Source organism: Euprymna scolopes, chromosome 6 (genome assembly GCF_053919585.1).
Source record: "Euprymna scolopes isolate OS-2025 chromosome 6, ASM5391958v1, whole genome shotgun sequence".
Taxonomy (NCBI): domain Eukaryota; kingdom Metazoa; phylum Mollusca; class Cephalopoda; order Sepiida; family Sepiolidae; genus Euprymna; species Euprymna scolopes.
This window is the reverse complement of record NC_136487.1, coordinates 64,213,661-64,357,839: the sequence shown is the minus strand read 5'-3', so window position 1 is coordinate 64,357,839 and position 144,179 is coordinate 64,213,661. Positions and strand designations below refer to the sequence as shown.

General features: G+C 34.1%; 1 protein-coding gene and 1 pseudogene across 1 annotated transcript; both read right to left on the bottom strand.

Annotated features, from left to right (window-relative positions):
* Positions 1–30,186: 30,186 nt before the first annotated feature.
* LOC145277664 (putative bifunctional dTTP/UTP pyrophosphatase/methyltransferase protein) lies at positions 30,187–112,705 on the bottom strand. Its single transcript, XM_080129325.1, has 2 exons — positions 108,958–112,705; positions 30,187–33,474 (listed from the first exon to the last, which is right to left on the bottom strand). Exons 1-2 carry the CDS (start codon positions 109,323–109,325, stop codon positions 33,144–33,146), a joined length of 699 nt encoding a protein of 232 aa, XP_079985451.1. The 5' UTR covers positions 109,326–112,705; the 3' UTR covers positions 30,187–33,143.
* Positions 112,706–128,216: 15,511 nt separating this feature from the next.
* Positions 128,217–128,335, bottom strand: LOC145278616 (5S ribosomal RNA; annotated as a pseudogene).
* Positions 128,336–144,179: the final 15,844 nt, after the last annotated feature.

The window sequence follows — 144,179 nt, the reverse complement described above, 5'->3', positions numbered from 1 at the left end:
AAAGAGAACGACTAGATGTTAAAAATCATAGGCGATTACATAACAAGCGGCCTGAATTAAGTTGAAGTTAGTTTTGCTTTAACGAGCAGAGGCTAAGAGCACTCAACGATTACTGTGTGGGCGTCTTCCGCCTACCAACCTACCATCCTCTGCCTGATCGGACTCCACTATCAAAACCCACAATAAAGCTGTTGGTATATTTTTATAAATAAAGGTGTTGTCATTCTTCCGCGTACGTCCATACTACTACAGATGTTACTATTTATTTACTCGATTTATTTAAGCAAGTATATAATATTTATAGAATATTCGATAGCGTAAACTACTGTGTGAAGAAAATTTACTAAATGCATTATGTCAAGTCAGTAATATTAATTTTTTTACTAATAGTTGGAAAAATGAATTACGACGCAACCGTTTTAGAATTTGAATAGAAGCATTTAACCAATTGGAACGAGAATCAAATTTAAATGAACTTAAAAATTTTAAACATAAAATAGCTTAACAAATTCTCATATATGAAAAAATGAAAAGTTTTGAAAATTATTTAAATCTAGTAATTTCCTAAATAGAGATTACAACAGCGTTATCTTCACACTTCTTATGCATAAAATAATCTCCATATTTCCTTGCCAATAGAATTTCAATAAGAAATTAACCGAAGACTTGTAAAACAAAGCTTTAACTCTTTTCACTAACAACACTTTACTAAAGTATGTTTCCCGAAACTATACACATATTTCATCCTCGTTTAAAAATTATTACATTTATTCCTAACAAAATACCCCTCTAAAATACGTATTCTCACAAAGATGATAGCAAACATATTCATCATATATCCATTCAGTCCTCCCACATGTCTTACGTCACCGCCAGATTTTTAACAGATATCATTATTTTTACAGCACCGTTTCTTTTCTCAAACTTATTAACCGTGATAAACAGACAAATCAAAATCTTCACATTTACTTATACAAGTAAAACAAACATTATTATGTATACGCTTACAGCATTAAAAGCAGGCAATTTATAATTAATCTTATTCAGACTATTACTAAACCATTAATCTATAAAACATACCCATCATACATCGAAATATTATTGCAATTATAATAATCCGTACTGTTATTCTTTTCACGTTTTTCTCGGATCTATGGAAGTGCATAATTGCTATAAACAGCAAATCTTCATATTTCTTTAAAATATTATATCTCCGTTATTACTTATACATTTATTGTATTATTGCATTATGATTCATACTTGTTATATTTCAATAAAATATTACAAAACTGTTCATCCATGACACGTTAAAAGGAATATATCGATTTATTAGTTAACGTCATCCATACACCCATAGTCGGTTTTCTTTTCAACCGGGAATTTTTTTTTTTTTAAATTGACGACACCATTTCCATTTCACTTGATAAACATAACAATTTTAATAGTTCCTACATAGAGTTTTACTTATATTATTACTGATTTTGACCTTTTTTTTTAAACACGTGGTGATCAAATGTTTAATCCCATGTCAATTTACTATTCTTTTCATTAACGACAAGATAAAACTTACTTTGTTATTTTTCAATAACGGCACAGAAATAAAATTTATCATATTATTATTTTCTTTGATCGTGCCCTTTACTATGTGACAACTTTTGTCTTCGTCTGAAAAAAAAAAAAATGTTTCCCCCTGGTTTCCTTCTTCAGCTTTCTCAGAAAAAAAAACTGCTTATCAAATTCCAGTTTTCGTTCTGAGACTATAATGAAACTTTTAGCTCATCTCTCCGAGAAATAGAAAGAAATCGTTCTAGGCTGAGAATAATAAATAGCAAAAAAAAAAAAAAAAAAAAAGAATACGTGCTCTTTTAAAAACATTTTCTTCTTTTTTTTTTACCTCACACAAGGCATATTGCCAGTTAGGATGTATAGGGCTACGAAATTCTAACGGTAAAAAAACATCTGGTCAATATCTTTTATATCTTGTATTATACATTGAAGCTATGCCGATTTAACGCGCTATTATCGCCACGTTAACTATTCTCTACATAATATTGCCACTGTAATGGGTTACTATGGGATGTAAAGGGCTGCTATTTGAGATCGCGCCCAATGGGAACTGTAGAGAGTTAAGCAGTAAGATATCTATTCGCATTACGTTTCAACTTCTGCAGGTTAGTACAGTTTGGGAAGCAGTAACCAGGGAGGATATTCCAAGTTCTAGCAGTTCGTGGAAAGAAACCCCTATTAGAGTATAAGGCCTTTCAGCATCTAGGGACCTCAAGAGCGAAGGATTAGGATTTCGCTGTTTATCGAATTAGTCAGGAGTATGTACATTAAGTTAGCAGAAATGCGATGAGTTCAGCAGAGTATATTCCGTTAAAGTCATTGTAAAACAGGCACAAGGATGCAACATTGCGATGATGGTACGGAGGGTGGAGCTTGGCCGATAATTTGGGACCTATTAGATTTGAGACTCTGTTTTTTTGATCATGTCTAAGAGGCAGAGGTTAGTTGTAGATGCACTAGCCCAGATGTGACAATGACACTCCATATATAGGTTAATTGTGGTTTTGTAAAGATATAGAATACTCTCGGATGTGAGTTATTCTCTAGCACCTATTTTGTGGCAGCCTTGACAATGTCCTCATTTTTTTTTTCAAATTCATGATGTCTGTGAAGGTTAAGCTGAGGAGTTTAAAAGATGGATTCTTAGATAAGGAGTTATTCGTCATTGAAATCGTTGGTTATTAAGATTTTTTAGTAGTTATTAAAGAAAAGAAATCTAACCTTTGTTGCATTAAATGTTAGGGTCCATTCCACTACAGACTGAAAGTCGTTTTCTAGGGTTTCTGCCATTGCCTTGAATATGTGTATATTCGTTTCCCCCTCATTTTTGTTATAGAGCGTAGAGTCATCAGCAAATATATCCATCTCGGACACAATTTTATCACAGACGTCTTTTATGAATTTTACAAAATTCTAATGGTAAAACATCTAGTCAATATCTTTTATATCTGTTATTGTACATTGAAGCTAGATCGATTTAACCGCTATTATCACCGTGTTAACTATTCTCTACATAATCTCCTTTCCCGGTGTGTGCTAATTTAAAAAGCTATTATCACCATCTCAATGATTTTGTACTTAATCTCTTTTCCCGTGCAACGCCAAGACATGACCAGTTTTATAAGCTAGTTTTATTATAATTTGATTCTCTTACTAATCTAATGAACAAATGATTCCGTAATAATTAAATTTAACTTTGAAAATCTAATTTTTATGAATATTTATAATTTGGTAAAGAATTTTGAAAAATATGTAAACCGCATAGTTTAAAAGAAATAAAAACACAATACGAAAATGAAAGTAAAACCTCTCCCGGGCAACGCCAGCTAAGTACAACACGCTATATTTATATTGGTCTAAAATGATGTGTTTTGAATGACAGAATAAATTATAGCATGAAGTGAAATAAAGCTACAATAGTATTCATGAGCATTTGTGACTGGCAAATTAATTAAATATTCGATTAGATGAGTACCTATTTACTATGCCTCCCCACGGGACAGAGTTAGACACCAGGGTCGTTTTTTAACGTGGAGAAAAGGTACAAAAATAAAAAATTGTCTCAGTCGTGAAGGACTGATCCTACACCGAAAGAGAACAAGAAATGGAAGAGCAGCATCTGAAGAACAGATGGTATTTATTTGCTCCCCCACCGAGCAAATTAGGCACAAGGCCAATTTTTAATGTGAGGAGTGAAGGGAGGGGGAAGGGAAAAAGGGGACCAGCTCCCGAGAGGTGGGAAATGGGAGCTGGTTAAAGGTCAGGTATGTGGGGTTGCCCCCACATCTGGTCTTTGCTTGCAGTATCTGCCGGAACAAATACTACACTTTGGTCTTGGCCAAAAGGTCAATGGAATTAGATGAGTAACTACATTTGTTAGCGATTGAGGCAACAGGAAATGTTATAGACAAAGGTCAAACAGATCAGCAGGACTAGTGATGTAGCATTGTGAGGATAGAAGTCTAGGATACAAGTATGCGGGTGATTTTACAAATAACCAGACGGGCACCTGGCGTTGCTCAGTCGTAAAATATGCTTAAATATAATATTTTGATTTACGCAAATTTCGTATTTATTATTATAGAGTCAATTCTCTATCAATTATTGTACTGTACCCGATATATAGAAGTGATTTCAAAAGTAATGAAAAATATGACCTGGGTGCCATCAGCTAGTATCGAAACCAAAATATATAGCTCTTCAGCCTTAGCGTTTGAGCTATCGTCAGATATATAATGAATAGTTAAAATGAACCGTATTGAACGTATGAATGTATATTTGCGCAAACTGTTCCTCACGCAAACAGACAGAAAGACAAGGTAACTTTTATATATATTAAACAACAGTCCGCAAAAATGCTATCGTTTGACCTGTCTCGTGCCGCCCTGCGGTCTTTTGCGTCGGAGAAGGTGCACTTTGAACAAATCGAGACAATCACACACACACACACACACACACACACACACACACACACACACCCGCATAATGAGTTTTATAAATTAGATTAGTTGATTTTTTTCGTTTTATTTTTACGTGTTGAATACTAATTAATTCTATGAGGGTTTTGTTAATCCGGTTCTTCATGCTGTCAAGATTCCCGGGCCGTCATCCCTGCCCTTCTAGCCTTTCCTGATATCCCTGCTTCCAGAGACGTCGTTCCCGTCCTTCTGGCTTCTAAAGGCGTCATTCCTGTCCTTTCAGTTTTCCTACATCCAAGGAACTGCATTCCTGTCCTGCCAGCTTCTAGAAGCGCAATTCCTGTCCTTCAAGCCTTCCTGCTTCCAGAAACGTCAGCAAACAAATATGCAAATAAATATAACCTCTATTGTACACTACTCGTCGGCATTTGTCTTTTCTTCTTTGTCTTTGCCGTTACTTTTGCTATTGTCTGTTACTTTATTAGTTGTAAGATTGACCATCCAGGTGACCGGATCCAACAGCAAGAGGATTGAAAATATTTACACACCACCCACTTAGAACAACAGCCGGCACGAAAAACAGCAAATCCTCAAATCGCATAAGCAATATTTCTGACAAAGTGGGAAGAACTGCTGTTTTCAACTGTCAATCTATCCATCTAATTAACCTTTAGCCTTAAGTTATTTTCTTTCATAATTGCTAACGCGTGTGTAAAAAAAGAAACAAAATAAAATAAAAGTATATTATTTGTGAAATCAGTTGCTACGGTTACCAGGCGGCGTAAAAAGTTGGTGGCGAAAGGACTCGTCCATACTAAATTCTAAATACAACTCTATGCTATTCAGTTTCTATCATATATATATTTATTTTAGATGATTTTCTGACAACATTTCGGCCGGTGTAACCTCCGAATTTCTTCAGGCGCGTTTTGTCGAACTCGAGAATCTTTGTGTCAAACTCGGGAATCTGTACGGAATTTCGGACTAAGCCTTTATTTATTTCACATAGGTAGATTGTTCTCGTTTTGTTAGCCATTCTTAGTACTGTCTTTACCTAGAATTGAACCTTAAATTAAAATTATAAAACTGTCACTTACAACTGATTAACTTAGCACTTTATCCGTTGCGCCATATATATATATATATGTGTGTGTGGATTTCTTTGCTGACGGAACAAGAACAATCTGCCCGCGTGGATTAAATGAACAGTTCGTTTTGAAACTCTATATAGATTACCGAGTTCGACAAGATACACCCGAAGAAGGTCAGATGTTAAATCAACGGCAAATTTGCAAGAACAACATCGCAGAAAAACACAGTATTTCAAATAATCTAAATCATACAAATTATTCATACTTATCTAAAACCTCCAGAAAGATAATACTCATTTCATGTAGGAATTATACAACGGGTGTTCCAAAAGTAATGCCTCCTTTTTTTTTTTATTCCACCTAATCAGAGGGGATTGAAAATTGCAGTTTTATGACGGCTAAACTTATGCGTTCATGAAATGAAAGCTTCATCTTTCTGTTGTAGATATTGATGGTTTGAAACTCAAAGAAAGCAACCTCTGTCATGGACGTGCGTCAGAAGAAGAGATCCGTCATTGAATTCCTAGCAAAAGTGCATGGAGAATGGCGGTGAATATGTAGAAAAATAAATTCTAGAGTATAAAAGGTCGCTCGTTCTATTGGTACCACTCCCGTGTTCAAAGCTCTTCAACTTTTTGAGTTAAAAAAAAAATAGGCAACTTTACTTTTAGAGTTACCTTGGTATTTCAGTAATAAATTACAAGGATTCAAACAAAGGTGTTAGTTTTCACAAATCCTGTGGCATATTTCGTATAAATGTGAAGGTGCAATAACAGTTTAACATCTGGTTTAAATTTTAAAAAAAGAAAAGAAAAATGATCTTATTGTATAGCATTCGCCACAAACATGGGATTCTACTTTTTTAGGCGATTACGTAAAACGAAACAATTATTTTAGGATTTCAGGTAAGAGGTCAGTTTCTCATATAATTTAACGTAAAATAATTTCCAATTTCTAGGATTTTCTAGCGTTTTAGAGCAGTTAACCAAATCTTTACTTAATCTATTTTTCCCCTACGAAAGATACATCCTGTGCGAATCCTTCTGTTTTAACAACCTTGCCAGTCGAACTTAGGGTTCGTGTTAAAAAATTGTCTTAAAATTTAGAATGTCCCTGAAATGGGAAGGGCCATTTTACGTTAAATGTATCTATGAAAAAACTAATAGTCCACTCTAAAAAATATTTTTATTATTATCACTTCTTGTTTGTTTGTTTGTTTGTTTGTTTGTTTGTTTGTTTGTGGGGTTTTTTTCAGCAAGTTTTTCATGGTATTCACAGGTAATCGCCTAAAAAAGGTAGAATCATATATATATTGGAGGGGGTGAGTAGAGGGTGTTTATCTGCAAATTTATCAATAACGTATTTCCCTTTCAAGCGCATCAAAATTAAAATGTTTTTTTTTTCATAACTTTTAGAATTAAAAGAAAATACGAGGATTGTTCTAAATGTAAAACCTCCTATTCTTTTTAACTTAAAAAGTTTAAGAGCTACGAAGACGGGAGTTGTACCAATAAATCAGCGATCTTTTGTGATCTACAATTTATTTTTCGACAGTCACCACTCTTCTCAATGCAATTTTGCAAGCGATGAACAATAGCTGTGCAAGTGCATGTGTCCAGCCGCCCCTCGTACTATTTTAACTTTTTTTTACGCATTTAAAACAAAAAAAAATAAATAAATAAACAATGAGGGATAATATTTAACAAAATATCAATTAATTATTGTGACAGTTATTATTGTAAATGTGTTTGGAAAAAGAAAACCAACCTTTTCATTTAAGAAAATAGCTGAATTATAAAGGGAATCATCTCTCTTAAAAAAAAAAAAATGAAAGGTGCAAAAAGAAAGTTTAATCAGTCACGTTTAAGGCGAGAGAACCCATGGGTAAAAAAGAAGAGTTACCTACCCTGCAAGGGTACAATTACCATAACGTTAATTATTTGTAACCTCGCAAAGTATAATCGGTTCGATGATATAATAGTGGCGCAGACTAAAATTTATGATTTTATTAGTTTGCCAATAAATTATAATTCTAGCCAGACATTACTTTCAAATTAAATAGCTCAAGAAGTTAACAGATTATATTATGTTGTTATTGTTGCAGTCGTCGTCGTCATCATCATCTGTTATTACATTAAAACTGAGTCAATCAATCAATGTTTGCTTACCTAAAGCTTCTTTTGTTTTTCTATACAGTTTAATGGCGCAAACTACATGCTAAAATAATTTTTTATTTCTGGGATTGAGTTATGTTTCAACCCCCTGCCCCCACCAGATAATTTTAATTCTTCTAATAAACCGTAATAATTACTACGGAGAACATACATAACTTATTTAAAAGGAAAAGAGAAGTTGGTCGAAAACAATTTATTTTGGCTTATTTACATAATTACGACATATTTGCGCTACAAAATAAAGCGCTTCCTAGGAAGAAGAACAAAAATCGAAAATCAATGAAATTCAATTAAAACAAATGATATCAACATAATTGTTGTGTCGAAATTAGTGAAATATTCAAAATTTACGAAAAATAATAAAATAGAAAATTAATTATTAATATAAAATAGTTTTCGAAAGAAATCGCAAGTTTTATTTAAATAATAACCAGCATTAACAGGGGGGGGGGATAACTGTAGTCTGTTTTACATTTCCACCCAAAATAATGGCGTCTCTGAGAATCAATCGTAAAAGTACATGTTTTCTGTAATAACGCAGTAATATGTTACTAACTGCGACATGATAATTAAGTTGATGACATTGCTTCTTGTTTAAATTGACAAAAAATTAAATAGATAATGTCAGTTTTTAATATAAATTTATTTTTGAGGCATTCGATTTTCCTTCTTATTCCGAAGAAGCGTCCAAAATAATATTTAATATAAGTTATAAGTCTTTAAGTTACAGTAATTATCTGCTCTGAGTCAGCTTTGTTCCGGTTATGGACCTTACTTCTTCTGACTAAACAGAACTACTTTGCTCATAATCGATATTTACGGTAACTTAAAACGCTTATAGTCTCTATTAAATATTAACTTTGTTACGCAAATAAGTCATGCAATAAAAATCATTTTATTTTTATTTTTTTGAAAATGTAAAATTTTAAATTTTATTAAAAATATTAGAAACATTTTTATATTATTCTGCGTTTCAGATGATAAAATTCAGACTTTAATCTCTCTAAAAAAAAAAATAAGCTGCCCAAGAACGATGGGTTTTAATAGATTTTAATTCGTTAAAAAACAACAACATTGTTTTTCTTTCATTTTTTTTTATTTTTTTTATTTTTTGCCGTGCCTAATTTTTAACATTATGTTTGGGAGTCGACATTTTCATCCGTTGTTAATTATTTGAAATGAATGTTTCATTTTTAAAGCACAATTGAAGAACCATTATACATGACTTTTGTACGTTTAATTTTAATTCAAGTTATTATGTAAAATAATTTCATAAAAGCAACGGTTGGTTCTTTAATAAAACAGGGGCACGTCGCAAATCAATGTTTCTGTTTAGTGCACAATTGAACCATGATACACGACTTTTGCATTTTAACCTCAAAAAGAAGCCATTATTTACAGATAATTTTTTAAAACAACAATAAATTCTCTACAGTATAATGCAGGCTAGAATGTATTGTAGACAAAGTTATTGCGGGAAGCATGTGATGCGCCGATGCGGTCTTCTGGTACACTGCGATTTGATTAAAAATGGGCGATTTCACCGATTTTGATGACCATAAATGTATTGGACGGTGTAACATTTGTTGATTCTAATTCAATCCCAGACAACTGCTGATTGAAAATAAAAACTAAATTTTCTAATGTACAATAGATAGCTATTCTGTTATTACATTTTAAAATTCGATATAAGATAAGAATCTCGGATTTCGTGCCAGTTTTTATCACTATATATTTCAACTTTCCCAATGTTTAAATTTTACCGTTTTTTTTTCGGTGCCAAACGCTTTTCTCCTTCGTATATACGAACGAATGCTCCACACTTCTAATAGTTTTATTGCCATCAGAATCAGTTAATTCGCCCATTTTTCAATCAAATCGATTTATTGCTTGATCTAGCCGGTGAAAAATGGCCGATGTATATGTGTGTATATACAGCATAATCATGTTGATACACCGCTTCTCACCAGATCACTGAAGTTAAGCAACGTTCAGGCTGGCTAGTATCAGATGGGTGACCATTTGAGAATTCTAGGCGCTACATGTGCTCTCCGCATTTGTTTCCAGTCGTCCTGAACCTCCACTTTACACTGGTATTAAACAACGCTGACTCAGTAGCCGTGTGGTTGGAGATTGCACAACTGTTGCCACAAAATTTCCAGGTGCAGGCACCTTTATAATGAGTATGCATAGTCTGTGGAGATTGAAGGAAGCTACCATGTATTTGTGTGTATATGTGTGTGTATGTGTGCATATATATATATATATATATATGCGGTGTACGGGAAAGAAGTTCACAATATATTGCAGTCTAAGAACCTACTGCTGATTATTTTTGTATATTATGGCTTAAATTAGTTTAAAATGCAAAAGCCAAGCATCAAGCTTCAATTGTGCTCTAAATAGAAACATTAATTTCGAACGTGCCCCTATCACCAAAAAAAAAAAAAAAATTACTGTTAATTTTATATGCCTAGTTTTACGGCTTGTGCGGTGATAATAGCTTGAATTTAAGTTCAAAATGAAAAAGTCAAGTACCATGGTTGAATTGTGCTTTAAACAGAAACATTCATTTCAAACGCGCCCCCCTTGTCATTTTATATGTCGAGCCTTTTCGGTTTGTGTGGTAATAAAACCTCTTCAAATGCACTTCTGATGCACTGTAAGGTTTTAGCTTTGGTCAAAATCGTCTGTTCCTCCTTTCATCGGATTATTTTGATTATCAATACTTATCGAAGACACTCCGATACAAACCCTATCTAAGAACACTGCCAGACACAAAGTATCTTCCTATGAAATTTTATAAAACTCGGTCCAGCCGTTTTTGAGTATATAGGGAACTAACTCACACACATACAAGGTTCATTTTATATAATAGTAGAGGTATTATTGAGAAATAACGTTATATTTTTACAAAATGATATTGTATTCATTTTCATTTTCTATTTACGACTTCAAGGTAAGTAGAAAGAAAAACATGTTTACGCATTCAAAATAAATATAAAAAAAATTAACTCTAGCTTCATTACATGTTGACATTTTGCTCAATTCTAATATATTTGGTTCAGATTTCGTAAAATGAAATGGTGAGGGGGGTGGAATGTAACAAAATATATTTGTTCTTATATATTTTATGAAAACTGAATTTTTAAATATAAATTAATCCAAAGGAGAATAAGTATCTATAAATCCTCGTCAGTAAGTCGTCAATATTTTTTTAACATAATATATCCTCTTTGGGTAAAAAGCTAGGTGTGTAACAACTGTTGGTTCTTGTCCAGAATTTCTCAATAATAAAAATCAAAAATAAAGGAAAATCTCTGTGATGTACGTCCCATGACGAAACGAAAATATCATATCCAAAAAATAACGTAAATTGATCAAATCGTTTTATTAAAAAAAATAAAAAATAAAAAAAAATAATCTAATTTTGCGATTAACAGAAAGCGGCTGTCTTGTCCGCCATTTTGAAAACAATCTAAAAAAAAACAAAAAACAAAAAACAAAAAACAAATGGAGATAAGTCCATAATTAAAAGATTTATGTTGTATGCCTACGAATTCTCATTAATCGCTAAAAATTATTTTCTTTGTAAAAAAAAAATTAATTAATGTATAAGTAGTTCAGCAGAAATGCATTTTAAGCAAAATATTTTCATAGAACAATGGGGCAATCACTTCGCGTAGAAACATTAGCGTACACGTAAAGAAAATAGTCCATCAGAATACGGTGTATATTTTGGTTGTAAATGTTTAAAAAAAAAACAAAAAAACAATTTAACCATAAAACAGGCAGCCTCACGGGAAATTCCACGATGCGTAGGTCGTCCACAACAGAACCAACGTTAGGTGTATCAGAATACGCCATTAAAAATTCCGTATATGAATTTGAATAATTCAACTTACTATCTTTCGAAGCTTATAACTACTTGAAAAATGTAATTCAACCCCTATTTTATTTTTCAATTAAAGGAGCAAAGACCAAATTAAAAAAAAAAGAAGTTTAATAGCAAATTATGCAATATTTATTTTTTTTAATCGGTTTTCTTAAAAAAGATTTAAAGAACATCAACGAAATTTTACTTACTTCGATTATAAAATATATATATATAAATTCAAAAACATCACTTACCTATAAAAACTACTATTCAATGGGTACTTCCATTGTTCATTGTTAAGAATTTATTCATATTTATACTTATAATGCATGTCCTTTTTAAATAAAATACTTTTTTAAACAAGGATTAAAAAAAACGCGAACTCAGATTTTTTTAACTGTTCAAATAAAGGGAGACAAACGTCTGATTTTACTCGCCTTTATCTTCCGGTGGCTTCAAAGGGACATAATTAATATCTCTTTCTATTGCGTGCTGTAAACCAAAATTAGTGTTTTGGTTCCTCCGTAGTTAAAAAAATGAACACATTCACTTATAAGTTTTTGCCTTTATAAAAAACCCCGCTCTACCGATATTTTTTTCTCTTAAAGAAATACATGATTTAATATATTTTAATTTTTCTTTATCGAGTGAATTTTTTTTTAATATCTAAAAAAAGAAAACATTGAATGAAATAGAAAAAAGTGTCGTCAACGTCCAATATGTACTTTACAATCTAAGCATAACATATGCTTCCACATAAAAAAATCAACGTGGTTTAAAAAAAAGTTTTACACTTTGAACTTTACAGGTAAATTTAAAAAAAAACACTTCTTTTTTATTTTAAATTAGAATCTTTTATTTAGTGATATTTTGTCTTCAATTTGTGATATATAAAACTTTGGTGAGTAAATTAATTATTAAAATTTTAATAGACATTTCAAAATGAGGGGTGAATTAAAAAAAAAACGTTTGTCTAAAGTATTATATTTGGTTCATTGGAAAGAGCATTAAATTTCACATTGACTCTGAAAATATCGTAAAAATTGAACCAATAGAAAAATTTTGATAGATTTTTTAAGCTTAAAAATTCAAAAATATTAAACTCGTAAAATTCAATTAATTTCATTACGTATAAAAAAAAAATGGCTGCATGAAGGCACGCCGGCACTTTGTAAACACTGTTTTTTAAAAAATAAAAAATAATATTTCTATTATTTTTTTTAAACAACTTTAATGGTTTATTTTAGAAGTATATTCCATAAAGAAAATAAAGAACCCACTTTTAAAAGGGAAATTACGATTTTTTTAATATATTTTATTCGCAGTTTTGTGTTAAGGGTGTCAAAAAGTCAGATACACCTAAACCAACGTCCAGTTAGAAGAGTTAGTGAATCTTCGAATCGACTTCTACAGAAGTGAGACTGCATGAAACAGTGAAATTCATGAAGATCATCGGTCGGCGGTCATTTTCATATCCCATGAACTGGTGACTCTTTTTTCTGAATTTGGTGTTTGTCCAGACTCCCCCCCTACCCCCACCCCACCCCGCATGAGAAAACAAAAATAAATAAAAATCATTATGATGTACGTGACGATGACAGAACGAAAGTATCGTACGGTTCACGACGCAACCTTGAAAACAGTCTTGAAGGAATAAAGGAGATAACCTCGAATAATTCAAACTTACCAGATCTTGAAAAGCTGCTTTTTAACATAGGGAGTAGAGGCATAAGAAAAACTCAAAATCGCTTAAAAATGATTTTCTTTGCTAAAAATAAAACTATTTGATCAATTTACGTGATTTTTTGGTGTACGATATTTTCTTTCCGTCATGGATACATATATCATATACAGTTTTTTTTCTTTATTTTTGGTTTTTCATAAAGGCTCAACAAGCACTCAGAATTTCTCAGCAATCCTACTTCACTCTCTAACACAATAATTTACGATGGAAACAAATCATTTTTTCTGAAGATGTTTTGTTTTGTACGAAAAGCCGGCTTGAATGAGATAAAAAGTTATAAGACGTAACATGTTTCAGCCATTTTTTTTTATTGTAATTAAAAAACGATGGAAGAAATCGTTCATCCAAATTAGATTTTGTTATCAACATCTTCAGCCTCATTTGTCTCGGAGATTGTTTAGGATATAATTTTCTGCTTCCGTTGTTAAGTAAATGGTTCGCTGAAATTATGCCAAATGCATAATTTAATTAATGTGTTTGTTCGTCTTTTGAGGCATGCTCTGAAAAGCTTGAGTTTTTAACAAAAAAAAAAAAAAAAATGTGTCTGCGTAGCGACCTCATCCGAATCTTTAGCATGACATATTCCTTACACTGCACCAGGCTATGCTTGAGTAGGTGTAGTTTGTACCAGTCAGAGATACGTCCTCGACAGTCAGTTCGACATTGGCCTTGTTGTTGTCGGGCTGAGATATGGTTCTGTTCAATCCTAGACGATTCATCTTCCCAAGCTTTCCCTTCTCTCTGAGAAGTGGTTAATTTATTGCTAATCACCTGACACAGTATTACCGTGGAATTGAATGAGACTATACAGAATGTTATGTAAAGTAAGCTTATCCTAGTGCACTGGCTTTTCAAAACCACACCTAACTTTGTATTATTTGGGCTACTATTCTCGTCTGGATTGTTATTCTCACAATGTTTCGGCCGATATAACTTCTCGCCTTCTTCAATTGTATCTTGTCGAACCCAGGAAGCTTTCTGTCGAACTCTGGAATCGACGCGGACTTTCAAAACGAACCGTTTATTCAATCTACGGATATAGCATGCACTCATTTCGTCATTAATGACCGAGTAGAAGTTGTCGCCGATTCGACGCTCCATTTGTTTACGTTAGAACATTGCATATTCGAACACTTTCTTTATTTTCCCCCCAAAGTGTAGGAATTAAGCCACGCTTCTAAAATACATGGGAAAGATTTGACTCCAGCTGTTACTTTTTTTTTTTTTTTTTTTTTTTTTTTATTAATGTCATTTTTATTCTGATGGTTACAGAAACACACGCGTTTCATTTTTCTACACACCTTTCTCACAGATAGTCAAATACCAGCATTTAAATATTAACCAAAAACTATGTAAATACAATCCATCAACATTCCAGATATTTTTGGCCGCAATAAATTTGGTCATTAATTAATTACAGTTATTTGTTTGTTACTCAGCATCTCCACGGTAGTGCGCCCGTTGCATAATTAATACAGCGTTCCTCTGCACTCCCTGCTTTGAGTCAATCTCATTCTTGCAGCCCTATTGTTTGGTTCCAGTTCTCTCCAGTTCCTCGTGCTCCTGTTTCAATTCCTTCTAATAGCACTTGATCGGACTTCTTTCTGTACTAGTAGTTCCTGCTCCAGCTCCTGCCTGTAGCCTCCGGCTCCTTACGTCAGTGCCGCTGATGCCCGTCTCTCTGTTTCACTGCCCATCAACGTCTGGTCTTCCTGTTTCAGTACCGATCAACGTCTGTTTCTCTGTTCTGGTGACCATCAAGGCCCGGCTCCAGATCCAATGCCTGTTGACATCCAACGCATTCCTACAACCACTTTCTGACAACTTCTGTTCCTGTAAATCAAGCTTTTCGCCACGACCACACAAACCAGACCTACGCGAGACATCTCATCACAACTCAGAGATGGCCACGTAAATCTCCATGTGACGTTATACCATGCTGTCCAGGATTACCTAAGCTTTCTCACTTCCAGTTCACCCCCTGCAACCTTTGTTCCTATCGCTTCAGTCCTTGGCCACGTTCATGCTATCAAGGATTCAGCGTCCACATTCCCAGTCTTTCCTGTTATCCAGTTTCCCCCACATTCCTGTCACTCCAGGTACATTTTATGTTCTTTCATCCTCCTGCTTCCAAAATTGTCATCGATTGACTTCCTCCAGTTCTTCCATATTTTCTTCTTGTAATCATGGCAAAATAAATACGTTTCTTTTACAACTGTTTACCTGCGTTTGTTGTATTTATTTGCTTCCCCACTGAGCAAATTAGGCACAAGGCCGTTTTTTAATGTGGAGAGAGAGGGGGAGGGGAAAGGGGACCAGCTCCCGAAAGGTGGGAAATGGGAGCTGGATAGTGATTTGCACACTGGTATGTAGGGTTACCCCTACATGGACCAGAAGATTGCCGCAAGGGCAATGGTCTTTGATTGCAGCATCTGCCAGAACAGATACTACACTTTGACCTTGGCCAAAAGCCCTCCCCCCGCTCGCTGGAAGGGGGTGTGTTGTTTACCTGCGTTTGTTTTCTCTTTTTTGTCATTTGCCGTATATTGCCTGGTTCTGGTTTCTTTGTTGTACGGCTGATCAACACCCAACGAATGGTCTACTGCAACAAAATTTTAAGTAATTCGCGATTGTATTCTTGGTATCGCTCGCACTGAGGGCTGAAACTTCAACTCCTACAAGAGTGCTAATTTGAACTAAATTTATATTTAGTACTTTATCCGTTACATCACGATGCTAACGTAATTGTAAACAATTCCGTGTTGTATATCATTCAACTTGTTCATTGAAATATTCCCAACCTTTCTCGCTGAACCTTCTGATATGAACAACAATGAACAGTGACATTTATTAACAACTTTTACTGAAATATAATTTATATAATTGAGCGGAGAAATTTTGATTACGATTTTCAGACCTGTGTAACGCACGCTCTTAAACTATCGAACTACGACTTCTTCGATATCTCAGCTAATGAATTCCTCTTGTTTTATATGGATCCTAAAATAATCACGAACATTCTATGTTTTTCCTATTGCTGAATTCTTCCAATCTTAAACATACATATATATATATATATATATCTTTTGTGAATGTATGCCTTCTGAACTCATAGGTTTGCTTATGTATATCGTATTACGTCTCTCGTTTTCTCACGTTTAAAAATAAACATAAAACCCTTTTTCCCTGAAAATATTTTTCTGAAATCGGTTCATCCCCAAATACTTTGCCTAAATCAAACCACAAAAACTAGTGACCCCACCCCCTAAACAAGGTACCCCACAAAATGACCTTGAGTATTTAAGGACTTGGGGGTAGCTGATTTAATAAGGGTTTTTTTTTTTTTTTTTTTTTTTAATAAAATACTTCCGTTATACTCAAGCGGTTAGCTCCCGAAATGACTAGTCAATAACATTTGGGAGCCATGTCTGATTTCTCAAGCGGTGACAGGGCAAATTAATCCATCGTATAGTTATTGGATTTTTTTTTTTTTTTTTAATTTTACAAATATCAATTTTTTTCTAATTGTTGCAGATTTCTTTTTTTTTGCTATCGTTTGTATTTTGCAAATATTGATTAAGAAATGAAATCAAATAGTGTTTACAAAAAAAAAAAGTGTAAATGTCACGATAAAATTTATTCAGTAAGTGTCTACCACCATTGTTTTATTTCTTATTTTAAAGTGATTATCGAGACTTCAATGTAAAGAGATATAGCGTCTATTTTTTCTTGTTGTCCGGTCCCGTTCAACACTATTTATGTTTCGGACCGAATAGACATTTTACATTAAATAAAAACACTAAAACCTTATTCAGTTAGGTAGAAAAGTAACTTTTGCATTTGATAACATTAATTTGTTATATATTTGATTTTTGACAACTTTTTCGTGCATCTGTGGATTATAAAACAAACCCAGATATTATATATTAACAAAAACACGTTCAATAAATGTCACTATGGCGCGAAAAATGTTTCTATCAGTATTTTGCTTAGTTTTCAATTTTTGAGCAATTATCGAGACTTTCCTGTGGGTTTGAATTCGACCACCATTTCGTTTTTCGTTCAAAAACATGCTTTACACAATTTTTGGCTGACGTGCACGAGTGAGCCCTCCCACCCCCACCCTAGTGAAATACGCATCGGCTCCTCTGTTGTACGCAGAGCATTTCAGGGAGCGGTCATTAATCTGAAAAGAAAGGAAAGAATTTTGGACTGTGTGACCTTTTTTTTTTCTTGGCTTAAACTTTGCGCTTTTCGGATTATTTTGTTATTATGTTTGTTTTTTTTTTGTGGGGGAGGGATATTTTGTTTTGGCCGAAGATTATAGTTATTTTTATAACAAAAAATAATTTTGAATAAAAATAGTTATTAAAACAAAAAAAGTCGTGTTCTCGTCGAGTAGGGTTTTTTTTTGTCTGTTTTTGTTTTTTTATTCAAGAAAATAAAAGGTACTCTACTTATTGATCCGTGCTGAAATAATAACGTTATTATTTAAAAAGCCATTCTTAACATGGGGACGGGAGAGTGTTGTGTACCTATTCTGTCGTTTCACCTAACAATTTTATAAAAACAGATATCGGCCAATTTTCCTGTTAAAAATTACCTATAACTATAATCTCCGACCCCCAAAAAATATCCAGCCAGAAAAAAAAAAAAAAAACATAATAAAATAATCTGAAAAGCTCCAAGTTCAACCCAAAATAATAATTAAAAACAAAAAAAAAAAACAAAAAAAAAAAGCCACATACTCCAAAATTCTTTCCTTTCCGGACTAATGAACGCTCCCTAGAACGTGCTGCGTACAACATCGGAGCCGATGCGTATTTCGCTATGGGGGCCTTAGTTGTGTTTGTGTACGTCCGCCCTATTTTTATTTCAATTTAAGATAAGTGAAAACATTTAAAACTTATCCAGGTAGGAAGAAGAATTGTTTGCATTTGGGAACATTTATTTATTTATTTATTTTGTCTATTCTGGGGGGGGGGGGAATCACCAAAATTTCCAATGCAATTTTCATTAAAAAAAAAAAAAAAAAAAAAAAAAAAATCTTCGTACTTATCACATCTTTCCCTGAAATGTGTGACACACTTTGTTATGTCATTCCCTTCCCAATTGACACTGTCAAATAATTGACCTTGACTCAGATGTCAACTAAACCTAGCTTATTTTGTCAACAACAAAAAGTTATACTTTTTTTTCTAATGGATGAACGACAGGATATCAATATTTATTTTATTTTTTTATGAATTCATTATTTGAGATTAATATATTTTTCGACTTGAATTATCGTTAAGGTTTAATCTCTGTATTAATGAACATAGATTTGATTGCGCGTGCGTGTGTTTCTTGACTAGATAAACATTTGATAATTATATATTCATTCATTTTAAACCGAATATAATATTTATTGAAGGCAAAAATTAAAAAGAAAACTAAAACCAATTTTAAAAAAATCCTATTTAAAAACAACACAAATAATGACTATATTTCGAACTAAGACTCCCGCCCCACCACCCATGCAATGCTGGGTAAATATAGTTTTATTATTATTATTAAAGGTGTCATCCTTCTCCATCTCTTTATTCTTCTTTCGTCTTCTGCCTTTCGGGAGTGAATGAAAATTTAATATAACTTCTGTCCTCAATCAGAGGAAGAGAAATCCTTGACCGGAAAATTTTTTATTTTTGTCCTAGCCAGAGTGTCCCCTTTGGGAGAGCTGCATACCCCCCTCCCCGCCCCTGCACACAAACACACATTACAAAAAAAAAAAAAAAAAAAAGACTTTGTGTCTAGTCTGCCTTGCTCATCGTTCGGAGCAAGTAAATAAGGAGTACGGTCAAACATCATCAACAACAACATTTTGGAGACATTTTAAATCATGCTTTCAAAACAAGATAAACAAACCGAAAACACAAACAAATTCACAAACTTATTTAATACTTAATGAAATAATATTTAAACTTAAACTAACAAAAAATAAAAATAGTGGCATTTTTTATGCCTGAAAAAGTTGAGATAACAATTTACAAATATGTTCGAAACTTATTCAAAATCACTTTTGAACTGTGTTAAACAGAAACGAATTTTTAATAAAACTTTGGGGGGAAAATACATACAATAAAATGAAATCAAACATCTTTATCACTTCAAATAACCGGCCGGCCCGATATTTTATTATCACGTCGGTAAAGGATTAAAGAATAATTTTTATTTATTTATTTTTTTTTTTTTAGACTAGGAAAATATTAACAAACACGTGACAAACATTAGTTAAACATAAATTGGTTGAGTTGAGAAAACCAAACACACTTACCTTTGAACTGAGTATTTACTACGACGCGCTGTCTTTTTACAACGACGATAAAATAAGATAAACAAAGTCACGAGAAGTTTTCTCAATCCATCCAATAACGATAAAGGGGAAGGGGTTACATTTGTGAATTATCGGAAACGTTGGAAGTGCAAGATCACAGGGGGGGGGGGTCTTTTTTCTTCTTTTGTTTTAAAGAAATAAGGGTGGGAGTCGTGATGAACAACTGCAGGCTTAAGGGTTCCTATTTTCTTATTTCCATTTTCCTTTATTACGCGCGTGCGCACACACAGATACACACATCATATATATATAAAGAGGGAGGGACACAAGGAGAAATATGAACATACTACAAAAAGATACAGTGACAGATTGAGATTTTATATATATATATATTATATATATATATCCACACACACACACACACACACACTAGACTACCCGTGACCCGTTGGATCAGTATCTGTTATAACTAGCTAATGGAATAGTGAGTATACAGAATTAATGTATAAAAGTGCAAGTGACTATACAGAATTAATGTATAAACGCGTAAAAATTGGGTGCACGCACGCGCAAAAACAAACATGGCGACTAGTGAAAACAATACGGAATACATTCGATAATAAAGGTCTTAACATCATTGGCTTTAGATTAAATGAAAAAAAAAAACTATATATAAGAGTGGCATTCGTTGAAAAAAACGTGAAAAAAGACGAAAAGAAAAATACAATGTGTGTGTGTGTGTGTGTGTGTGTGTGTGTAACAGCCTTTAAAAATATCGGGAGATAATTAAGTAATATTTAATCGAGAAGCCTTTTGAAAGTAAATCTTGAAAATTTTTTAGAAAATTAAAAAAAAACAAAAAACAAAAAAAAAACACGTTTTGATGTGTTTTTACGTATTTGAAAAAATGCTAATGATTACATGTCTCGTTACCACTACCTGGCCAAGGAGAGGATGCTCATTTTACATTTAATTTATGTAGGAAAGTGATCCCCCACTCTAAAAATGTTAAAGTTTTATTATTTTATTACGAATTCCTATATATCCACACACACACTAGACTACCCGTGACCCGTTGGATCAGTATCTGTTATAACTAGCTATGGAATAGTGAGTATACAGAATTAATGTATAAACGCGTAAAAATTGGGTGCACGCACGCGCAAAAACAAACATGGCGACTAGTGAAAACAATACGGAATACATTCGATAATAAAGGTCTTAAAAGCATTGCCTTTAGATTAAATGAAAAAAAAAACGATATATAAGAGTGGAATTCGTTGAAAAAAAACGTGAAAAAAGACGAAAAGAAAAATACAATGAGAGTGTGTGTGTGTGTGTGTGTGTAACAGCCTTTAAAAATATCGGGAAATAATCAAGTAATATTTAATCGTGAAGCCTTTTGAAAATAAATCTTGAAAACTTTTTTTAGAAAATTAAAAAAAAAAAAAACCCACACATTTTGATGTGTTTTTACGTATTTTAAAAAAATGCTAATGATTACAGGTCTCGTTACCACTACATGGCCAAGAAGTGGGTGCTCATTTTACATTTAATTTATGTAGGAAAGTGATCCCCCATTCTAAAATGTTAAAGTTTTATTACAAATTCCTATATTAACTTTAAAGGCCGCTGAAATGTACTAGCCAAAAAAATAGATTTTGATTTCTTTTCTATGCTGAGTTAGGTCGTAAAACATACTAAATCTTTTAAAATATATGTAAATCGATCAAATAGTTGGGGGGGGGGGTAAATTTTATTTACATGAGAAAAACATTTTTTTAAACGATTCCAACTTGCAATGAAAATACAATCGAAATAATCCTTTTAAAAATTTGGAACGCTAAAACCGTATATGACATAATCAATAGCATTCGTGATCGATATTTGTTAAAAATCTGTTATGTTTAAAATTAAAAATAAATTATATATTGTATAAAAATTATTAAAATTATTAAAAAAAAACCCTATTAATATTGTTTAAAAATTTTAAAAAGAAATGAATTTCTATTGTTTGAAATTATAACAAGTTATATTTACATTGTTTAAAATAAAAAAGTTCTGTATATATTGTTGAAATAAATAAAAAGGTGCTTATTATTTAAAAAAAAAAAAGAAAGTTGTTTATATATCGTTTATTTTTTAAAAAGAATTTGTTGTTTTTTTTAAACTTAACTTCTGAAATATCGATATTATTGTTTACAAATCGTTTGCATGGTGACATAACGGTGATTCAGAGAAATTGGTTTCTTTTATGTGATATAGAGATCGAAAGTATTTTGCCACTCAATTTCCAATCTTGTCCGACTTTCTATTTGTAACGCAACCCAATTTAAAAAAAAAATTAAGTTAGATATTTTGTGTTGACAGACAGTTGATGTTTTTAAATTGTCAATTACAGAATATATAAGAGATATAAAATCGTAAACATTTTTTTTTTGTTTGAAAACAATTCCAATTTGCAATGAAAAATACAAATAAAAGTAAAATGCCGATGTAAAAAAGCAAAAGTGATTTACAGCTTTGTTTTTATTTGCATAATTTAAACGTGAAAAAAAATGCCTCTTATATTCCGCTGAGTAAGATAATCTAATTGTATTTATGTGAAATAGCTTAGTTATTTTCAATGATTTTATAGAAAGAATCTAAGAGATATTAATATGTAAACTTTACGAAAATGGTGGGTTAAACCATATTATTTGTCATCTACAATTATTCATTCGTTCATTACCAGAAACATCGTTTGTTAAATTTTTTTTTGACTATTACGTTTGAACAGTGTTCGTTACGGTTCAAACCCCTCGAGCCCCCACGCCGCCTAGAACCGTTAAAAAGGAACAAACAAACAAAAATAAAGAAATCTGACTCCGCTTTTTTTTTCCTGTTTTAGCAAAATACATTTGTTACCATTACTTTCCAAACAACGCCTACTTCTTGTTTTTTCTAACTGTTCATTTCATCTGCCATAAGATTAACAAAACCCTGCCGTCTCAACACCAGCTTAAGTGTCTCCACCACCATAAATATTTTTTGTATATATATTATATATATATATATGTGTGTGTGTGTAGCATGTATAACAAGTTAGTTGAAAAAAAATGCCAATAAAGGGCTCAACCACCAAGAGTTAATAATCAGTGCCTATTTAGAATTGCACTTCAGTAAAAAAAAAATCTTTATCATGTACGTACTCGTCACAGAACGAAAATGTCATATTCCAAAAATCACAAATTGATCAAATAGGTTTATTCATATAGAAAATAATTTTCTTACGATTTTTAGCAATTTTAAGGGTAAATGTATCGATTATAAAGCTAATTTTGATATAGATAATTCTAATTGAGTTGTCTCCCTTCATAAAATATTTCTTTGAAATATATGCAAAAAGTAGTATCTCGTTTGGTAATAAAATTTGATTTTCTTCGTTAAAAAACCCTACTTGATCAATTTATGTGCTTTTTGGAATATGGTATTTTCGTTCCGTGAGTGGTACGTACATCAAAGATTAGTCTGTGTTTTCTGCGTTTTTTTAATTTTTTTTTTTTATTAAGTATAATTCTAAATAAGCATTAAATAAACCATATCATAAAAAAATAAAATGTTTAATATTATTTTGTTAAACAATCATTTTTACAAATATGCGGTAGAAATTCAGAAGATTATCTGAAATTTGATAGACAAATCTGGGTGAAAAATAACAAAGCTTTTAACAACAGCAGGAGCAGCTGCATGAAGATGGTGTCGGCGAAGGTGTGTCAATTGTGCCTGGATCCGAGAAGGATGAAAATGACGGTGCCTTTTTCTTTATAATGGGTCGGGTTTTTTCATGTCACCCTGTTTTACTTCCCCTGTCTCCTTTCTTATTTTATTGTGTTGTCGAATTTGTAATCGGAACCATTCATTTTAATTAATCATTTTTTTCTTTAAAATATTAGAGTAACCGAGTTCCTAAAAGAAAAAAAAAATCCTAAAACCTAGACATTGAATGATATTATACATTGGCGCTTATACACTATCAGGACGAAATCTGGGAAATCGTAAAACTGAATTTCACATGAAAACAATGGTATCTACGTATTCCTCGTATTTTTAAGATGATTATATCCAAAAATTACAAAAATCGATAAGGTAGAAAATTATTAAAGAACATAGAAAATAGAATTTAAAGAAAACAATCGTACTTGCTTATGTAAGACACGGGAGAGTCCAAAAGTGAGGTAATTTTCCGTTTTGATTTATTTTATAAAACAAGATGGCTGCAACTTTTCACCTGCTAAAACGATTAAAGTTTTTTATTTTTTAAATAATTCAGTAATATTCAAATAATTTCCAAATTATGCAGTCGGAATTAACATTGTAATTTTTTAGCAATGCAGACATTTTTTTTTTTGTTATAAACTCAAGCTTTTCAAAGTATGCCTCAAAAGACGAACAAACACATTAATTAAATTATGCATTTGGCATAAATTTCAGCGGACCATTTACTTAACAACGGAAGCAGAAAATTATATCCTAAACAACTTTAAAAAAAATGTTTTTTTTATGGAAATCACTCCAGACAAAGCGTGAAACCACTTCACTTGATGTAAAGAGCTAACAAGAACAAAAAATGATTATCAGAAAGACAGCAGATGCCTATTGGCCTTAGTCTTGAAAAGATTAAGGCTGCAGGTAGGAGAAAAACAGTCAAGAAGCGAGCTCCATAATAATGCAGTTCTTGGAAAGAAGCTACTGAAATGAGAAGCTGTATTACAAGGAGGTATTAAAATGGCGAAATAGTGGAGACTAGTAGACCAATGAGTCAAACGAGCTGGAAAAAAAAAAAAGAAAAAAAAAAAAAGGGGAATGCACCAGACAGTTCTGAACAACACTTGCCATGATATTTATAGAAAAGACTGAGACTATCAAATTGCAGATATGCTTCTGCACGTTATGAAGAGCCCTCAAATGGGACAAAGATTCACCAGTCCAAATATGACAACAGTACTCCATACATGGTTTGATATTAGATTTGTAGAGATCGCGACTAGCCTCAGATGTAAGAAAGTGTTTAGAGCAATAGAGAAAACCAGTTTTACGTTTTTTATGTGAGATTCGAACTAATGATGACAGAAAATATTGACATTGAAGATAAACATTTTATCCAGATGGACACCAATCAAACGAAAATATTTACCATTTTTAACTTAGTTAAATAAGTTCGGTGTAGCAGTTTTTAACCTTTTCAAATATATCTAAAATAGTTTAATGAATAAGCATCTGTTATCGTTGCGAGAATCACCTTGTAATGTTGTCTGCGGACCAACACACGTTGTGTGCAGTTTCAGTCGCAAAGGAGACCAAAACAAAGCATAGGAAATAATTCCAACTCGCTTTTTGTTTTATACAATTACATTTCTTTTCTTATTACCACTGTGACGTCCCTCACGTGATCTAGAATGTTCTTAACGTCTGTCATGAGATCTCGAGCGTTATCTTGTCTCTCACAAGATCTTTGTCTTTCTCATTTTCTATGGTCACCCCCCCCCACAAGGGACGTCACTTCTCATTCATTTACATACATTCATCCACACTATGTTACAATCTTTTTGTTCTTGTTAGCTCTTTAGATCAAGTGGCTTCACACCTTGTCTGGAGCGATTTCTATATTGAAAAAGAAACTACAAACAACTCTTATTACAATATGAGAGTTGTTTTGCACCGATAACAACTTGTAACCTCCATCAGAAATTTCTTTGTTGCACAGCAGCAATTATTCTGCAACACAACCACTGGTTTATACAATGCACCAGTCATGCAGTGGATGCTTTATCTATTGAAATAACCCTAAAATGTGTAAGATATATGCAGGAGAGCTTTTTTTTTTTTTACTATGTAGTCACTCACTCAAGGATAAGGGTAAATGAGTGTCAGGTAAAACTATACCGTGATCGGTGACGGTGGAAATTGTGTAGAAATTAATTATTTAAGATGACGGCTCAAGAACTTGTCCATGCTGGACTTGAAAATGGCCATGTTATATCCAGCTGGGAAACACTTTCGCATTGTGTTCCAATGACGAGCAGTTGTGGTAAAAAAAAAAAAACCCCAAAAAACAAAAAAAAAAAAAAAAACTGGAATTTTCATTTAGTTTTAGGCATTTTCATGAAATTAAATTTCGTTGGAAATTAAATACGTTACATGAAAAGAAATGATGAGGATGATACGATGGATGTGTAATAAATGCCTAGAAAAGACACGCTCAGATCTGATAACATCAGAAGACGGTTAAATCTGGACAGTATAGGAAGATGTGTGTATAACAGGAGACTTTGTTGATTGACACATTTAAAGAATGGGTGAAAGTTCTTGATTTAGTAAATGTAGAACAGTTGAGGTAACAAGGTTAGTTGACAAAGAAAGGCCAAGAAAAAAGTTCTAAAAGGCATCAAACACACGGCAACATGTAAAAGAGATGTGAAACTGAATACAATGATAATATGCAGTGAAACGGTTGAGATCAATTTGTCGATTTTCTTCTCAGATGAAAGACTCAGACGTTGAATTTCCTATTATCATTTTGACCCATGCGTATGACCAACATTCCACACAGTTATCGGACATTTAAACCTCATTTAGGCTCAATTTACAACCTCCGAAGACGTGCTAGGTGTTACCACCACCATGACAAAAAAAAAAAAAAAAAAAAAAACTATTTCCTGAAGAAGAATATTTTATTATTCGAAAAATTGGAAAAAAGAAATCAATTTAATTTTAATAAATAGATTTGTTTAAAAAATCAATTTTGCAATTTTTTGGTCTTTTCAACCGTTACATTTTAAATTATATATATATATAATGTAGGTATTTAATAATTATTATAGTAAATAATTATGTCAGCCCCTTTAAGAAACGAGTTTCTTATCGTTGAATACTTTCAGTTGAATTAAAGTCGGTCAATTTAGCTGTTATGTGCAGATCATCATATGATTAGATCACTCTGACAGGCGTTAAAAAGCATTTAAAAAATACATTTTTAAAATCAACAGCATTTTTCATGGTTAACGGTAACCAAATTGATTAGGTCCTTGCTAATGAAGCCAGAAATAGCTTCTGTCGCTGGGTTCAAATCTATCAACTGGTGTTAATCATGACACCCTGCACTGATGATTCCTGAAAGAATGAAACACTAGTGTCTGGAGGTATTTAGTAATTATTATAGTGAATAATATATATTATCGAAACACAGAAATTAGGAACCCGTGACTTCTGGAAAATATACGACAGTGTAGTAAATAATGGGCAATCAACAATTCCCCCACTATCCAACAATCATGAGGTTGTTTGCTCAACAACCGAGAATGCTAACATGCTTGTCAGTCTGCTGGCCTCCAACTCCACACTGGACCCTGCTAACCATCCTTTCCCGGACTTTCCTTTGCGGACAGACACCACACTAGATGATCTGAAAATCACCCCTTCCCAGGTGCATGCTATCATAAAAAATCTTGATACTGCAAAAGAATGTGGACCTGATCTCATTCCGGCTGTGCTATTAAAAAAGGGCTCCGCCGAAGTAGCTCCAATCCTCTCCAAATTTTACAACAAATGCCTTAATAAATCTTGCTTTCCTGCCTGCTGGAAAACTGCTTCTGTGGTACCAGTTTTCAAGAATTCTGGCGAAAGAACTGACCCAATTAATTACTGCCCCATTAGCCTCCTCCCACTTTTTGCCAAAATATTTGAGTCCATAATTAACCAAGTTCTAGTCCATCACCTTGCAGATGCTAAACTTCTAACTGACCAACAATAAGGATTTAGGCAAGCCTGTTCCACAGCAGACATCCTAACTAATCTCTGAGCATATATACCATTCACTTGACAAAGCAAGGGAGGGTAGAGCGGTAGCTCAAGACATATCTAAGGCTTTTGACAGGGTATGGCATGAAGGTCTTCTCAGGAAAATCAGATCATATGGTATCACTGGAAGAATACATAACATAATTAAATCCTTCTTAGATAAGAGAAAAATCAAGGTTGTCCTCGACGGTCGTACGTCTAAACAATGTGATATAAATGCAGGAGTGCCACAGGGGTCTATCCTTGGATGTCTATTATTCCTAATATTCATAAATGACCTCCCTCACAAAATTGTCTGTGAGATGGGTATATATGCTGATGACACCACGCTCTATAACAGACACGACAGGAAAAAAAATGAACACATATCTAAAGAAATGGCAGAAACACTAGAGGATTACCTTCAATCTGTAGTGGAATGAGGACAAAAATGGATGGTCACATTCAATGCTGCCAAGACTAAACTTGTTTCCTTCAATAACTACAAAAAACCTTCTCTACCACCAATAGCAATGGCCAAAGACTCCTTATCTGAAAGCACATCTTTCAAACTCCTCAGCCTAACGTTCACAGGAAACATGAGTTGGAACAATTACATTGAGAGTATTGCCAGGACAGCTGCGTAAAAGGTAAGTTCTCTCTACCATGCTAGAAAGCTACTAACGCCTAAAAGTATCCTGTACCTCTGTAAGGCCACCATTCGCCCATGTATGGCGTATTGTCATATTTGGGCTGGTGCATCTGCTACTAGTCTCTCGCTCCTAGACAAGGTTCAAAAGAGAGTCACCAACCTAATAGGTCCTGAACTATCATCCAAGCTTCAGCCTGCCACACCGACGAAATGTAGCATGCCTTTGCCTTTTCTACAAGTACTTTAACGGTGAATGTTCCGACGGACTGCAAGCACTTGTGCCCCTATGACATAAATAACCCACAACAAACCCAACAAGCAGTAAAATCCCACCCCTTCACAATAGAGATCCCTAGATGTAAGAAAGCCTTCTACTTCAGTAGTTTCTTCCCCAGAAACGCTAGACTTTGGAATTCCCTTCCAGATTCCTGCTTCCCCAACTGTACTGACATGCAGAAGTTCAAGTGTAATGTGAACCGACATCTTGCTGCCCAACTCCCCACCTAGTACCTCTGTAGCCTGTGTCTCTAACAGTAGCCCTCTACATCAAAGTGGCAATGTGCCTTATTTGGAGTGAAAATGTAATAAAAACAAAAAATTAAAAATATATATATATATATATATATATATATATATATATATATATATATATATATATATATATACACACACACACACGCACACACAAATCATGCAGTAGATAAGTTTACTGGATAATGAGCACATGTGAACTTCAATTTAATATAAATATAAATATTTATATTAATCCCTACAAAATAATAAGCTTCCTGGCATGGAAGGATCAAGGCTGGCCGTTTCCTGTTTTTTTTTTTACTTGTATCTGACATCCCATATTATTCGAGGCCTGTCGACCATGGATCTAATTTTATTTCAACTTTTTCAAAATAATCTATCTTAACCACATTGGATTGGAATATTACCAAACTTCATCATTGTGAATTGAGATAGATTGAAATTTCGAATATCGTTTCTTGATCTCACCAAAAGACTTCATTATACTCTAGAATTTCCTATTTTGCTTTGTTTTTCATTTTTATAAACAGTCTAGAAATTTTTTTTTTTTTGTTTGCATTTTATGACCACGGTCATATGTTTCATACAATGCAAAAAGCAGCAAATTTTAAGCTTTTCATTATGTATAAATTTGCTAACATATTTCTTTCCTCTGAAAAAAAGAATTTTGCATTCGTTGAAACTCTGCTGAATAAGGATTTATTAATCATCTTCGAGATATTCTGTCGAAAAATAAATTTTACATGCAAATTTTCGTTTACAATTTTCATTTATGCTTAAAGCTGAAATAGAATGTCAGTCACCTAAGCTAACATGCAAAGATCATGATGTTATAGTCATTAGATCACTACATTACGACATTTAAAAAATAAAGGTTAAAATTTCAACAATATTTCTCGCAGTTGAGATTGGCCGTAAGGTTTGTTCCTTGCTAAAGGAGTTAGAGATGACTGTGGCCGGGTTCGAATCTCCTAACCGGTAGTAATCGTGTCACCCTGCACTGATGATCCCCGAAAGGATGAAACACCAGTGTCTGTAGGTATTAAATAATTATTATTGTAATAATTATATACACACACATATATATATATATAAGAACAAGTAGTTAATAAAACATGTTAAAAGACACTTTGAAAGTGTTAAAAACATATTTAATTTTAAAAAGGAAACACTAAATAAGTGGATAGTTCTTAATCCGTGGAGTTTCGAAGAAACACTTTCCTTCTCATCAGAGGGTAGGATTTAGCAAAATGTGGGATCGGATTTTGCTTGCAAAAGTATTTAATGAAACTACAAGTAAGTCATAAATCTTACTTGATAACAAAAAATGAAGCAGAGGGAATAAGGTGAATAAAAAAGTGATTTCATGTGAATGGATATTCTGGTGAAGGGTAAAGTGTCCAATGACGGTAAACTCCAAAAATGCAGAATCCAAGAAAGAATTTAGCATAACAAAAAAGTACAAATATTAACATACAAATATAAAAAACAAAGATAAGTTGAATGTTGTATTTTTTTTCTTTCATTTTAATGAGGTAAAAAAATTTTTTTTCATAATCATTTTTTCATGATTTTCAAGAGGAAAAGTCAATCAAAAGAAGTCCATCCCTTAAAATTAAGGACACTAAATTTTAAAAAAATGTTTAATTGTCCCCAGCCCTAAAAAAAAAAAAAGTACAAATAAAATATAGAAAATATTTCATCTCAATGATTTTTGGGAAACAAAACAACAATGTCAATATCCAAGTCCTAACAAGATAGGTGTGCATGCATGTGTGTGTGTGTATATATATATATATATATATATATATATATATATATATATATATATATATATATATATATATAACTACTTAATTTACTCGCATAAAATTAATATACGAAAGTATAGATTTATGCGTAAACTTTAAGTATTTACTTCAAAAGTGCTCAATACGTAGGTAGAGCTAGTTAGTAATTTATAAAATATATATGGTGATTAAGCTACACTGAATATTCCACATTTTATCCACTCTAGGACTCCTCAGGCTTATGCGCATAAGCCTGAGGAGTCCTAGAGTGGATGAAACGCGGAATATTCAGTGTAGCTTAATCGCCATATATATTTTATAAATTACTATATATATATATATATATATATATAGATAGATAGAGAGAGAGACAGAGATAGATATAGATAGATAGATTTGTATTCAAGTCTCTCTCTCTCCCATTATATATATATATATATATATATATATATATATATATATATATATAAAATCAGTTTCTCAAAAACGGTGATTCAGATATGAAGTTTTAAACCGCGACAAATTAACACAACAGACTTCGTACATATGACTCAATATATTTTCAAACACAGCAATAAATAGTAAATTTGGCTTATTTTTACATTTTCCTGAAGTTTTATGGATTATCTATTCTTAAGAATTGTTTTAAAATTTCTGAATGGTGTGTATACATTGGCTTCCTCTCCACAAAGACAAGACTTGACACAAGGTCTTCCTTGCATCTTTCGTTGCCAAGGGTCAGTCTCAGCACAACAATCGACTACAAATACAGGTTTCTCAGTTGATCTGAGACAGTGTTAACAATCTAAAATAAATATTTTTATATATATATATATATATATATATATATATATATATATATATATATATGTGTGTGTGTGTGTGTGTGTGTGTGTAGCATGTATAACAAGTTAGTTGAAAAAAAAAAAAAAAAAAATGCCAATAAAGGGCTCAACCACCAAGAGTTAATATAAATTATTTTATTAAAAAAAATATACAGTGTTTGATCAACACTAATATATAGTTTTTAAATAAAATAATATATATTATATGTGTGTGTGGTGTGTGAGCATTTCAGTGTATCGTTAAATATATAAATATTTCTGTATGTGTATCTTGTGGAAAGGCTCAGAATCTTTTGCTTAATAAAACTCAACACCCACTCCAATGTAAATAATAGCATATTAATAATTATTGAAAATGATTTTTTTTTTTTTTTTTAATTTTTCAACAATGGCGGAAATCTTATGAGACCAAGAAAAATTAGAACATGTTTTTATTTTTATGTTTTAAATAACCAATCATTCAATCAATAAATCCAAAAACACATTAAAGTTTAATATCAGACTTTCTATTTGAGTCACAGTAAAGCAACACCTACGACAGGCCTGGCAGCTATGCAACTAAGGTCAACAAATGGAGATGAGCATGATTAAGATATCACTTTTCTTTGAATAATTACATTTACTAAAATATGTAATCTTTAGTCAAAAGGTGTTATTAATAAGTCAATAATTCTTATAGTTAATATAATAATAATAACAACTAATGAAACCTTTGGAAATTCCACAGTTGTATTATCTATCTGCTGCTGTGCTTTTGGAGACATATTTCAATTCTGTTAATGTCTTGCGCGAATTCAGACGAGATTGTACAAATTTGTTCGAACTGATACATACTAAGTATTTGGCTAATGCAATTTAAGAACATGTATATTATGGAGGAGCGTTTGTCTGTTAAGTATTTGTACGAGTTTGTAGAACATTTTCATTCTATGAATGTTAAGTGTGAATGCAGACTCCACAATATTATTGTACCATCTTTGAACAGAACAGATCTTACACTTGCAAAAATTTATTCAAGTAAAAATAATGTTACATTTATCAAAACAAATTAAGCGATTAAAAATGTGAGGAGGGGGAGTCTACGGTCATCCTTGTCACTGCACCTAATATTTGTCTAATATTTTCTTAGCTAGAATACTCAATCACCATAATACCACATTCACTTCAGAGGTTGTTCTACTTTAGATTCCCAAATTGTTTGCTTTTGTTTTTTTTAATCCTCACCCAAAAGCCAATAAAAGTGTATTTTAGAATTCCACATTTGCTACAATAGTGGCATCAGATAAAACTTTTAAATGCCATTTTTTTTTTTTTTTTTTTACATTACATCTTTAACAATTGCATGTCCCATCTTTTATAAAAGGGTGATAGCGTTTCATTCTAAAGACATCCAGCATAAACGTAGAACAGATACTACACTTTCATCCTAGCTCAAAGACAAATAAAGTGATTTTTAGTCAGAGATCAGATGACATTTTAAAATTTACATTGCAACTTCAGTGATTGTGTAATCCTATCTTTCAAAAAGGAGGCGAAGAGTGATAACGTACACAAAAACATAAAATTGCCATAGCATATTATTATTAACATATTATTATTAACATATTATTATTAACATATCATTATATTGGTATAGTTAATAATTGATTGCTGAATATTATTACCATATCCATTCTTACAAACGGATTTACTAATTGATATAAAGTCCAAATTTAGATTCCCATATATTAACCTTCCATCATAATTTTTATTTCACAGTTGCCAGGCCTGTTAGAGATATCACCTTGAATAGATACCATTCAAATACGCTTCGTAAAAATTCTAATCCTGCTTTGTCATGCATATGTGCAGAAGCTGCCGTGAAAATGCATGCAGAGGAAGCCCGACCACGTTGTAGTAGTCACCATTTATAGACTCAACGAAAGTAGCCGCCAAATCTTGGATGCTGTAGGACCCTGCCCTGCCCATTGGCTCACCAGTTTTAACATAGGAGTCGATAATTTCGGGAGCCAGATCAGTCATGAAAACCTCCGTGGTCTCATACCCAAGTGACACACAAAGAGTTGGTTTGTCTTCTGATTCCTTCAGCAGGTGTCCAACCTTCCACGTACCAGGGGTAATCAAGGTAAAACCAGTTATTGCAATGTGAGGCCTGGAAAATAAAAAGAAATAGAAAGTATCATTTTAATAAAATTAGATATCTCAAACCAAAACTTTATTTTCAATATATTTAACCCTTTATGACCTGGTTGAACTAATTCATTCAGTTGTAAATAAATGAATATAATGGCATAAATAAAGCCGGAATTTATTCAAACACGCCTTGTACATATTAGTTCAGTATCTGGGTGCCAGATACCTTCAGATTGCAACTGTCCATTGCTTACATTCAGTATGCTGCCATCTAAAATTAACAAATATTTTTTTTTAATCATCTACATAATTCAGGTCATAAAGAGTTAAAAAAAAAAAAATTTAATCTGATCACAGAGATCTTTGCAAAAGATAAATATTAATAAGTTTATTTTAACACGATTGATAGCAGAATTAGCCACTAAATTATGTAAATTCAAACTTTGTTGGAAACGAGAAAATTTGCATCTTATGTGCTACTGATCCAGAAGTCAAATTTTGCTGTTTTGAAAACTAGGCTGCGAATAAGTGTAAAATCCTTACAAATGCGTGGGGAACAATTGTAGTGATTGCAAAAATAATTTACATCAGAAACGCCCACGTGTTTGTATGTTACTTAACAATAGAAAAACTGACGCACAACTGATTTTATGCTAAACAGTCATGCAAAAGTAAAGTGAATTCTTGCCATTTGTATGCAAATTAGATGATCCTAAGCTGCATAAAAGCAAACCTTTTGATGAATGGGTGAGTTTGCTTGAAGACAACGAACCGTGCATACATACCGTATGGAGGTGTGAACAATTATTTACTGGAATGAACATGGAAGGCTTAAGGAGATAAAAAAAAAATATACAGTTGTTCACTGCTCAAGAAGATTACTAATGTCATAAAAATTAAACATGAGGAAAGCAATTATTAGATCAAGCCAGTTTATAAATGGAGTAAAATCCCATTATCTTAAAAAAAAAGAAAAAAAAAAGACTTAAGCATTATATGATTAATAACATAATATAAAGGGCAAAAATCTGTATGTATGTATGTATGTATGTATGTATGTCTATATGTCTACCTAAAACTTTCAACAGAGGAGACTGATTTTCATGAAATCGGTATTGTTTTAAAGCTCGACCATTCAACCAACAAATATCGAAAAAAAATGGCTAAAAACGTTAATTTCTTCACCTTTAACTGGACACTTTTCTACAGGGAGGGGTAGCAAAAAAATCGTTCATGCCAATTTAGTCAAACATGCATGCGCAAAAAAAAAAAACGTCCTTTTTCGAATTAGATCATAGACCAGTCATTATAGTGGCAGTGTCGTCATCTTAAGATTGCATGTTTGAGCCTAGATATCAGATTTTCTTTTTTCGATTTTTAAAGTTTTAATATTGAAATAGAGGTAACCTATTTATGACACTTTTATGTTCGTTTTTTTTCATTTTTCCATCATGTTCGCGGGGGGGGGGGTCCCGATTTTTTTAAAAGAACTTTTAACATTTAAACAGGGTTATTCATGCTATTTCTTTTTCGTTCGCTTATTTTGCATCACGTTCGCTGTTTTGTTTTTTTCCAATTTTTAAAAAGTTATATCTAAACAGGATTATCATGTTCACTTATTCTTTATTTTCCATTTTGTTTTGATTTACCTCCCCACACCTCACCCAGGCAACGCCAAGTACCCCCGCTAGAAACATAATAGAGATCAAGCTAGATTTTTTTTATACAGGAAACTAGCTGACTATCTCGGCATTGCCTGGGATAGTAGATTAACTCAAGAAATTCCATACCCAATCTTGAATTATTTGTCATTTTGGTTTGATGTTACCCATTATTGGTAATACTATGGTTAGTAAGTAGACGAAACCAGTATCCATGTAGAAACATTTTTGTCATCTTTACATGTGAACTGCGAACATTCCATAGGTTACTATAAATCTATATATCTAGAAAAGTGAAAGTGCGTGTGTGTGTGAGTCTGTCTGTGTAGATTTTCCTACACAATAACTGTCAATTTTAAGTCTACAGACTCTAAATTTGATATACAGGGTACTGAGATTTGGAAAAATCTTTGTAATCCGTTTTCGGCCAGAAATTTGGCTGTTAAGGGGTCAAAGTTCAACGATTTGAACTCTACCAAACTCTTCTGCCAATTTTGGGTTTAAACACTTGAAATTTTAGATGTAGGTTCCTTGGACGTGGATCTAACTTAATAACTTGATTTGAGCCCTAAACAATAAATGTTAAGGGGTCAAAGTTAAAAAAATTTACCATTTTTTTTTTTTGCTCAACATACACCTCCAAACACCCGGGCAACGCCGGGCTGAAATGCTAGTATGTGTATAAATGTATACATAAATAGATAAGTAGACAGATTTAGAACATGTAAAAACAGATAAATGTACAATTTCAGAATGGAAAAGAATTTCATTCACTAAAGATTGAGAATTTGGATGATTTTTGTAAAAGACAACTTAAAACCTTACATTAAGACATCATATAGGCGAGTAGCTCTTTTACTTTAAGATAGGAGTGATTTTTATGCATAAACACACACAATATCATGTGCAGCAAGTTGAAAAATAACAAAATAAAAATGGTGTTTCACTCAAAATACTAACCTAAGTAATCGAAAAACAACCAAACAAAAAAATACCAAATGACACACTAAAAAGAATTGCACATTTATAAAGAGAAAAAATTATATCTTGTTTATATTTAAATTTTCTCAACATAATTCTTAAAAAAAAAAAAAAAAAAAAAAAAAAAAAAAAAAGTTGAAATTGTAGGGAATTTCACTATATTTTCAGGCACAAAAGACACTTGCTGGTTTATGATACCTGATAAAATCCTGTGTCTGAAATAAAAATATCAGTTCCTTTTACAATAACTATTCAACAACATATAATCACAGGCATATTGTTTCGTAGGCACCATTTACCATACAAAAGTATGAAGTTAAAAAAATAACTAGTGTTTTCATTTGTACTCTCTCTTGCACCAGAACCTAGAGTGGGAATTACTCCTTACAAGTACCCTTAATACACATTTGTACTACTAAATGTTCTATTCAGAAAAGTTGACCATTATCAGCTAACGCTTACCGTGGCGTCACTCACATCATCTTGCGCACTCTCCCCTCCCTCACACATACTCTCAGTTGCAACAATATGAAAGATGGAATCGTTTTGGCAAAGGCACTTTCAGAAAAGGCCAACATGACAACAAACGTCATCTGATAAAAGCACTTTGACCATTCTGAGGCATTCAGTTCTATATTGGATCTGATTCTTGGTAATTTATATTCAAAAATAGCAAATGGAATAAGTAGACAACAACATGGCAGCCATGAATGGGAAGCTGAGATGCAGGGAAAAATGCGTTAACCTTTATTGATGAGGTTTCATCTACATGATGCATAGAGAAAAAAGAGAAAAAAAAAAAAAGAAAAAAAGAGAAAAAAAAGCAAACATATTTTACGCAGAAATAAGCAAAAACAAAATAAACAAGTGTAAAAAGCAAGAAATAGAAATGATTATCTATTCGCATTGTCTTTCGTATGGGAAATCTTCAGGTGGAGTTGTTTGTGCATAACATCATGTTGAGATACCGGTTCTCATTAGATCACCAAAGTTAAACAATGCTGAGCCTGGTCAGTACTTAAATGGGTGTCCATTTAGTTATTTTATCACATAGGTACTCTTTATGAGTTAGTTAATAAGTTTTTAAGCTTTAAGTTCTTAACATCTCCAAATACAAGAGCTCAGGAAAAAATGCCACCTGATACGCTAATTGCTCATCATTAAAAGTGCAAATTGAATGGACACAGCTGAAGAATATCTGTTTTCTTGTTAAGAAAATAACTTCTTGATGGATGCCGGGATAAGTACTCAGACTACAGGGTGGAACGATAAATTTGTTGCCCTAAAGAAAACACCACATCTTTATTTTAAAAGTTTTATTGAAAAAAATAAATTCAGGTAACTTGATTATGTAATAGCTGACATCTATTCAATGTAGCCACCTTCAGCCTCAATCACCGCCTGAATACAGGTCCAGAACGAGGAGTATGCCTTTTCCACGAGTGCCAGCAGAAGCCTGAAGAATACTCAGCAGATGGTGGAGATTAGGCTAGCTTTGGTGTTGTAGGAAGTCATGTTGATGATGACCTCGGTATATGACCAAACCAGATAGTATAGATAAAGAGAAGGGCCAGTGAGAGAAGGGTACCAAGCACTCCTTATGAAGCCAAGCCCAAGTCTCTTTGGACGTGGGCTGGCATGCAGAGTCCTGCTGCCATACCCAGAGTCAACCAGTGACCACCTGATTGCACAAGGGGATCACAAGGGGACCACAACACTCTTCGGCACATCCAGGTACACTTTGGTGTTGCTTTTCAAGATGTGAGGTGGCATGATGTGGCGCTTACTTGAAACTACACCAAAGACTATAAACCTCATTGAGCTGTGCCCTCAAGCATTGAACTGTCCGGATTTGCATTTTGAGAGTGCTGGCAATGGTCCTGTTGTCATAACTTGGATTGGTAGAGAGCATGAGTTGTACAGCAGCACATCTCCGCTCTTGCTCATTGAATATTGTGTCACTTTCACACATGATAGAAGGCTCCTGTCGCTCTTGGGATTTGTACACACAACTGACCAACTAGTAGATGGTCTGCAACAACAAAAAAAAGAAAACCGGTTTTCATCAGACAGAAATGGAATCATGTCTTTTGTAGAGCGACAATTTAATCGTTCCACTGTCTAGTTGATATTTCCAATGTCAGCAAAGTGTAATGTAGACAACGGCAAGACAACATCTTTTGTATTGATTATTTCTAGATTTTCTCAGCTAAAGGAAATGACCAATTTACAGAAAGTGTTTACGACATAGACGAAATGAAATCTGCTGTCGGTGTCAAATGTTACAAAAGAAATAACATTAAATAACATTTTCCTTCTGTGTTGAATACAGAATTAATCCAATCAAAGTAAAAAAGGAAATCAGTAATTCACATGAAATGGACAAGGATCTATTTTTATCATTGTGTTACTTATTGAACTGTAGTTGATTCCGATACCTGTGTCTAGTTGGTTGCAGCCCATGTGTCTTTTCTCATAACGCAAAAATTAACAAACCTATACAGAAAGCAAATACTTTTTTTTTTTTAAGGTATTAGTAGTGCGATGCTAGACTCGAAAGTAGAACTGTGATACTCTGGACATCCCCTCACCCTCAAAGTGTTAGGAAGTAAAAAAGAGGAAAACCTATATAAAAAAAAATAATTAAAAAAAAGTGGAAATGGTTGATCAAAATAAAGTATAGGAAGTGAGTTTAGTGGACAGACAATGGGGGGGGGAAAGGGAGTGGTTCCCTAAGAGACAAAGGCTATCTGAAAAAAGGATGCTTAATCAAGTTGTGATGATGACTGGGACAAAAGATTGGACATAGAGGTCAATATTTTTTAAAGTTATTTTAAGGACAGTTTTCAATATATTTACAGTTAGTTTAAGGACATTTTAGGAGTGGAAGTGAGTTTTGTGACAGTTTGCAGTTTAAGGACAGTCTTGCGTATTCAACAATTGACAATTTACAGCTAGTTGTGACTTGGACAAGATGAGGAGATAAACTGATCAACTGAGGAATATGGCCTCGACAGAAAACTAAAATGTAAACATTAGCTTTTAGAGGTTCGATAGTGTCACCCACCCCCTCTAAAGTGCAACTGATATCTGTTGAATGTGTCAGAGTTGTGTTTTCTCTAGCAAGTTCGGTCTCGTTGTACTCATTCTTGGCGGTTGCCAATATGTGAGCGACAGTGACACGGTACAAAATAAGAGAAGATGAGAGAAGAGAAGACCACAAAACAATGTTGAGGTTGGCAAGTGTTGGCAAGGGGAGGGGTGCATAGTTTCACATAACTATGTCCATGACCCTGCACCAACCATTTACCCCAAACATATGCGTTATGGTTTTTCTTCTTCATCTTATACTGATTGTGTTGATTTTCAAATGTCGAAGATCATTTAGGTTGCAAAACAGTTTACAATTTACCTGTATAAGCAACAACACAGATATAAACATATACAAGCCTTGTTGAATATGGGTGTATGCATGTGATGCTATCATGGCTAACCCTATCTGTTGGTCATTGGTTATGTCAGTAACAATACCCACCGATCATGAAACTCTTTAGATAAGCACAAATTCCAAGGTAGTTCTGATAAAATAGTCATATTTTAAATAGCAAAGCACTTTAGCCCTAAAAATACCACCATTTTGTCTGAAAATGAATATCCTTTCCCATAAAGGATATTCATGATATATTTGAAGCCAATTAATGATAAAAGTGTTAACGCCATGAAACCGCAATTTTTCTGTAACTTCAATCGCCCTCCCTCCATCCGTTCTTGTAAAAATTCATTACAACTTCTGAGGAATTTCGTCATGGAATTCGGAAATCTATCAGGTGAGAAATTATTTTCAATCTTTTTTTAGGGTACGGAATAAATAGGCCTATTCACTTTTTTGTTGTTAAAAAAAAAAAAAAAAAAAAAAAAAAGACTAACATGACGAGTATTGAACACTTTACAATAAACAAATCTTTTTACTCTTTTTATGTATTAAAATTACAATTGTATGTTGTTTTCTCTTTTCATTGTCTCAATCTTTAATTACCCTATCCCCCAAAATATTGTTTTCATTTCAGCAAAAGTCAAAAAATTTACTGTTATAGCTGATGATCACATCAGCAGCAGCTATTTATAAAAACTAGCGATGAATACTCCGTTTACAAGCTTTAAAAGAAACAAAAAGAAAATAATTTTTCTTTTTTATGCTTAAAATTTCAGTGAATGCGGTTTGTAGTTCTTTTAGAAAATAATGGATCTTTCAAAACGTACTGGTGTTCAAATATAATTAATCTTCAAACTTTAAGTCTAGTCAGAAATTACATTTTACCAGTCAATTAAAAAAAAAATAATAAAATTCTACTTTTTAGGCCATTGCGTGTGAACAACCTAAAAATGTTTACATTAAAAAAAAAAAACACACAAAAAAATGATTTTGAATTTAGAGTAAAGGGATCAGTTTCGCATAAGCATTTAATGTAAAATGATCTTTCATTTCCTGGCCAATCTTGCCATTTAGCCCTTCAAATTCTTTTGATATACCCTACCACTAACCCTATGTCCGAGTGACAAACGCCCCCCCTCCACAAACAAAACAAAACAAAAAACACTTTAATTCTATCTCTAACCTAGGAACAATTCACAAGCTCCATAACCTCTTAAAAATCTTTCCTTAACCTTTTTCGTTATCACTAAATCTGAGTGGCATGCCAACCCCTAACAAAAGTCCACAATCGTGAAAAAAAAAAAAGCAAAAAGAGTATCTTCGGTTGGGTTGGCAATGTTGTTTGTTGTCAAGTAGGATAATTGATCTGAAACATTCTCTTCTGGTCTTCACTAGCCAATTGGCGCAAATGCATTGGTCGGCAACTGAAAACCTATCATCAAATTCAGCAAAATTTCCGGTCTGCAAGTTGGTGATCTTCATAAATGAAATGAGGACTGACTTGCCATTGCAAGGACGCTATAATGATGCGCAGGCAAAGGAGAAAGCCGACTCCACTTGTTTGAAGTGAACGTTAATCAAGTACAAGAAAAAAGAAGCATTTTACAAGGAACTAACAGCAGAATAGTAGTCCATCTGTGTGGTTGGTTGGTTGGTTTTGTTTTACGGCATATCAACCCTTTTCGGGTTATTTAATGCCGAATCCAAAGATTTTGAAGAAAAATTTTTTTTAATAGAATATATTTGTTGTTTTCACGTCGGTTTCTAGTTGGGACCCTAACAGGTACTACCACTCCGGGTCAGAGTGGACCTAGGAGCAATGGTAATTAAAGGGTGGCTCCACACTCCCCAAAGCCCACAAGCTGGGGCCTCACCACTGGATATAGTTTAAGGTCATATCCAGGACCCCCATTGAGGGACTTTTACTCTCTGCAGGGGGGCAGTCAGCATATTCTAATGCCCCACTGACAGGGCCTCCATCTGTGTGAGAATTGGTTTTTGATCAATTTATTAACAACTAGCAGGGGCTCCCGGCATTGTCCAGTTGTAAAATACACATAAACATAATATTTTACTTTACACAGATTTTGTATTGATTATTAGAGTCAATTATTTCCTATTATATTTTACCCAATATATAGTCATGATTTCAAAAGTTTAAAACAAAAAAACAAAAAAAAATTATTTGAGTGCCATCAGGTAGAATCGAAACCAAAAACAGTTTTATGATTGAAACTATGTCTACAAGTTAAGCAAAAATTGAAGTTTACTTGTACTCAATATTGTCACTAGACTGTGGAAAGGAGTGTGAATTTTATTAAATGCAGCTGGATTCTATGACAACAATGTGATAGACAAGACGCAAGCGAGGGCGGTCAGAAGGCCCACAGAGTTTTATAATTATATAAGTATCATTACTAATGTTGGGACGATTGATCAAAATCAGAAATTGGAAAAATAACTTTTTAGGGTATCGAAATCGGAAAAATTTTGCCTATTTTCCAAAAATGATTCTTTAAATTGTTGTGTCTTTTTATTTTCATTGTTGTCACTAATGATAAATATTTATTGAATTCATACTACTAGTAAAACAAATTTATAGCTCCCACCATAAATGTATCATTTACGTTTGCAAAAATATATGCGCCTATTACGTGTTTGTACAATAATCCGAAAAAAAAAAAATAAATAAATAAATGAATAAATAAATGATTCTTTAAATTGTTTTTTTTTTCATTGTTGTCACTAATGATAAATATTTATTGAATTCATACTACTAGTAAAACAAATTTATAGCTCCCACCATAAATGTATCATTTACGTTTGCAAAAATATATGCGCCTATTATGTGTTTTTACAATAATCTGACAAAAAAAAAAAAAATTAAAAAAAACAACTTTATAGCTAAATATTTAGAAGTTTTAAAAGAATCAGAATCAGCAATTGTATTGGAATCGGGGGAAATATAATCGTCCCATCACTAATCATTACTTACTATGAACACAGTTGTATTTTACAAAAGAGATTAGAAAATTTTTTAATATCTTTAATTTTACATTTTTAAATACATTTAACATATTTTACGTTTTAAACATGGCAATCCAAAATTGTTTTTATAACAAAATATATTAAGTCCTTGAAATATGTTTAAAAACAAAATAAAAGAGGAGTAACAGCGGACATAAATTTAAAACTTCAGTGACATCAAACGCTGGGCAAGTTCATGTTTATAAAATAGGGAGCCACAGGTGGTAATAGTCATACTAATGTAAAAACAAGGTTATTATAATGTAGATACAATATAAATGCAGGGACGTTCAAAAAGTAATGCCTATTTTTTTTATTTTTTTTTTATTTTGCCCTGATGGATCAGAGGGGATTTCAAATTGCACTGTTATGATGACTGAACTTATGCTTTCATGACCTGAAAGTTTCACGTATTTGTTGCAAATATTGACGGTATGAGACTAAGAAATCAACCCCTGTTAGAAACAAAGATGCGTCATTAAATTCCTCAATAAAAAAAAAAAAAAAAAAAAAAAAGGACCAATCAACATTCACCGGCGCTTGCTGAACGTTTACAAAGTCAATGCAGTTGATGTCAGAATAGTAAGGAGATAGGTTCGTTGATTTCAGAGTGGCGACAGATGTGAGTGACTTTTATGATCGAGGCAGCAAAAGAAGCTGGGAAAACTGCATTGAGAATGATGGTGACTATATAGAAAAATAAATTCTGGAGCAGAAAAGGTAGCTTGTTTTAATAATACTATTTCCGTCTTCATAACTCTTTAACACTTTAGTTCTCGAGTTAATAAAATAAGAGGCTTTACTTTTGGAACGACCCTCGTGTTTCTTTAGAAAAAGAATATCAATATGAAACGAGGAATCTTTATTTTCTGATTATATTAATTATAAGAGAATGTCCAGCATGGGAAATGTGTGAATTAACCAATAAGAGAATACATCCAGTTATATTCACACTGTATACGCATCCAGCTTCCACCAAAAGAGAAAGTTTCTAGGGAAGATCAAATTCACGTATCAGCACGTATGTCTTGATCAGGGGAGATAATCAATGAGCAGGCCGATTAATTTGCTTAAATTAACCCAGATTTGGATAGCAACCTATTTCAAAAAAAGCTTTCTAATGTGTTCTAGCGTGTATCTACATGTCATGCATATCTATGCTTTGGCAAATAATTTAAAAAGGTACTTCATTTTTTTTTTCAAAGTTTTTGATACAAAAAACAAAGAAAAGGAATTGTCACACATGTATACCCCACCACCTGTTTTCTGTGAACAAAGACAGAAAAGAGGGGGGAAAAAGAAATAAATAAAACACTGAAGGCGCAAATGATGTTTCGTTGCAAAAGTAAACAATTAGACTCAACTCGGTTTTCTGAGGCAACACAACAACACCTGGTGCACTGCTAACTGCAGGAGAAAGAGAGTGGTAGCTTGAAGAATAAAAGAAAACTGGAGTAGGGAGGGGAAGGAGTAGAGGATAGAGGGAATGGGTGGAGGGAGGGAATGGAAGGACCACAAGTACCAAAAGAGTGACAATAACAACGACAGCAACAACTGAAGGAGAATCGTAAGATGAAAAATAAAGAGTGAGGGAAAGGAGAAAAGAAATGGAGAAAAAAAAGAAGAATTATAAGAAGAGTAAAGGCAGGAGAAAGAGAAACATGAGAGAAGAAAGAAAGAGAAAGCAGAGAGAGAAAGAAAGATAGAAAGATAGAAAGAAAAAGAGAAAGGAAAGCGAGAAAGCAGAGAAGGAAAGCGAGAAAGCAGAGAGAGACAGACAGAAATAAGATAGAAAGAGAAAGCGGAGACAAAGAGAAGAAATGTAGAAAAAAATAGAAAGAAAAAGGAGAAAGAAAAGAATGAGAAAAAGAGAAATAAACGAAGGAAACAAAATAAGAAAGAGAAAGAAAAGAGAAAAATGGACAAGAGATTAAAAATAGAGGGAAGAGAAAGAGAGGGTGATAAAGATAGTAATATGAAGGAAAGAAAAATTAAAAAAGGGGAAAGAACTATAAGGCTAAGTGGAAAATCGAAAATCGAAAAAAATAAAGCAAAAAAAAAAAAGAAAATAATTGTAATATGAAAGAAAGGAATAAAAAAAAAATGGAAGAAAGATAAAAGAAAAAAAAGAAAAGAAAAAGTGATAAAGAATACAGCCACAAAAAAAAAAAAAAAAAAAATGAAAAATAAACATTAATAAAAATTCTTATCAGCCGACCAGATAAAAACATAACACATTAAAATTAATTGGCTAAAAAATGAATTTGTCTTTCAGAAAAAAAAAAAAAAAAAAAAAAAAAAGAAAAAAGAAAAAAAAAAAAAAAAAACAGAAAAAGAAACAAAACTGTTGATCGAATCTATTTTTCAGGATATTTTTGTTGCTTAATGTAAAATCCTAATGAAAAACATTGCATCTTTGACAAGTGAAGATTCTGATGAAGTAGCTTAGTTAATGGGATTTACCAAAGAGTTTATTCCCCCGTTTTCTGTTTCATTACAAAAATAAAATAAAGATTAAAAAAAAATGTGAAGAACAAAAAAAAAAAAAAAAAAAAAAAAAAAAAGCCAGATGTAAAACGCCATTATATTTGTTTTTATACGTATCCCCCACTAACAACCACCCGCTATTGTTCTTACGATGAAAGAGGCAAACGGCATAGTAATAGAAATTGAAAACCTTTCAAAAATCCGGTTTTTCTATTTTAAAGATTAGCTAACAGTGAAATCAAGTGATTCATTCCATCATCTATTTTTTAAATCATTTGATTCTTGTAGACTGATGATACCGCGAAGTAATATACCAGGTTGAGAAACTGACGCGGTCTATCTTCCTCTCGAGGGTAGATGGGACTCTCTTAAGCCGTGGTAGGCACCCCGTCTAATGATGGGGTCACGATAAAAAAAAAATAAATAAATAAAAAAATACCCTTGATAGCCCTGACGAAGCATAAAATATTCAGCTACGGACAAGATTTGAATTACACTACAAATTCTTAACGTTAACAACTTTCCATTTCTTGCATTGAAAGCCTTCTCTTACTTCCCAAAATACATATGATAAACAATGCTTCAAGCAAACTACATCTTAATAACTATTAACTGAACGACGATTTTGATTTTAATATAATAAATAGTTCTGTTTCATATTATTGTATACTTTTTGGATGAATATTTAGTATTTGTGTTCAAATATTTTTTTTTTAAGGAACCAATTTGATTCCAACAATTTGCAATCTATTTCTAAACTCCAAGTAAAAAGGCAAATCAAATCGATTTTTGTTTTTTTTATCCCAGTCACATTTAGAAGATAAATAAATTTATATTGGAATAACCAAAATATGTATATTTATCTCCCTATAGGAATAAATGAGAAAAATTTTGTTTCATTTTTAAAACAAAGTTTTGAATGAAATGTTTATTATTTAAAGATATGTTTCAAGAAGCGAATTTTGACAAAACGATATCGTCTCAATCAGTTGAGTTAAAGAAAAAAAAAAAAAAAGTCTCAAACTGGAAAGTTTACAAAAAAAAAAAACAAATATTTTATATGAATATTACTGCAAACTAAATGAAACATAACTTTTTTTTTTCATATTTTTGATGAAAGGTGTGTACTAGCAACTATATATATTTTTAAACCATCTTTTGAACTAAACTCAGAAAAAAAACAAAAAGAAACCATCACACAAAACAATTATAACATTACTATGCAGATCAATTTCTTTGCATCATTCGGATTATTCAGACAACTGTTTTCATCCTAAGTATTCTTTGCACAACGTTTCGACCATCATAACATCCGATCTTCTTCAGGTGTTAAACTTGTTAAACTTGATAATCTTTCTGTTGAACCTAGGAATCTGTATGGAATTTCAAATGTAACCCATTATTTAATCCACAGGGGTAGCATACTTTTATCCTATCAGCAATGACGGGGTGGAAATCTTAAATAATTAGCAATCGTGTGCTTTGTATCGCCTGCATTGAGGATTGAACCTTCAACCTCGAGAAGAGCATCACCTACAACTGAACTTTACCTAGTAATTTAACTAAGGCTACTTGCAAGTTTACCCAAGTTACACAAGTAGAGCGGAGGTTATATCTGCCGAAACGTTGTGCGAAGAACACTCAACATGAGAACAGCAGTCCAAATAATGTATAGTATAAATCCTCATCTCAAAAATTAAAAAAAAACGATCAATTACTGTTGAATATTTAATCTGATGTTTCCCAAAATGCCTTCTTGATTTTTTTTTTTTTTTTTTTTAACATTATTTCTGAATCCAATTCAATTTTTCATTCTATTCTTAATCTGATACAATATTTTTAAATGATGAAATTTTTAGCTTGGAGCGATATGAACACGTACGAGGTGTACGTGTCAAGAAGAGGGATAATCGAGAGGAGATGCTGTTCAATCGTTTATTTCACTTAAATGATCGCATTTTGATTCTTGTGTCACAGTTGTTGCCTTAGCGGCTTCATGTGAAAACTCAAATGAAAAAAAACAAAAAAACAAAAACAAAAAAACAAAAAAAACAGAAATGTGAGAGAAAGAGTATAGACAGAAAGAGGATGGGATTCGATTATGACATCACAATGTATTCTGACTTTGTAAAATTCTTTTACTTTGTAATCCTTGCAAAAACACGATTTTCTACCAAATTCAGAGTGAAGAAATCATATATTTAATAATATATCAAAATACTGACCAGTCTAGTTATATTTGATGGCGCTTCCAATTTACAAAGTAAAATCAAACTCATCAGAAGAAAAAACTTTAAGGGAACTGAATTGATTTATATATTATTTAATTAATTGGAATGCTTATTGAGATGAGTATTTTTTTTATTCATGTATTATGCCAAGGTCACTGGAAAGATGGTGGGATCCTTCTACCGCTCCAGAAGATATCTCACTACTGATGAAATTCTCTATCTATATAAAAGCCAAGTACGTCCAAGGATGGAATACTGCTGCCATATCTGGGCAGGAGTTGCTAAAAACAGCCTATCCTGCCTTGACAGAGTACAAAATAGACTTCGTGGCTTAGTGGGGAATGCCCTTTTCTCTACCCTGCAACCTCTCTCCCATAGAAGAGACGTTGCGAGCCTATCCTTGTTTTGTCATTATTTCCATGGCAGGTGCTCGTCTGAGCTCCAATCTCTGCCCCCCCCTCGCCAATCTTTCATGAAAAACACCCGTCTAGCTGAATCCACTGTCAAAAATTTTCCCCACTCTTTATCTGTGCCTAAATCAAAATGTAGATTCCATGAACAAAGCTTCTTTCTTAGAACTGCATGCCTGTGGAACTGTTCCGTCTGCCTGCTTCCCACCTGACTACAACCTGGATGTCTTTAAGTCCAACGTAAACAAAATCCTAATGAACCGCCCCCTTAAGTAAACACTTCATTAAATCTCCACACTAACGTACTGTACTTGCAATAACCCTTATCCCTGAGTGGCTTCCGGGCCTTGATAAATGGTAACCACCATGTAAAAAAAAAAAAAAAAAAAAATTTATTGCAGGCTATTATTCTCAGCGTTTAGTTGTTTCACGACGTTTCAACCAACTATTCCTCTGGTTTCGTCAGGTGGTTATAGTGACAGGGTAAGAACTCCGAATTTCCTAACTGCATTCTCGGTAATTACTTCCTTCCATACTTGTTGTCGTCTCACTACGTTTTGGCCAACTAAATCTCTAGCCGGCTTTGGGTAGGATTGTAACCGCTATCTTCAAACAATGCTCACCTGGAACCAGAGAGATTCAACATCTCTATCCACTGCGCCACGGGCCCCAAAGGGCGATCGAAGTTGGATTTTTTGTCTTATAAATCCACGTTTATACATTATCTGATCTTCCACTGTCGGGTTCGTACCGAATGGTATACATTATTTAATTAATCAAAATGCTTATTTATCGCAAACTATTATCCTCATCTTTTAGTTGTTGCTTCTCAACGTTTCAGCTAACTATTCCTCTGGCCTTCGTCAGGTCGTTACTGCGATGGGATAGGACCTGATGAAGGCCAGAGGAATAGTTGGCTGAAACGCTATGAAACAACTAGAGGATGAGCAAATAAATAAATGAATTGATTTATTTTGAAAAATCATTGGTTATCCTAATTCACAAGCAAGTGTGAGGAACACATTGTTTTATGGCATATCAACCCTTTTTTTCAGTTTTTTTACTAACAAAGTACTTTACCTATAATAAGGAGTGCAGTGGAATTGCTAGTAGGTTTAGATGAGGATAACTGGTTTGTGAGCAGGAAGTTGACAAAGTTCAGAGAACGTCTGCCATTACTATCCAGCAGAGTGTTACCACTGTTGACCAAAAGGAAAGTCTATTAGGCATACATACGCAGTGTGATGATGTATGAAAGTGAAACCTGGCCCGTGAGGGTTGAAGACATGCGTTGCATGGAAAGAAATGATATGAGAATGATACGATGGCTCTGTGATGCAAGTCTTGAAGATTAGCTTAGATCTGACGACCTCAGAGGAAGATTAAATTTGGACAGTATAGGAAAATGTGCGCAGAAAAGATTTTAATGATATGGCTGTGCTGAAAGAATGGATGAGAGTTTTTGGGTTAGTAGATGTTGAACAGTTGATGTAGCAGGGTCAGTTCACGGAAGAAGGCAAAGGAAAAACATGCAAGAAGAATGGGCAGGAGAAAAAGATAATTAAAGACCTAGCCAGAGATAAGTTGGTTTAGTAGTCATTTTTTTAAAGCCATCTAATGCATACCAGCACATACCATGATAGACCCAATTGAATTTGAAATCTTAAAGTCAAAGAGAATTTGCTCTGAAATAATTTTTTATGTCTTATCATCTGTCAAATACAATTCATTCTACTTTTCCACTATGGTCATGACACTATATTACTTTCTTTGTTTATACTGCTCACCACCCATCACGTTTCTCCCTTAATATTGTTGGAAGAAACTGAAATGTCGGAAAATTCTGAATCAAATGTCTTCTGCATATGGTTAAAATTTCATTAAAATCGGATATACTTATTCAAAGTTTTAAGGAGGTTCCATCTCCATGGGTTATTTAGAGGTTGGAATACATAGATCTCAAGCACATAGAGAGCAACATAAGTGATTTGGGACCATGGTCTTCCTTGAAAAATTTTATACATCTATAATAAAAATCTCACCTGTCTGTTTAAATGTATGTATGTATGTTTGTATGTCTGCCTAAAACTTTTGACAGAGGAGACGGATTTTCACAAGATCGGTGTCGTTTTGAAACTTGACCCTTTGGACGACAAATATCGAAAAAATTGGCTAAAAACATTAATTCCTTCACCCTCAACAGGGCATTTTTCTACAGAGAATGGTCGCTTTTTCGCCGATATTTTCAAAAGTCATCCCCTCTTTTCGATCGACTAGCCTTAATTTAAACATTTGTCACGTCCGGTTTGGCGATAATAGGTGCAATAGCAAAGATGTCACTTTTTTTTTCATGCTCTTTTACTCCTTCACGGTACGGATTCGAGCCTGCTTGCCTTCTATTATTATTTCTTTTTTTTTCCCTAACACACCTCCAAACACCTGGGCAACGCCGGGTACCCAGGCTAGTATAATATAAATCTTATAAAAATAGAATATATTTAAAGTTTATCGACCCATTTGTCATAATGATAAGCTAATGTGTCAAGTGATGGGGAGGGGGATTCAATTCTTGATCAAATTATGTTGACGACTTAAATGAGCTTTGATGCCCCCCTTGTTAAATACTCAGTATTATCAGGAAAGAATGAAGGGCCAGTAGCAAAAGATTTTAGCAGATACACAAACACACAGACACACAAACGTTTGAGATTTATATAATAGAAGATAATGAATATATACTTTCAAATTTAACATAATAGCAATTTTCAAAAAACTGGGAATTTCAGAGAATTTAAGTATGAGGCACAGTAGCGTTTGTATTTTCTTTGTATTTACAACTCCTGTTAAAAGCGGCTTTATATAGAGGAATAGTGAAAATAATGAGAGAAAACCGAAACTTCCGTGTGCCACTCTCTTTTAAAGAGTTCCCATACCACACCGCCAGAAGGTCCAGAGCTACGTAAAGCAGGCTCGGCACCCATTTCAATCGATAGCGATTTCGTAAGACTCTAAATTATACACCTATTAATAGAAAGAAAAACAGTTAAAAATGAATTTTAAATAACCAATGAAAAGAAAGCATGGAATATTCAGCCAATGAGAACAAAGTCATGAAATGCAAAATGTTATTTTTGACCAATTGAATGAAGATGAGACAAAAAGAGACTATTTTAATTCAATGGCCTTTTCAAGAGACCTTTACAATAACAAAGAAGGGAGAGGGGCATAAAAAAAAAATCAATAAACTCGAATAAGATTGAAATCGTTTTACTCTTCCGTTTTTTTTATGTTTTTGTTTCTATTAAGAAAATAGAAAAGAAAACAAGGGTAACAATTTGCTTTAAACAAAGGATTAAATTTAGATGCAGTGAGTTGAAACAAAGCAATGGCAACGCAACTGAATTTAGGTAAAATAGAGCGTTTTAAATAATATATATATATATATGCATGCTTTTGTGAGGTGAACTTGTAACAAGTTAACCAATCATAATGAAATTTAGAACAAAGATGCTAGACGTAAGAGTGTGTAATGTGGGTTATGTTTAGTTTAATTTAGTTTTATGCAAAGGGTAGAACGGGAAGATGGAGTCCCTTTGCAAAATAAAATCTCAAAAAGATATCTCAAATTTGGATCAAATTTTAACCACGAGTTATGTTTGAGAAAACTTTCATCACAAACATCTTGCAAGATGTTTGTTATAATCACATTTAAAGTTTTGCGTGTTGGTATGGTCAGAAAACGAAGTTGGTACTGAATTATAAAGGCAAAGTTTTGAGTCAATTATTTAAAGAGTTAACTCTTGAACTACAACCTTATGATTCATTTAACACATAACTTAATAAATCCTGGGACGTTACTTATGCAGCTGTAATGAAAAAAGAAAAAAAAAAAAGATTGTAGTCAGCGTTTGTACGACTTTCTACGTTCTGACCTGTTCAGGTTAATTCCAAGAACTAGACTCCCGTAGCCTCTTAATTTTAGTTTTTTTCATAACGTTTTCTTTGGGGTGCCAAGCTTTATTGATATGCATATCAAACTAGCTCCGAATGATCCCTAAAGATCATCTGATAACCCCGTGTCCCGATCAGCATTCACAATAGCTTCAAACACCGTTACTCTACTAGTCTCAAGCACTGGTAAACTTTAACTTCAAACACAAAAATAATCTCCGATTATACGACGACGATTAGAAAAAAAGACTCAAATCACATTCCAATTTTTTCATTTCTCGACGCTTTCAATTTTTCAAAGTTCAACGTGAATCGTTTTAACCTATTTATTTCTCTACGCTTTAAATATTTCCATTTCTCGGTCGCATCAACTTTAAATCTCATACCAATACAGATTGTAATTTAAAAAAATAAATAAATGGATTATTGTCACCGTTCTTACAACTTTCTACATTCCGACCGGTTCAGCTCATTTCCAAGAATTTGAATCCAGTATCCCCTCAACTTTAGTCTTTTTATAACGTATGTTGGGGGGGGAGTTTCATTGATATACAAATCAATCAATGAATATCAAACTACAGCGGCACTCTATAATTATGAAATTATGCAGCTCCAACATCGTGGAGAAACAAATAAATGAAACAACGGAAAACTGAACTGGCCTTCAGCCAACGTTCATTTCTGCACCTGTGTGAACTCATTCACTTAGCAAGTCAAATTTTTGATTAACATCACTAAATTTTTAACAGTTTTTACTTCCTATGGCCTCGTAGCATAGCGGTAAGATGTCACGTTTTCTTTCACTTTCTTTTCCGCCTTCGTGTCACAGGTTTGAGCCTGCCTGACTGCTAACACTTTTTTCTTTACCTCCAAGCACCCGGGCAACGCCGGGTACCCCCGCTAGTCTATTATATAAAAGGCAAAATGGGCACGCGCATTTGTGCAAGTCAATGAAAGGCTTTTTTCGTCGGGTTTCTCGCATTGGAGAAGTTTCCTTATACTTCCTAAATCATAATATCTCCAATTTGCAAACGGACATCGTCTCTATCTTTATTTTGATTGAATTTTAAAAAGATCCCTCTGATTTGAGTGTTTGTTTGTCTTTCTCGTATAAGTAAAGCAAAACTAATTGAAACAAAGGCATCCTCCGCCTGACCTTCCGGGCCAGGACGTTTTGAAGTCAATTAGGTTTGATCAATGTGGGGGAAACCCTTCATATCAGACAATTGCTATTCATTTGGCCGCCGCCAGAGTTCCCACTTTTTGGGGGGAGCTGGTTTTGCTCGACATCGTGGGGAAACAAATAAAACGGCAGAAAGCGAAAAGCTTAACTGGCCTCCAGCCAGACGTCTATTTCTGCGTGATTCTTAACTTAATTACCAACTCATTGATTTCACTATCCGCTATGGCGTAATGGTTAGCTACCTCTCTCTCTAGCTTTTTTTAGTTTTTTTATTTTGTCTTTCGTCACCCGGCCAAAAGTTAATTACCAACTCTTTTTCACGTTCCAGCCTTTTTTTTTTTTTTTTTTTTTTTTTTTTTTTTTTTTTTTTAACACCTACAAACACTCGGGCAACCCCGCTAGTTACATATAAGTGTTTTTCCCTCTATATTAATTACAATGAAATGCACTGTCTTTATATTCATTACATATAATTTTGATTACAAACTTAAAGTCACCTAAATTAATTTCCGTTTTTTTTTGTAAAGAAATGAGTTTTTTTTTTTTTCGATTATCCCGGGCAAAACATACAGCTAGTTTAAATACGAACGTGCTAGAATATTTGTCCAAGGACTAGTCTATAATATTAAAACACTCTTGTGGGCTAGGCAGGTTCCTCAAATCATTCAAAGCAATTAAAACACACTTTAAAGGGGAACACTATGTGAAAAACTATAGGAAAAATAGAATTTATATCACTGAAGTTATGGGTTTAAAAAAAAGGTTCATTTAGAAACAGTAAAGTTTCTATTAGATGAGAAGATACTTAATGACCCTTTCTGGAGATAAAATAGACAAATCAAACTATTTCTCATTTACACTTCTCTTTTCTCTCCAAATCACTTGGTTCACTTGCAAAAAAAAAAAAAAAAGTTTATTCTTAAGATATGTCTATTGAATTAGAACTATTTAAAACTTAATCATGATAAGCCGAGAAAAATTATATTTCCAATTCAAGAATGATACACCAATGAAAAGTTGATTTAAGATTTAATCATGACAAACCGACGAAAACGATATTTCATAATGAAGCCATCAATGAAAAGGTGATTTAAAATTAAATTGTGACAGACAAACGAAAATGCTATTTCAAATTTAAGCATGATAAACCTATAAAAAGTTTTGATTGTTCAAACTACTGCTTGAACAAGAGAAGTTTATGTTATTTATAAAACGTTTTGACCGGTATAACCTCCAACCTTTTTCAGGTGTATTTTGTCCATTTCAGGAATCTTTTTGTTAAACTTGCAATTGTATTTTTTTGTAACATTTACAGTGGGAATTGAAATTTGATCCTCCAGAAGATTGTAACTTACAACTGAATTTTGGTTATTACCTTATTTTTTGTGCCACAGGTCCTTGCGGAAAATTCTAGTATAAATTTCGGGAACCCTTTTTTTCATTAAGTACAATCTTACTCAGGAGAAGAGTAGTTAGAGATTGCACAACACTTGCTTCACAAATCACTATAGATCTCCACTTATTACATATTTTTTAAGAATACATTTGCAAATTACTTAAGACTTCTACCCAGTCATGACTGACAGAACGAGAACATGGGATTAAATTAAGGGTTTCATTCAGATTCTCGAGTTCGACAAAAAGATCCTCAAAGTTTACAAGATACTCTTAAGGAAGGTCGGAGGTTACGTCAGCCGAAACATTGTGCTGATAGCACTTAAGAACAATAGTTCGAATACTACTCTTAGAAATTTAGAAAGATACCATGAAAATTTTATTTAAAATTTAATTTTGTTAAATAAAAATAATATTTCAAACCTGACCATAACAGACTGAAGAAAATGCTATTTCAAACCTGAGCATAACAGACTGAAGAAAATGCTATTTCAAACCTGACCATAACAGACTGAAGAAAATGCTATTTCAAACCTGACCATAACAGACTGAAGAAAATGCTATTTCAAACCTGACCATAACAGACTGGAGAAAATGCTATTTCAAACCTGACCATAACAGACTGAAGAAAATGCTATTTCAAACCTGACCATAACAGACTGAAGAAAATGCTATTTCAAACCTGAGCATAACAGACCGAAGAAAATGCTATTTCAAACCTGACCATAACAGACTGAAGAAAATGCTATTTCAAACCTGACCATAACAGACTGAAGAAAATGCTATTTCAAACCTGACCATAACAGACTGAAGAAAATGCTATTTCAAACCTGAGCATAACAGACTGAAGAAAATGCTATTTCAAACCTGAGCATAACAGACTGAAGAAAATGCTACTTCAAACTTGAGAACATTTCACATTTAAACACAATGAACAGACTGCTTGACAGAGCCTTTTATAGAGATGCTTGACCGCATCTCAAATAAGATGTGTCTATTGAATCTCTGAGTTCAAAAAAGGCGTTTTTTCAAACTGGAGCGTTACTGACAGAGCTAACAACCAAGTTATCATGTACATGTGATGACATATCTAAAACCAAAAAATTCACTTAGCTTTACGGATTCAATGATTTGAGCCAGCAAAAAAAAAAAAAAAAAAAAAAAAAAAAAAAAAATTGTCAGAGAAGGTGCCATTCATTTCTGTGGAGATGGAAGCAGATTTACAAGCCAAAGAAGTACAGCAAATGAGGCAGCAGAGGATTCTTTGATTGATTCTATTCAAGATTCAAAATATTGATTTTTCTCTTGAACGGTTGACGGTGAATGTGGAAACTGTTTTCATTGAAACATCTAATCAGAAATTTAGGTTAGATTCATATTTATGCGATAATTTTAATAGAAATACAACAATAACCGGCATCATTTATATGCGGACCTGCTGGAGTCTTGTAAATTACATGGTATTATTAATATCACATATTCAATTTTGCATAGTTATATCTAACATTAGGAGAACACGAGTATCAGGATGGGTAAAATTAATTTCAAGAACGGAACAATTTTGCACCAGTTTTATGTCACCTTACAATCATTAACATCAAGATATAAAGCCACGAATAAGAACGTAGTGTGGAAGAACCGTAGCAAAAATTTTACAAAATAGGTTTTGTTCATTTCGTTTTAATAAACTTTCGTGTTGTTCGTTTTTTTGTGTTGTTTTATTATAATTAGGGCAACCTAAAAATTGTAATTAATGCTCATTGAATTTTCTAATAACTTGAAATTTAAATATTTTAATTAATTTATGAAATTTTTTTATATAATTACTTTGTCAAATTATTCAACCTGATTAATAAATACAATTTTTAAGTTGCCTCAATTATAACGTTTCATGTTTTATAGTTTTTTTTGTTTTTTTAAACCTTGGTACCTTTTGCCACATTCTGGTTGTAATTAAATACTTATAATTAAATACAAAGCAAAACAAAAAATGAACAAAACAAAATGATACAGTTTCATGTCGTTTTTGTACAAAAACAGGAAAATAAATGAGTAAATATTTAGAACGAAATGAATCCAACCTTGCAAAATTTCTTTATAGGTAGGTAAACTTTAAGGCGTTATTGTGAAATGGTAGGCAAAATCGATTCACAAGCTGTAAGTAATTCCCCCATTAGCAGGCAAATTATTTACAAGGCAAATGCCTGCCTACCTATCTCTGGCTGCCCTACTGGTGCTTTAAATTAGGGAAAAAAAATTTCAATCGACTTCTCCAAGGGAGGGCGTACAAAAAGTGTAGAAAACACAGCTGGTTACACCCTTGACTACCGATTCTTCTGCTTAGAATCCTAATTTTGATTAAAATTCATTAAATGATTTTCTTAACTAGAAAATGTCTGAACTTTAATGCTTAAGCTTAAAAGGTGTTAAGAGGAAATTGAATTTTAGGGAATCTTGTTTAATTGGGATCTAATGACTATGGATAGAATACAATAAAAATCAGAAATACTTGAATTTTTTTAATGAATGGTTGTATCCCTATAATACGCCTTTAAAAGTTCCATAAAAATATTCTGAGGAAAGTGAACTTTGGGGAATATTTATTAATTGATGTCTAACGTGTTTTGTTAAAATTTAAAAAATCAGAAGTGCCTGGATATTTGTCAAAGGTCTTCCACTCCATCTTTGCTCTCTTTGCATGAAAATGAATTAAACTAAATAAAGTTCATGCGATTGGTTAATTTGTTTAGAAATGAATCCCATACATGGAAATATATAAGAATGTACATATACCTAACTTCATATAAATGGAGATATTTTATTCCGTAACAGACTCATATTTGGTGTAATGTCCATTTTAGATACGGACATGTGTTGCACAAACATAATAAAAAAAACATTACATTAAACATAGTAAGTTGATCTGAAATATTAGATTTGAAATTAGAACTAAAAAGAAAAAAAAAGTAAAGTTTAGCCATATCAGATAAATATGAAATGCACCTTTTTTTTAGTTCTTGTCAAGAATTCAACCTAATATTCTAAAAACCACGTACACGTAAATTGATCAGGTAGGTTTTTTTTTTTTTTTTTTTTTTTTTTTTTTAAGAAAATCAAATTTCATAAGGAAATGAGAATGGTGCATCTCACCCTACTATCTTTAATAAATAAAGGGAGACAATTTAAATCAAACTACCAAGATCAAAACCAGTCTCTCAATGGCTACGATTTACTATTAATATGCTAAAAATAGTAAAAAAAAAAAAAAAAAAAAAAAAAATGATTTTATATATAAAAAAAAAAGAAAAAAAAAAAAGAAAGCTACTTGATCAATTTATGCGATTTTTGGAAAATTACATTTTTTGTTCCATGATAGATACATACATAAAGATTTTTCTGTATTTTTCTTTTTTAGGTTGAATTCTGAACAACCGTATTTTTATCATTTTTTTCATTTGAGGGAGTTCTTAATTCCAAATTGGATAATAACGCCAGTGTCAGGGTTATCTTCCCTTGACTTCAAGTTATATGCTGTTAACTCCCTTGCTCAGATTTTTCACTTGCTGATTCGCTTAATCAGGCACTGTTTTGTTAAATAAAACTTTGTAAAAATAATACTAGTCTTGTCAACCGATTTTAGTGGAATAATGGATGGACTAATATAGGGACCAGGTTATTATTATTATTATTATCATCATTATATAGCTGTTTTGAAATTATGAATACTAATAAATAGATATTTATATATAAAAGTATTAGCAAATGTATACTCCCTTCAGTGACATATTGTTTTTACCCTGGGAAGTTAGTATCATGACCGCACAACAGATACTACACTACACTTTCTGGAAGGATAGTATCATGATAAAAGAACATATACTAAACTACCTCTATTCACCTAAAAAAAAAAAAAAAAAAAAAAAAAAAAAGTAATGTCTGAATTTAGTACTGAAAAGTCTGAAATACTGAATTGAGTATTAAATATTTTTTTATGCTAATCAAGGCATAAAACCACTTGATGTAACATAAAAAAAATACTTCAAAGTCAAAAACTATCCATGACAAGTGTTAGATGGCTATATTCTGACCCAGAAAACAATAATTCCACTTTGTCAGAAACATTGCTCATAGAATGTGAGAACTAAAGGACAAAATAAGGGGAGCAAGAGTTACAAGGCTGCTGAAAGTAAACTCCAAATCCACATTCTATTCTCATTACTATGATTGCTAGGATTAATTTTATTTATTTTTTTTTACAAAACTTGTTGAGTATAGTGGGAGGGGATAGTATTTTTTTTTACCTACAATGATAACATTCAACCAAAACGTTTAAAAAAGTCTGGATTTTTTTTTCTTGATTCTTCAAGTTTACTAAATACCAACAAATACTAAATGAATATTCATGACTGATATCTAAACCGTGTTATCCACAGGGTTCACAATTTAAACACATTTTTATTTTAAATTTGTGCTGACAGAATTTAACCTAATCTTTTTTTCTAATTTCTTTTCAAGTTTAAAGTTACTAATTCAGTTTCATTTTTTACATTTGAAAGTCACTTTTAAAAACAATTACCACAATTCCGCGTTAAAATATCTACACAATTATTTGAGAAGTCTAACAGATTTAATGTTGTCTTAAATAATGAAACAATGTAGACATGTCAAAATTTAATCATTTTCTAAATTAAAATAAAAGGTATTTTGAGAAAATGGCAATTCTAACAAAATATGCATAGATTCGACATGTGCATGCAAATGTGTGCATCTCAAGAACAAGGTTGGTTGGTTGGTTGGTTGTTTTTGTTTTATAGCATATCAACCCTTTTCGGGTTATTTAATGCCGAATCCAAAGATTTTGAAGAAATTTTTTTTTAATAGAGTATATTTGTTTTCACGTCGGTTTCTATTTAACCCATAGTTGGGACCCTAACAGGTACTACCACTCTGGGTCAGAGTGGACCTGGGAGCAATGGTAATTAAAGGGTGGCTCCACACTCCCCAAAGCCCACAAGCTGGGACCTCACCACTGGATATAGTTTAAGGTCATATCTAGGACTCCCGTTGAGGGACTTTTACCCTCTGCAGGGGGGCAGTCGACGTATTCTAATGCCCCACCGACAGGGCCCAAGAACAAGGTAGATCGAATGTAAAAAATTCTACAAAGCACCGGTTTGAAAAGAGAAAGAAACAGATCGAGCCAATATGTCTGCAATGCTACACGAAGTTACAACACTCTTCATTAGAACTTAAATTTTTAATCCATTTGACCAAAGAATGAACTACCAACTCCAGATGCGAAAAGAAATCAACTTTGCTTATTCTTCCTTCTGCAACAACAACAATGGTTAAGTCATGTTACACCATGTTGAATACAATCTATTCTCATCACCACCACCGACAACAACAACATCACTTAAAATCCAATCCTTCCTCATTGTAGTAAGAGCGATGAGAACATAGTATGTCAGAGCGACCCAGCTAACAGAACTCTGGTGAAAATTCAAGAGTTAACATCAAAATTCCGGAGTTTGACAAAAAAAATCTCGAGTTTGACAAGATACACCTGAAGAAAGTGAAAGGTTACATCAGCTGAAACGTTGTGAACACACAAAATGAGAAGAATCTAAATAGTCCAAATGATTTCTGCTTGTTTTGACTTTCTAGTCTTATCTTCTTTTTCACTTGTCCAATAACGTACTCTGATCCATACCCGTTTTAATTCTGCCCTTCAAATCCAACCCTCACTCACCATGATAGAGGCAGTGGCAACAGAGCAGTGTCAGAGCTGCCTGGCTAACGGATATTAGAGATAGAGAATAGATCCAAGTGTGAGAAAGTGTTTAGAGCGATAGAAAAAAACAGAAAGAACAAGTAATCCAATTTACCAAATTTCCACTACTAACGATTATTATGACGTGTTCCCTTTTACCACTGTACACTCATTAACCCCTATCCTTGAATGGCCTCCTGGCCGTGACTCCTTTGTAAAAAAAAAATAAAATAAAAACAAGGGATCTTATGTGGTAACCCCAAGAAGGATTTAATGAGAAAGTCAAAACGTTGTCAGAATAGCAATCAAGATGAGAACAATAATGAAAATTATACAAATTATCGATCATCATCTCAAAAATGAAGAACTATAACTAGCAACGTCACAGCAGAAATAATATGCCAACAGCTACTAAATAGGAGTGTGATACTTTCTCATAACTACTACCAAACTGGATAACTTTCTCAAACATTAACTTATCTTGCTTTAGTTGAATTTTCAATGTTTCAACATTGTGTCTCACACACACATACAACAAAGTTTCTTCTCGTAAATAAATATTTTTTGTTATGTTAATGATGTTCATTGTCCTTTCGATCTAAGACAGTGGTTCCCAACCACTGCTCTGCAACATATTAGTTTGCTGCGGAATGATTACTGGTGTGCTGCGAAGAGATTATAGGCGGAAGTTACAAGTTGTTTTAGGTGGAAAACAGCTTTCATATCGTTATAACCAGTGTTGTTTGTATTAATAAACATCAATTCACACATTACTATACTTACATGGTGTTAACGCTAAAAAATAAAATGTGTAATAACTCGTTTGTTCAAATTGTTGGGTTTTTTGAATTTTTCGATAATAATAAACATTGGTAAGCGTTTATTTATGCTTTATATCATCCATGCATTTCGTTTACAATATAAACAGATTTTTTGTTGAGATTTCTTATTCAATATTTTGGTTTTGTAAATTAAGGTTTTAATAGGAAAAAAAAAAAAAAAAAAAAAAAAAACATGATTAAATATGATAAAAGTCTGCTTTGATGTATTTTTTTTTTTTTTTAAATTAGATTCAATTATGGACAAGTTTCTAAAAAGAAAAGGCGATAGTGACAACAATAATTCTACAACTTCATTCAAAAAACAAAAAAAGAAGTTCACCGGTTGTATAGTTGTGATACTATAAAGTGGACCTGAGTCACTAAATGCTGAGAGGGCGATGGCAATAGACAAAGGTATAGAAAGTGTCTGACAATAAACAACAAGATGAGAAGTAGCAAACAATGAATCTTTAGGTATTTTTAGATTGAGCCTTTTTGATTTGACAATGACAATAGAAACCCATGGAACAGATAAAACAGGGAAAGGCAGCTTCTGGTAGCTGGGGTGGGGGTGACTTCAGATACTGACACAGAGTCAGTTGACAACTAAATGCTGTTCACGGTGGATGGGAGTTGATAGCGACAACGGTTGGACAGTTTTTAGAGTTGACTGTGAAACAGAGATAGAGCCGAATTGCAACCGACAAATGAGCCTAGCCTTGGTAGTACGTGGAGGTTGGACTATAGTTTCACACACACCCAGATTCCATCTGATATGTGTGTGAAGCATTGGCGTTGTGTTTTTCCTTTGTTCGACAACATTTTAATATTTCTACTTTATAAACCCACGTGTATTCCCATCGACAGTCGCCAGCGAGAAAATGATGATCTGGCCAGAAGAGGAACGAAAAATTCACAACACACGACGTTGGGAGTCGGCGATCTGTCGGGGCCACACACATCTGGTTACATAGTGATGATTGCTTGAAATTGGGATTTCACTGGAGATACACAGATTCCTTCTCCGCTGTGTGTTGTGTGCGGCTAAACATTGTCTAATGAAGCAATGGTTCCAAGTAAGATGAAAAAACATCTTACTACTAATCGTCCTAAGCCTTCAAACTAAAAATGTTGATTATTTTCAACGGTTGTTAGAATTAAATGTAGTCTAAAATCTATCTAAAAAAACTGTCTGAAAAAGCTGAATTAGCTTCATATGAGGTGGTAGAAATTATTGCTCTTAAAATCGAAGTCTCATGTTCTTGCAAAATCAGTGATCCTTCCAGTATACAAAAAGATGGTAAAAATTATGTTTGGCGATAAGGCCAAAACAAGAAATTAGCAAGATCCCTTTTTCAAACAATGCAATTAAAAGAAGGATTCTTGACTTGTCAGATAATATTGAGGAGAGTGTAAGATCCAAATTTCAAAATAGTCTTTTTGCTCTCCAAATCGATGAATCCAATGACATCAGTAATCCTGCACAGTTAATTACATTTATATGTCTCTGATGAAGACGCAATAATTAATCACTTTCTATGCTGCAAACAGTTACGCACAACTACAAAATGTAAAGATATTTTTTTATACAATCACAATATGCCTAGAAAAATATGGCTTATCATTGGATTTATGTGTGGGAATATATACCGATGGAGCACCATTAGCGGTTGGTTCTGTTAAAGGTTTTGCATCTTTAGTGGAAAAAACAGAATCGTAACATTGTGCAAATTCATTGTTTTTTTTTTGTTTTTTTACAGAGAAGTTTTAGTTTCAAAGGTAATACAAAATGAACTAACGAAAGTATTGAATCAAGTGATTGAAATGGTAAATTTCATAAAAACTCGTCCAATGATGTTCAGTTGTTGTACAAGGATATGGATTCTCAACATGTCCGTTTACTATTGAACCCACATAGAAGTAAGATAGTTGTTGAAAGGAAAAGGTACTATATCGCATAAATGAGCTTCAGAAAGAACATTTTTTTTTTTTTGATAATGAAAAATTTGATAGATTTTATAAATGCCGAAAAATAAATTGTGGATGTCCAAAATAAAGTACTTAAGCAAAATATTTGGACATCTCAAGAGTCTGAAGAGCCATATGCAAGGCATAAACGAAAAAATTCTTACAGAGACAGATAAATTAGTTACTTTTAAGAAGAAAATTGCAATATGGAAGAATAAAATAAAGGTAGACGATTTGGATATGTTTCCATCAGTTCGGAAAACCTGCGTTGCCAAAAAGATTGCCATTATTAGTGAGCATTTGACATGTTTAGAAAATAAAATTGAATATTTTCCCTCAAATCAGCATTGAAGAATTTGATTGGATTCACAATCCTTTCCTAGATTTATCGATTATCAATATTTCCAATTTGAAGTTATGTAAAGAGGAAGAATTAGCAAGCCTTTGCAGTGATCGTAGACTAAAATTGAAGTACGCACAACTGCCATTAGATGTCTTTTCGATTTCGTTTATGGAAGAGTATCTAATTCTAAGTAAAAAGCCACCAAAGTCTTGCTGCAGTTTTCAACTTTGTACCTATGTGAACTGGGATTTTCACACGTAAACAACATTAAAAATAAAAAAATTAAAAATACTGAAGAAGAGTTAAGAGTATCTCTCTCTCTCACACATTTGCCCACATATGGCAGCAGCAGTAAAGAAGCACCAGGCACAACTATCCCAGTGACACTCACCATTATTATTCTATACCAATTACTGAATACAAGACATGCTTTGTTCAGGTGAATACAAATTTTCCTCATATGATCTTCATTTTTCCTTATTTAATTATAAGTAGAAAGTATTCACTTTTTGTGATAAGTGTGTTGCAAAAATTTTAAAAGCTCAACAGTGTGCCACTATGTAAACAAGGTTGAACACAAAGAAAAAAACTGATGAGAAAGAAAGACAAAGAAAATAAGAACATATTAACATTAAGAACAGCATGATGTTAGTAAGCTTGAAGAACAAGACACCCGTGTATAGGTTATGACCAAAATGGCGACTGGCAACTCCTTTATTGTAAAGAAGGAAGTGACGTCATTCAGGGGACGTCACTGAGAGATTGTTAGTCGGATATTACAAGCAGAGCCATTCATTATCCTACCTACTAGTGTCTTAGGTTAAGCTTTCCACTGTTAATAGCAGCATATCTGATCAACTCTTATCTGGTCAGCCAATCTCTTGATCTTTCTTCATGAAATGATTTCTGTACATAGTTGGAGTCTGGTAGTCAGTCAGGAAACATGTCCAAACACGTTACTCTTTTTTTTCAAACACTGTCGTTAATGGATCTGTTAATATTCAGCTTCCTTTCGATATCAGCGTTTCTATCTACCTCACAGTATTACTCCAAACATAGAACATGTAACGTTAGGGTTTGTGTTCCTTGATAGAGGCGCTGGTTAAGTTTGAATAAAATAAATATGCATTAGATACGTTTGAAGCCAAAACAACACATTATTACAAAATAAACATTTACTTTGTTTTAAATTTCAATATAAATTTCAAACAAAATAAATATCTATTTATTTTGTAATAATGCGTTGCTTTGGCTTCAAACGTATCTAATACGTGTTTATTTTGTTAGAACATGTTAGTTTTATTTACAGTATTCTACTTTTAAAAGATAGCTGATATAATTTTCAAAGCTCTGTGAATTCAATTATTTTTTTTTTACAATGTACGAAATCAAAGGATTTTTTTTAAATTAGTTTTTTTTTTATTTACTAATGCATTTATTTTTAAATGTGTGTTTACTTTGAATCAATAAGTTTTCTTTCTTGCTGACCTCGATTTTTGACTAGGAGCAAAGTGTAGTATCAGAGCAGATACTACATTCCATCTTTGTCCTTAATCAGTGAAGGAAAAATCCTTCTGGATTGAGGTAATTTTCATTTTTGTTCTAACCAAGAGTTCTCCTTTTCAGGAAGCTGGATTTTGCCCACATTAAAACCCAACCTTATATCTAATTACCCTCATGGGGAGGCAAACAAATAGAAATTGACTTCATGGATGGATTGAAAGGAAAATATTTATCATGTCCCTGTATTTGACCATATTGAAATCTAACTCCGTTCCAAATGTAAACAAAAAACATTTTTAAATTGACACTATCTTCAGGTGATCTTTTCCATTAAAAAAAAAGATTCTGAAAAAATTTACTGGTCATCTAATAGAGATGTTATGCACCAAACAGTGGCCTTTTCCTCCTGGATAAGATGCGAATAAAAAGTTTCTAACCTAATAGGCCCCACACTACCTGCCAAGCTTCAGCCCCTGCCGCATCACTGCATTGGCACACTCCAACGCAAATTACCTCAATCCACCTAACTAGCACCAAAATTTCACCCCTTCATTGTACATGTCTCTAGATGCTTGGAGATTTTCTATTCTGATATACTCTTTCCTCGGACCGCTTGACTTCGGAATTTCCAAACAACTCCATATTTTCCCAACCATACAAACATGCCGAATTTTAAATGTATTATGTACACTCATCTTGCTGTCCAACTCCCCACTAAGGTTGTCACCACTCAAAAATCTGATTCCTATCACAGTCACTCTTTCAGCAGCAATGTTTTGTATAGGTTGAATAAAAAAGAAATGTCTGCTTACACGAAAAGAATGTAAAATCTTAACATGGAGAGTTAAAATGCTCATTTTTGTATTAAAAATACTAATTCTTATTAATCCCCAAATGTGCATCAAATGAATACCATAACACTTAGTTTATTGCACCTTATCATAAAAGCCTATACAAAATTTCAGTCAGATTGACCCAATATTTTCCGAAAAAATTTAAGTAAATGTGGTATTGTGGGGACTAATGCTTATTAATCTATTCATCTGTAACTATGTATTGAAAAAAAAAAAAAATACTATAATACAGTGAAATTAATTGCTTCCAGCTTGGCTTTCATATCTTGAAATTTTCGTACCCTGAAAGGCGTTTTACATGTAAATCGTTTAATTCGTTCCAAGCCGGGTTTGTATTACTGTACACAGATTCGAAAAAGTTGTCAAAAAACAAATATATAACAAATAAATATTATCAAAGGCAAGATAAGTTACTTTTCTACCAAACTGGATATATTTTTCGTGTTTTTATTCAATGTAACATGTTTATTCAGCTCGAAAACCATACAGTGTTTACCGATGTATTGGAAAATTCAAGACGGCGTCTGACTGCCTATTTAACACGGTAAGTTTGGGAAAAGGTGTTATAAATAAAAAACTGGATAAAATACTGTTAAAAACTCGCTCAATATATGTTACCGTGACATAGCTTGACATATATTCGGCGGGTTTTTAATAGTATTTTTTCTAGTTTTTTTATTTATAACACCTTTTCCCAAACTTACCGTGTTAAAGAGGGAGTCAGACGCCATCTTGAATTTTCCAATACATCGGTAAACACTGTATGGTTTTCGAGCTGAATAAACATGTAACATTGAATAAGAACACGAAAAATATATCCAGTTTGGTAGAAAAGTAACTTATCTTGCCTTTGATAACATTTATTTGTTATATATTTGTTTTTTGACAACTTTTTCGAATCTATGTGTACAGTAATACAAACCTTCCAAGCCCTATGAAAACACTCATTAAATTTTTAAATAAAGGTTGCGAGCCTGTCTCTGCTTTATCGCTATTTTCAAGGCAAGTGCTCATCTGAGCTTCAATCTATGCCCCCCCCTCGCCAAACTTTCATGAAAAACACTCGTCTAGCCAAAACCACTATCAACAATTTCCCACACTTTATCTGTGCCTAAACCTAAACGTAGATTCCACGAACAAAGCTTCTTTCTTAGAACTACCCACTTGTGAAATTCTCTTCCGTTTGCCTGCTTTCCAGCTGGCTAAAATCTGATTGTTTTCAAGTCCAACGTAAACAAGTTCTTGATGAACTGTCCCCTTAAGTAATCCAATTCACAAAATTTCCACTACTTATGTTTACTGCGATATAATCACATTGATTAATGTATACCCATTAACCCTTATTCTCGAATGGCTTCCGGGCCTTGATAAGTGGTGATTCCTGTGTTAAAAAAAAAAAAAAAGGTAAAACCAGAATGAAATAAGAGCCAAATACTACCTTAATACCTTCACTTGCTATTTACATTTTTACTTTTCTTTGACATCCAAATATAAAATTCTATTTAATAAAAAAACGACAGAGAGAAATGACAATTTTTTTGTTTTTAATCATTCGTAATCAGATCTATGGGCATGCAAAAGAAAAAAGGATTCAAAACGAAATGGATTATTTACTTTCTTAAAACTAATTTTGTGATTTCTAAAAAAAAAGTAACAAACACTCCTACCTTTTACAAAAATTTCAGAGAGTGTAAGATAAAAATTAAAACAGAAAATCTTTCTTCATTCTATATTCTCCAAATGTTGTAAATATTGTAATGCGGACATTAATTTTTCAATTTTTTGAATAATTTTAATTTATGGAGAGATGGGGGGGGGGAATAAGTAGAAAAAAAAAAAACTCAAGTCCAAGAAAAAAATGTTTTCCAGATAAAAATCAAGGCAAATATTTCTAGAAAATTACTAAAAATTTTTAATTGAATAAAAAAAGATTTTCGAAGAATTAGGTGCCTAAAAATAGTCTTTTATAACTTATATCTTTCGTATCCTCAAAATGTTTTTGTATGCAGGGACAAAAAAATTTTTCACGTTTTGTAAGCTGATAATTTCGTAAGCACAGTTTTTCGTATCAAGAGATTCCACTGTACTTAGTTTGCTGCACATTATCATAAAGATCCATACAAAATTTCAGGCAGATCGACTCAGTAGTTTCTAAGAAAATTTCGAACAGACAAACAGACCAAGAGAAATATATAAATATTTTTGTATTCATATTCTTGACAGTTTTAATTATATCAACTCATTTATGAGAACTTCTGATGCCTCCATAACACTCTTAGAAACAACCACTCACAACTCTGGGATATTAAATCTGAATATATAAAAATAGCGTTGAAATTGAAAATTACTACATATGCTTAGAATATGAAAGAAAAGGCGATTTTCCATTAAAGACGTAGTTAGAGGTTAGATTACAGAAAGACAGTTGCATTATAACAAACTAGTCATGAAACCAAGATCAATGTTCACTCTTCAGATTTTCAAGCCGAATAAACACAGGTTTCTAGGCTCTTGTTATCTCTCCTCCGCCACATGGTTGACTAGAAAGAGTTCATTAAGATGTACTTCCTGTAAAAAAAATAAACAATATCCTAGAGTAAATAATGGAGTTATTTGTTGTTCCTTTTTATTTGTGACATTATTACAGCTGCAAGGAAAGAGAAAAACAAAATTTCCTGCTGCTACATCAACACCACAACCACATTTGCAACTAGACCAACTACCGAGTGAGACACTTACGTGTCTGCAAAAAATTTGGTTGTTTTCTGGCAACAGGATCACAAGTCATTAGATGTGGATCAAAGAACTCCATACATAATCTTATGACAAGCTTTTCTTTTTTATTGGCCAAACCCTCAACAGAAAAGCTCTCCAATCACTGGGTTTGTGAATTTTTGAGACAAGGATTAATAATTTTTATTATTCAAATTATTTGGAAAACAGTTTTTTAGCGGATAAAGTACTTTGTAAAATTCTGTTGTAAGTTACACTCTGATAGAAGTTGAAGGTTCAATTAGCAGGCAAAACTAGAAATACAACTGAATTATTTAAGATTTCTATCCAGTCATGGCTAACAGAACGAGAATATGCTACCCCACCCCATAGATTCCGTTTGAAATGCTGTGCAGATTACAGAGTTTGACAAGATACCTCTGAAGAAGGTCGGAGGTTACATCGACTGAAACGCTGTGTGAATAACAATCAGGATGAAAACAGTAGTCCAAATAATCTAAATAATACAAACTCTTCCACCATCTACAAAACGCACTGGATTACATCCAGCAGAACAAGCATCTTTTCGTTTTTCAAGGTTTTTGTTGCGAATAGCGTTTGCAATTCCTCAAATCTGATATCTTATGACTTTTTAATCTTGATTGAATTTAAAGAATTATTCCATCATGAGATTGTTTTCTCTCTTGAAAAGCTGATCGTGATAAAGAAAACTGATGATGAAGCAAAAAAAAAAAAAAACAATATAAGAGTAAGACAAGATAATAATGGTGGCTAAAAAGAAAAAGAAAAAGAAAAAACAATTCACAATGGAATTCTGGGAAATGAAAAACTGAAAATAATCAAACTAATCAATAAGAGATGCATTTATGATGCAAATGAAAAAATGAATTTGGATATTCAAACGTCTTGTAATATTTTTCTATTAAATGTGTTCAAATATATATTGAATTTATAAGAGATACATTAGATTCTATTAAAATCTATTAGAAACATATGGATATATTTTCCAACATTTAATTAATAACCATTTATATATTACTACAACTGTGATTGCTGTTTGTTATTTTGTAATCGTGGACATTTCTTCTGTACACGAATGTTTTAGATGGTAGGAGGAAAAGCGAATAATAATGTAAATAAAGGGCTAATAATAAATAACGGTGAGAGAAATAGAATGATGTAAATAAGTAAAAAAAAAAAAAAAAAAGGTCGGGAGAATGGAGAAGAGAGGAAAGGGAGGAAAGAGAGAGAAAGGAAAGAAGAAAGAAAAAGAGGAAAAAGCGAGGGGGGGGAAAGAATAAGAGGAAAAAGCGAGGGGGAGGAAAGAATAAGAGGAAAAAGCGAGGGGGAGGAAAGAATAAGAGGAAAAAGCGAGGGGGAGGAAAGAATAAGAGGAAAAAGCGAGGGGGAGGAAAGAATAAGAGGAAAAAGCGAGGGGGAGGAAAGAATAAGAGGAAAAAGCGAGGGGGAGGAAAGAATAAGAGGAAAAAGCGAGGGGGAGGAAAGAATAAGAGGAAAAAGCGAGGGGGAGGAAAGAATAAGAGGAAAAAGCGAGGGGGAGGAAAGAATAAGAGGAAAAAGCGAGGGGGAGGAAAGAATAAGAGGAAAAAGCGAGGGGGAGGAAAGAATAAGAGGAAAAAGCGAGGGGGAGGAAAGAATAAGAGGAAAAAGCGAGGGGGAGGAAAGAATAAGAGGAAAAAGCGAGGGGGAGGAAAGAATAAGAGGAAAAAGCGAGGGGGAGGAAAGAATAAGAGGAAAAAGCGAGGGGGAGGAAAGAATAAGAGGAAAAAGCGAGGGGGAGGAAAGAATAAGAGGAAAAAGCGAGGGGGAGGAAAGAATAAGAGGAAAAAGCGAGGGGGAGGAAAGAATAAGAGGAAAAAGCGAGGGGGAGGAAAGAATAAGAGGAAAAAGCGAGGGGGAGGAAAGAATAAGAGGAAAAAGCGAGGGGGAGGAAAGAATAAGAGGAAAAAGCGAGGGGGAGGAAAGAATAAGAGGAAAAAGCGAGGGGGAGGAAAGAATAAGAGGAAAAAGCGAGGGGGAGGAAAGAATAAGAGGAAAAAGCGAGGGGGAGGAAAGAATAAGAGGAAAAAGCGAGGGGGAGGAAAGAATAAGAGGAAAAAGCGAAGGGAGGAAAGAATAAGAGGAAAAAGCGAGGGGGAGGAAAGAATAAGAGGAAAAAGCGAGGGGGAGGAAAGAATAAGAGGAAAAAGCGAGGGGGAGGAAAGAATAAGAGGAAAAAGCGAGGGGGAGGAAAGAATAAGAGGAAAAAGCGAGGGGGAGGAAAGAATAAGAGGAAAAAGCGAGGGGGAGGAAAGAATAAGAGGAAAAAGCGAGGGGGAGGAAAGAATAAGAGGAAAAAGCGAGGGGGAGGAAAGAATAAGAGGAAAAAGCGAGGGGGAGGAAAGAATAAGAGGAAAAAGCGAGGGGGAGGAAAGAATAAGAGGAAAAAGCGAGAGGAGGAAAGAATAAGAGGAAAAAGCGAGGGGGAGGAAAGAATAAGAGGAAAAAGCGAGGGGGAGGAAAGAATAAGAGGAAAAAGCGAGGGGGAGGAAAGAATAAGAGGAAAAAGCGAGGGGGAGGAAAGAATAAGAGGAAAAAGCGAGGGGGAGGAAAGAATAAGAGGAAAAAGCGAGGGGGAGGAAAGAATAAGAGGAAAAAGCGAGGGGGAGGAAAGAATAAGAGGAAAAAGCGAGGGGGAGGAAAGAATAAGAGGAAAAAGCGAGGGGGAGGAAAGAATAAGAGGAAAAAGCGAGGGGGAGGAAAGAATAAGAGGAAAAAGCGAGGGGGAGGAAAGAATAAGAGGAAAAAGCGAGGGGGAGGAAAGAATAAGAGGAAAAAGCGAGGGGGAGGAAAGAATAAGAGGAAAAAGCGAGGGGGAGGAAAGAATAAGAGGAAAAAGCGAGGGGGAGGAAAGAATAAGAGGAAAAAGCGAGGGGGAGGAAAGAATAAGAGGAAAAAGCGAGGGGGAGGAAAGAATAAGAGGAAAAAGCGAGGGGAGGAAAGAATAAGAGGAAAAAGCGAGGGGGAGGAAAGAATAAGAGGAAAAAGCGAGGGGGAGGAAAGAATAAGAGGAAAAAGCGAGGGGGAGGAAAGAATAAGAGGAAAAAGCGAGGGGGAGGAAAGAATAAGAGGAAAAAGCGAGGGGGAGGAAAGAATAAGAGGAAAAAGCGAGGGGGAGGAAAGAATAAGAGGAAAAAGCGAGGGGGAGGAAAGAATAAGAGGAAAAAGCGAGGTGAGGAAAGAATAAGAGGAAAAAGCGAGGGGAGGAAAGAATAAGAGGAAAAAGCGAGGGGGAGGAAAGAATAAGAGGAAAAAGCGAGGGGGAGGAAAGAATAAGAGGAAAAAGCGAGGGGGAGGAAAGAATAAGAGGAAAAAGCGAGGGGGAGGAAAGAATAAGAGGAAAAAGCGAGGGGGAGGAAAGAATAAGAGGAAAAAGCGAGGGGGAGGAAAGAATAAGAGGAAAAAGCGAGGGGGAGGAAAGAATAAGAGGAAAAAGCGAGGGGGAGGAAAGAATAAGAGGAAAAAGCGAGGGGGAGGAAAGAATAAGAGGAAAAAGCGAGGGGGAGGAAAGAATAAGAGGAAAAAGCGAGGGGGAGGAAAGAATAAGAGGAAAAAGCGAGGGGGAGGAAAGAATAAGAGGAAAAAGCGAGGGGGAGGAAAGAATAAGAGGAAAAAGCGAGGGGGAGGAAAGAATAAGAGGAAAAAGCGAGGGGGAGGAAAGAATAAGAGGAAAAAGCGAGGGGGAGGAAAGAATAAGAGGAAAAAGCGAGGGGGAGGAAAGAATAAGAGGAAAAAGCGAGGGGGAGGAAAGAATAAGAGGAAAAAGCGAGGGGGAGGAAAGAATAAGAGGAAAAAGCGAGGGGGAGGAAAGAATAAGAGGAAAAAGCGAGGGGGAGGAAAGAATAAGAGGAAAAAGCGAGGGGAGGAAAGAATAAGAGGAAAAAGCGAGGGGAGGAAAGAATAAGAGGAAAAAGCGAGGGGGGGAGAGAGAAGGGAGAAAGAGAGGGAAGAAAGAGGAGGAAGAAAGAGAGGAGGGAAGAGGGAGAAGAAAGAGAGAAAAGGCAGAGACGAGGGGGGGGTGCATGACATCATATTTTTTTACACTCTTTGACACTGTGTCAAGCAAAGCCAGAATGAGAATATTAAAATATTTATAAACTGAATAAGACGTACAAAAATATTTATAAATAAAACGTTTTCAATTAATATTACCTTCCCATCCTTGTAAGAGCATGATTATCAACAAAGAATATATTTAATAATATATACTAGTAGGACCCGAGGAAATTCCACAGAATGAGAAATATATTTAATCAACAAATGTTTTGATAAAGCTGATATTTGTTTGGATAATACAAAAACTTAATTTTTTGGACAGAAAAAACAATAACACACAACAAATATAAATTTATTGTAAATTCTATGAAAATAGTGTCTATTATATTTTAAGGATAGAACCAACCTAAATGATATAAATTAATCAGTAATAATAAATATTCAGAAAGCAATATTGTGCTACATAACTCAATTCAAATAATAAAATCACCTTGTAAAAGACAATTTTTAATTTGTTCCTTCTGTCCAGCACCTCTTGGCAGATAATTTTCTTTCTTTGCTCTGTTTCTTTCAAATGTTCCCTTTTTTACATAACGTTTCACCGACTTCTTACTTCATTGAAGAACAGCTGCACATCAAAATTACTAGTTCTTTTCACACCATTACAACAATGATCATATATTATAATGATATTCGAAAACGCGGCTACATTAAAGGAAGATCACTCATATTCTGGTCCAGGGTTGCCAGATTGACCTTTCTAAAGCTAAATTTCTGAATTTGGCCTTTTCTTAAAGCAGTTTGGCTTTCAAAAAATGTATTTAGCCTTTTTCAGAAATAATTGTATGGACTAACAAAGAAAGTAACAAGGAAAATATTAAAGAGATGCCAAATACTGACCTAAAACGTCACGTATGGTCTAGCATTTTTTTTAATTTCAAGTTTATTTTCTATAATCTTGCGATTTTCCTTAATGTTTCCCTTCTATAACTTATCTTTTGCCTACCATTGAATTATTTAAAATAATCGTGGGACTTGTGGAAATTCCCCAGCGGACTCTTTCATATGTAATATATTGATGTTGGCATTCTGTAGATGTTCAGTGTAAATGGAGGCGTTCTGATATTATTGTACCTATTTACAATACCTCCCCACGGGACAGAGTTAGACACCAGGGTCGTTTTTTAACGTGGAGAAAAGGTACAAAAATAAAAATTGTCTCAGTCGTGAAGGATTTCTCCTCCACTGAAAGAGAACGAGAAATGGAAGTGCCGCATCTGAAGAACAGATGCTACACTTTGATCTTGGCCAAAAGGCCAAGTAAACTGCAGGGACGCCCAGCATAGCCTGGTCATAAAATACGCTTAAATATGATATTTCAATTCTTGCAGATTTAGCTATATATTATTATAGAGTTAATGTTCTATCGATTTTTACATATAAAGTTGTGATTAAAAAAAAAAAATAAAAAAAATATATGTATATATATATATATATATATATATATTTTTTTTTTTTTTTTTTTTACAAAGGCATCACCACATTATCAAGGCCCAGAGGCCACTCAAGGATAAGGGTTAAAGAGTGTACAGTAGAAGTTGGTCAATATAGTAATCATTAGTAATGAAAATTTGGTAAATTTAATAACTTATATGGAACGGCTCATCAAGAACTTATTTACCTTAGACTTGAACACAACCATATTGTAGTCAGCCGGAAAGCAGGAAAACGGAAGACAATTCCACAGGCGTGCAGTTCTAAGAAAGAAGCTTTGTTCATGGAATCTATGTTTAGGTTTAGGCACAGATAAAGAGTGGGGGAAATTATTGATAGTGTTTACAGCTAGACGAGTGTTTCTTGTGAAAGTTTGGCGAGGGGGGACCATAGATTGAAGCTCAGTTGAACACTTTCCATGAAAATAACGATACATCAGAGACAAACTCGCAACATCTCTTCTGTGAGATAAAGGTTGTAAGGAGGAGAAAAGGACATCTCCTACGAGGCTACGAAGTCTATTTTGAACTCTATCAAGGCAGGACAAGTCCTTTCTAGCAGCTCCTGCCCAGATGTGGCAACAGTATTCCATCCTTGGACGTACCTGGCTCTTATATAGATAGAGAATAGCATCAGCAGTGAGATATCTACTGGATCGATAGAAAGATCCCACCATTTTTCCAGCGGCCTTGGCAACAGATTTGATATACGTGTTCCATTTAAGATCAGGAGTAATGGTCAAGCCCAGAAGCTTGTCAAAACTTGAGGCCTCCTGAAGACGAGAGCCATTCATTTCAATTGATGACAAATGTGGATTAAAATGTTGATGATGTAAAGAGAGAAGCTTGGTTTTAGATGCATTAAAAGTAACCAGCCACTCCTTTCCCCATTGTACTACATGCTCAAGATCAGAGGAGAGAGAATTGGAGAGTACTTGCTCGTTTACTGTCTTAGATGTGGTACCATAAATGGTAGTGTCGTCAGCATAAATGTCTACAAATGATGTAAGGATATGATTTGGAAGATCATTAATGTAGATCAGGAAAAGAGTTGGGCCCAGGATGGATCCCTGAGGGACACCGGCATTAATACTGTGAGCTTCTGATTTTTGCCCCTCAACTACTACTCTTATGAACCTATCAGAAAGAAATGATTTAATAATTGAGAAGACTTTTCCAGCTATACCATAGCTAGCGATCTTATGAAGTAAACCTTTATGCCATACCCTATCAAAGGCTTTAGATATGTCAAGAGCAATTGCCCTAGAAAGATTGCCACCGTCAAGAGATTTGCTAATCCTATGCGATATAACTGTAAGGACATCTGCTGTAGATCTAGCAGAACGGAAACCATATTGAGTGTCACTAAGAAGGTTATTTTTGTTGAGATGGTTGATTACTTCTGTATTTAACACAGATTCTAGCAACTTACTCATGACGCACAGGAGACTTATTGGCCTGTACTGAGAGGGGGATGAGCGATCACATGAATTCTTAAATACAGGGCATACTGATGAGATTTTCCAGGGAGATGGGAAACTATTCTCCTTAAGACAACGTTTAAACAGTTTTGTAAGTATGGGCGCTAGTTCAGGTTGAAGTTTTTTGAGTACTATAATTGGAATACCATCAGGGCCAGTTGCTTTACTCGAATCAAGGTTTTTGATTAGCTTGGCAACATCACGTACAGATATACGTATATCACATAGCGTGTTTTCTGATACAGGAGGAAATATTGGGGGTTGGCGGTCTTGGTCGCAAAGGGTAGAATTAGCTGCAAAGTTCTTGACAAAGAGTTTGGCTTTGTCTGATGCTGACGAGATTACCTCAGGTCCATTGATAATAGTTGGGATGGAGCACACGCTTCTGTTCAGGATTCTGTTTGCTATTTGCCAAAACTGGTGGGAACCAAGCCGCTGCTCAGCTACTTTGGACTTAACAGATTGAGCATACAACTCTCTTGCGTTCCTTATTACTTTCTTACAATGGTTGCTGGCAGTCCTGAAAACGGCTTTAGTTTCCATACATCTATTACGTTTGAAGCAGTGGAAAAAGTGATTTCTGTGCGCAATGGCAGCAGCACATTCTGGAGAGAACCATGGCTGGCTGTTAGGTTTTTGCTGAAACTTTTTAGAGGATATGAAATGGTCAATACCTACAATTAACCATTCAGTTAGGTCTAATACTATAGAGGACACATCCTTTTTAAACATGGAATGCAGAGGTAGATCAGATATAAATGTACAGAAGCTATCCCAGTCAGCCTTAGTGTATCGATATACTGTACGATGAAGTGGTACGTCTGGGGACTTATTACATTTCATTTTTATCTTAATTGATACAACAGAGTGGTCGGAAGATCCAAGAGGCGACAGAACAGAAACTGAACATAGTTCAGGGCAAGTTGTGAGAAAAAGGTCTAGTAGGCTCGCATACTGGCCGTCATTATCGGGCACACGGGTAGGTTCCTGAACAATCTGAGTGAGGTCATAGGCAATGGAGAAATCATGACAGAACCTCCCCTCATCATCGGTCTTGTTTGAGTGGGTCAACCATTCGACGTTGTGAACATTGAAGTCTCCACATACGTGAATGTTAGCTGAAGGATAAGTAGAAAGGACTTGGTCAATTTTCTCAGATATGCTTTGAAAGATAGTAACTCCGCTGTTGTGGGGGCGATAGAGAGTAAATATAAATGCAGTAGTGTGAGCTAAAGCAACCCGGAAGCACATATAGGGTAAGTTAGGATCTTCCCTGGAGATGTCCCTCCCACATGGAAAGCTATCTTTAATATAGGCACATATTCCATGCCCATGGCGATCTTGGGGGTCAGATTTAGAAGTTAAGTTAGAGTATCCTGTAATTGCAAACTCATCTAGGGAAATAGCCTGTCCAATGCCAGTTTCACTTAAAAATAAAAGGTCTGGTTTAGTCTCCTGTAATTGGGTTTCAACCTCTGGAAGGTTAGAACGTAGACCCCTGATGTTGGAGAAGGAGACATGGTAGTAGGGGTCTACGTTGGAAGTTGGAGAACCGGGTTTAATCGTGTATTTTTTCTTGAAACTTGTCATGATGAAATTTTGGAATTTGTGGACTAGGTCGACAGATTTACTTAGAGCAGGACAGAGAGGGGAAACTAAGAGAGAAAAAGAAACGAAGAATTTTTTTTTTTTTTTGTACCACATGATAAGGTAAAGCCATAACAATTACCCACTAGTATGGCATCGAGAGGCCCCACCAGAAGCTACTGCATGGTCCAGATTCCATTCACCAAATGGCAATACAGCAGCCCCAGTACTTTGCACCTGCTGATAGGACAGCCTCCTTAGTGGTTAATCCAAGGTTCGGGTCCCTGACTATCAGGCGGATAACGTCAGCCCAGACAAAACGTTTACCTCCAGCACCCTTACTAGTGACATGGCTACAAGGATAGACATAGAAACAGAAAATTTCCACCAACTCTGCCAACTGTTCGCGCAAAAATACTGCCAACCTAGAAAACAGCTTTTTCTTCTCCCTTTGTCAGAAAAATCACTCATTTAAAAAATGAGGACTGAGGGACAAATAAGAAGAAGCGAGAGTAACAGGAGCTGCTGATAACGCATCCACAATGCGTTTTCTACTCTCCATATATATATCCATATGACTTGGATGCATCAGCTTGACTCGAAATCAAAACTTATGGAAAAAAAAAAAGAATATATATATATATGTGTCATCCACATACAGTACTGTTTCGCTGTTTCACGGCTCATCAGTGCGGCTAGACAAGCAACTACTTCAAGCCAGGATCGAAACCCGACCGCCCAAATGACAGTTGGAGCTTCAAACCGGTGCGGTATTTGGCTCCTGCTATGCGGGCAGTGAATTATATATATAACTTGAGTTCCTTCAGCTGTAATCAAAATGAAACCAAAACTCAGGAAGAATTCTTGGTAAAATTATTTATTACAAGAAAGGGAAGATCATAACAATTAAATGACAGTAATTCAGAAGAAAACAGATGTAAGCGTGACACACAAAATAATACACACGCCATCATATCAATATATAGATTACTTAACTTTCTACATTTTACGTTTTTTTTTTTTAATCACTTTCATTTTGTTTGATTCCGCCTCCATGTTTTTCAGCACTTTATTTTTTTCTTTTGCTATCCGTTTTTTTTTTTTAAATTTCTATTTTGCCAGAGAAACCATTTCGACAGACATTTTCAATAAATGCATGCAACCATTCCCAATTTGTGTTTGAAGACACGGCAATAAAATGACTACTCTGTCAAGCCTAAACATGGTTCCTCACTTCAATAAATAATATAGAGCCCCACCCTTCCCTTACGCACTTCTGTCCTCAAATTTCTTTTTCTTCCTCAGACCATTTTCACATATATCAACAAGTATAAAAAAAAAGAAAGAAATAGTACAAACTTTACAGACTGCAACCAATGCAATTAAAGAAACTTGAAAATTTGCTATTTTTTTGTTTTGTTATTTTTTTTTTCAGTCGAGTTGCACAAAAGAAATGGTCATATTTATAAGCGCAATCATTATCATTTATATATCAATGCCTGTTTTCAGTGTTTGTATGTAAAAAGTCAGTTCAGTAATAATCAACAACAGACATCGAAATACAAAGAGGTATGTCGTAGGGAGAGGGGGTGAAGAGAGAAATTCACATTTATTAATGCGAGAAAGAAAGTGTTATGTCAGTTGAGAGAGAGGAAGAAAGACTCTAGTTGTAAGAGAAGAGAGACAATGAGAAATTTTTTGTTGGTTGTATTTGTTTTATGGCGTATCGACCATTTTGTGTTATTTAATATCGAATCTAATAAACTTGGAAAAAAGGTTTTCATGCTTTAAGTTCTTTATATCTTCAAATATTTATTCATTGAGTTTGGTTTGGTTGTTTTGTCTTACAGCATATCCTTTTTGGGAGGGTTATTTTGTGCCGAATACAGTAATTTTAGAAAAAAAAAAATTTTATTCTCCAAGTTCTTTATATCTTCAAATATTTATTACTTGTGCTTGGTTTGATTATTTTGTAAAAAAAAAAAAAAAAAGAAACAAATGTTTTTGTTTTTGCAGAACATGATTGAGTTTTTGCAACACGAAAGGGGGGGGGGAAACAAACAATAACATCATTCTTTGGTACATTTTTAGTCTGGAAGCCAGTATCTTCAGAAAGCCTAATCTGGTAGCACTAGACGCTCTAACAGGTATTACCATTTAGGCCAAAGTCGACTAGAAAGGAATAGTAACTAAGGCACAACTCCACCCACATGAGGTCTCATGACTGGACGTCTTTTAAGATCATAGCCAGGATTCCTGTGACCAAGTGAAATAAGACTATAATATTGATGATGATTATGATAAACTATCAATATCAATTTTTACTCTTGTGATAATTGTCCAACAAATAATGCTTTTTTAATATAATAATGGCAACCGCTTTCCAGTAATCACACGAAAAAAAAAGAAGTACATGGAGAATAGAGAATAGTAGTGAATTCTTTTGAGGTTTAGTCTGCAAAGGGAGCAGACATTTTTTTCTGTCTCTTTCCCTCGCTCTACAGGAGACTGAAACCTATACCGTGTAATAAAACATGAAAAATATTAAAATCATCATCATCATCATCATCATATTCGGTTTAACAACGATTTTATATGCCAACATGTAAAACTGTTTTTAAAATTTACTTCTAAGCTGATTAATCTCTGGCCAAATCTTTATCTCTTTTTTTTTTTTTTTTTTTTTTTTACATCCTAATCACTTCATACTCCTATGTTTTTCCTAACCTTCCCCTGAGAATTGAACCTGCTCATTCAACTGTTCTAGATCTACTAACACAAAAAACTTTTCCCTATACTTCCCACATATAGGGATCACCAATGGATATCTTTCAAGATGATTACCAAGACCACCAATAATATGGAGTCAAATTCAGAGGAAATTCGTTACTATGGGAATGAAACCTTTTCAAATTTCAGAAATCTAAATCGGACTCAGAATTAAAAGTTTGGGCTATCGAATACATTGGTTTTCATGATGTATCAAGTTTTAATTCACTTCTTTCAACTTTGTTCATTAAAATCAAACCTGCAATCCAATAAATTTGGCAACAAATAAAACAAACACGCTTCACATTGCCATGTAGGGAAATGGAGAAAAACTTGCCATAGAAGAGGACACAGTGGCTCAACACTTGTCCAACTTTGATACAAATTGCATTTACTACATCATATGAAGTACATTCTATCATGTCTGAAAGTGACACAATGTTCAATAAGCGAGATTGGAGATGCGCCACTGTACAACTCTTGCTCTCTACCGATCCAAGTTATGATAAGAGGACCATTGCCAGCACCGTCAAATGCATCGCTGGATTATCACAAATAACAAAGACATGCCCATAGCGATGAAAACAAAGTTTTCAGCCACAGTTATGGTTTTTGGTGAGGTTTCAAGTAAGGGCAACATCATGCCACCTTACATCTTCAAAGTTGGCCTAAAAGTGTACTTGAATGTGCTGGAGAGTGTGGTGATCCCCTACTGCAATCAGATGGCTGCTGGCAGACCTTGGATGTGGCAGCAAGACTCAGCGCTGACCCAAACTTGGCTTCAGAAGGAGTGCTACAATTTTGTATCCTTCTTTCATTGCGCCCCCTCCTCCCCAAACCTGAACCCACTGGACTACTTGGTTTGGTCATACGTTGAGAACATCACCAACATGACCTCCAACAAAACCGAAGCCAGTCTGATTACTGCCATCCGTGAAGTATTCACCAAGCTCCCGTTGGCGCTTGTGTAAAAGGCATGATCCCAGTTCCAGACCCATATTGAGGCTGAAGGCAGCTATATTGAATAGAGGTCAGCTCTACTACATAATCAAGTTACCTGAATTGATTTTTTCAATGAACATTTTAAAATAAAGCTGTAGTGTTGTTTTCTTTAGCGAGACAATTTTATCGTTCCACCCTGTAGTATATGTTTGTCAAGATATCCTCCCAGGTGTTACCACTTACTTTATTTGTGGTGAGGAGTAGTGTAGTATTTATTCTGTTGTCATCCTCCTCCAAGACATCTCATTTAGAGTACAAATGAAATGTAGTATCTGTTCGGTAATTATAATATCATCACAGGAATAACTATCACCTTTTGGATGTGGGGAGGGGATGAGCGGGAGTGTAGTAGTACCTATTCAGTTATCATGAAATCATCCTCCAAAGGATTACCCGCCTTTATATATTTTGGGAGGGTGGCAGTAGTGTAGTATCTGTTCTGTTGTCATGAGGCCATCCTTCAAGCCCTTACTTCCTCCCTTTTTTTTTGGGGGGGGGGAACGGGGAGAGAAAGCATAGTATATTATTTGCTCTGTAGTCATAATACTATCCTCCCAGGCATTACCTACTCCTTTTTAGTATATGTTTGTCATACACTCTAGCAAAAATAATTTTTGCTAATGTTATTAATGCAGAAATAAATACATAGCGAAAATGTGATCTCCTTGAATAGAGTGACTTATTTGCTCTTATAAAGTACATTTTCACTTTTATCAAGCACCTGCCATGTGAAGAGATTCAATAGCTACGAACGGATTCCATAGTTACAAAGGCAAAGAACACAAGAAAAGTTGATCTATAACGAGTGCAGATGTTTATATTGTTATTGATTTAGATGTGATGGGGAAGATACGCTAAGTGATAAGTGCTGAACAATAGAAGTCGCAGAATTTCGTTGCAAAGAAGATGGGAGTTGAATGAAATCCTTATGCGCAAATGGCAGCCTTCTTATCGCAAAAAAAAAAAAATTAAAAAAAAAATATATATAATAAAATAAAAAATAAATAAATGAATAAAAATCAAATCAAAAACAAACCAAAACGAAAGCTTTTTTTAAATAGAATATCCCACACAAACCACATTTGAAAGCAAAAAGATATAATCTACAAGCATTTCATGTGTACTTTGTAATGGTTGCGCGAAATCGTCTTTCTCTTCTATTTTTAGTTACTTCGCAGAAATTGGAATATCTATATTATATTTTTCGTCTGTTCATTTCACTTTTTCCTGGAAACTACTGGTCCGATCTGTCTGAGATTTTGTACAGACCTTCGTTATAATAAGGTGTAGCAAGCTAACTTATTGTATCTGATGTACAGTTAGGGATTACTCAACACAATATCGCGTTTACTCTGCAAGTGTTCTGGGAAACTACTAGGCCGATCTGGCAGACATTTTGCATAGTTCTTTACTATGACGAGGTGTAACAAACTAAGTATTATGGTATCTGCTTAATTATTAGTTAAGAATTAATATGGATCAATAGAGATTAGTATTTAATGCAGAAGTGAACATAAATTAAACCACATTTTACCATCAATTTGGCATTCTAAGTCAACAGGCTATAACTCTTAAAAGTCTAGTATTTCCATAATACTACACGTCTGATAGACATACGGTATAATAACGTTAACACACTAGTTCTCAGACTGAAGTTAAGCAATGTTGAACTTGGCCAGCACCAGATGAGCGACTATTTGTGAATACTAAGCGCTGTATGTATTTAGATAAGTGAATATGTATATACTTCAGGAATATGAACACCTGTCTTGCAAAGTTTCAGGCCACTCTTGAGCAAGGTGTAGCACCGTTTAGCCTCTCTCTGATATTCTAGAGGGTTAGTATACAAGGGGTAGACGGAGTTCTTCAGCCAGAGCGAAGATGATACATCTAGGAAAGGGGAGTTCTGTTGAAAAAACAAACTGGACAGAGTGAGCATGTTGGTCCCTTATGGCAATTCTCTATTGATTGTATTACAAACACTTGGTTCAAATTTTTGCCATGAGCCAGCATGGAAGTAGTAAGGCTCCAAAAATGGCCGTGAGAATGCTTGTGTTAGTGCACAAGTTGGTCAAACTAGAGATAGCGAAATAATCTGGCTGGCTTGTTTAGTTGCACATTGAATTTTTTTTTTTTTTTTTTTTTTTTTACATCAGTAGTTCACAAATTGGGGCATATACCCACACAGACGGGGCAATTAAGTGCAATTGAGGAGATCTTGACCCAAATTAAAAAAAAATTAACATTTTTTATTTTTTTAATAGTTCAATATTTATTATTTTATCGCTAAACGTTTTGGAAGGGTTAGGTGTATGAAACAATGCTTTCATTAAATTTTATTCTTTGCAATCATTTTTTTTTTTTTTTTTTTTTTTTTTAAATATTTTACTAAAAATACAAAGAAAAAAAATCAGTAAAAATTAAGAATTCTGGAATCTAATAAGTGTAGAAACTTCACTTACATTAAGCAATGTTGAGCCTAGTCAATACTTAGATGAGTGACTATTTAAGAATAGTTATGTAATACAAGCAGACACTCCTCTCAAGTTAATAAATATTGGCAACCCCTGCTGGGGAAATATAACCGGTAACACACTAGAATTCTGTTTCAGGTTACAGCTATTATTATATAACATTATGACATTTACCTGAGATGGGTTTAACCGGCTGCCTCCAAAGGAGGAAGTCTTGAGGGAATATTAAATTCACAGGCAGTCCCCAGTCACCTTTAATGTTTAGTACATTTTAGTCAGGAAGCCAGTATCTTCAGATAGCCTGATCTGATAGACCCAGATGCCATAACAGGTATTACCACTCTGGGCCAAAGTCGACCTGGGAGCAATCGTAACTAAGGGACAATTCCACATTCCCCATGACCTCTAAATAGAGCCTTACGACTGGATGGCTTTAAAAGTCATACTCAGGACCAAGCTTGATCAATCTGTTCCACTTAATGCTATAAAACAAAAATAATAACTGAACCTCAAGCCTTGAAAGACTGAGAAAGGGAATTTCCTCTTACATTAATAGACTAATTTTAGTTATCTCCTCCCTCTCCTTGGTAGACTTTCGTCTTCCAATTCACCTCCCTTGCATAAGCATGATAATGATAGAAATTTGGGTGTTATCCAAATATGGCCAGCAAAATAAAAGTGCAGATTAACTTGGTTCTATTCGCATCGCGGGAACAAGTAGATAGACTTAAGTAGACTAAGGTGATCTATTTTAAGGCTTCATACCTGTCTCAAGTTGGAGCTTTGTCTTCTAAGACTAATTAACCCATTCTTAGTAGTTCAATATCGGCATCTTGTTGTTCAACATAGCATTACAAAAATGAGTAAAGTTTTTTTAAGCCACACCCACTTTTGATAGCTTCAGCATGTTTGATTTTTTATCAAACTAGCAGGCCGCTCACCGTTGCCTGGTCGTAAAATATGATATTATGATTTATGCAGATTTAGTATTTATTACAGTGCCAATTCTCTACTGATTATTATATTGTATCCAATTTAAACTCGTGATTTCGAAAGTTTAAAATAAAAAAATAAAAACTTAGGTGCCATCAACTAAAATCCAAATAAAACATTTAGCTCTCTAGTGGTATTCGCTACCATCTGACATAAGGATACATGCATATCTAAACTTTAAAAATCTATGTAGTTAAACAAATGTATATGTGCGCATGCATAGAGGATAAACATTTAGTCAACTTATTTCTGCCAAGTTACAATATTTCAATTTTGACCCCTAATTGAATCTTTTCCACAATTCCAAATACCCCATACGTCAAGTTTGAAGTCTGTAGACCAAAAATTAATGAAGTTTAGTAGACCGTTCCAAGATCATTTATTTATATATATTTCACATTTTGAAAATCATTATATATATATATATATATATGAGCAAACAGTTAATAAAACATGTTAAAAAACACTTTGAAATGAGTTAAAAACATATTTAATCTGAAAAGGAAACACTAGATAAGTGGATAGTCCTTAATCCGCGGAGTTTCAAAGAAATACTTTCCTTCTCATCAGAGGGTAGGAATTAGCAAAATGTGGGATCGGATTTTGCATGCAAAAGTATTTGATGAAACAACAAGTAAGTCAAAGATCTTACTTGAAAACAAAAAAAGTGAAGCAGAGGGAATATGGTGAAGAAAAAGGTGATTACACATGAATGGATAGTCTGGTGGAAGATAAATAATCCATTGATGGTAAAATCCAAGTATATAACTTCAAGAAAGTTAATTGAATTTCCATTTGCACAAGTAAAATCCAAAAATCCCGTAATTGGAAGAAGATGGTCCATAATAATCCAAAGGCAGAAATCCATGGAAAAATTCACAAAAATGTGTACAAGGAAAAAAAGGAAAAAAATTCCAATAATATTAATAAAAGAAAAATAAGATGCTTTTCATTCTACTGCCGAGATATAAATACATATATACTAGCAGGCTACCTAGCATTGCTTTATCACAAAATATGCTTAGATACGATATTTAATTTATGCAGATTTTGTAGTTATTATGGAGCCAGTTCTATATTGATGATTATATTAATATATAGCAAAATAGCAACAAATTTGGCAGGAAGAACCCCTGGAATGTCAAGTGTGTTATATGGTGGGAGTATCATCCATCAAAATTAACAAACTACTACTAATATTAATTATAAGACTTTAAGAAATTGGAATCTAAGGGAGGATCAACACCATATAATGCACATAAACTCTGATCTTAAAACATTCTTGACAAGTGATAACTCACTAGTAAAAAATGGTATTGATGAAAAGATATTAAGGAAGATCCTCAAGTTCAGAAACCTAACCACATAATCAGTAAATGCCAACCAAGTTAAGGTAAGTTGATATAGAAATAGAATAAAACATATAGAAAGAAACGGAAAACCAAGAGAACTGAAACTACTATCAATCAAATAATCTGACATTTGTCACCACAAAACATGCACACGTGGTGACACTAGCCACACTTGAATCGCACAAAATGTTTGTCGAATGTTAAAATTGGTATCACACAAAATTAGTTAGTCATTAAGTATCAAGAAGGATGAAAAAAGTGTAGGAAAAGCACCATCCAGACACTTTTTTTTTTTTTTTTAATTTATTTATTTATTTTTTATTCAATTTTCACCCCAAACAAGGCACAGTGCCACTTTGAAACAGGGGGCTACTATTAGGGAATTAATTAGCGGGGTCATTATGAGGGGAGAAGAGTAGAAAGATGTTTGTTAACATTACACTTAAACTTCTGCATATCATTGCAGTTGGGAAAGCAGAATCCCGGAAGGGAATTCCAAAGACCCGCAGTTCTGGGGAAGAAACTATTGGAGTAAAAGGCTTTCTTGCACCTAGGGATCTCTACTGTAAAGGGATGAGACTTAGTAGCTTGTCGGGTTTGTCGGGAGTAGTTACGTCGGGGAGGTACAAGTGTTTGCAGTTTGTCAGAGCATTCACCGTTAAAGTATTTGTAGAACAGGCAGAGGGATGCAACATCTCGTCGATGGGACAGAGGTTGAAGCCTAGATGACAGTTCAGGACTGGAAGAGCATGGATCTTGGGGAGCCTTATTACCATTCAGATTCCAGGGAAAAATCACCAGTCTCTATTTACTTGCCTCTCACTTAAGGAGAGGCAGACATAAGGTCAGTTTTTAATGTGGGGAAAATCCAGCTCCCTAAAAAGGAGTATTTTGGATGGAGACCAAAATAAAAATTGCTTCTGTCTTTAAAGGATATCTTCTTCACAAACTGAAGACAGAATACACTTTGAATAATTTGCAAAAAATATAAAATTGCATTTTAACAAATTAAGCATAAGGTCATCAAAAAATTTGGGAGTATGTTAGGGTTGATAACCATCTTTTATCTACCCTAATCTTAGCTAGAATCATTGCAGTCATCACAATATCACATTTATTCTGAGGGGCCATCTTACATAAGATATCATAAATTGTTGAAATTTTAATAATGTTTATAAAAATATTCATGAACAAATTCATTAAAACAAAAATTGGGAGTGGAACAAAAAAAAAAAAAAAAAAAGTTCTGAAAGTTGAGAAAAGGGACCAGAGTATACTTACAAAACAAGTGGGAAATTTAAGTCTTTCATTATTATTTTTCTGAGGGAGGTATCTGAAACACTTAATATTTAGTCTAAAAAGATGAAAACAGTTTGTCTTACTTAGCACTTGTTTCCAACTGTACGAAGATGTACCTTTCAAAATGAATACTCTAGGCATTACATCCACCCTCGGATTGAAATAACTAATATATAAAAAGAAAGCACATTGAATTGCTTCAAAACGATACTGATCTCGTGAAAATCCGTCATCTCTGCTGAATGTCTTAGGCAGACACACATACATATATTTAAACAGACAGGTGAGATATATACTATAGATTACCAACATGCTCAATGCACTTTTGCCAGAAATTCAATGATGCATCTCTGCTTCTGATGCACATCCATAATAGGGATTGCATTTTTACTCACACACCATCAATATCTGCAACAAAGAGATGAAGCTTTCAGGTCATGAACGTGTAAGGTCAGTCATAGCAATCCCCTTTGATCCATTTTGGTGAAATAAAAAAATTGGAGGCACTACTTTAGGAACTCCCCTCACAGAAGATCAATGGACTAGAATACTGTAAATCAGATACAGATGGAAAACTTATAGATATACTCTTGATGTTACTCATGTATGCTTGGGGATGGGGCATCCTACCTAATGCCAGACATTCATCCGCTATTTCAGAGAGTCAAACGAAGAAATGGTTTTAGGATTCTAATTCTCCCTTTAAGCAGAATTGTTTGTATCTTTCTTGCACTTGGTTCATTAGGTATATTTGCCAGGTAGTTTTAAAAAATCCTTTTTCATGAGCACGGTTAGTCCTATGATTATTGGAATAATGGAGAGTTCCCTAATATTCCAAATGATTTTCATGTCGTACATAAGACTTTGGTATTTTGTAATCTTTTCCTACTCAGCTCTGTTTAAGACAGCATCGTTAGAAACATCCTGTTTAGTAACGAAAATGCTATTTCAGACATAAGTACGATAGAAGAATGAAAATAATATTTTTCAAACTGAAGCGTGATGCATCAAAAAAAAAAAAAAAAAAAAAAAAAAAAGAAACCCCTAAAACGCCACCTTGAATAATGACTATAGAATCTGTTAAAAATGGCCTCTGCGTCAGGATTTCATTTTTCATTTTCTGGCAACCTGTCAAATTGACTCCACACTTTCTCCACCGAAAATATTTTTTATTTTTTTATTTTTTTTTCTTGTTTTTATTTCGTCTAGCGTTCTCTACTGACTTGCTTGAACATTCCAGTCACCCTGAAGTGAATAAATTGTGTGCATTGATTGGTCGATTATTTGGTGTACTATCACCTGTAAAGACGTGACTGGGTTTCACTACGTAACAGTCTTTAATTTCTCGTTCTTCCTCCTCTATCTTTCTCCACTCTATCCTCTCTCACATCTCTTTTCCCTCTCTCTGATTAGAAAAAGATTTCCGACAGAATCTTATTTTGTCTAAATGGGAATTTTGGTGAAGATTCATAAAAAAAAATAAATAAAAAAAAAATTTAAAAAAATTTTAAATAAAAAATTGACAATATTTCAAAGATGACATTTTCTAAGAAACCACTATTTTTTTTTTATTTTAAATAAAAATGATTACCCAAGAGACGCCCAAAATTCAACTTTTAATCTAACTCTAGCATCATAATTAGTATTCTAAATTTGATTAACTCCAATATTTCAAAGAGACTCTTCTTGACAAATTTGGAGCAATTGCACACAAGTTTTGCCACATATAAGTAATGATGGTTGTTGTGATTATAACTAATGTTTTTGTTAAGTTTTCAAACATATCATTAATAATCAGTGGACTTCCCTGGATTCTGAGTAACAAAACGTTCCCCCATATTTTTAGCACTCTCCACCTCTTTTGATGGTATTTATTGTATGAAGATGTGACAAAAGATCAAACTATGGGGATTAAAAAGTCAGTGCACACGAGGTGTGTGGATTTTGATGCACAAAAGTACCTGAACACCCTCAATGTCATTCCCCAAAAAAGGCACCTCAGGCAAATAGCAATTAAGTCGGAGTGCCTAAAATTGTATACAACCATACTTCAGTCTGAAATCATTCAAGATCACCATTTCAAAAATTACCCAGACTGTTGAAATAATTGTCAAAGACAATCGTTGCAAATCATTTTGTTTTATCTCAGCAGCTGTTCACCATTGTTTTCTCACTAGCTTGTTGGCTTTCTCCGAGGTTCCAGTACTTTTGTACTGTTCCAATGGAGATCTGATTGGTTCTCTTCCCACTTAATCTTTCCATCCTACTTGACTATCCAAGACCACAGTGACAGCGTTGATAGTCTCACTAGAAATTGCCTATTTGTATTATTTCTATATGGTGTTCCGTAGTTTCACTTCCAGTCTCCAGGTTTTTTGTATCACTTTCTTTTGTCGACAATGTTTTCAAATATTTTGTATAACCTTCAAGATTACTTGTAGGCTTTCTTGTAATCGATCTCTGCTATAATTATGTTCTCTTATTATGCTGTTCAGCTCCTTCTGAATCTTTTGGTCAATGTATAAGAAAGTCCCGTCCCTCTTACTGCTTTCCAGCATCCTTTTTTTTGTAATTATTCCACACTTATTAAAGAAGTGTTAGATGTGTTCACTCAATTGTCTGTATGTACATGTGTTATGCTTGAGCACTCTATAGAAAGAAAGGTTAGAGAATCTATATAAAATCTAAAAGAGTATTCTCATGTAAAATTTACCAGTGAAGGCAATAGAAGTATTCTAGAATCCCTAAGTACACCCCTAATGTGAGCTATGACAGCATAAACTCTTTAACATTTATCCTATTTTTATGAAATTTAAGATCACATGTATAAAATCTTATGACATATTATGATCATGGAAGCAGTCCTGAAAGCTAAGGGAGCTACGGGGACTGAATCTTCATCGCATAAAATATGGCTAACACACATTAATTTGTCACATAAAATATGTCTAACACACATAAATTCCAAGGATGGAATACTGTTGCCATATCTGGGCAGGAGCTGCTAAAAACAGCCTATCCTGCCTTGACAGAGTACAAAATAGACTTCGTGGCTTAGTGGGGGATGCCCTTTTCTCTACCCTGCAACCTCTCTCCCACAGAAGAGACGTTGCGAGCCTATCCTTGTTTTATCGTTATTTCCATGGCAGGTGCTCGTCTGAACGCCTATCTCTGGTTCCCACCTCGCCAATCTTTCACGAAAAACACCCGTCTAGCTGAATCTACTGTGAAAAATTTCCTCCACTCTATATCTGTGCCTAAGTCAAAACGCGGATTCCATGAACAAAGCTTCTTTCTTAGAACTGCACACCTGTGGAACTCTGTTCCGTCTGCCTGCTTCCCACCGGACTACAACTTGGATGTCTTCAAGTCCAATGTTAACAAATTCCTAATGAACCGCTCCCTTAAGTAAACACTTCATCAAATCTCCACACTAACGTAATGTATTTGCAATAACCCTTATCCCTGAGTGGCTTCCGGGCCTTGATAAGTGGTGATCACTGTGCAAAAAAATAAATAAATAAATTAAATTTGTCACATAAAATATGGCTAACACACATTAATTTGTCACATAAAATATGGCTAACACACATTAATTTGTCACATAAAATATGGCTAACACACATTCATTTGTCACATAAAATATGGCTAACACACATTAATTTGTCACATAAAATATGGCTAACACACATTAATTTGTCACATAAAATATGGCTAACACACATTAATTTGTCACATAAAATATGGCTAACACACATTAATTTGTCACATAAAATATGGCTAACACACATTAATTTGTCACATAAAATATGGCTAACACACATTATTTTGTCACATAAAATATGGCTAACATTATTTTGTCACATAAAATATGGCTAACATTATTTTGTCACATAAAATATGGCTAACATTATTTTGTCACATAAAATATGGCTAACATTATTTTGTCACATAAAATATGGCTAACATTATTTTGTCACATAAAATATGGCTAACATTATTTTGTCACATAAAATATGGCTAACACACATTAATTTGTCACATAAAATATGGCTAACATTAATTTGTCACATAAAATATGGCTAACATTAATTTGTCACATAAAATATGGCTAACACACATTAATCTGTCACATAAAATATTGCTAACACATATTAGATGCTGTTATTTGTTTAGTATGGCGTCTCTCTTCAGCAATTTATTTTTTTCCTTTTCTTAATTTTCGATTTTTTTAAATTCTTAAAACACTTGAGACATTATGAAGTCTTTTTCACCCTCATAGGAGTGTAGTATGTATCCGAAACATATTTGCCACATCTCACTAAGAGAACTTAAAAGAGAAAGTGAGTGTGAGAGAGGGGGGAGAGTGAGAGTGTGTCATAAATAATTTTACCAAGAATCCTTCATAAGCTTTGGTTTCGATTATGGCTGAAGGAACTCGAGTTATATACAATTAGAAAAGCATTTCATCCAAGGCATGAAAATTGTTAAACAAAATGTTTTTACTATAGGCTTTAAAAGTAAAAGTACAAGATTCAATTTGAAACTTATTTATCTTCAAAGTGCACTTTTAGACATTTTACAAAGTAAGGTATAAAAATTTAATTTAAATTGAATCAAAAAATTACTTTGGACTTATTTTATGTAATGTACATTCTGTTGCACTTTAAAAAAAGAATCATTGAAAATTTTATATCTATATAATTAAGTGCTAGATGAAAGATGATTGTTTTTAAAGTGCACCAAAATGTACATTACATAAAATAAATCTAAGGTAATTTTTTGATTCAATTTAAATTACATTTTTATACCTTACTTTGTAAAATTTATAAAAGTGCACTTTGAAGATAAATAAGTTTCAAATTGAATCTTGTACCTTTATTTATAAAGCCTATAGTAAAAACATTTTGTTTAACAATTTTCATGCCTTGGATGAAATGCTTTTCTAACTTGTATCTTATCCTTTTAAGGTTATATTTTAAAACTTTCCTTCTCTCTATTTAAGTTTGTATTTCTCCTCACACCACAACTCATTTTTTGCAACCCCCTCTTTGTAATACAGGTCTGAATAATGAGAAAATCTGAATTTAAAAAAACAAAAACTTTAAAATAACTTTTTTAGATTAAATTATTTTAAACTTCTTTCAGAATAGAAAATCTTTAAAATTTAATAAGGAACATATTTCATATAGGTTTCATTAACAAATATTCAGTACATAATGAGAATAATAGAGAGAAAAATTTCAAAAGGAGTGTATAACTGGTTACGTTCGATAGTAGTCCTCGCCAGCGAAAGTCTTTGTTATTGTTATTCTATTATTATTATTTAAAACATTTTGTGTCCTGCTCTTTTGCGAGAGGATAATAGATTTTTATAAGTTTTTATTTCGGTTTCGTTTCAAGCTGATGAACCCAGGTTATATGGATATATTGTTTCTTTTATTTTGAAAATTGCAACGTTATAATATACAAAAATCGATAGAACATTAACTCTATAATAATATATATGAAATCTGCAAGAATTAACACATCATATTTAAGCGTACTTTATGACTCGGCTTTGCCGGGCGTTTGTGTTAGCTTAGATAAATACTTTTGAAGTTTTAACAAAAAGCTACAATACTATCAGAGCATCTCCATTTACACTTAACATCTACAGAATGCTAACATCAATATATTACATACTAGCGTGGGGTACCCGGCGTTGCCTGGGTGTTTGGAGGTGTTTATGTAGGAGGGGGGTGGGAGGTTGTTTTAATATTATAAAAAAAAAACAAAAAAAAACACGATGTTATAAAAAATTGGAAAAACCAAAACAAAGCAAAACCGTAAACAAATGTACAAAAAAAAGGTGTAAAAGAGGAAAAAAGGTTTAGGTAGGAAGATAGGCTCGAACCCGAACCATTGAGGCTAAGGCGGAAAAAAAACGCCTGACACGTTACCTCTACGCCAAAGAAACACACAATTGAGAATGGATAAAATTAACCCTTTAAAAACACTTGCAGGTGGTTGAAACTAACGTCAACGTTTTTTAGGTCAAACATGGCATCATTGTCATAGTAGCAGGAGGAGGCTGAGTTTAGGGTGAAGGAACACCCACATACATTTTAGCTTTTATATTTATAGATGCCCCCACCCTGGTTTAGCTAATATAGAACGCATAAAATTGAAAGGAATAAAAAACAAAACGAACGTGAAAGAATACCAAAGGAAAAAAGGAAAACAATAAAAAACAAAGTTACCGCGTAAAATGCAAATATGTTTATTTAAATCTCATTTTTTTGTTTTTTTTTTTAAATGGAAAAACAAAATTCAAGAAAATAAAACTTACCATGTATAATGAAAATATGTTTATTAGATTTTATTTATTTATTTTTCTTTGTTTCAATGAAAAAGAAAAAAATGAATAAATAAAACCAGAAAACTGACAGTGTGTTTTTAATGTTGGTTTGTGTTGGTTTCTTTTTTTGTATTGTTTTGTCTGTTGTCGCTGTTAACCAATTTGAATGTCGTCTGATTCCAATATCGATAGCGTAATAGTAATTGTGCTAATGAAACTCTCAGAAATGCAATGTATAGGAATAAGTAACTAATCCGAAAATAGGAAGTCATCAACTCCCCCCCAATATCACATATGAAATCAGTGCAAACATAATAGAAGTATAAAGACGGTAAATAAAATATTAAAGCGACTAATCGGTGCAAGATTTGAAGAACACTGGCAGCTGACTATTAAAGTTTCTTGTAAAAACTGGAATCCAATGTTAGTTCGTTTTGTTTAAGTAATCCTTCGAATCGCAACTCCCCACCCCCCTACAAAAAGAGAAAAAATATAAAGGGAGGAAAAAAAAGGGAAACAAAGGAATTTATAAAATGGCACAAAACCCACAGAATAACTGGAATGTAAAGTCGCGTTTTACCCGACGGAAAAATGCCGATCCATATTTTTTAAGCAACTAAGAACTCAAACCGGTGTTCCTCATATATTCCCCTGTGGATGTATCCGTAGCGGTGTTAAGTGGTCGCGGGCGGAGTATGAATCGAATAGAGATAAAAGATTTTACAACTTCCATTGATTCTAACCGATTGTGGCAGTGAACTCTCACCGGAAAAAATATAGAAATGTACGAATATCAAGGAACTGTAAAGGTAGTAGGCCTATAGCACACCTCAGATCCTGTGCTGAAGTGTGAGGACATTACATTTGAATGTAATGTTGTGATTTTCAATCCTATTAAGGTCAAACTCGCACGGGAAAAATGAGTTAATTTTATTTATATAGAGATGAACGAGTCCCCTGAGGAATTTCCACAGGTCCCTCTAGTTAAATATTATTACATGATTAGTAGTAGATTTTTTTGCAACAACTTATTTTTTTGAATGGCACTAGTAATTTTTCATCATGTATCACCTTTTTCCATTAAAAGTATTCACCGACTCGGACTCCTAAAGCAATAGATTTTCTCCAACTGACTCTACAGCAGTGTATTAAATATCAGTCAGGTGTATAGATGAAAGCAACAAAAACATTTTTGTGAAAAACATATTTAAAACATTTTCTTTCTTATAACAAATTTTTTTTATTGTTCTCTTCTGAATAGACAACCAGAAGAAATCAAGAACAGTTTAAAGTATTGATTATAAATCAATAGGTGAAAAGTGACAGCCAGAAGGCATATAGAGAAAACTAAAATTAAAAACAGACAAATTTCCTCCCCCCCACCCCAAAAAAAAAAACAGAAGAAAACATTTTAGACTATATTTTTGTATGTAGATTTTAAGCATTTTCTACAACTATTTACATGTTTTGATGTTTCTATGTAAAAGTAGAAAAAAAATCTGTTTTTTTTTAAAAATGATTTGCAACAGTTATGGATAGAAGCAGAGAGCAGTGGAAATCTGGGGAGACTTCATATTATTATTTGGAATATTGTTCTCATCTTGAATGTTATTTTCAGTTTTCGTTTATGTAACCTCTGATCTTTTTGCCAAACTCTGAAATCTTTCTGTCAAATTTAGGAATCTGCATAGAATTTCGAATTTCACAAGGGTAGCATGCTCTTGTTCTATCAGCCATGACTTGGTAGAAGTCCAAAGTAATTTGCAGTTGTATTTTAATGATGTCTGCATTGAGGATTGAACCTTCAACTGTTACATGGAAAAGGGCTGTCCCCTTTCCATGTAAATAAGAAGAATATTAGATAAGTAAAAATGAAATTGGGATAAGCCTAGAATCGAACCCTGTAGGCAAAGTTAAGAAATGGAATGTTAGAAATTAAGTCTATTGTTAAATTCTTTTAGAAATCTGAATATTAAATATGTCAGTAAAAGAATGGACAATGCAAATTAAATTATATCGTTTAAAATAGGTTAGATTAGAATTGAGGATTCTTTTGTTTCTGAAAAGTGTGTTGGACAAACATGTAAAGCCATGTGAAATTGGTCATGTTTGAAAAACACACTTCTGACGTCCTAGACAAAGGACATTTCTCCATATTATGGGTTCGGTTTTTAGTCAGAAAAAGAGAGCCAATCCGGCAGTTGGGTTGAGAGTTGAGAGTCGGAGAGCCAGTCAGTTGGTCAGTTGATCCCTAGGAAGCAAAGAGAGAACATTTAGTCTATGTAGATCCAAATTTGAATTCCTAACGTCATTGACCGGCCAATCAGATAAATAAAGTCATCATCATGATGCTGTAACTGTTGCATTGTGTCATCCTTCATCACAAACGAAAGATAATTGTGTTTATAGTCTTATAATGAACATTGTGTAACCCTTCCAAGTATTATGTGTTCCCGCCTCCATCATCATAAGTTGGTTGGTTGGTTGTTTTACGGCATATCAACACTTTTGGGTTATTTAATGCCGAATCCAGTGATTTTGAAGAACAATTTTTTTAATAGAGTATATTTGTTTTTTTAAGTTGGTTTCTATTCAACCCATATTTGGGACTTTAACAGGTACTACCACTCGGGGTCAGAGTGGACCTGGGAGCAATGGCAATTAAAGGGTGGCTCCACATTCCCCAAAGCCCGCAAGCTGGGGCCTCACCATTGGATATAGTTTAAAGTCATATCCAGGACAGCCATCATCATAAGTGAAGTATCTCCTCTCCTCTAATATGTGTTAAAAGAACTGTAAAATAAATGTCTTCTCTCCCTCATCATCACTATCGTTACGTCTGTAGTACACGAGTCCCGTTATATATATGCCCCAATATGGAACCCCTGCTATTCAACACAACCTTGCAACTTTACAACTGAATTTTGCCAAGTACCTTATCCATTATGCTAGTCCTTGTAGGTTGGAATAATAATGCAAATAATCCTCATCTGGCAAGACTTGCTGTCACTTAAACTCTAGGGAACACCACTTGTCGTTATCAATCAAAAAAATGATTGGTATAAAAACACTTAGTGAGTAAATAACACTTACAAAGTAAATAAACTTAAAAAAAAAATTTTTTTAATTTTTTTTTTTTTTACTTATGTAAGAATGTCTTACGAGATTTGTAACAGTTCATGAATTTGTCATATTTGGACAACTGAATCTTTGTACCATTTGATGGTTCTTGATAAGGTTTAAAAGCATATCTTAAATTTAGTTAGCCTCACTTTCATCAAGTTTTTTTATCAGTACTATTGTGGTAAGTATTCTTCAGAATTGTCAGATATATTCCATTTCCTTTGTTCTAAAGCATTTGATTTGTTGGTCTAATATTCTACATCAATTCACGGTTTTGATTGCATTAATAATATACCTTCCTACACAATGGGCCCAGCAGCGGTGGAAAGAAGCAAAATATTTATGTTGTCTTTTAACTTTCTGGATTTCATAAATAGAAATAAACTTCTGATAAAACAAAAAATAAAATAATGTCAATTGCATCATTTTTAACGATTTTATAAGATTTTGAAATTTCAGGAACCAGCAACCTCGGCCAGGCTCAGTTTTTCTTAGCAAAATTGTACCAACCTCAGAAAACCTCTCAAAAATAGAAAATCCTTAAAAACTCAGTCCTTACTTGTTTTTTTTTGTTTTTTTTAGGTTTGTTAATGTTGAGAATGAACTTATCAATTCATAAAATTAATAATAAATGAATATTTCCAGAAGAGTTGAGTATAATTTTCATTCTTATGCCAAAATTATACATTTTTCACCCAAATCGGATAATTCTTTTTTGTTTAAAATCGCAAAATATCTTCAGAAGGGCAAAAGCTCACATATTAAAGTATATACATTTTGAAATCCTTTGTTTATGGGCTATTTGATGCAATAAACAGATTTATGAGATTTAGCCATTTGCAAGATGATTTACCTTGAAATATTCTATGGTTACAAGAAAAATTTTAGAAATATTAAAAGATTTCCCCAATTCTTTTCACAGTTATAGGTCTTCAAAAAAAATTAAAACATTTGTTGCAAATGGATGTTGAATGCATACTATTTTGTTACTGTTCATAAACTGTAGCATACATACTCATTTTACAGACATTTATTGTCCATTGAGAAATTCCCTGTGTCCGTTTGGGATTTCCTTGGTTTTCCTTTTGTTTAAACTATAGGAACATGCTTTTTTAATCTATCATGCATTTAAACAAACAGCACACACATCCATGCATACACCTTTTAAACAATGCATCAGTTGTCGCCCTTGTGGTAACCTCTGCTTTGCCCAACAGGTGGCGCTCTCCGTTTTCTCTCTCTTCTTTCTCTTCCTACTTGAGACATCGAGTTGACAACACATTTTCCTTTGATTCAAACCTCCAGTGTGATTGGCACGCAATTCACGTCCACACCTCGACAGGGCGTTATCTTAAGATAAATTCTTACACACACAAGGAACTTTCAATGTATACTACAAACTCTCGTATTATACACGCACACACTTCAACGCACATTCCGATTTTCATACATGTGCGTGTCGTGAGCTCATACTTACAACAACTTCATGCATTATATATATTCACATACACATGTGTACACAAAACACTCTCTAATGTTTTCATCCTTTCTAGTTACGTAAAACATCTTGCATGTATGTATGTAACTCGACTCTTACGTTATTCTTTTCAGTGTCTTACATGTACTCGCAACACGTACCCTTATTGTTGATTGTTTTTATTACGCTATCCTAGCAACGATGACCAAAAACTAACCAGCTTATGGAACGCATAGCCTATTCCAGTAACCAGATCCTACATGCAATCTACAAAGAGAGGATCCAACTATAGAACCAGTAACTAAACCGTACAACAGGTCCCCCACAAAACTTTCCTTTATATCATTTAAACTTTCTTCAATGTTTTTTTTGTTTTTTTTTTGTTGTAGTAATTGTTTTACAAGATCAATATTTACATAAGAAGAAATCAGCAAAGTGTCCATTACACAAAAACAAATCTTCCAAGAATCATTTATTACAGTTCGCAGTTTCCACAAACCAAACCACTGGTTATGGTTGTTGTATGAGTAAACGTGGAAAAGAATTCAATGTAATCCAAGATTCTGCTGATTAGTTGGATTTCTTCAAATCATCATGGATGCAATTCACTTGTTTAAAGAGTCAGGACAAGAAAGGCAATTCAGCTGTGCTCGAACTTGTTGCTACAGAAGTAAAGTTGTTTGATGCTACTACTGTTGTTGACGACAGTAAAGATGTTATAACAACAAAGGTGTTTTCATGATCTGTGTGCACACGTTGGCAATAAGGCATATAATGTAAAGATTCATGACACGATGAAAAATTTTAAGTTTAAGTAGCATGTGCCAGGACTAAGTGGTGCAGACTGTATTCTTTGTATTAGCAAGCAGCCAGACTGGACAAATCCTGAATTTATTTCTGATGGATTCCCAATCAACAGATGTGCTGAGGATACTCTGAAGTTGTGGGAAAGTCTAGTTGCTGATAATGGTGTGGTTCATACTAAAAGTAACGGAGTAAAGAAAGATTAGCAACGTCTCTTATGTGAGAAAGAAGTTAGAGTTAGGGTAGAGAAGAAAAGAGGACATCTCCCACTAAACTTTGAAGTCGGTCTTGTACTCTTGTTGTCTATTCGGACCCAACAGCAGTAAGTAGTGATTAACTTAGCTAGTATGAATTTTGGAAAATGTACCCTCAGGCATGTGACACAATTGAAGCAGAGGCAAAAATTTTTAGACAAAATATGCTAGAAATGCAAGTGTCAAGTGATATGGCAATAGAGAGGAGTTCACGCACTTTGGCGAGAGAATAGTTTCAACTCAGTCTCTTGGGAAGCAGTACGGACGAGACATTTCAAGAATGTAATGATCTAAGTAGAGGTTACTCATGCCTCTGCCCGTTTGTGTCTTTCAATACCCAAGTTAGAAAAATAAGGAATTAATTTTAGTTAAGTAGTCTCTCTCTCAATAAGTAAATTCTCTCTCTAAATAAAATCCTTGAAAACTCAGCAAAGTCTCCATTGTATTTCATACATGCTTTGTTCGTCTAGCTAAACAGACGAGACGGTCAATAAACACGAAAGGATTATGATCAACACATGGAAAGACAATGAAGAGAAGTGATGAGCAAGAAAATGAAAGACCAGCAGCTGCACATGTATAAAAGGCATTGATTCTTTTTTTTTTTATTACATTTTCACCCTAAACAAGGCACATTGCCACTGTGGTGTAGGGGACTACTATCAGGGGCAGCAACTACTGGGGCACTATGTTGGGATTTGGGCAGCAAGATGTCGGTTCACGTTACACATGAACTTCTGCATGTCAGTACAGTTGGGGAAGCAGGGACCTGGAATGGAATTCCAGAGTCTAGCGGTTCTGGGGAAGAAACTACTGGAGTAGAAAGATCTTTTACATCTAGGGATCTCTACTGTGTGGGGATGAGATTTAGCTGCCTGTCGGGTTTGTCTAGGGTGTCTACGTCGTGGGGGTACAAGTGTCTGTAGTTCGTCAGAGCATTCACCATTGAAATACTTGTAGAACAGGGAGAGGGATGCAACGTTTCGTCGATGGGACAGAGGCTGAAGCTTAGATGCCAGTTCAGGGCCTATCAGATTGGTGACTCTTTTGAACCTTGTCTAGGAGCGAGAGACTAGCAGCAGATGCACCAGCCCAAATGTGACAGCAATACTCCATACATGGGTGAATGGTGGCCTTATAGAGGTACAGGATACTTTCAGGTGTCAGTAGTTTTCTAGCACGGTAGAGAGAGCCTACCTTCTTCGCAGCGGCCCTGGCAATGTTTTCAATATAATTGTTTCAACTCATGTTTCCTGTGAACGTTAGGCCAAGCAGTTTGAAAGATGTACTCTCAGACAGGGAGTCACTGGCCATTGCTATTGGTAGCAGAGAAGGTTTCTTGTAATTATTGAAGGAAACCAGTTTAGTCTTGGCAGCATTGAATGTGACCATCCATTTTTGTCCCCATTCCACTACAGATTGGAGGTCATCCTCTAGTGTTTTTGCCATTTCTTTAGTTATGTGTTCATTCTTATTGCTTTATTGATTATCCACTAGTGAGAATGTACACGTGAAAAATGCACGTTTACAAAAATGACCATGTGCAAATTTTTGTTACACTCTGTCAAGCCAACTACAGAATAGAAGAAACTATAGTAATTGTCTGTATTTTTGAGATGAGGTGTTTTCATTTATTGAGATGAAAAGACTGACTTCCTCATCTTGGTCGTTATAGTCACGTTTCGGCCGTTTTGCCCTCCAGTCCGATACAAAAAAAAAAAAAAAAAAAAAAAAAAAAAAAAACACCTGATGAAGGCCAGAGGGCAAAACGGCCGAAACGTTGTGACTATAACAACCAAGATGAGGAAGTCAGTCCGACAATCTCAATAAATAGAAGAAACTATATCGGCCAATGTCTTTTTCAACTGCTCCTATGTTTTTGTATAATAAGTGTAACATAGCGTGTATGTAAATGCATGAGAAGTGATGTGTAGTGGGGGACAGGATGGTCTGCTTGTGTTATAGACGATCCCGTCCCCATGTGTAGTTTGATGAATTAAATAGCAGGATGATTGAAAAGCAAAGCTCGCGTAATGATGAGAAACGCACCGATTTATGACAGTGAAAGGATGTAGATTTATTTACATAAATATGAGAAATGATGAAGACATAGTTCATTGAGAATAAGAGTTCGTTGAGAAGGAAGTAAAATTCCTTGCAATTGATGAGAAGCTGACGGGTTAGTCAGGAGCGTTGGTTGGGTGGCCATTCCAACTGGAGTGGTTCTTGGTTACATGTTGACTGATCGAGAGTTCAGCGAAAAAGAGGGAGAAATATATAAAACAGGAAATCACGTGGCTGTGTCACTCTCTGGTTATCAGAGTTAAAGGGTGACAGTCGAGTTAGCCTGGGAGTTTCAATTCCCACAGACGTCACCAATGGGGGGGGGGGACTATAAAAAAAAGAAAGACAAAGATCTTGAGAGAGACGAGATAACATTAGAAATTTCAGGAGAGATGTGGAGAACGTTCTACATCATATGGGTGATGTCACGACTATAACGGTGAAGAAATAAATGTTGTACAAACTAAAAGGTATTTTTTTTTTTTTACAATCTGCCCCAGCATAGTATAAACACCCTCAACCACCCCATGCTAAGAACGGCTTTCGAGGTTGGGAGGTGTTTATACTGAAAGCCGTCCTTGACATGAGGTTGGGGTGTTTATGATACGGTGGGGCACATTGTAAAAATTTACCAACCAAAAAGCGAGGTTATTTCCTGTTCTTTTGTCCACTTTACAACTGAGGCCACAACATGCGAACAACATTACGTAAGTAGAGAATGGACAAAATAATGACAAACATTTGTCTTATTTGGTTATTCTCACAATATTTCAGCCAATGTAACCACTGACTTTCTTCAGATGTATCTTGTCGAATACAGGAATTTTTCTCTTGGGAATCCACATAGAATTTCAAATGGAACTCTTTATTTAATCCATGGGGGGAGCATGCTCTCATTCTTTCAGCCTCGACTGGATATAAATCTTAATTCACAATTGTAATTGCACGCATTGAGGATTGAACTTTCAACCTCCAGAAAAATGTTCTTTAGGATTGAATTTTACCAAGTAGTTTATGCTAGACGTCCTTGTATGATGACCAATATGTCTAGACATCTATGTAAACGACCTGTTCTCAACTGGAGAACAGAAAAATGTATACAGTCAGGTTTTAACTTGTCTTAGATGGTTACAATAACTACAACACAATCCAAACAATCATAAACATGGCAAAAGGTCTATGACAAAGTAAGCCATATTCGTTCTTGACTGAGGAACAGAATAATGTATACCGTCAGCTGTCTTTTTCAACTTGCTTTGGATTGATCTGAAATATATTGCTATTTTGCTTAAAAAAAAAAAAAAAAGAAAAGAAAAGAGGATGAACACTAATGCATAAAAATGTAATCTTAATATTTGGTTGAATGTAAAAATTTAACTGTCCTTATTCTAAGACAAACAGAAAGCTGATATATTCTTTCTCAACACTGCCTTTAAGCAATATGTAGGCACATTTTTTTTTTAAATACTCATTCTTTTGGGGATTACCAGGAACAGAATTTGTCAGGGGGTAGGGGTCACATTTGATTGATTTTTTTAGTATTACTATGCAGTAATTCATCAATAATTGAACACTTACTGAATTCAACTGCCCATTTCACTTTTTGAGTGACTATTTGCAAGAGGAAAAAGGTGTATGATCAAAGTTGTGAGGTTTTGTAGGTACTAGCAATTTGCATGCATAGACACCTACTCATTTTAAAAGACAATACAGTTAGAATTTATAAACAGGGTAAATTGGAAAAAAAGATAGATGGACTAAGAAAGAGAGATTTTGAGGTAGTGGGCAAAGCAGACACAAACACTTTTCCCAAAGATGTTCAGGGCAGATTAAGGTCAGGCTTCAGACAAATTCGATTAAATCCATATGTAAGACCCTGAACTGAGAGTAATGGCAAATGACAGGCAATTGCCCAAACTTAGACCGATGGAAAACTGTTGTCATATTTGGGCTGGCGAGTCTCATTTTGAGGGTTCACATAATTTAACTGGATTTCACCCTTTCTTTTCCTCTCTACCCTTTTTTTCTTACAGACGTGATGTTGCTAGTTTCAGTCTTTTCGATAAATGTTATAGCATGTATTCTTCAAAATTGCCTAATCTATTCCCTGCTTCCTTTTTTTCAGCTCGTCCAGCTAGTTTATTGTGGTCTTCAATTTGCTGCTCTGATACTCCATTATAATACACCTTCCTATTCCAGTAGCTTCTTTCTGAGAACTGCAGGCTTGTGGGACTCTTTCTGATGGCTATTTCCCTCTACAATATAGATGTGGTCTTTTCAAGATGAAGGCCAATAGGAATCTATGTCATTGAGATAATCAGCTTTCGTTCTTGTTAGCTTCTTACACAAAGTGGCTTCATACATTGTCTGGAGCAATTTCCATTAAAAAAAACGTTTTGTTATTGTTGTTGCGGTATTGTCTGAACAAGTTCATGTTCAGAATTTAAAAACCATTGTTGAGACCTCATACTATTTTTCATTTTTTTTTTTTTTACAAAAATTTTAAAGCATTTATTCGATTTGAAAGACAAGTAGTGCTGAGTTGCTAAATTAGAACGACCACAAGATGTCAAAAATGAGCAGGCCATCTTTGGACTCTCGATAATGGCTAAAAATTTTTAAAAAATAACACACTGATAGAAATGCACCCAATAAATATCATGGTGACATTTATTGGGTGCATTTCTATCAGTATTTTGTTTATTTTCGATTTTTTAATGATTATCGAGACTCTGAAAACGGCATTCTCATTTTCACCAGCTTGAGGTCATTCTATCTTAGGAACTCAGCACTATTTGTTTTAAAAAACTTATCCAGGTAGGTAGAAAAGTAAGTTAGTTTGCATTTAGTAGCATTTATATATTTAGTCCTTTACCACTTTTTCGGTTTGTTGCTTATTGTAAACCATACAATTTTTTTTTATTTTAATTCCACCAGGGAGGAGAGAAAACAAAGTTTTTGAGAATGGTAATGAAGATTCTATCACCGGCTTTTGTCTACGTCTGCCTTACCTCACCTTGCCCTTGAAAGTCGATCAGTTAAGCTGCTGATGCGTGTTTAAGTTTTGTGATGTACATGTACATGTACAGAAGTCAGTTAGGTACTTATTTAGTTTTCGAAAAAGACATTTTAAAAAAAAAAAAAAATTATATATATTGTACATATTCTTTATGGAATTAAGTTCTCATAAAAAAATTTTTTCGCTTAATTTGATCAAGTAACTTTTTTATTTTTATTTTACATTAGAAAAATCAAATTTTAATGAGATTGATTGTCTCGTGGCCATCTTGCTTGTTTCACGGCCTAGGAGGAGGATGCCTTTAAGCGAAAAAAAGGGATTAACAAAGGACAAAAGGAAAACGGGATTAAAAAGGACAAACTCTATAAAATAGGAGAAAAAAAAAAAAAACATTTATCTAGGTATTTTTTCTGTCCAGGTTTCAAAATCTTTTAATAAACTTTTAAGTGGTGATGGAGTTATCTTCCTTTGCGCCCCCCTCCCACCTCGTCAGTGAAACAGGCATGCCTGAGTGACTATTGATCTCATTAAAACTTGATTTTCCTTTGTAAAAAAAAAAAAAAAAAATCAAATTAAGTGAAATTTTTTTATGAGAACTTTATTCCATAATGGGTATGTACAATATATATATATAATTTCAATATTTTCATTTTTTAATGTCTTGATAAAACTAAGCAAGTACCGTTAGTTATTTTCTTTTCACACACACACAAGGGACTAAACATTTTTTTTACTATATGACAATACTTTTAAATGGCTAATTCTTATTTCGATGTTGATACAGGTTTTGATTCGGACAAAATACGAACATTTTTAAAACCCTACAATAACTTAGTTATTATCTCAAAAGGACAGTAACGTAAATTATTTAGACTGAAATTGGTTTCAGAATTATTTAAAAAAACTGAATCCGACTTGGAAAAAAAAAAAAAAAAAAATTGCAGTTTACTTTTTTTTTTTTTTTTTTTTTTTTTTTTTTTTACACAAACACTTTGAATACAATAAGTCGTTTCACTCGAAATAATTTACATGACTAAAACAGGAATTATATCATCAAGATTGTGGTAAATCGAGCACCAATAATGCATTAATGCAACTAGCGAACTGCCGTGTGTACGAACACTTAACCTGGTCTTCAACCGTAAAAATCAAATATTTAACAAATAAATGTTACCAAAGGTAAGATAAGGTTATCTCCAAGATCATGGCTCGGGGGGGGGGGGATCAAGCTACCGGAAGTGGATACAGTTGATTATGGAAGCGGAGCATAGTTGTACAACCATCACCCCATGCGTAATTTGTATACTGATAGGTTTTGAAATTTTTTCACTTGATTATTATTGATTGGACACTAATTAACCAGGTTATGAAAAAAAAAAAAAAAAAATCATTATTTAAACATTTGAAAGGGGTGCTCACTTTTTAGTTACAACGTTCTGGTAAATTGATCACCTATTTTTTTTTTCTATTTCCTAAACACAGAAGTTAATAATTGCCATTTTTTTTTCTATTGCCCGTTTTTTTTTTTTTTTTTTTTTCTTGCTTTTTTCATTGTGAACACGTGCTAATAAAGAAATTATGGCTACCTCCTGAAACCCAAGATGGGAATTAATGAAGAAACTGAATGAAACACCAATAGAATATGCCCATGAGAAACATTTAATAGCCCAAAGCAAGGTTTGCTCATGTGGCCATGACATGACCCTGCAGACATGCCAGAGCCAAACTTGACAAACTTTGCTTTGCAAAAGTACCATATCTTTATGGAGTGGTACATTTTTTGAACACACAAAATTGACAAATTCAACAATTTTGCAAATAATGTTCAACTTCGTAAGAGAAACTCTTGTTGGCATTACAAAAAACGTGTGTTCAGTGGTATGAATATTGCCGGAATGCATGCTCCATCCAGTAAAATGAGGAAAGACAGGGAAATGCTGGGTGGTCGGGGACATCTTGTGCAAATAGATGTAAGTCTATTGTTTAAAGGAAAAAATAACATCGGTCGAGTGACTAGTCAGATATGGGTCGTAGGCTTTTATGACCAAACTAATAAAAAAAAAAAAAAAAAGGATTTCTGCAACGAATCCCGAACCGCTCGGCAAGAACATAGGCGAGGGTAATTTCAGAATGCGTTACTGTCGGTTCAACAATTTACATGGACCAGTGATGGAGCTACTCCAATTTAGGAAATCGTAGCTATGTGCACAGGGCAGTCAACCATTCAGAAAATTTTGTTGACCTTGTAACCGGAGTCTGCACAAACAGCATCAAAGCATACTGGTCTAGAATTAAAAGGCAAATCAAGTATGCCTATGGGTCTGTGGGAGATATGAAATAGCTATGTCAATGAAAATTAACAACGGGTTGGAAAATTACAAAGCATTTCTCCAGCATGTTACTAAAATTTATAATACTTAAAAAAAAAATTTTTTAAAAATCATTATCCTATTTTTTTTTTTCTTTGAGAAACAATAATTCTGACTTACAAATGCGGTAGGTTCATGTCATTTTTACTTTCTATGATTTTGATATTCCCGCATTTTTATTGGTTACAAAATAGGTGATCGATTTACCAGAATGTTGTAACTAAAAAGTGAGCAAATTTCGAAATAATTTTCTTTTTTACAATTTTTTTTTCATAGTCTGGTTTATTAGTGTCCAATCAGTAATAATCCAGTGAAAAAACATAAAAACCTATCAGTATACAAATTATGCACGGGGTGATGGTTGTACAAAAAAATGCGTCAAAAATATGTGTGCGCTTGCATGTACAGAAATGGCTGTTATCACTGATAACCGTAAGAAATTTCTTTCTCACATCTCAATTTCCTCCCTGCAGAAGCAAATAAATTCCACAAACAAAAGCCATACCTTCAAACTCGAAATTTATTCACAAATAACAGCAATGAGTTCTTTGGTTCTGGTATAGTCACTTTGCAAAACAGTGGCCCGATTGGCCCCCATTCAGTTTGAATTCCTATTTTTGGAATGTTAGTTCGTTGTTCCTCTGGAAGGATCCATGAATGTTCATGGTAAATTCGGCAGGAATGATGGCACCTATAATTAGTCATAATGTGAGCCCCTTGGGACTGAAGATGAAATGAGATAAGATCCAATAATTGAAAAATAAACATGCAGAACAGTTCTTGAATGTCATCCTTGATTTGGATAGATTCAGCAATATACGTTGTCTCTGCTTGAAGAAATGTGTCCTTCGTTCACCAACAGTTTGGTGTTCATGAAGGAATTGTCTTGTCTGCCACAAGAGGCAGCCGCTGTGGTTGGAGTCTATCCCATTGCCGAATTTTTCTTAGAATGAAAAATAATAGCAGGATACAAAAAGCGCGCCAAGTTAAATCACCTGACACATTCAAATTTAAACCAATCACAAACCGGCTACTAGAACTGTGTGGCCGGCCTAAACAAGAAAGATGGCGGTTGTATATAGAACTTCTCACATAGCATCTAGAATTACATGGCTTAATATTCGGAAAACTACTTGTTTTTCATCTAATTTAAAATTTTCGCCAATACCACACTGTGACAAGGCAGTTTGGTACGCGAGTACACATTTAACAGTCTTCGTTTATGCTCGCGCGTAGCGTAAATAAAGGCTAGGCTGTTAAACGAAAAATAGTCCCAAAATTCAAGGATTAATATCATGCAAAAGAAATCAAACAAAAAAACTTTGTAGCCAATAAACACACTAAAATACCCCTTCTCTTAGGTGGCCAGAAAGTGGGTGCTCATTTTAAGTTAAATTTACATGGAAAAGTGATCACCCACTTTTTGAAAAAGTAATTTCTTCATATCATGAAAATTATTTTTTTGCGACGGAAACGGTTTGCAGATTCGTTTTTAGCACACTGAAATCTACAAAAAAAAAAAAAAAAAAAAAATTTCTATACGAACGTGAGATGGGACTTAAATAATACCAAAAAACGGCTTTCGGAGGTTGAACAAATGCATATTGACCAAATTTTTTAAAACATGTTTGTTTTTTTGGGGGGGTTATTTAATAACATTTTTGGTTAGGGTATTTTCCACGAAAATGTTTTTTTTATTATTATTTTTGTTTTTAAATATTTATTTACAACACCCTCAACACTTGTGGTATACATATATTATGCGTACATTTTACCGTAGCCATCGCATACGAAGGCCACGACTTTACACGATGTAAAGCAAGCATTGCCGTCGGTATTAAAGAAATGACTACACAATTCAAATACAATATTATAGATTAAGTACTGAATTACAAGATTTTTTAAAAATAATCAGTAGTTTTCCTTTGCGATTTATGTCATTAACATCAAGCGGTGTTAACCGAATATGTCCCCAGTGTATCTCGTAGCCGAATTAGGCTGTGTACGTTTTCAGCGTCCTAAATTCTCTATATACGATTCCCAATTTAACAAAATAAAATATCGGCATTTGGTAAATTTTTATAAACAACCTAACCTCCCCATGGTAAGAACAGCTTGCGGAATAAACACCTCTTCCTACATCCAAACATCGAAAGCCGTTCTTAACATGGGAAGTTGGGGGCAGGTATTCCAAAAGCCGTTCTTAACATGGAATGGTTAGGGGTGTTTATACTACGCTGGGGCAGGTCGTAAAATAAATGGTAAAACTATACAAACACCGTGACAGCGAATTAACCCTAACCCTAAACCTAACCCTAACCCTAACGCTGTCACGGTGTTTGTATAATAATACCAAATAAATAAATAAATAAAATAAAAATAAATAAAAATACCCGGCATTTTGCCGTATAGGCAACAAAACGAGAAGCCGTGATTATTCCAAAAAAAAAAAAAAAAAAGACAAATAATGCCCCATAGCAAAATAACTTACTCTTCTACCTACTTAGATAAATTTTTTGTATTAACTTATTTTGAAGCGTTTATTTGCTTTGAAACAAAAATAATGCCGAGTTTTATGTTAGAACAAAATAGAAATGGTCGACATTAGACAGTCATCTGAGAAATCTCGATAATCGCTCAAAAATCGAAAAATAAACAAAATACTGGAAGAAACCCACTCAATAAATATCACCGTGGCATGTTCGTTTTGTTGTATATACCGTAAAATGACCTAAACTACAAACCCTAAAAAAGGAATTAAAAAAAAGAAGTTGACACGTTTTGTTACTTACTTTCCAGACAGTTCTTTTAGTGTCTTTTTCGCGTCTTCTTCGTCTTTTGGTTTCCCGTAAATCTTATCACCGAGGGTAATGATCGTATCCGCCGCGATAACAACGTCCGGTGGTGGCTTCACACAGTCGCCGCTCACCTTTTCGGCCATACCCAAGCGACGGGCCACCTCGACGCCCTTTCGCCGGGCCGTCTCCTTCGCGTACTCGATCGGCGTAGCGAACGCAGTAGAGTCGAGATCTTCTTTAAAAGTTGACGGTACCACCTCGATATTCATGCCGATATTTTCCAGCATCTGCTTCCTGCGAGGAGAACCGCTCGCAAGAATGATCCGAAGAGAATTGATTTCGGTAATGATGGGCTGCAACATGGTCCTTATGAGTCGTACCGCCGGATGTCGTTGTGGCCGTGCACGTGCTACCGCCGCCGGATGCAACTATACCGCTGACACCGCCGGAACCCCAGTCGCACAGGAAGGATCCGGATGTGTAACTCAGTGGTGGTCTTTCTTTCGGTTTCGCGCAGAAGCCTTTCAGATCATAGTAGAAAAACAGAAGCAGGAAAAGACAACAAAATACAAAGAGACAGAAGAAACATATCCACATAATATCCATGACGATTCCGTTTGAATTAGTTCGACTACAGCACGATTAGCTGTTGTTTTTATTGCATGTGTAGAAGCTCTCTTTATTTATTTTTTCGTTTATATATTTAGCAGTCACTCACTATTTCATAAGAAATTTTATACTTTTTTCTGCTTTCGTTAGATTATTCTTTGCGTTTTTGATTTGATGATCATTTGTAGGTTGGTCTGTCACATTTAAGCTTGAGAATTTTCGCGTTAAACGCGTGGGTTGAATCAGTGTGTAATACTTTAACATTTCATTTGAGTATGCAAGCCCTTTTTTAATTATTTAATCATTAGATTTTTCTTTTTTGCATCATTACATTAAGTCACCAGTAGTAGTAGAGTTTCTATTTTCTTGTCTCGTCATGAGGGCAGACTTAGACACAATGTTGTTTATTGATTCGAGAGGTTTCCAAATCCAGCCCCACGCAAAAGGGCAACCAAAATTGGGACAAAAATAATTTTTTTAAATGGCACAGTCGAGAAGGATTTCTTCTCGTGTGACTGAGGACAGAACAGATACTACACTTTGGTTTTAACTCGAAGGCCGGGGAGCAAGTTCGTATTTATCGCCTTCTCAGATTCGTTTTAATTTTCCCCTTTTTTATATTCTATTTCAATAAATACTCGATTAATAAACTAAAATTAAAAAATCAGTTTACGTGTATTGATGCAAGTTACGTGTAGGAGGCGAGAAACAGTAAGCACGAGCACGACACAGAAGCACGAGATCTTGTCATATTTCAATTTACCTAATTCCTCGCGACGGCAAAATTAGACTCAAAGACGTTTTTTTTTTTTTTTTTTTTTGTGTGTTTGTTTTTTGCTTTGTTTTTAATATGGAAAAACACTCAGCTCCCCAAAAGGAACAAAAATCCAATTTACTCAGTCTAGAAAGATTTCTTCGCTGATTGGAGGACAAAAACGATGAAATGTAATACCAGAACATATACTACACTTTGCTTTCACGATATTTTATCTGATAGTTTTATTAATACAGGATTTATATACTGAATTGATAATCGGTGGTTTCGAATGATTTTAGACTTCGATTAGATGGCCGTTTATTTGTTAAATCAGATGCTTTCTGCCGTTCGTTCATTCGAAAAAATCGATTTGTTTGTTGTTTTTTTTTCAATTCGCTGCTTTAAATCGATTGAAATCTTAAATCAGACATTGACTCAGCTGATCACGTTCGTTTGAAGAGTGAAAAAATAAATTGTTTTCACATTTGTTGCTATCTACTTGCCTCCCCACGAGGGCAAAGTTAGACACAAGGTCATTTTTTTTATTAACGCGGTAAAATCTGGCTCTCCAAAAATGGGCACAGGATTGGAACAAAAAATAAGATTGCCCCAGTCTAGAAGGATTTCTCACACACATACGGAGGACAGAATAGACTAAGTATATAGTATCAGAACAGATTCTAGTCTTTGCTCTTATTCATTTGTTGAATATACGAATTTGATTAAGCGAACAGACAGAAAACAAATCAGTAAAATCGATTAAATCAATAAAAGCGATCAATTTTCGGAGGGTTTTTTTTTTCTTGATAAAAAAAGGCAGCTGCATTTAATCTCGCGAAATTATCTGTATTAAATGCGTGAAATTATGAAAAAAAAAAAGTATAAAACTATAATTTCCGAAATGCGAATGAATTAAAAATCGTTAAAAACAAGAACTTTTAAGTATATAAAAAAAAGATTACAAATTCAAATTTAAGAAATTCTTGATATTCTGAATATCAGCCCTTTTAAATTTAGTAATCGTAAAAGAATTCTATGCATTTTAAAATTTAAATCATATTTTGTCAAATGTTGGATTTAAAAAAAAAACAAACAAGGCATATAGCCACTTGGATATAAGGGGCTACTCTTAGGAATAACAGGGTACTGCGGGGAGTTGAACATCCATATTACATTGCATTTAAACTTCTGCGGGTTAGTACAACTAGGAAAGTAGGAAACAGGGAGGAGGGAATTCCAAAGTCTGGCAGTCCGAGGGAAGAAATTATTAGAATAAAAAGCTTTCCGGTATCTAAGGACATCAATAGTAAAGAGGTAGGATGTTGCTGCTTGTTAAGTTAATCAGGAGTATATAGGCCGAATTATTTACTAAATTGAATGCATCTTAATAATAAATATTCACCCCCAAAATTAATAACCTATTCTTTGTTAGGTGCGTTTATTAGTTTACATAAAATCTAACGAATAAGTATTTTATATTGAAATGAAAGGCTCTTTATTTAATTCTATTTGTGCCATGTGCTTTTGAAATATGCGTCGTTTATCAACAATTCAATTTTAACGTTTCCTTTAAGAATTAATCAGTCAGGACTTTATGTATTTGAGCCATGTATAGTCTAATATTGATCGATCAAGTTATTGATACATTTCATGTTTCCGTAAATTGAAAACACGGGTTTATTAAATTATTACAAACATAGATACATAAGTATCGATTCTTTTCATTATATATATATATGTGTGTGTGTGTGTGTGTGTGTGTGTGTGTGTGTTAACGTAACGTAATCTAATTTTAGCCGGCCCCTTTAAATAATCAAATTCTGCACAATTTCCACGACTAACGATCGCTATGCTGTTGTCTCAGTGACCATTGTATACTAATTAACCTTGATCCTCGAGTGACCCTCTGGCCTTGATAAGTGGTGACTCCTTTGTAAAAAGAAAAACAAAGAAAGAAAAAAAATGAAGCCGATTTGATATTTTAGTTGAAATTAAGACGAATAAATTAAATAAATCAAATGTTACTTTTTTAAACGTTTATTTCTCTTTACGTTTAAGAGCCTCTTTTAGTAGCAGTAAAGCTTTTACTATGGGTAGTAGTATATCCACACGGAATAGTGGAATGGAATATGTAAGCAAAACGCAAAAAAGTACTAACACCGACGGGGTGTTAAGCGCCAGAAGCCAATGTATTGCCTTCTTTTGATAGTAATAAGGAAGCGGTTTCACCGTTAAATTTAAACCTTGTTTTTACTACTGCTTATGAACTAGGTAAGCGTAAGGTTTTAATTTGGCCACAGGTTGAACAAACAAGTAAATTATTAATCACATTTTAAGCTGTTGTCCTCGAGCGTATTAGGAAAAAAAAAAAAAAAAAAAAAGCAACGGTTTGGAATCCCGTGAGAAGAAGAGTTCGCACTTACTTGCCTCCCCACGAGGACAGAGTTGCAGTTGCACGCAAGGTTGCTTTTTTGAATTTGGGTGAAACCCAACTCCCCGAAAACGGACACTTTGGCTTGGGAGAAATTTATTGTTTAAATTGACTCAGTCTAGAAGAACTTCTTTAATGAACAAGGACAGAAAAGATGAATTCTTATATGAGAACATATACTACACTTTGATCTTTACTCTCAGTCAAAAGTCCGGAGAAAAAGAAAAATTTGCCAGCATTTAAAACCACGGTTTTAGCATTTAGATGTAAAGATTAATTTCTTGGCTGCGAAATTGAAAAAAGTGAGGTTACATTATACTTAAATAAAATATATTTTCTTAAATATTAATTTTTAATTTTAGAGTATTTTTTTTTTTTCATGTCCTATTTTTAATGATAAAACAAATGTTTGTTTTTTTCTTTTTCGTCTAAATAGATTTTTTGTTGTTTGTTTGTTTGTTTCTAAAAAAAAACATTAAGATCCGTTCATTTCAAAATAACATCCGCGTAAATTTCCGAATAAATCCCGGAAGAAAGCCGCAACAAAAGAAGACAGCGCCCAGTGTCACGCATTAAAATGTGGTTATCCTTTACTCCGTTTGGATATAGTTGTTATTGCTTTGACCGAGGAGGACACTTCGCTTTCATAGATGCTTTAGAGGTTTGCTCCCCACGAGAGAAAGCGGGGAAATCCATACAGTCACAGTTGCATATCTCTTATCGTTCCGTCTTTCTCTTCCTTATCAGAAAGGAGGCGTGACGAGATTTTGCGTCGTCGTTCTGTTGTCGACGTCCGACCAATGAGAAATCGTGTCGGAAACGCCGCTCACCTGCCAGCATCATCAACAGCGTTTTCTGCCGTTCGCATGCGGAAGTGTGTGCGTCTGCTAGAGTTTTAACTTTAATCGGATAATAGAGCCGCACATTGTGACCCATTTGGATCAGCTACAATCTTTTAGTTCATTGTTGACTTTTACGGCACGTCAACCGTCGATGCGATGCCGATACCATACATATTTTATATACTAGGATTTCCCAAAGTGGTCTCCACGGGGTCCTGGGCTTCGTGATTAAGGCTGAGGAAGCCCTTTTTTAAAAATGGCAAAATGCTTTATATGGGAAAAATTAAATGGTTGCAGGCATTTAATGATTATTTTATTTTTTATTTTTTTATTTTAATTTTATTTTTTGTTTTTTACTGGAAACATACGATACATAACTACAGATGTAAAGAGTTTCAGAATGGTTCATGAAAAAGTAAATAAAAAAAATAAATCAATTAATAAAAAATGCAAAAAAAAAAAAAAAAAGGTTGTAAAAACGAAAATATAGTAAAATCACGAACAAGAACCACTAATGAACAAGTTAAAATTTAAAAGTAATGTTTTTCACATTTATTTTAGAAATTATCTTGTTAGTGCTCCGTGAAAAACCTTCGTCCTGCTCAGGACTTCCATGGTTTCCTGAAGTTTGGGAAACCCTGTTATATACGATTTCTTCCTCTCCCGCCTCTCTCTCTCTCTCTCTCTCTCTCTCTCTCTCTCTCTCTCTCTCTCTCTCTCTCTCTCTCTAAAACTGTTCTTATTTTGTTCTAGCTGGGGATGGAGGCATCTTACCATATGCCAGACATTCATCCGCTGTCTCAGACATTCCAACCAAGAGATCTTTTTAAGATTCTGGCCGTCTCTTTAACATTACGCGCAATCGTTTGTATCTTTCATGCACTTGGTTCACAGAGTATATTTGATAGGCAGTTTTATTTTTTCTTTTAATTTATTTTTTTTATTTATTTTTTTTTTTTACGTTTCTTTTCCATGAGTCCGGTTGCTTCTATAATTACTAGAATGACGGAGATCTTCGTAAGATTCCAGTTTCATCTCACGTCGTACATGGAACTTGACATTTCATGAAATGTTTGGTGCTATTGCATTTTATTGACTTGAAACAATTTCGTTTCGATTAATTTCGGTTTTGTATTGTCTCTTCTTTTACCCAATATTTCTCTTTTAAACAATTCAGGTGTACGGAATTTTTTAAATTCTTTCATAGCAGATATTATTTTTTATTCCTATTTATTTATTGCTCTGATTCACTTGCCTTCTCACGAGGGCAGAGTTAGACGCCAGGTTGGTTTTTAATGTGGGCGAAATCCAGCTCTCCAAAAGGGGTACTCTGCATTGGGACAAAACGTTTTAATTTCCTCAGTCTAGAAGGACTTCTCCACTGACTAAAAACCGAATAGATCAAGTGCCTTATCAAAAGGCCAATATTTACCGCGAAAAATGTGACACAAGAGTCGGAAAGTAGGATTGGAAAAATCAGCGCCCCCTACTTAACAATATTTCCGAGTTGGGATCTTGTAGTTTCGGATACTACGAAAACCGAGTTCTGATTCGTTATTCTGTCGATTGTTCTATACTGTGTTTAAATTATCTGTAAAACCTTGGGTGTTAATGCAACAGTCGTAAATTTTGGTAAGTGGTCGGTTCTGCCAGCAACCTAAAAAAACAAGAAAAAAGTCGCCATGAAAAATAGAAACATTAACTGCAATTACAGAGGATATAATCTATATATTGATACCGTAGTACCTTTAACGTACGTACGTACGTACGTACGTACGCATGTCACGATTTCCACAATATACATTATTCGATCGAGAGATCCTATTTATTAAAAAGGAGAATAGGTGATCACATAAAACGAACATTAAATTAGTAAATAGATATGCAAATTTAGTGTTCGTAGTAGGTTATCACTTTTTATCCTCTTTTTTAATAAATAGGATCTCCCAATCAATGGAGAAGCAATGTAAAAACAAAGGTAAATGTTTACTTGATTTCCACCTTAACATTTTCCTTTAAAACGACAAATTTTATAGGTTTTCGGGTATGCTTGTACAACAATGGCCACAACTTATAAATAATTATATTACTTAATATCCGGAAAACTACTTATTTGTGGATAATTTAAATGCGGTATTCATTTTCAGCATACCTGAAAACCTGTGGAAGTCGTCATTTTAAAGGAAAATGTTCAGGTGGAAACCAAGTAAAAATTTACCAAAAATTTAAATAAAAAATGATGTCGCTTTTGGGCCGTACGTGAAACTAAAATATACCTTCTTCGTCTTCTGGCTAGAGTCCAACGGTAGTATCTGTTCTGTCCAAAGATGGTTTAATGATATCGTGTGGTTTTCTTTCGCGCTATACAATGAAAATATGTTACAAACTCCTATAAGGATATTGGAGATAAACCCTAATAACCAGATATATTCTGACACTACATTAACCAGATTACTTAGATAAATACTTTTACAGTTTTAACAAAAGGGCTACAATAATATTGCGGGGTCTCCATTTACGCTGAACGTCTACAGAATATCTAACAGCAATATAATACATATGAAAGTTGCCGCCGTGGAATTTCCACAGATCCCGCTTGTACTAATAAAAACGGAAAGTTATATTGCTTTTGTTAAGGAGGCAAGTTGGGTTATTTTACTAATGCTAAATCGTGATTAAGACAATTAAAAATTTACTTCGTACATTTATTCCTTTGGGAATGTCGAATTTATAAATCCTAAATGTAACATATAGGGATTGAAGACAAAAGTAAAAAAGGAAAATAAAAATAAACAATAAAACAAAAAAGGTGAGATCACAGATGTAGGTACTAGTGGAAATCGGTAAAACATCATTTATTGCTAGAGTAAACAAAGTTAGTGACAAAGAAAGAGAGTGGGTGAGAGTGAGAGAGAGAGAGAGACTGAGAGTGAGATGAGGGAAACAAAGGCTTGTTTTTTTTCAAATCAGTTTTCCTTGTAGAGCCGTGCAAATGAAACACCGCCAATAATGTAGAATAATCTAAGTGGAATGTTATTTCGATGTCTCTGTCTGTGTGTTTCACTCATTTCCGCTAAGTTAGTTAAGAATTAAATAATCAGCTAAGAGGACATTATTCTTTTTCTCTTCTGTCAATTCTCTCCAAACAAAACCTTGAAGAAACTCTCAGCGAACGTCTTTTTGTGTCCTCTTTTTTTTTTTTCATAGTAAGGTGTGTTATTTCTATAGCAACCACAAACAGAAAAGAAGCGACTATATCTATCTATCTATCTATCTATCTATCTATATATCTATATATATATATATATATATATATATATATATATATATATATATATATAAACAGACCACGTATTAACACCGCAATATGCATAAAAATCTAAAATGTTACAATTAGAGAAATCATTATTAATTAGTGTTTATTAATACTTTTAAGTTCACGTTGAAAAAAATGGGTTGAGGAGGAGGAGATTAGTTCAAATCGAGATAATAGGTTTTGGATAATAGTTGTTTTATATCGATAAGAACATTCACAATTGCATTTAATAAGACAGAAGTTTCTATCAGTAGGTTTTAAATACTTGATGTGGAGAATTCGTTCAGTATCTGTTAGAACTTCAAAAAACGGGATTTCATTATTTCTGTTAAATTCATTCGTAACTTTAAGTCCTGCTTTATTTGGGATGTGTTTTGTTGTGTGTTTGGTAAGAATTCAAATGTTATCAACATATCGTAAATAAATTGTTTTTTTTTTTTTTTTTAAAGAGATTAAATGTGTTGTTTTCTAGGCTGGACACATAGAAATTACTACACGTTGGACCTAACGCAAAACTAATGTCGACTCCATCTTTTTCTATAACAATATTGCCATGATGGTCGTAGAAGAAGACTTCGGTAGTGTAAACCAATGAAATTTTACACAGGGCATTCATTTTGATGGGACGATTATTATTATTAGAGTCTTGAATATATATATATATATATATATATATATATATATATATATATATATATATATATATATATATAACTGTGCATATACAATTGGATTCCGGATCATACCTGTCCATCATTAACCTTAAGACGTGGAAAGGGCTAGGGAGACCAATCATGCGGAAGACGAACAAATCGGCTCGAGCTGTGACAGGCGATGAAGTGGAATTTGAGGGAGAGCTCACACTCCCGGTGACCTTAAATGATGTTATTAAAAAAGTGAAAGTGTATGTACATAGGACATCCGAAAATATCTTCGGTACTGATTGGATGAAGCGATTCGAATTGTGGGACTATCTACGGAGGCGCAACAACTGAAGGACGAGTTAAAAGAGAAATTTCCAGAAGTTTCTCACCAGGACTAGAAAAATGTACAAAGGCTATAGCAAGATTCGAACTAAAAGAAAACACTCTGCCCGTTTTCAAGAAGAAACGAAACGTCCCATTTGCAGCAACAGAGAAATCGAAAAGAAAGCTTCAACGGAATTTGTCAAAGGAGGCAAAAAACTTAAACTGCAAAGCCAGAAGCTAAAAAACCCGCACAAAAGAATTTCCCAAGCCAAAGCAACAATTTCTACACGTGTATAGGATTACACCCAACCCGAATACACCAACATCAGTCTCACCTGCAGAAACGATGTTTGCGCGTAAAGTGAGATCCATTTTTGACAAGCTCTTACTCAAACAGCCAAGGCCATTAGTGGCCACTTATGTACCCAGTAAACGTTTCATATTAGGTGAAAGAGTGTTTTTCAAAAGTTATAAAAGCAACACATGATTCTGGGAGGTGGGTACAATTACTAAGAGAGTCGGTGACATGGTATATATATATATATATATATATATATATATATCATCCAAGGACCAACATATACCCACAAACGTCACAAAAACCAACTAAGAAGATGTCGATCAGTTGAAACCAGCGACAGTCCACCATTGGAAGATGAGCCGATAGACACTGCCTTCGAAACTTTTGGTCTTGAACCTCCTCAACCAACACCTGAACTACGGCGGTTGTTCCGTAAGAGAAAGGTTACCGAGCAATTGATGGTAAACCCTAAAAGGAAGAGGTACTGACAGCTTTTACGAACAAAACGCTTGGGATTAATGGACTATCTCATGACGTCACTTCCGTTGGTGACGTCACTTCCGGTATCGACCGGTGTCCGGCAGTCAGAGATTGGTATGCGATGAAGTAGTTCGTATGCAAACGCCCAAAGTTGAGAAATAGTATTCTCAACTCACTTTGCCTGTAATTTAGTGAATACGTTTCTTTCCTAAAAATCCTATGTTCCTTCGTTTATTACCATTACAGTATTGTCAGAATATGTCTGTTTATTACCGTTTATTCTCCAATATCCTTATATATAAATATATGTCCTTATGTGACATATTTCCATTGTATGGAAGCCTGGCACGATCAGAAACCCACGATATCATTATACCATCTTTAGACAGAATAGATACTAACTACTCTTGGATCCTATCACGAAGACCAAGAAGATATATTTTAGTTTCACGTGCGACATCTTTTTTTAATTTGTTTTTTACATTCCGTCTTCAGTTATCGGAAGACCCCATTCATTAAAAAGAAAGATAGAAGGTGAAAACATACAACAAACATTATATATATATATATATATATATATATATATATATATATATATATATATATATATATATATATATATATATATACAGCGTGTCCGCAAAGTCTGGCTACATTATGTAGCCAGACTTTGTGGAAGCATCCTGTAGATTATGTAGCCAGGCTTTGTGGGCACCCTTTATTTACACACACACACACGCGCGCGCGCATATATATATATATATATATATATATATATATATATATATATATATATATATATACAGGGTGCCCACAAAGTCTGGCTATATAATCTACAGGATGATTCCACGAAGTTTGGCTACATAATGTAGCCAGACTTTGTGGACACCCTTTGTATATATACTATTAGGTTGGCGTAAAAATAATGTCGTTTTTGGACGTTCAACTATATATATAAACAACATTATTTTTGCACCAACCTAATAATTTAATGATTGTAGTATGTTATCACTTTCTATACTCTATTTTTAATAAACAGGACCCCCCCCCGTTAAATAATTTATAATTTGGAAACCGTGACATACGTACGTACGTACATTAAAGGTACTACGGTATTAATGTGTAAATAACAGCCCTTTTATCTATAATTTCATTCCACCTGTTAAAGAGCTTATGAAATTCTTTAGGTTTTGATGTGAAATATGTATCTAACTCATGTTCAATCTTCTGCCGTAATGTTAACCTAAGACCATTTAAATGTTTATGGAATCCTCGAAATCAGTGAAACTCCGGGGGATCTAGGTCATAAGAATATGCAGGATGAGGCAAGATTTCCCAACAAAATTTTCCTAAAAGATCTTTGGTCAATACTGCGGTGTGAAGACGAGCAATAACATGATGGAAGATGACTTCTTTTTCTGCTGACTAAAAAAGGTCGTTTTCAGATGAACACGCGTGAGAATATCGCCGAAAAAATATAAATGATGCTTTGATAATCCGAAAGAAAACGTTATAAATTAATCATGATGATGTTTCAGTAATATTATAACAATATACATTAACTTAGTTACAATGAGTTTTTAAAAAATCCTTTCTATCGCTATTTTCATTGCAAGTGTTCGACTGAGCTCCAATCTATGACGCCCCCTTCGCCAATCTTTCACACACAAAAAAAATAAAACACGTCTAGCCAAATTCGGTATCAATAAATTCCCCCACTCTCTATCGGTGCCTAAACCTTAATATGGATTCCATGAACAAAGCTTCTTTCCTAGAACTTCCCGCATGTGGAACAGTGTTCCGCTGGTCTGTTTTCCAGCTGACTACAATATCGTCGTCTTCAAGTCCAACGTAAACAAGTTTTTATTGAAGCGCCCTCGTAAATAATCTAATTATAACAAATTTACGCCACAAACGATTATTACGCTACTGTCCCAATGAATGCAATACACATATTAACCTTTATCCTCGAATGACCTTCGGACCTTGATATTTGTAAAAAAAAAAAAAAAAAAAAAATTACACCGAATTGATAAAATGGAAGAGCGTAAAATATTGAATAGTCTTGTGCCAAACTTGGATGGTTAGAATATCTGATATTGGAGAATCTGACCTTTTCATCCATGTTTGATTTGCATATTCTCGTTGTGACAGTTCAGTAGTTTTTATTTCTGAAAAAAAAAAGCATCTGTAGCAGTAACGAACTATTTTTTTTTTAAGTGGAGAATGTTTATACTGGACTTATTTTGGTCATATATGGATCAATCCGGAAAATCGGCATCTTAATTCTCTGGCGAACATTTTACAATTTTTGCTAGCAAAAAATAAGACGCAGATGCACATTTACCGGTCTCGAGATTGCATATTTCTTCTGCCATTTCCTGTAGCCAAGCGACGTGCATCCGTTGTTTGCTTGAAAGGATACCATCATCATAGTTCCCCCGCGTGTCAAAAAAACAAAAAAAAAAACATTAAAAAAAAAAAAAAACTGATATCACACAGTGTCATGCATTTTATCCAAAGGTTCTAACTCCCATCCCACTGCCGTAATGTTACATCCCTGCGTCCGTTTTACAGTTACTTTAATAGAATGTGCACAGATGAACTCATTGCACTTGTACTCCATCGACGTAAATACTCTCGACAAACCGGTTTAGCAGCAAAATCTCACCTCTTCATTGTAGATGTCTCTAGATACCGGAAAACCTTTGTACTCTAATAGTTTCCACCCTCGAACTTCTAGGCTTTGGAATTCTTTTCCCGCTTCTCTGACTGTACTAGCACGCAAAGATCTTCCTAAGATTCCAGTTTCTTTTTATATCGTACATAAGGCCTTAGTATTTCGTTATCTTTTCCCTCTTAACTCTGTTTGAACCAGCATCATTGAGGACAATAACTACGGTTGCTTATTTCTCCGTCTTGTAAGATATCACTATGCCAGGTTTAATAGTTCCGTTTTCTAGATACTATTCTGTTTTGTTTTTGTTTTTGTTTTTGTTTTTTATTTTTTTATCAGGGGACGGGGCATCCTATTGAATGCCAAATATTCACCCTCTAACTCAGATATTACAACCGAGAGATTTTTTAAAGATTTTGACTCCTCCCCTTTTGTCCAATCGTTTGAATCTCTCTTTCACTTTGTTCACCGGGTATATTTGCAAGGCAAATTTTGAAATTCTTTTTCATGAGTCCAGTTGCTCTTATACTTACGAAAACAATTCTGTAGAAAAGTTAATTTATTTGACCAGGTAATTAAACCACTTGGTTCTTTTCTGATGGGATACTTACGTTGGCTTCTTTAATCTAATCTTGCCTTTATGACAGACGACAGGAAGACCTGTCTCACTGATATTGACTAAACTCTTTCTCTCTCTCTCTCTCTCTCTCTCTCTCTCTCTCTCTATATATATATATATATATATATATATATATATATATATATATATATATATATATATATATATAAAGGAGCAACGAATATGTCTATTACGTGCTCCGGAATTTGTTGTACATTTTATAGTAATTTGTAACAAATATTGGGTTAGCCAAAGGATTGTTCATTATTATTTTTAATGTCAAATTGTTACGACCGTAAATGATTATTTCAAACTTAATCATAACAGATTAATGTGAATATTATGTTAAACATTAATCGTCACAGACAGACTAAATTCTATTTCAAATTTAAGCTGTAGCATATCATGTGGTCGTCTTCGTTATTGTGGCGTAGACAGAAAACAGCTGTTTGCTTCTTTCGTAGTTGTTGGTGACGTTTAGGTGTCGATACAATTGTAATGGTTATATAGCAGCAATAGACATGACTTTTCCTTCTTAATTATTTGATTGACTGGAATAAAGCAGTAAAGAACACCGAATGCCTCTACTATTTACTAGTGATGGGACGATTCCAATATTTTTCCCGATTCCGATACAATTACCGATTCCGTACTAAATGTCCGATTCCAATATCGATTCTTTATAAATCTCTAAATATTTAACTAGAAAAGTTAAATTTTGTCCCGCTTATCGTAAAACACGTGTTAAATGTGCATGTATTTTCTCAAACGTAAAAACACATTTGTGAGGGGGATGATCTAGAGATTCAAGTCTTACTGGAAGTTTAAATCAATAAATGTTTATTCTTTTATTATTACTACAAGCAGTGGAAGATGTTTCTTAAACCAAAATCAAATAAAAAAGATAATTTATGGAATCGGTTTTGGCATCGGAAAATAGGCTCAAATTTTTCCGATACCCTGAAAAGCTCTGATTTCTCCGATTCCCAATCCCGATTCCGATTAATCGTCCCAACACTACTATTTACTCCAGAGTTTGATTTACTCCGTAGAGTAATGTACAGCTGTTACATCAAGATGGACTACGTCTACCCATTTCCAAACTTTGTAGAGTCGAGGAGAACTCGAAACACACGTCCGGTCACTTTAACGTCTAATTCCTAAAGGCTGAAGCTCTCTCGCTTTTCTGACACATACTTTCCTCTATGAAGCAACCAATACACGTCAGCCTGACTCTAAAATATTAATTTCCGACGTAATTAACCGCTCTCTACATACTAGGATAATACTGTCCTTATTATTAATTACTGCAATAATGTTATATAAGAAATAACGCGGTCGGGTCTAAGTTGCTGCTAAAATGTTATATTACATAAACGTGATTTAAGGTTCGGAGAGATTCAGCATCTATGTTTTTCGATCCTTCGTTATTAACAACTGGTCGGCGTTAACTAGTGAACAGAAACAGATGTTCGTCTCTCCCGTTTGCGCGTAGTAGTTGGCTCATTGAATAGGGACATCCTCAGCAAGTATGACAGTAGTAGTCTCAGAGATAATGACATTTTCTTCTCCTTTCTTTGTGCAGCTGGAATAATAGAAACAATTAAAATTAAAGAAAAAATTCTCCATTATTTGCCACGAGGTTTGATTTACATATCGCAGTAATTTGCACCTATTACATCAAGATGAACTGCATCCGCTTCTTCTAAACAGGGGATAACTTGAAAACGCGATCACTTCGACGTCTAACTAGCAGAGAATGAAATTCATGGTCTGCTAGGTACTTCCACTCATGACGCAACTATCTACCCACTTACTCTAAAATATTAATTTCCTATGGAATTTCCCACTCTTTAATTACTTGGAAAATACCGCCTTGCACATTATTTTCATGTACACATCTAAATATAGTTACAATATGGGGAGCTATTCCCTCGTGATGTTGCTGCTAAAATGTTATATTACGAAAACATGGTTTAAGGTTTGGAGAGATTCAGCATCTATGTTTTTCGGTCCTTCGTTATTAACTACTGGTCGGCGTTATCTAATAAACAGAAACAGCTGTTCGTCTCCCCCGTTTGCGCGTAGTAGTTGACCCATTTAATAGGGACATCCTCAGCATACTGACATTTCCTATTTAAAAACATGCATATTCATACTTAAGACGAATAAAATATAGTACAACAGCTAAGAGTTCCACAATCGAGTCCAATACCACGATCATCAGGAGGAACAATTTCTGTTTCGGCCTCTACTCATATTCTGAAGTGGCGCCCCTCCCCACCAGGAAGGCGTATTGGTATTGGCATAAGCTACTTTTCTGTCCAATACTCATTGTTTCTTTTTAATAAGATACTGTACGATGCTTTCTCCGATGTTCATTGAAACTGTTTTCTACTTGTTTAAGAACAGGACCAACACAGAAAAAAGCGACAAGAGGACATATTCGTCCCTGAACGACAAAAGACGAATGGTATCCACAGTCTCCATAGAGTATATAGACACTGTTCGTCCCCCTAGAACACTATATAATAAGAGTAGGCTGAGTCATACGAAACTACAATGGAGAATATTTAAGAGAAAAAGAAAACAGTGACATAAAAAAGATGGCGGCCAAAAAAAAAAACGCCTCTGAATTTATCGGAACTTGCTACCCTCCTGTCTCTCTCTCTCTCTCTCTCTCTCTCTCTCTCTCTCTCTCTCTCTCTCTCTCTCTCTATTTTCGTATCACTTTTTCGTACATGGATTCATTATAGTATTTTTGTTGACGGTTTTCTTTTTACACTTATCAGTACAATTTTTGTCAGTCAGATCAGTCGACCTTGTATACCACAAATCCACAAATAGATAATTTCTGTTGCTTTTTGTTTGATCAGATCTAATTTATTTACCATTTTGTTTTTATTGTTCATGACACGTTCCTTCTTCTTCTTCTTTGTCGCCGTCGTTGTCGTCGTATTCTTATTATTTCATGTCAAATAGAATTTCTCACACGAACGATTTGAATGATCGCTCACTGGCAAAATCAAGTGGGGTTCCGTGGAGTTTAAGTGACAACAAGTTTCCCAAGATTTCCAGTACTATCTGTTTTTTTCTTTTTTTTCAATTATCATCGAAATTCACTTTGTGTTTACACAACAGTCGTTTGCTTTTTTTTTTTTTTTTTTACTTTGATTTACTCCAAACAAGGCATATTGTCACTTGGATGTAGTAAAGAGATTTTATTTGGCACGATGTCTACAGCGGACTATGTAGGGAGTTGAGAAGCGAGATTTTTTTTCACATTACTTTTAAATATGTTAGTACTCTCAGAGAAGCAGAAAACAGGGAGATAATTTCAAAGTTTAGCAGTCCGAGGAAAAAGCTATTAGAATAGAAACCTCTCCGGCATTTGGGAATCTTAACAGAAAAGGGGTGGGATTTTGCTGCTTGTCAGGTTAATTTGGAGAAATACGTCGAGATGGTACCAATGCCATGAGTTTACCAGAACACACATTTCATTAAAGTACTTGTAAGAGTGATGTAACATTGCGGAAATAGAGCAGAGATCGTTTCTGGCTTAATAGTTCAGAATCTTTTAGATTGGAGACCCTGTCTAAGAAGGGGTAGACTAGCGATAGATGCAGCAGCCCATACGTGGCAACAAAGGTCTATGCATGGGCGAATTGTGCCATTTTTTTGCAAAGAAGTCACCACTTATGAAGGCCCAGAGTTCACTTGAGGATAAGGGTTAATGAGTGTACGGTAGTCAATGGGAAATATCGTAGTAATCGTTATTAGTGGAAATTTAGTAAATTGGATTACTTAAGGAGACGGCTCATCAAGAACTTGTTTACATTGGACTTGAAGATGACGATATTGTAGCTAGCTGGAAAGCAGACCAGCGGAATAGAGTTCCATGGGCGTGCAGTTCTAAGAAAGAAGCTTTGTTCATGGAATCTATGTTTAGGTTTAGGGCATAGATAAAGAGTGAGGGAAATTATTGATAGTGGTTTCAACTAGACGAATAATTTTCGTGAAAATCAAGCAAGGGGGCACTACAGATTGGAGCTCAGACGAGCACTTGCCATGAAAATAACAATAAAGCAGAGACAGGCTCGCAACGTCTCTTCTGCAGGGAAGAGAAAATGGCATCCCTTACTAGGTTACAAAAGTCTATTTTGAACTCTGTCAAGGCAGGATAAAGTGCCTCTAGCAGCTCCTGACCAGATGTGGCAACAGTACTCCATCCTTGAACGTACTTGGCTCTGATACAGGTAGATAATTGCATTAGCGGTTGAGCGGTAGAACGATCCCACCATTTTTCCAGCAGCCTAGATAATAAATTTGATGTACGCCTTTCTAGACATATAGGATACACTCAGGAATGAGTAATTTTCTAGCACGATGGAAGGTTGCAGCAGCCTTGGTAATGTCTTCATTGTATTTGTTTCAATCCATGTTGCTTTCTCGATGTCAACGGCCATAGATTTTCTTTTAAACTTGAGTAGCAATAAGCTTGTTCCGTATTCCATTATTACTTGTGTACTTTCCGTAGAAGTATGGATATTGTTCTTCCTCCTTATTCTTTCCATCCACCCTGCTCCTTCATGGCCATTTACTATCGCACCATCGATGCTGTTTTTGTTTGTTTATTTATTTGTTGAATGGAGAGATTAGTAAAGTTATGTGATTTTATCATTCGCACTAATAGGTTCAGTTCCCTTGATTTCTGTGTGTCTCGTTGTTTCTGTGCAGTGTTATTGTACTTATATTTATCTGTAATTGTTCAGTTAAGCATGAGAATGCACATGTCAGTGCTCAATCTGGTCTAATCGGAGATAACGAAAGGTAAAATACTCGTCTCATGTTAGGTTGTTGCTTTTATTTTCGTTCTGTTTGAGAGGTTTTCTTATTTCCCGTTTCACGTCAGCGTCTTTCTTTTCTAGTTGATCGTTGTAACTTCATCTTCTTCGTTCTCTTCTTCGCCCTCTTCAGCATCATCTTCTACTTTTTCATCATCACCTTTTTCTTCGTCTTTATCTACTTCTTCATCTTCTTCTGCTTCTCCGACTTTTTTTTTTTTTTTTGTCTTCGTCTTTTTTCCAATTCCGTTATCATTTTGTTTTTCTTCTTGATATCCTTTCTAATTTCATCATTTTATTCTTTTGGATTTTTTTTTTCATTTTTTTCGTTTTCTTTCCTCCTCTCTCTCCTGTTCCGTCTCCCTTCCTCTCGTTCCTCTCCTTCTCCTTCTTCTCCCCCTTTCTCTTTTCCCTTTTCCGTTTATTTCCGAATTTTTGTCATCTTCTTTCTCGTTCTGTTTCATTCCAACCTTCGTTTTTCGTCTTCTATTTTTCCATTCTTTCCATTTTGTTTCAATTCTTCTTTTTGTTCATCTTCTTTTATTTCATTTTCTCGTCCTTTTCCTTCTTTTCCTTCTACTCTCTCCTTCCTTCCTTCTTCTCTTCTTTCTCCTCGTTCAACTCTTTCCCTTTTTCGTTCATTCTTCTTCTTCTTCTTCTTCTTCTTATTATTATTATTATTATTATTATTATTATTAGTAGTAGTAGTAGTAGTAGTAGTAGTAGTAGTAGTAGTTATTGCTGCTGCTGTTGTTGTTGGCTTCTTTTCTTTTCTTTTCAATTCAATATTTTTTTTTTAACTCATATTTTTTTCAGATAAAATATTTTTACAGAACACCCTACTCAACCCTCACACGTCTACTCTACTCCTTACAACTTAAAAAATATGTTCCATTGCCCTTTATTCCTAACTAATACCATTTTAAAGCCATTTTCTATGGATTGTTCCTCCTAGAACTTTTTGCACTTAATATGGAATCGAGAAATAAAAGCGATGCATTTCACACAGAGACGATGACGTGGGAGAAGGTAATACTTTACCCTTACTCATTCGTATCTTACGTGAAGTTCGTTTTTATTCACTGGTTCGGGGTGAAAAAGAACAACATCAAAATAATTTTGACGTTTTTTTTTTCCAGAAATTCTTACCGACATATAAAGCAATTACTACAATATCATTATGTAGCCTCCATATTCACGATGAGTGTGTGTGTGTGTGTGTGTGTGTATGTGTGTGTGTTCGCGTCGGCACTAACCTTATTCAGGTATAACAGGCTTCTTCCGAAGGAGGAAGATCCATGGAAGTATGAAATTGACAAGCGGTCCACAGTCGCATGTATATCCCTGTCAGGAGAGATGACGACGTTAGGTTTTTGCAACTCTTGCAGGGGGGGGGGTCGACGTCCGCCTACATACAGCACCTGGAATTCCCAAATTGGTCACCCATTTTAGTAATGACCAGGCTCAACGCTGCTTAACTTCGGTGATCTAACGGGAACCGGTATGTCAACGTGATTATGCCGTACTTATCTGTAAGTTGCCTTAAAATTGAACACACATCTGATGACGGTTGTGTTCCCGAAATATCATATGCTCATGCGGAATTTCCATCGGTTCACACTGACACAAGTAAGGATATAACATCATTTAATTAGGGTATGAAAAACATATGCATATTTATCGTATTAATAAAAACGTAGGATTTGCATAACTCATTCCACTGTTCCTATTTATTTACCAACAAGGGCAAAGTTAGACACAAGGGCGGTTTAAATGTGGGTGAAAATCCAGCTCTCCTCAAGAGCAGCAGTGTGGATACGAACAAAAATAAGAATGAACTCAATCTAGTAGGATTTATCCTTCACCGAAAGCAAGGGTGAAATATAGTATCAGAACATATACTACACTCTATCCTATCCGTTATATCTTTGCATTGTATTGCCTCCGATTAATTTTTTAATACAGGTTTATATAATTTTAGAAATCTATCTTCTACTTCTATCTACTATTTTATCAAAAGAACTTTGTGTGTATGTGTGCGTGCGTGTATGTGTGCGTGTGTGTATGTGTGTATGTCTGTAGGAGTTTGTTCCCTATGGACTCGAAAACGGCTCAGCCGATTTTTATGTAATTTCACATGAAGGTACTTTATGTGCCTGGCAGTGTTCCTAGATATGTTTTGTATCGGAATGTCTTCGATAAGTATCGATAATCGAAATAATCCGTTGAAAGAAGAAAGAGGCGATTTTGACCAAAGTTAACACCTTACACAGCCTAACACCAAAAATGCAGTTGAGAAGTTTTATTACCACAAAAGTCGAAAACTTCAATATATAAAATCAACAGTAGTTTTTTTTTTTGTATGAACAGGGTGCGTACGAAATGAATGTTTCTGTTTATAGTACCGTTGCACAATGATATTTAACTTTTTCATTTTAAACTTTAATTCACCCCATTATCACCGCAGAAGCAGTAAGGCCAGCCATATAAAATCAACAGTAGGTTCTTTGATATAATTGGGGCGTGGTCGAAATGAATGCTTCTATTTATAGCACCACTAAACCATGATACTTGACTTTTGTATTTTAAACTTGCATTTAAGCCGTTATATATGAAAAAAAATTTGATTTCAATCGATTTCGATGACAATAAAAGTATAGGAGTGTGAATCATTCGTTGATCATCACTCAATTGCGGGCAACGGCGGGTCTCCCTGCTAGTTTTTCTGAAATTTACCTGAAATAAGACCCCATCCCTTCTTGAACATTTGCATTGATTTTCCTAGTTTATACATGGAAGGAATAGGAGAAGATGTTTGTTGTTTTTTGTTGTTGTTTTTACTACGATATTTTAAAAATAATTAAATATGACAATCGCATTCCAATGTAAACCACGAAAAGTAAAATAACGGAAAATTGATGAAAAGTGGCTTTTAACATTAACAGTAAATGAAACGTACAATGACTACTGAATAAGCACATTGGGAATATTAAGCTATATTTCAAATACATCGGTTATTTTTCATCATGAAGGGACTGACACTCAAACAGCGTTTGCAAATGGTGCAAATTTATTCAATTTTTACTGAGAGAAACATTCGATGAGAAATGCAATTTCACACAAATATACTTTATGTGCCTGGAAGTGTTCTTAGGTTTTGTATCGGAATGTCTTCGATAATTATTGATAATCGATAATCGAAATAATTCGTTGAAAGACGAAACAGGCGATTTTGACCGATCAACTGACCTATCAATTGGCCATCTTGTTCATGCGATTTAACCCCATGAGGTTACTTTCTCATATGTAAACTCTCGTGTTTACGCTGATAAACCAGACACAATTAACTACTTGGAAAAACGACATTCGACGCATTATTTTCGAAATATGGTCTAATTTAATGTGGAGAGTTTGTAGAAAATTGAACCTCTAGATTACGCCATATACGCGCGATCCACGAAGACGACATTGTATTTAACTTATAAATACCAAAAATTCATCTTTGGAATAAACTGCATATTTGTAAAATAAAAACATTTTTTTCTGTGATTTATTTTCATTTAAAGTTCGTTAAAACACACACGCGCGTATATATGAAAATACATATGGTAATTAAGCTACAAAAAATTTTCCGGCTAAAATGCATTATAGCCTAACGATATATTACGAGGATAGAAACGCGGAAAATTATGTGTAGCTTGCCATATATATTTTCATAACTTACTAGCTAATCTACTTACTAGCTAATCTACTTACGTAAACACCAAAAATCGATACATATAACAGTATATATATATATATATATATATATATATATATATATATATATATATATATATATATATATATATATATATATAATTTGAAATTGGTATATTTAGGCAGCATTTTTTCATTCAAGCAAATATTAAATGCATGGGAGACATTTTGCTTTATGATTCTTTTTTTTTTTTCAATTTTTCGATTTTCCGCATGACCATTTTGTATCAAAATCAAAAATATTAATAAAAGTTCCATAGCTGTTACTGTCACGAGCGCTTTTGATTCGTCCACGAATCATCTTCAGGGGTTGAAGTAAAAGTTCGAAGGAGCGAAAATGACAATTAAAAGTGAAAACTAAAACATACAGTAAACGGTGTTAGGTGATAAGTTAAAATATTAGAGTCGATGAAAAGTATATATATATATATATATATATATATATATATATATATATATATATATATATATATATATATATATATATATATAATCCGATCCCGCAATTTGCTAATTCCTGCCCTCTGATGAGAAGGAGGGTATTTCTTCGAAACTCCGCGGATTAAGGACTATCCACTTATCTTGTGGTTCCTTTTTTTAAAATTAAATATGTTTTTAACTCTTTTTCAAGATGTCTTTTAACATGTTTTTTTAATCATTTGTTCATATATATATATATATATATATATATATATATATATATATATATATATATATATATATATTTTGCTTTGAAAAGTATGAATGGAGTCATATATATATATTTGTTCTGTAAAAATATATATATATATATATATATATATATATATATATATATATATATATATATATACACGTCGTTTACGGCTAGGGCTTTTAAACCTCGTCCCCCCCCCCCAAAAAAAAAATATCAACAGAAATTAAACGATTCCCGTAATAACCTGGCATCTGTGGATTGCAGTGTAATGTTAGTTTTGTCCACCCTCCTAGGCTTTGCCTCCTCTCTATAGGTTGATATTAGTTCATTGCTAATCGCCTGAGGCGCACTTACCGGGGAATGCCGACAGGGCTGTATGGGTACTTGGGGACGCTGACTTCTCAATCTCACTTTCCAACCCGGTGAGTGAGAACTAAATAACCTCCAACCAATTGATGTCATCTATCCTCGCAACCCAAACACTCTTAACTGTTTATATACGTAAAGTTTAGTGAATAAATGTGCAATAATTTACACACAGCTACCCAGTTTCATAGTCTAATATAATGTAAACTAAACGTTGATGCAATGCTCCCCTATAAAAATAATTTATATTTTCAACAATCTAATATATAAACGGCTATATATCTGTCTATCTGTCTACATATTTTCAAACTCTATCTCTTCCGAAACTAAAAGTCGCAGAGCGGCGCTGGAGGCCTCAAATGATTGGATTTTTTTACGGACCGTTCTTTTACGGACTTTTAGCCGAATAAAATTATTTTTTAGGGGTTAAAAATGAATCAAAATTGAAAAAATCGTTATATATTCTGTACATTAATCTTAGTTGATTTTTAAAATTTTTTATTTTTAATTAGTTCATATACGTGTCACTTTGGTACAGTGGTAACGTCACCAGCTTTAAATGCTACAGTTTTTGTTTCGATTCTAGCTGACGGCACCGAAATACATTTTTTTTTTTAACTTTTGAAATCACGACTCTGTAATAAAATATTACGAAATCTGAACAAATTAAAATATCATATTTAAGCGTATTTTACGCCCGGGTAAAATCAGATGCTACACCCACCCCCCTCCTGCCAATGCATATCGTAAATAAAAAATAAATAAATACAGTATTTATTTAGAAATGATGATCAGTAATGACACCAAATTCGAAAACAAAGTAAGAAAATGATCACATCTTGGGGAAACATTTGCGCTGCCGACGCCATGTTTTAATGTTATATATCAGGGACCGTACATCAATGGCGATTAAGTTAACTAGTGTGAATTTTGACTACGGCCACACTTAGTCCACGTCATTATAACGCTAATTTGCAAAAAGACAATCATTTCTAGGGACAAGAGATGTAAAGTCGAGGCAGAGAGTAGCAGATCAAACGCCGAAGACAAAATAGTGTGATATGACGAATGGCGACATGTTTCGAGCTGAGCGAGACAAAGGTTTTCACATCAGTCTCTCCATGGAAGCCGTGCAAATTAAACACTGCCAATAATATTGAAAACTTAAATAGTCTAAGTGAAATGTTACCTCGATGTCTCATCACTTATTTCAGTTGAGTTAGGAAGTTAAGATAAGAAGTAAATAATCAGCTAAGGGAGCATTACTCTCTCTCTCTCTTTCTCTCTCTCTCTCTTTCACACACACACACATAAACACACACACACACTCGCTCTTGGTTCAATTTTTTCTAAAGAAAACTTTCAGCAAACGTCTCCTTATGTCCTCTTTCACCATAAAAAATAAGTTCTATAGTATCTACTAGACGAAACTGCGAAGAGAAAGAGAAGTGGTAGCGCTAGACAAGCACGTATAAGCACCCCGCATATATGCATAAAAACTTTGATTTTTGTTATAGAAAATGTTACAATATTCATTTCCTTGGAATCACAAGAGACAGAATTTGTACATAGGGTTAAATAAGACTTTCTTTTTTATTTCATTCTTATCGTAGCTGTTTTTAAAAAATAGCACTGGAACTAGACCAAGCAACCAGTCACTTTTTTTTTCTGTATTTTTATTTTCTGTTATATTGAATCAGTTGAGAGGGGGGAGAGGCAATCGGAAGAAGAGATAGGAAAGGATGTGTAAAAAAAAATTGTATTATTTAGATTACTCAAACTACTGTCTTGAGTATTATTTTTCAAAACGTTTTGGCCGATGTAACCCCCAAACCTTCTTTAGGTGTATCGTGTCGGACGCGAGAATCCTTCTGTCGAACTCGGGAATCTACATGGAATTTAGAACGGAATCTGCAAGGTAGTATGTCCTCTTCCGTCAGCCATGATCGAGTAAAAATATCAAGTAATTCGCAATTTTTAGTTTCGAGTTTGGCAAGATATTCTTGAAAAAGGTCGAAGGATACATCGTCCGAAACGTTGTTAAATAACACTGGAGATGAGAACAGCAGTCTGAATAATCCAAATAATCCAAACTATCAATCTTCATCTAAAAAAAAATCAAAAACCTAAAAGATGTTGGTGCTTGTCTATAATTATGCCGAAAAAAATTTTTTACAAGAAAAATCTGAAAAAATTCTTTATAATGTACGTACTTGTCACTGCATGAAAATGTCATATTCAAAAAATCACGTAAATGCCCTTGTTGATCCTATATTTCCGACAGGTGTCGTTAGTGTCGTTAGATCTCAAACAAGATGGCGTGAAGCAATTCTTCGCTAAAACGTGTGATCATATTTGATTTTCTTAAATAAAAAAACTACTTAATCAATTTACGTGATTTTTGGAATATGACATCTTCATGCAGTGACAAGTACATACATTATAAAGATTTTTTCAGATTTTTCTTGTAAAAAGTTTTTTTTTCGACCCAATTATAAATAAGCACCAAGATATTACACACAATATTTTAGCTTTTCTGTTTTGTTAACCATGCTCCCATGCAACGCCGGGTAGTGCTGCTGGCCACAAATAAATAATGCCTGCAGTGAATACATACAAGTTATGAAAATATTACTAAGATACTTGAGAAGTCCCGCTGTGATGTCCTTCTCAGTTCCAAATCAATCATTGTCTTCCAGACTCCAGGGAGATTTGATGGAAGGATAATCATTGATTAGTTGTCAGGTTTTGTTCAAAATGGCGCCGTGCATAGGATGTGTAGGTCGGGAGAAGCCGTCGTCAATTGTACACTTCTTTGAGGCTATTTTTACAGCGACCAATAACGATTTATCGAGTAGATGACAGGCCATACATTGGGAAGAGCAAAACAAATTTCTAAGAATATTATACTAACAACTAACTGTGGCACCCGCCCACACTGAGTAGCAGATTATAACTTCAATCTAAAAAGAAGTGCATCCCTTATAGAGCTTTATTAAACGATGTATTGAGCAGATCTTTTGTAGAAAATCCCCGTCACATCCAAATGTGGATTATATTAATATATATATGTGTGTGTGTGTGTGTGTGTGTGCGTGTGTACATGCGTGCGTGTGCGTGTGTGTATGTGTGTGTGTTATTACATTTCCGATCCAGTCTCGAGCGCTCTGATTATCTTTAGTCCTTGCACGAAAATTACTATGTAGACCCGGTTTGTTCCGGCTTAGGAGTGTCTACCACCGAAAATGCGCCACTCAGCTTTATCCCACCAAGTTAAAAAAAAAAAAAAAAAAAAAAAACATAGGAAAAAACCTTCGAAAAATAGTACCAAACCTGGGTATGGGCTAATATACTTGTATTCCTCTGGAGTCACTAGATTATACTTTTCTATCTCTTAGATAAAGTAGGACATGAGATGGACAGTTTATTTGGGCAGGTAAGTAAGAAAGTATAAATATGTGTGTGTGTGTGTGTGTGTGTGTGTGTGTGTGTGTGTGTGTGTGTGTGTGTGTGTGTGTGTTTTATAAGCGATAATTAAATTCGGTTTTGGATTTATCTTCCGCTGGCAAGTAAGAAGGGTAAACTTCCTTTTGAAATGAAAAGTCGCTCATATTTTGGGACGTTTACAATCACACACGCACACACGCGCGTACACACACACACACACACACACACACACACAAACACACACACACACGCACACGCATATATATATGAACATATATTCATTGCTTATTTATTTATTTTAATTACTAGTATATAAAATACTTATCCATAGACACGCGTAACACCGTATCTATGGCTCATCAGCGTGGCTGACTATTTTATATAGTACCACTAAACACAACAGCAGCAACAACAAAATAAACAAAATAATACTATTTTTTTTTACTAACTCCTTTCCCTGCCAAATAAACTTAAAGTCTCATTTCAATCCCACAAGTTTGTTTACCAAAAAACATCCGCAAGAAAATAACGCAGTTGCGATACACACCATCCAAACATATCTCAACAAAAACTTCCGACACATCTTAATAACTACGTGTGCATCTTCACAGAAAACAGTGCACTTAAAAAAAAAAGAACAAAAAACAAAAAAAAAACTAACGACTGTTGTTCGTTTTTTTTAAGTATGCCGCTGAGCAGACAAATATTTCGTGGCTAATCAAAGAAAAGCAACAGAAGCAAAATATGAACTCGCTTCAGCATCTGATCCCGAGAGCAAAAAGGACAGAGACATTTCAAACCGGAGACACTGCTTTCCCTGTAACGAATATTCCATCTGCTGCCAAGGCCGCTGTCGCCACCACCATCACCACCACCACCACCACCACCACCACCATCATCATCATCATCATCATCATCATCATCATCATTAGCAGCAGCATCATCATCATCAGCAGCAGCAAGTATTAATAACGTCAGCGACCAGCTGCTCTTTACACGGAACTAATTTATAGCATCATTAGCAATAGCAACGCCATCCTAAAGTACCCTTCACACATCGTGGTAGGAGCAGTAGTAGCTTGTTAGTGTAAGAGGGCTCTAGTTTTTAACTGATATTCTTATGCGATCCCGGCCGTTTTCACGGCTAACATAATTCTGATTGCTACCTTTATGCAATCACGGCTATTTTAACGACTATCCTCATTCTGTTACTCTTATTTGATTGCAGCAGTTTGCACTTTTACCATAATTCTAGCTGTCATTCCTGTACATTAAATAACCGTTTGCACGACTACCATCATCCTTTCTTTACGGCAACAATTAAGATTATCATTAAAGTTTATTTCGTAAATACTATTCTAATGTGATTATTAAGTCGTAAACCATACTACTTTTCTCTGTCATGCCTTCTGTATTGTAAACCACAAGCTGGGGATTGTATCTATCCTAGAAAATAAAATATTATTTGGTGCTTCTTCAGTATAAGAACGATAATCGAATATCAAAATATTGAATTCTAATTAAAACAAATGGTATCTACCTAATTGTCACGTCGACATTAGTAACATATCCAAAAATTACGGAAAAAATGATATAAAGTTGTAAATTATTAATGAGAATAGTTTTCGAAGAAAATTGCAAATTATGATTACGCTAGCAGGCTGCTAGTGTAATCATGATTTGCAATCGTAAAATACGCTTAAATATGATATTTTAACACATGCAGATTTCCTATTTATTATTATAGACCTACTTTTCTATTGATTATTATATTGTACCCAATATATAGTAGTGATTTCAAAAGTTAATATATATATATATATATATATATATATATATATATATATATATATATAACTTGGATGGCATCAGCTAGAATCGAAACCGAAATATTTAGATCTCCAGCGTAATTCGTTACCATCTGAACATTCAAAAACTTTAAAAAATAACGTTGTTAAAAGTATAAATATATGCACACGCGTAGAAATAGCACGCTTAATCGACTTACTTGTGCCAGTTTCATTTTTCTTCATTTTTTATCCTAAGGAACTATTTCTACCGGTTACAAACGAAATTGAATTTGTTCCACAGATCCAAATCCTCTATATATCAAGTTTCAAGTCTGTAGGTCAAAAATTGATAAGGTACTTTGGTACAGACCGTTTCGCACACAGACAGACAAACAGACAAACAGACGAAGTAAATTAAACAGAATAAACAGACAAACAGACGAAGTAAATTAAACAGAATAAACAGGGGAGGTAATTGATGCTTGCCTTGTTACCCCCAAAAATGAAAGCGGTAAATCGATTGTAAACTCGTAAAAGCACATGTTTTATGTAATAGTACAGTAATTTGTTTCTAATTTCGACATGACAAATAAGTAGATGACATTGCTTTTAGTTGAAACTGACATAAAAATTAACTTTGCTTTTTTTTTTTTATGGAAATTGAGTTTTGCTACTTTCGATGTTTCTAATATCGAAGAAGCACTAGGTGTGTCAGAATTTTGGGGAATTTTTGACACCCCTAACACAAAACTGCGAATAAAATATGAAAAAAAAAAAACTCGCAATTTCTCTTTTTAAAGTGAGTTGTTTAATTTCTTTATGGAATATACTTCCAAAATAAACTATTAAAGTTTTTTTAAAAAATAATAGAAACATGATTTCTTATTAAAGAAAAAGAAGTGTTTACAAAGTGCATGCGCGCCTTCATGCAGCCATTTTTTCAACGTAATGAAATGAATTGAATTTTACGAATTAAATTTTTTTTTCAATTTTTTCATTTTAAAAATCTATCAAAATTTTTCTATTGGTTCAATTTTTACGATATTTGCAGGTTTAATGTGCAATTTTATGCTCTTTCCAATAAACTGAATATAATAGTCTAGATAAACGTTATTTTTAAAATTCACCCCACCATTTTGAAATGTCTATTAAAATGAAAATAATTAATTTTCTCACCTCAAATTTATATATCACAAATTGAAGACAAAAGATCAATAAATAAAATAATCTAATTTAAAACAACAAAAAAAGAATAGTTTCGTGCAAATTTATCTGTAAAGTAAAAAATTTAAAACCTTTTTTTTTTAAACCACGTTAATTTTTTTTAAGAGAAACCTCACATTTTTAAAATATTGTCCTGAAAAAAATTGAACACCTACAACATTTTTTTCTGTTTCATTCAATGTTGTTTCATTTTAGATATTAAAAAAAAATCACTGTATAAAGAAGAAATAAAATATTTTAAATCAAAAATTCGTGTATTTCTTTAAAAAAAAAAATGGAAAATTTGTCGAGGGGTTTGTTTATAAAAGCAAACTTACTTATGAGTGAATGTGATCATTTTTCAATTACGGTGACCCATATTTACTAACTTTTGTTGACAGCCAACACATATCAGAAATAGAAAGGATAGATTTATTATAGCGCTTTTAGGCCACCGTAGTTCTCAAGTGAAGAAAGGGAGACACGCCCGCTCTGTGACCATCTGATATGACAATTTAAACATCGCGGCATTTTTTAATACTTGCTTAAAGAAATCCTTTATTTAAAAATTACATGGAATATAAAATGAAAATATGGATAATTCTTTACAATGAAGAATGGAAGTACCCATTGATTAGTATTTTTATAGGTACGTGATTTTTTTTGGAATTTATATATATTTATTATATTCGAAGTAAGTTAAAATTCGTTGATTTTCTTGAAATCTTTTTTAAAAACCGATTTAAAAAAAAACAAATATTGCATATTTTGCTATTAAACCTGTTATTATTTTAAAGTTTGGTCTTTGCTCCTTTTATTGAAAAAAAAATAGGGTTTATATTACATTTTCCAAGTAGTTATAAACTTCGAAAGATAGTAAGTCTAATTATTCAAGTTTTTATCACGCATTTTTAATGGCGACTTTTGACATTGCTAAAGAAGCACTCATTATTTTTTTTTAATATCTTATTGACATATTGTCCGCGTTTTTATTTTGATATTTTTTTTATTTTTGCTTCCCAACGTGAATTATGGTGCATTCGTCTATCTCCTCAGTGTTTGGTGGTATTCCGGCGTCTGATGAAAAATCCGCTAATCAATGGATTTACTAGGATTGATCTCTGATGGACATTTGCCCTGACAGTTAATCGTTTGTATCAGAGTTATGGAAGGACGTGTACCTGTCGAGTTTTGTGTTCCTGTTTGCTGAGAATTGAATTTCTGTAGCATTTTGTACATTACTTGCGGACTTTCTGTTGAAAGAGAATTTAATTAATATCGCCGCAGAGAAAACGAAGTTACAGCACGTGTAGAAGCTATATTACGACATTACAACAGTAGATTTATAATACGGAGGCGAATAAGTATCTTTCCCTTCTTCTTACACACACACACACACACACGCACACATACACACACACGTACACACACGCATATATATATATATATATATATATATATATATATATATATATATATATATATATATACACACACATATAATAGTAGATTTATAATACGGAGGCGAGTAAGCATCTTTCCCTTTTTCTTACGCACCCCCACACATATATATACACACACACACATGCCATTTTTGACGTCTAACATCGTAACTCACGCTTAAAATCATTCTAATTATAAAATCGACGAAAAAACCGTTTAAAAATATGTCCTATATAAAAACATTTCCTCCATGGAAACTCTAAACTGCGATTTATTATTTACCAGCATGGAAGCCCAGCGTTGTCCGGGTGTTTGGAGGTGTGAGCTGAGCAAAAAATAAATAAATAAATAAATAAATAAGTGGTAGTAGGCAGGCAGGCTCGAATCCGTGAAAAAAAACGTGACGTCTTTGCTGTTGCGCCCATCGCCAAACCGGAAGTGGCGAAGGTTTAAATTAAGGTTAGTCAATCGAAAAGAGTGGATGACTTTCGAAAAGATCGGCGGAAAAAGCGTCGCCTCTGTCGAAAGATTTAGACATACATACATACATACATACATACGTACATGCATGCATACATACATACATACATACATACATGATGATTGCAACGTCTTGTCAGACAAGTGCCACTCCCTCAGGCACTTAAAGTCCATGAGCCCAAAAATAACCTCCATCGCCAAAGGATCATTTTAATAGACAAATGCTTGAGGGAGCATCTATACACAGATGATGTTACAGTCTTAGCTTTGTACGACAGCTAAGTCCCTCTCTCGGTTCAAAATTTTGAGATCCAGCATCAAGCAAGAGCAAGATAGCCAGCAACAAGTTAAACTGCAGACCAGCTTAATGCGGGTACTGGTCTCCCGCTTTATGTTTTTTTTAAATCAGAGATTTGCTTCTCCTAGAAAGGTTGCCTTCACAACGGCTTACGAGAGCCCTCTCCACCTCAACACACACATACATAAACACAAGCACACACGATGCTAGTTGGCCGTTGACCCCGAAAAAGGGTTCATTCACCCTTTAAAAGGTCTTGTTTTTAATCCTTCATGGAAACTAGCCCTCCTCAAACAAGTCTGGTGAGGGAATCAGTTTAGTCGCCGGTGAATCGACGATGAGGCAGGTAGTACTGGGTTACATGGTACCAGTAGCATATGACATGACATGACATACATACATACATACATACATACATTTAAACAGACAGGTGAGATTTATATTATAGAAGATGGTCCCCGTAAGCGAACTGATACTGTCATAAGTTCAGAGCTAACAAAGCAGTTAGGTCATCTTTTTTTCTTTTTTTTTTTTATTAAATTTTCACCCCAAATAAGGCACATTGCCACTGTGGTGTAGGGGGCTACTATCAGGGGAAACAACTACTGGGGTACTATGTAGGGATTTGGGCAACGAGATGTTGGTTCACGTTGCACTTGAACTTCTGTATGTCAGTACAGTTGGGGAAGCAGGGACCTGGAATGGAATTCCAAAGTTTAGCTGTTCTGGGGAAGAAACTACTGGAGTAGAAAGATCTTTTACATCTAGGGATCTCTACAGTGTGGGGGTGGGATTTTACAGCTTGTCGGGTCTGTCGAGGGTGTTTACGTCGTGGGGGCACAAGTGCTTGCAGTTCATCAGAGCATTCACCATTAAAATACTTGTAGAACAGGGAGAGGGATGCAACGTTTCGTCGATGAGACAGAGGCTAAAGCTTAGATGCCAGTTTAGGGCCTATCAGATTTGCGACTCTCTTTTGAACCCTGCCAAGGAGCGAGAGACTAGTAGACGATGCACCAGCCCAAATATGACAGCAATACTCCATACATGGGGGAATGGTTGCCTTATAGAGGTACAAGATACTTTCGGGTGTTAGTAGTTTTCTAGCACGGTAGAGAGAGCCGACCTTCCTTGCAGCGGCCCTGGCAATGCCCTCGATGTAATTGTTCCAACTCATGTTTCCTGTGAACGTTAGGCCAAGGAGCTTGAAAGTCGTACTCTCAGATAAAGAGTTGTTGGCCATTGCTATAGGTGGTAGAGAAGGTTTCTTGTAATTATTGAATGAAACTAGTTTAGTCTTGGCGGTATTGAATGTGACCATCCATTTTTGTCCCCATTCCACTACTGATTGGAGGTCATCCTCTAGTGTTTCTGCCATTACTTTAGATATATGTTCATTTATTTTCCTGTCGTGCCTGTTATAGAGTGTGGTGTCATCAGCATATATACCCATCTCAGAGGCAATTTTGTAGGGGAGGTCATTTATGAATATTAGGAACAGCAGAGGTCCAAGGATAGACCCCTGGGGCACTCCCGCATTTATATCATATTGTTTAGATGCACGACCGTCGAGGACAACCTGGACTTTTCTCTTATCTAAGAAGGATTTGTGTCAAGGCAACGCATCTAAAGAAGTTTTACTAAATACAATCGGCAATATATATATATATATATATATATATATATATTGAAAATTGTGTTATACACACACACGCACACGCACACACACACGCACACGCACACACACACACACACACACACACATATATATATATATATATATATATATATATATATATATATATATATATATATATAGCGTATCAGGAGGTGATGAAAAGAAATCAAATAAAGTGATCGCGAATGTGAGAGCTGAAAATACAAATATTTATTTATAAACCATTTATTCCAAATGCGGACCAATGGTTTCATTGTATTGAATCAACCATTTGTGGCTGAATGAAATCAATACAACTCATCAGAGATTTTTAAAAAGCGAAACAACGCGAACATTTTCTCTGATTGTCTATTTTCGCGTTGTTTTGCTTTGTCAAAGTTGCTGATGAGTTGTATTGATTTCATTCAGCCACAAATGGTTGATTTAATACAATGAAATCACTGGTCCGAATATGAATATGATTTAATACAATGAAATCACTGGTTGGAATATATATATATATATATATATATATATATATTATACAAAAAGAATATCCATGCTAAGACGGGTAAAATTAAATACAGACAAACAGAATAGTTTCGCCATATTTTTATCTTACGAAAATTAAAATTAAGATATTGTAATACTAAATCTTATGTCTAGATCTGAATTATGATCAAAATTCATTACGTTTTTGGATGCTAGAAAATGTCTAAAACTTAAGGCTTAAGCTAACGAGTCTTAAGAATAAGTTAAAATTCAGGGAATCTCATTTGATTAGCGTCTAATAACTATAAATTAAATTCATTGCACATCTGAAATATTCGTATTTTCAAATAAGGGCGTGAGCCCAATTTAATGTCTCTTAAATTCTTTATTATAATTCAAGGCAGAATATTTATTAATTAATATCATATATATATATCGTTTAAATTTCACAAAAATTGCGGTATCTGAATTTTCAGCGTGGTTTGCAACCCTTTTTCAACTTCCATGCTGTAAAATAAATACAACCATTTGACGACCCCGTATGTAACAAGCTGTGTTCAAATATTGATAGTGATCGGCGAATTAGTTCAAAAGTGAATGATATACACGCCAACATATAAATATCTACATACGGCATAATCGCGTTGACATACCGGTTATCGTCAGATCACCGAAGTTAAGCAACGTTGAGCCTTGTTAGTACCAGATACAAATATCCGTGCATGAGGTCGCCAAGCTAATAAAGAACCTAGATTCCAGTAAAGCAACTAGCCCTGATGGCATCCCAATTATAGTGTTAAAAAAGCTTCAACCAGAACTTGCTCCCATACTTACGAAACTATTTAAGCGCTGCCTTAAGGAGAAGTGCTTTCCGACTCCCTGGAACACCTCATCAGTTTGCCCTGTATTTAAGAATTCAGGTGATGTCATCTCCCTCTCAGTACAGACCAATAAGTCTCCTGTGTGTTATGAGTAAGTTGCTGGAATCCATATTAAATAAAGAAATAGTCAACCACCTCAGCAGGAATAACCTTCTTAGTGACACACAATATGGTTTCCGCTCTGCAAGATCTATCCCAGATGTGCTGAATGTTATATCCCACAGGATTAGTGAATCTCTTGACAAAGGCTTCCTTTCTAGGGCAATTGCTCTTGACATATCAAAGGCCTTCGACAAGGTATGGCATAAGGGTCTACTTTACAAGATTTCCAGCTACGGTATAACTGGAAATGTTTTCTCAATCATTAAATCATTTCTCTCCGATAGGCTCATAAGAGTAGTGGTAGATGGACAAAAATCGGAGGCCTGCAATATAAATGCTGGAGCCCCTCAGGGGTCAATCCTGAGCCCAACTCTCTTCCTGATCTACATTAATGACCTCCCTAAACACATACTTAAATCATTCGTTGACATCTATGCTGATGACACGACCATCTACGGCAATACATCAAAGGCTGTAAATAACAAAGTTCTCTCTGATTCTCTCTCCTCTGATCTCGAGCGCGTGGTTCATTGAAGGAAGATGTGGCTGGTTTCCTTTAATGCATCCAAAACCAAACTCCTATCCTTGCATCATCAACGCTCTGATCCCCAGCTGGCATCAATTGTAATGGATGGCTCTCGTCTGAGTGAGGCTCAGTGTTTTGACAAGCGTCTGGGTTTGACTTTTACTTCTGATCTGAAATGGAACACGTACATCAAGTCAGTTGCCAAGGTCGCTGGAAAGATGGTGGGATCCTTCTACCGCTCCAGAAGATATC

Excerpts from the sequence above, each read along its gene's own strand:
- LOC145277664 (XM_080129325.1), bottom strand. The coding sequence starts at position 109,325 with ATGTTGCAGCCCATCATTACCGAAATCAATTCTCTTCGGATCATTCTT. Across the intron at positions 33,475-108,957 it reads CTAAAAGAACTGTCTGGAAA|GCCTCACATTGCAATAACTG; the intron begins GTAAGTAACAAA and ends TTTATTTTCCAG.